This window comes from Lepus europaeus, chromosome 13, assembly GCF_033115175.1.
Source record: "Lepus europaeus isolate LE1 chromosome 13, mLepTim1.pri, whole genome shotgun sequence".
Lineage (NCBI taxonomy): Eukaryota > Metazoa > Chordata > Mammalia > Lagomorpha > Leporidae > Lepus > Lepus europaeus.
Genome location: NC_084839.1, coordinates 1,092,032 through 1,234,764, shown reverse-complemented (window position 1 = coordinate 1,234,764; position 142,733 = coordinate 1,092,032). Strand labels below are relative to the sequence as shown.

Genomic DNA, 142,733 nt, shown 5'->3' with positions numbered 1-142,733 from the left:
TTGATGAGAAGAGTTGGGGAAGGGAGGCGTAGAGTCCTTGTGCTGCTCCAGGGACCAAGGTAGCCTGTTTGTGGGACACTGGCCACTCCAGGTTTTCCAGGCCACCCTGAGTCAGGAAGAAGTGGCTTCTGCCACCATGGTGGCCACCTCACAGTTGATCACGCAGAGTGGACCTTGTGTTGGCGCTGCGGGGAAACCAGCTCGTTGAGACTGGGACCCTGTGTCCTGTAAAAATGATGCCACCTCTGAACACACTGCATAAAGATCCCGCGAGTCAGACGCCCACGGGTCCACACCCCGGTTAAAAACCTTCACCTCCGAGTTTCACTTCCTGTGCCTGGTGCTGCATGTCTTCTGTCTCCTTCGGACCATTTGTTGCCACTTAACAAGTGAAGACCTGTGAATTCGCCTGTGGGTTGGAGCAGCTGAGAAGGACCCTTGGCACCCAAGGCTCCGGGGCTTATTCCCAGCAGGGGAGGTCCAGGATGGCAGCAAAAGCCAAGCTGCACTCCCGCAAAGTCTGCCTTTCCACACTCCCCCTCCCACAAGGGCAGAAACCGGGAAGTCTGGGTAGGGTCCCGTGCAGAATTCAGGGGACCACACTTGGGGTTATGGCAGAGAAAGCCTTCCACAGCCTCCTGCCCCAGCTCGGAGCTGCCGCCTCTCTCACTCCCCAGGGAAGGGTCACAGATGTTTAGGGTGCAGCACTCCGGCCCCCCAAGAAGCGCTGTCCAGGCAGCTGCATGGTGCTTTTATCACTGTGGCCTGAAGGACAGTATGTCCCAGGATGCACCTGCTTCTGAGGCGATAAGGAGCACTCTGTTTTATGATCATTTGTAAGTTTTATTTTGTTGTTTGAAAGAATGACACAGAGTGGGGGAGACACACACACACACACAGAGAGAGAGAGAGAGAGAGAGAGAGAGAGAGAGAGATCTTCCATCCTCTGCTTCACTCCCCAAATGGTCACAAACAGCTGGGGCTGGGCCAGGCTGAAGTCAGGAGCCTGGAACTCCATCTGGGTCTCGCATTGCCTTCCCATGCACATTAGCAGGGATCTAGGTGGGAAGCAGAGCATCCAGGAGTTGAACTGGTGTTCTTGTGGGACGCCAGTGTCCACAGGCAGCTTAACCCGCTGTGCCACAATGGTAATGTTAAACATTACCTTGATCATCTGAATAGTACAGCTTTGATGTGTCAAGTCAGACTTAGGCCTTGTACTTCATTTCTGTGTATTTTAGCCCAAAAGTTGGGGTTCAGGGGATACATTTTAGCCACCAAATGTTGCTTGGTCCAATGTAGTGAAGTCTGTGCCACAAAAGGACTGTCCCTGCTGGGCCTGAGATCTCGGCTGGGATCCACAGGGTGCTTTCTGTGTGTGCCCTGCTTCCTTGGGCGTGAGCTTTGTAAATTGTTCGGAGTTCATGAGAGATGCGCATTATGAAGAAGGTAGGCATGGATTTCAAATTTTTTGCACTACAATGGATTTGTCTTTTAATTCCATTTTCCACAGACTTTCTGAAATACAATGGAAGCTGTTCAACCTTCACCATCAATTTCAGCACCATCAATTTCATGCACCAAAGCAAGTGCATGTTCAAAATGCCACAGAATAAGACTTAAAAAATTTTAATGTGTCTAGGGAACTCGTTTATGCTTCTACAAATAGAGCAAGTGCCTCACCATGTCACCTCCCTAGTGTAATTACTACTGAGATACTTTGGGCTCTTATTTGATGCAGTCTTCCAGCCCAGGCGGGTCCCTAACACAACACAACTCCCTGCAGCCCGTCCCAGTGCCTGGTGGTCACATGTGTCCCGTGGACCTCAAGCAGGGAAGTTGCCATCATACACAGTGATGGTTTCCCCTAACGACGTGCTGGGACCTCAGCTGCTATGCTGGGGGTGCCAATCGCGACCACTGCAGCATGATGACTTCTCTAGGTCCCTGCGCCCGGTCCAGCCCCCTGGGTGGTTCTGGGAAGGAGTGGTGCTGGGCGTAGCCCTGGCCACTGCTCCTCATGCTGGACACGGGCAAGCCCGCCAGGCTGCCAGCATCACAGACTCAGGAAGCAAACTGTTCTGGGAGGGAGCTGAGGAGCGATGCGAGGTCTTCAAGGAGGAGAGAAACCATGACCTGAGAGTGAGGAGGAGCAGAGAGCCAGCAGCACACAGAGTACGGACCGGACACTGGCATCCTGGCCGCCGGTCTTCAAAGCCCGGCCACTGGCCTGTGTGACTGCCCCGTCCAGCGTGGCCTTTGCCTAGTGCTCTGCCTCCTCAGACTGCAGGGCCAGCCTTGGTGCACCAGTCACTCGGCACTCCCTGGTGCCTAACTCTTCAGGCTCTCAGAAGGAGCGCGTTCAGTTCCTAGGGGGTGTGGGTGGTGGCTGCAGTGAGCCGATTCCCACCCCCGGATTCTTGCCCGTGTCTTGCACTGAAAGGCTCTGGGGAGATAGACACCCACTTCCAAGATTCGTGTGGGACTTAAATGCTCCACACTGTGTGTTGTGGAGTCTGGTATGGCAGTAAGCTCTAGCCTAACTTTTGGTATCCCTTTAGTTTTTGTTTGTTTTCTAATTCATTTGAGTCGGGGAGGGGGAGACTGAGATTTTGCATCTCTCTCATCTTCCATCTGCTGGTTCACTCCCCAGACACCCAGAATAGCCAAGGCTGGGCCAGCCTGAGGCCAGGAGCGAGGAGTTCAGCCTGGGTCCTCACTGTGAGTGTCAGAGACTGAACCACGTGCACCATCGCCAGCTGTGTTAGCGCATTAGCAGGAAGCCCAGAGCAGAGGCGAGCAGGGCCTCAGCCCAGGCGCGCAGAGAGGGGAGGCAGGCATCTCCAGTGGCATCGTAACTACTGCAACAAACACCTGCCCCCTTTCCGTCCTCGGTTCTACGTCACTTTTTTATTCTGCAATAAGAGAGTGAAGAGACACTTCGGTGAGAAACACAAAAGCCAGGAAGCCAGGGGAGCTGACAGTGGCCTGCAGCGGGCACGACTGGCGTGCGCTGGGACAGCCCGGCACGGCTTCCTGCAGAGTGTGCTCCGGGCCCGGTGCTGGCAGAGGGCCTCTCTTGAGGGGAACACGCCGCTTCATGCATTGTACTCAGAGGAGGAGGGGGACAAATGCCATCTCCACTGGCACTGGTTTTTATTGCTCACTTTCACCACAGGCGGGGCTTTATCTATTTGTTGTTATTTTTTGGTTTACTTGGTTTTTAACGTCTCCGCTGGTGGCACTGAGTGAATGAACTGATCTTCAGAGAATCCTAGAGGATGGATGCAGCTTTGCAGTGGGCCTGTGAGGTGTCCTACCACAGTCTGCACTGTGCCCAAGTGTGTTTCTTCAGTGGGAAGGAACCACAGCCCTAGCGACAGATGCTCAGGAGACAGCCCTCATTCCGCCCCAAGTCTGTTGGTGGGAAGGCCCCATCTTTAGAAACAGTGGCACTGATCTTCCGGTCATGAGTGCATCGCTTTGCACACTGTTGATATACAAGCGTGAGTTGGTATGAGGTGACAGCCCCTGGTTTGCACTGGTAATGGGTTAGGACATCTTAGGGGGTTAGGAAGAAGGGGACATGGCTGCAGCACGAAGTCCCGGTGCCAGTGGAGGACACAGCATTGCAGGCTCAGCCAGAGGAGCTGTCAGGACACTGCCATCCGGTTGTAGGCTGTCAGCTTTTCAACAGGTCGTCTAACACCGACATGGCATGTGCACCAGTGACAGCACAGCCTGAGATGCTGTGCCTTCCACGTGACTGGGAGCATAAAGCAAGACAATGAACGAGACTCTGAAACACCATCACTGTGATGATGATTTTTATTTTTGCTGCCTTTTTTCCCCATTCCTTACACCTAGAAGTCAGGGTGGAGCCTGGTTGCCTGCTCTGACAGAGCGTGGTGCCGAGTGGACATACGTGGATTGATGCCCTGGCTGAATCAAAATAAAGGCGGGTCCTTACCCCCAAGGGACTCAGTGCTGGTCGTGGCTGGGACGTCTGTGGCCAGTTCTAACCGTCCAAGTGCGCCCGGTGCTTTTGTTCCCGTGACGAGAATCCTCTTCCCCAGCAGCCGGCCGTCCCCTCTCATGGACCAGCTTGTGCGTCAACTCCTCGCCGCGTGTTCGCAGCTCTCATGCAATTAATAATTTGGGTTTCAGCAAAGTTTCAGATGAGACAAAAGAGCCCATTTGAATTCTTCAAGAGTTGCGAGTATTTGATCAGGTCTCCACTTTGTGCGCAGTCCCAGCCTTTCAGCACACAAAGCTGTCTGTCTTCCCAGGGACGGAAGAGCTCATTGTTCATTGTGAGCAGACAGCAGCCGCGGGAATGTGCATATATCAGCATATTCAGTGGCAGGCACAGTCACTGCAGTTTGACATCTCAGTCAAGTTCGTCTTGAAGTCTGGCAAAAATAGAAGTGGCACAACCCCACCTCCCCCGTTGCCAAGGAGAGCGGCCCTGCTCATCCCAGGCTCACCTGACACAGGGATCCTCCTGCAGGGCCCAGCGCGGTCTGAGCACGCAGACAGCACCGAGGGAGAAGTCAGTTGGGTCCTCCTCGTTTGTTAGTGTGTGGGAAGCGCGGGCCAGAGTCTGAGCGCCCGGATGCTGCCGGAGTTTCAGTGTCCATCCCCTGCCGTGTTTCCATTGCAAGACTGACACGCAGCAGCTCGCTTTTCCCTGCGCGTGTGTGTCTTCTGCAGTGTGTGAATTCTGCTCCTGTTAACGTTCTTCTGAGATCCCGGAGAGGGCTGCATTAGCCTGCAGGGATCGCAGCTGGAGCAGGAAGAGGGCCGGGGGAGCCGGGCCACCGTCACGGCAGCCGAACCACCTTCTCTCGGTGGTTATCAGCAGCACCTCGCTCCGTGCCTGACTCAGGAGAGGGAAAGCTTTGTTCCTGTTCCCGGGCACAGAAGTAGATCTCTAGATCCCCATATTTAACCTTTTTTTAAAATTTTATTTATTTGACAGATAGAGTTAGTGAGAGAGAGAGACAGAGACAAAGGTCTTCCTTCTGTTGGTTCACCCCCAAAATGGCCACCACGGCTGGAGTTACGCTGATCAGGAGCCAGGAGCTTCTTCCTGGTCTCAGACGCAGGTGCGGGTGCCCAAAACTTGGGCCAACCTCCAACGCCTTCCTGGGCCACAGCAGAGAGCTGGACTGGAAGAGGAGCAACCGGGACTAGAACCTGGCGCCCACATGGGATGCCGGCGCTGCAGGCGGAGGATTACCAAGTGAACCACAGCATTGGCCCCATATTTAACCTTTCAATTAAAGAAAACTAAGAATAATTATTTACCAGTTCTTCGGTTTTTGTCTTATTTTCTGCTCTAATGAATGTGAGTTGAGTATTTGTTCATAAAATGACGAAAACTTGGATCTGTCCACTTAGGTATATGAAATGGGGGCATACAGGAAATCAAAAGGGATTTCCACACATCTGCCTGACGTGCAAGTACCCAGACAGAGAGGAAGCAGGACCCAGAGAGAACACACGCGGAGCAGGGGCAGCAAACAAAAAGGGAAAGGGAGCTTGAGAGTGGACCAGAGGCGGGATCCCGGCTCCGGCACCAGGCAAAGAGCAGCCGCAGGAGGCCACTGCCGCCAGCCCGTTACTGGGGACCCAGGTGTCCCCATCGCCCCACTGTGAGGACAGTGTGGCCAAAGGGGACATGTGGCTTGGCCAGCAGTTGTGGACAGGGCCTGGTGGGTCCTTGCTGCGAGCTCACTGAGAGCTGAGGAGAGGCACACCTGTTCTAGGCACTCTGCGGGTGCAAGTGAAAGCAGGCACGTGTCTGCATGTTCTCCCTAAGACGTTCTGAGAATAAACACCCTCGCGTCTCTGAGCCTGCCCAGCTCCCCACACCGCTGACCTCAGACACATAACGTTTTCAAATCGTCACCCTCCCGAGAAAAAGAATCCCTTCTCATTACTTGGACGCCTGTGCTTCATTTGTACGCAGTTTCCGAAGTGGGAGAAAGTGGACTGCTAACCCAGGGCCGTGGAGAGAGACAGCTCGCGGCTCGTGGTGCTCGGGATTCCGACAGGGCTGGTCTCCCTGTCAGTGCCTGCGCCAGCCTGGACGTTGGCCCTGCAAAAGCATAGGAGCGTGCCTCAGAAGCCCACCGTGAGGCCCAGGGGCCCTGCCCTGGCCTGTAGGACACGGCGAGGCAGTCCGCAGTGAAATCTGTGAATTCAGAAATCTGGTGCATGTCTACGCTTACCTCCTTGAAAGCCTTTATGCAAAATACTTAGTTTTCCGTCTAGCAATTTATAAGAAGTTGGTGTTCACCAAAGATTATTTGCATAGAAGAAGTTTTGGTCCCTGAGTTTGTTTCGTCTTGTTTTGAGTTTTTCCCTGACAGGAGAACAGACTGCGCCATCCCAGCGTTTTGTTTCATAATAATAGACTGACTGCAGGCCAGGTTAAACCTTGGGAATCACTCCAGAGTCACTGACAGACCCAGTAGTATTGATTTCCCCCTCTCCTTTAAAGTTCATTAAAAGGACACACTGATTCAGCAGGCTGTGGAGAGCCACCTGGTGCCAGGGTGTGTGCTGGGATGTGACAGGAAGCCTTTGATGGCACGGGAGGAGGTCGTGGGGGGGGGGGGGCTGGATCCCTCACCAGAGTCTCAGGGAGAACTGTGACCCGGCCTGAGCCCTGGTCAGAGGGATGTGTTAGTCAGCATTGCGCAGATCCAAAGGAAAGTACCACTAGCAATTCAGACGCTGGAGTTGCCAAGCCCATTGATAACTAGCACTGGAATGGGAGAAATTCAGCAGTGTGCCCTCTTCAGAGCCTCACAGAAGTACAGGGGCAAATGGAACCGCCAAGGCCTCTCCTGCCAAACAGCCATGGGGGCCTGGGCGTGGCCTCCCACCTGCTGCTCCCTGGGACAGGGACCTCCATGTGCCTGGCAGGGCCCCTCCTGGCTTCTGGGGCTCCTGGCTGCAGAGCCGCTGCCCAGAGATGCGCAGCAGGGAGGTTGTGACCCGCTCTGTCGCCAGACGGAGCCCCGAAGTCCTCTGCCCCAGCAGGACCCCACTCTGCAGCCTGGAGATGGCTCAGGGTCTCAGACTAGACCCTGGCCCTGCCCAGGGCACCCTGGCGACCCCTCCTCCCAGGGTTGAATACTGACCTGGAGGAAGTGTTCCTGTTCTGTTTTTTTTTTTTTTTTTTTTCCTGGAAACTATGTTGAATGAGAGTTTAAAAATGGCTGTTTTTGTCTGTCTCTTCCTGGAAGCCGCAGATCACCATCACAAAGCATCCTCAGGTTTTTAGATTATTCATTTATTTATTTCTGCGAGGAGGGAACAGAAGTCTTCCATCTGCTGGTTCGCTCCCTGATGGCCCCAGCAGCCAGGCCTGGACCAGGCTGCAGCCAGGAATCAAGTGTCCCACGCAGGCATCCCACTCGGGTGGCAGGGACCCAAGCACTTGGGCCGTTGCCTGCCGCCTCCCAGGAGCTGGAACTGGTGGCAGAGCTGTGCCTGGAACCCAGGCACTCCCATATGGGGTGCGGGTGCCCCTCTGGGCCACACGTCTGTCCCTGCACAGGCGTCTGAACCAAAACACATCTCCGCCCTGAAGATCCCAGAGACAGTTCTTACTGAGAGCTCACTGGCCGATCCCATACGTAACCGTGTCTCCTGTGGACCTTCACTGTTGAGTGGTGGGGATTTTTGTACTTTTATCTCCTCAGAAAGGAATAAGACTTTTGAATATAAGATCCAGCTCTTCCCACCATGCTCCATTGTACAAAGGAGCTTTAAAAAGTTCTTGGATAAGACACATTATCTTTTTACAATGTATTTTTATTTATTTGAGACACTCAGAGATGATGCAGAGTACTCCCATGTGCTGGTTCACTTCCCAGCTGCCTGCCACAGCTGGAGCTGGGCCTGGCTGAAGCTGGGAGCCAGGAACATCCTCCAGGTCTCCCACATGGGTGGCAGGGACCCCATCCCCTGAGCCATCACCACTGGTGCCAGGGTCTGTGCTCCCAGGAAGCTGGCGTCAGGAGCCGGCGCCCGGGAGTCCAGCCCAGCAGACAGGGCCCTGCGGGAGGCTCCCATGTGCTCACTCACTTGCACTTTTCCACAAAACTTTTGAAGCCCTCTTGTCTCTGCCATCAGCGGGCATGTACTAAATGTTTCCTGAGAGATGCGTGTCCCAGCTTGCGAATTGTGGGTTCCCGCCTGTGTCTCAGACTAACATTGAAAGCAGCATCGTCACACCTACAGCTGGCCCTCAGCTCTCCTAGGTTTAGCCGTTAGGATGCAGTGGGGCCCAGCCCTCCCAGGGTGTCCAAAGGCCATGTGCTTTCCTCCGGCCACCCTGGGAGGGCCACCTGCTCCCCGCTCAGTTTCTCTCTGCTGATCATGAGGGTGTGAACCCTGACACCGGGGGGGGGGGGTGTCCGTGCTGAGTGGGGGGGCATTCGCGCTCCCTTGGGCAATCCCTGGAGCCGCTGTGGGCAGGGGGCAGTGGAGGGCACGGAGAGGTGTGCCACGTCGTGAGTGCCGAGACCTGGCTCTCGGGGAGGAGGCCTGCACGGTGTCCCTGCACTGTTCCCGGTTGTTGGGGATGTCCGTGATGGCTGCTCAGCAGGGCAGGAAGAGGACACCCAGCACCTCGCCAAGGTGCCCTGGGCAGGCAGAGAGCCTCAGCTGTGTAGCTGGGGGGCGTGCAGCTAACACGGGGCCAGCTTGATTTTCCCACAATTCCTAGGCCTTAAAGCGTGCACACGCAGGAAGACCCAGGTGGCTTTAAGGGGCATTCCGTGTCCTGGGAAGCAATCCCTGGAGGGAGCGGACGTTGCTGGCCACTGTGGCCGCTGCCCCTGACGAGCGAGGATGGATTGCAGTTCCGTGGCCGGGCGGTGGCTGTGGCCTGGGGGTGCTCTGCCTGGACTCACTGTCCACACGGAGAGAGGCCTGCTCCTGAGGACCCTGAGCGCAGGGCGTCCTCAGACTGAGGGCCTGTACCAGCCTCGCTCTGGAGGAACTACGCCCCTGCCTGTCCTGCCCACACTGCCCATGCCCTCACTGGTCTCCCCTTCTGTCCTGGTGTCTGTGACATCAGCAAGACTGCATTTCTAGGGAAAACATGTGTGTCTCCCTAATGAAACACCAACATGGAAAGGCAATAACCATACAGCAGGCACCCCACTATTAATCACAAAGCTTTTAATTTTTTTAAAAATCTCATAAACCAAAAAAAAAAAAATAACCACACAAAAGGGACATAATTATCCCCGTGAATTATATGCCTTCTTGCAAACTTTTTAAAAAGTCATCAAATGGCATGGTCACGGTTCACCCTGCGGGACACCCTTCAGTCAAGGACTGGTCTCTTGCTCCCCTGGGTCCAATAGGGCCACCTGGGGCTCCTCCTGTCCAGCAGGTCTTTCCCCTTGCCCTCTCTCCCCACGTGGGATCATCTGTGCCCGATGCCAGTCCAGTCTGTGCCTCCTCTCTTCTGAGCTCCCACACACCTGCTCCCAGACCTCGGCACTTGGTGCCCAGCCTTTCTGATGCAGGGTGCAGTGGCTTCCACCCAGCCCAGCCCCTCTCCCCCCTGCACCCCCCAGCAGGTTTATTTTTGCTGACCAGGCTATGCTTGGATGGATCTGCCCCCTGAATTCATGCCTGTCAGGGGCTGTGTCCCTGCCTGGAGCGCTGCCTGTGTGGGCCAGGGCACGATGCAGGGTGCATGCCAGGCCATGTGGGCACCTGCTACAGCTTCCCGGATGCCCCCTGGTGTCCTCAGAGGAGATGGTGTGGCGAGTGAGAGCTCACCCTTGCAGGATAACTAGTTAATGTTCACCTGTGACATAGAGAACCCCTGCCAACAGTGGCAGAGGTGAGGTCAGGCACGCTCCATCAGCTCGAGTTTCCTTTGAGAAGTGGAGACAGTTCCTCGTCTAGCAGCCACCCCTTGCCTTCGCTCTGCCGTGCACACCCCAGTCTCCGTCCTGGCTTTGCCGAGGCTGCTGCCCTCAGATGCACCCTGTGCAGGACGGATGCTGTGCGGAGCTCGAGTGAAACTCAGATCCTCTCTGCTCTCGCCAGCTCGCTTCCTCCTTCCTTTCCAAGTTGAAGTGCACAGCAAGGATGACCCGGCTTCCACGGTGGCGCCTGAGCACAGGTCAGAGGGCTCTGGCCAAGGCGGGAATCCCTGTTGGTGACCATGGCATGCCTTCCACGTCACCGCCAGTCCCCATGACCATCTAGCTCCTCTCCCAGCACGTGCTGCCCGAGACCCTGGTCTGAGGGGAGCCTTCCCGCGGAGAGCTGCAGAGGCCCAGTGCACGGAGCTGGGTTTCCTCTTCTCCCTCTTGCCATGGCTGCATATTCAGCTCACAACCGGCTTAGTCCCACCGGAAGTGCAGGGACCGCCTCCCCCAACAGCCATGGCTGCCTCTGCGCGGCACGCTTGCCAAGGAGGAGCAGGTTGAGATTCTTGGCGCTAAGTCTGAAGGAGCCTGAGTTCCCGCCAAGCGTCTCCTCCCGAATCCTTCCTGTCGGCTTGTGCATTTTAATAACTGCAGAGAAGCAGGGAGGAGCCAGGCGGCGGGTCTGGCACCTGTGGGCTGGTGCTCCCACCCCGGATCCCCGTCCCCAGGCTGAGGGACAGGTGCAGGTCCTTTGTCCTCTGTCCAGGTGTGGCATTCCCTCGTATAGGTGCCCTATCTATGGCAGTGGCCCCTGCCGGCACAGGGTTCTTCCCCGCCCGCCATGTCCAGCCTGGCTCTGCTCCTGGCACACCTGCATCTCCAGCTGTGTACTCCAGCCAACCCAGAGGGGATGGGGACGTGAGAGCCTACTTCTGTGATACCTGGGCTCAGGTGAGTGCTCCAAGGAGCACTTGGCAGGCAGGCCCTCAAAACGTGGGTGATTTTCTCCCCTTCCTTGGCACCTCTCTCCCTGCCCCCGGACCACAGAGAAGGGAGCCATGGTGCCAGCTGTCCTGGCAAGTGTGACCATGGTTCTGGCATGGAATCCCATGGACATTGGAGGGCGTTGGGCTGGTACACTCTGTTCCTGCAGGCTGGGCCGTGAATCTGGTGCCCCCACCTGCTGGCTGTGCCACTGGGGACTTCAGATTGTCCCTGTGGGCAGGATTCACAGGAGAAGCAGGGACAGATAAAGGGGGCTGCTCCTTGCAGGGCCTTGCCCAGCCCCTCTGTCCTTCACCTGCCTCTCAGGGCTCTGTCCTTCACCTGCTGCCCTTTCTCCCCCAGACTCATTCTTGTCTCACCGACTTGAAACCGTAAGAAACAGTGTCAGTTAGGAAGACCTAACTCTTGGCTATAATCCGTCTGACACATTAATTCAGGGGAAGCAGATTTTTTGTGTGAGACTGGAAGGCAGGAGTACATTGTGATTTATTTTAATTACAGATGTAAGCCTGCTCTCTGCATGACGTGAGCAGTGTGTGGTGTTTTGAGGCCAGGGCCAGGAGGGACCCTGCACCCTGTACCTGTGGAGGACCCCACCTGGCCCTGCCTCACACGTCTGCCACCTCTCAGATTTGCAGGGCCCTTACCTAGATGTCTGTCACTGCCGAGGGCAATGTGTACATGGATGGGAACAAGACAATGCGAAATAAGAGAATGTATCCCCCAAAATTCCTTATATAGACAAACACGAGGCTTTTGTGCATTGGTTAAGGCTTTACTTTCAGTTCAGTTTTCATCTGAGACTTTTGGGACAGAATTGCTTCACTTCCAAGCCACGGGCTCCTAGCTGCACCTGCAAACAGCCGCGTGCAGCCGTCTGAGCAGCTGCCCTGCGCCCTTCCCCTTCCTGTTCTCGGTCACTGTGTGGGTGCTTCCTGCTTCCGGGGCCAGCAGAGTCCTCATCTGCTGGATGCACCATCCCTCTGCCCACTTTAACTCCAGTTCCGGCTCCACACCCACAGGGGGCAGCAGAGAACAACACAGGTGCAGGGGCTCAGCCTGAGGGCCTGCAGCCTAGACTCGGGCTCCCTCCACACTGCGGGGCCCTGAGCGGCGTCCAGCAGTGCAGAGCCCGTCCGCCAGTCCATGCAGGTGCTGTTGGGCACTTGCTCTGGGCCCTTGGAGTCACTCCATTTAATGTTCTGGGAGAAGCTGCTGCGGAACTAGAAGGTTGCTTATGGAAATACTGGACGTTGTAGGTGTTCCATGAGACTGTGACTGTTAGGTCTGGCCCAAGCCTGGGTGTGCATGCTCTTCTGGTTCAAGAGCTGATGCCGGGCACCACAGAGAGGGGACATGGCTGGGCAGCAGCTCCGTCCACCCAGGAGTTGTCAGCCTTTGGCCACAGCGCACCCATGCCGTGCACGAACTCAGCCAGAGGCACTGCGCAGGGGGCTGGGGCCGAGCGCAGCAGCAGGCAGTGGCACCCCTGCCCTGCTGGGGCAGACATGGCCCCGAAGGGGTGGCCAGCTCGTGCCCATCACCCGAGGATCTCCTACTCTAAGCTACAGGGAGTGACAGCTGCTGGATTAAGTCTCCTAAAGTCCCCCACGCGGGAGACACCCAGTCACAGGCCCACACGTTCAGGACACTGCCACCTCCTGTCAGGAAAGGGTTTTAGCACACATCACACATCCCTGGTGTCAGAAGCGGGAGGCGGAAGAGCCGCCCCCGGACCTGGTAGCTGAAACCCAGGAATACCCACTCCCCCGACCTTCAGTCGTCCTCAGCTCCTGGGCTGCACTTGCGCTGTGTTCTAGCTTCCTGCGCTGGCTTCCTCCAGACACACAGACGTCATCTGAGTCAATGCAGGCCCAGGTACCCCGGATGCGAGTGGAGCTGGAATGGTCACCTTCTCACTCCCTGCCCTGCTGGTGGGGGAAGGGCAGGTGTGGGCTCTTGCAGCTGGGCTCGCTGGTCTCAGCTGGGCACCCGAGCGTCAGCTGGCTCCTGGGAAGCTGTGCGCCGTCCACAGGTTTCCTCTGCTCCTGGGGTCCATAGGTTTCCTCTGCCCCTGGGGATCCTTGGCTCTGCACATTGGAGTCATCTGGGGAGCTTTAACAGAAACACTGGCACGGGAGCTACAGCCCAGGCCAATTAAATCAGCCCCACTCGTGGGTTCCAGGGGCCTAACAGTCACAGACTGCCCTCTTCTGCATCAGGGCTGTGAGCTGCGTCTCGGCCCACGCCGTCTTCCTGGCTTCTCGGAGAAGGAGCAGGCCGGCGTGTGCCGAGGTGCAGGGGCAGCCCGTGGGTGGTTGTCCCTGTGGCCACTCCTCCAGCGCGTCTGGAAGGCTGTGAGTAGTTCAGTGTCAGCCCTTCCTTTCTTCCTTGCTGTCTTAATGCCCGCAGCGGCACTGTATTTCCTCGTGGGTCCTTAAACCACACAGGGTGAAGCCTTGTGGCCTGCCCTTGCTGTTTTGTGCATGTACGAAGCACGTGGCACCCGGGGAGGGGAGGCCCCATGGTGCCATGGTTCTCAGACTTTCAGATAAAGAACTTTTTCAGGTGAAGGCAGAGCAAGACCCTGCTCCCCAGGCTGGCGTGGAAGCCAGGGCCCCAGGCCTTCCCCAGCTTGGCTCTGCCCATGTGCCTTTAGATGCCGCGTGGTTTTGTTTGTTCTTAAAGATTTATTTCAATTATTTGAAAGACAGAGTTACAGAGAAGAGGCTGAGACAGGGAGAGAGAGAGAGAGATCCTCCATCTGCTGGTTCACTCCTCAAACGTCCACAACGGCTGGAGTTAAGCAAATCTGAAGCCAGGAGCTTCCTCCAGGTCTCTCACAGGAGTGCAGGGGCCCAAGGACTTGTGCCATCCTCCACTACCTTCCCAGGCACATCAGCAGGGAGCTGGATCAGAAGTAGAGCAGGGACTGACACTGTGGCATAGTGGGCAAAGCCTCTATATGGGCACCAGTTCGAGTCCTGGCTGCTCTACTTCCAATCCAGCTCTCTGCTATGGACTGGGAAAGCAGTAGAAGATGGCCCAAATCCTTGGCCCCTGCACCGGCATGGGAGACCTGGAAGAAGCTCCTGGCTTCTGGTTCCTGGCTGCTGGCTTTGGATCAGCCCAGCTCTAGCCATTGTTACCAATAGTGAACCAGCAGATAGACTCTGTCTCTGCCTCTCCTTCTCTCTGTGTAACTCTGCCTTTCAAATAAATAAATAAATCTTTAAAAAAGTGGAGCAGCCAGGACTCGTGGGGTGCCGGTGGTACAGGCTGGGGCTTTAACTGCTGTGGCACAGCTCCGGCCCAAGCCACTGAATTTGGTCCAGTCACCATGGATGCGGTTTTGGGGCACAGCATAGCACAGAGACAGCGGCTCAGGTTCTAGACCCGAATCCCGACCTTGGGCTTCAGCTCACTGCTCTCAGCCAGTTGCTGTCCTTGGGGGTGATGTGGCTGACATCAGGAGTCCCCCACAGTGTGTCGTGAAGTTGTGAGGCTGGGTTGCCATGGCACATCAACACCAGGGCTCACCCTGGGGCCCACCCTGCCTGGGAGCTCTCCCCAGGGAGCGTGTGCTCCGCCTGCCTCCACCCCAGGGCCCTGCCTCTGCTGCCGCTGGCACCGCAGTGCAGGTGCGCTGAGGTCGGGATGTCTGGCTCTGGAGACTGCTAATTGGAGCTGTGTCTAAGGCCCTGTTCCTTCCCCTCAGACAGAGCTAAGAAAGTGACGTCCTGTCTCCTTTCAGAGCCCCTGGCTCCACCTCCCCTGCCTGTTAGCCGGCAAGGGCCCCCGAGGGCGGAGCATTAGACAGGGCAGGAGGGCGGCTGCCCACAGGAGCAGCACCTATGGTGGTCAGGACGTGGGCCCCTGGAGGCTGGAGGCTGTGACCGGACGTTCACGAAGTCCAAGAGGCCTTTGCACTTAGTTCTCAAAGCCCAACTTTTCCACAAGGCACCCGTGAAAATTAGCTCGCTTATATAAAACCAGACTGGCCTGAAAGAACTGGGGATAAGCGAATAGAGCATTTTACAGCTTAGGCGGAGGAACCGCTGCACACCACACGCTTGCAGTGTGAAGGAAGACAGAACCCTGAGCCATGGTGGGTGAATACACAGACGTGGGGAAGAGGCGAGCTGTCTGCGTGCATGCGGGGCCCCAGGCGAGTCCTGCTGTGAGACGGGCTGGGCTGTCCCGGGAACAAAGGCCTTAGGCACCTGCCTCTGCCATGAGCCACAGGGAGGCGGGTGGCGAAGCGAGCCCTTGGCTCTGTTGGAACCGTGATCATCTTAGGATGAGACGGGACACTGCCTACTTCTGGAGAGTGCAAACCCAAGCCTCCTGAGAGGCTGGCCAGGGCTTTTGCTGCTTTGCAGCAGGAGCACATCCGTGTGTGTGTGTGAGTGTGTGTGTGTGAGTGTGTGTGTGTGTGTGAGTGTGTGTGTGAGTATGTGTGCGTGTGTGTGAGTGTGTGTGAGTGTGAGAGTGTGTGTGAGTGTGTGTGAGAGTGTGTGAGAGTGTGAGAGTGTGTGTATGTGTGAGTGTGTGTGAGTGTGTGAGTGTGTGTGAGTGTGTGAGTGTGAGTGTGTGTGAGTGTGTGTGAGTGTGTGTGTGTGTGGCTCTGTTCTGATGCTGGCCCCGGTACAGCTCACTATGGACGAGTGAGACCCTGGGCCAGCACTGCCCAGCAGACGAGAGCAAGGGGCAGAACTCCACACAGGAAAGTGCGTGTTCCAGTAATACCAAAGGCAATAAGCAAATGAGGTCAGCGTTACTACAGTCATCAGATTTAAAGTCTATTGACAGGTAACCTATATGCAGTGATGCGTGAGTCATTTTATGTTCTGTTCCCCAAACTGTGGTGATACCTGATGTGTGTCCTACTGAAAAATAGCGCATCTCCAATGAAATCGGCCGCACGGAAGTGCTGCCAGGGTGCTGCAGGACGGCTGTGGTGGGCGACAGCGAGCCATACTTTGCTGCATTCTGCAGGATCCTGCTCTGTCCGCGGACCTGAGGACTGTTTTAAAACATGAGCTTTCATGGCACTGGAATCTGGGTGGGGAGTTTGAGAGCACATGTCGAGAACTTAGATTGTCGAGATTCAAATCCAGCTCTGCTACTTACATACTGAGTAGCCGTGGGCCAGCTCTCAACTCCGTGTCCAGCTCTGCTGGGGCCAGTGAACATCGCTTGGCACGGAGTCAGTCTCTGTTATCGTTTGGCACGGAGTCAGTCTCTGTTTCCAGATCACTGTGAATGTGTGCCTTTGTCCAGAGCTGAGGGAAAATGTGACGTGGCTGGCGGTACCTGGTCTCTGCTGAGAAGGCTGAAGAAGGGGCCAGTATTTGTTCTGTTAGGGTGGGTGCACCCTACCCCACGAGAGTTCCTGCCACCAGGCCTTGAGTTCAGATACGGCTGCACCTAAACCTCCGCTCTGACACATTCTAAGCCGGAACTGAGTTGTGGAGATGGCCTGGTTCACTGAGTTCCAGCGCCGTTGCTGCTATTCCCATGGGGAGGTTGGCACTCCACTTCTGTCCGCACAGTGGAGACATCCATGCAGAGCTGTTGTTGGAGAGACAGTATGACGTAGCTGTTAGGACCAGAGGCTTGGGGCAGGTGTCTGGTGCAGAGGTCAAATGGCCACTTGGGACACTGTATCCCGCACTGGAGTAACTGGGTGTCTCAGCTTCCCTTTGGATTCCAGCTTCCTGTTACTGCACCTCAGGAGGGCGCAGGTGAGGTCTCAATGCGGGAGAGCTGGACTGAGTTCCTGGCTCCGGATTTCAACCTATCTCAGACCTGACGGTGCAGGCCTTTGGAGAGTGAAACAATGGATGGGAGATCCCTCTCCTTCTCTCTCCCTTCCAAATAAATGAAGAGATAACTAAACATAAATCTGGATATGTATAAACTTAGAAGTTCCCTAACTCAAGGAAAGTTGCAACTTGATTCCTGAGGTCAGTCTTGGGATGTGTCCATCATCCTCACTCTACAAATGAGAATTCTGTCATCTTACTACCCCCAGTAAACAAAGTATTTATATTTCTTAGGTAGTTTTAAAAAACTAAGATGCGACTGACCTTTGCTAGTTAAGGGACCGACGCCGTTTCCTTCTCAGTGCCTGTCCGGGTCTTACGTCCACTGTCTTGCACCAAGAGCCTGGTGATGCTCAAATAACTTAGTGACTTAATTTCAGTGTTTTAGAATCCAACACTGTTTTGATCACAGTTTGCGAATTGCACTGGAATTTCTTGAATGTTGTTTTAAGAGATCACAATGTGACCAACAAGGAGCCAAGCAATGACAACTTCAGGTGACACAGTCCGCACCGGGTGTTCCTGTGTGAGGATAGCAGGGTGGGAATAGAACTCAGAGTTGCTTTCACTGCCGTCTATTCCTCCCGCAGACCCCTCCTTCCCAGCCCAGAAGATGTTGGGCACTTGCCCATCTGTGAGGAGCTGTGCAGGTGCGGATAGCTGAGGCCACAGGTGCATGGTGTGGCCCCAGCGTCAGTGCACACCTCAGCCTGATGCGCTGGTGGCACCGTTGGTGCAAAGGATCTCCTGCTGTGCCCCAGTGCCGAGGCTCAGGCACGGCCTCTCGGAACCCTTAGACCACGCATTCCCAGGGAGCAAGGCTGCTCTCCATTTACTGCCATTTTCACTTACAGAGTACGATCCCAAGACCAGAAGTTCTCGTAAATGTCTTCTAAGGGCCGCTTTGTTTTGCTCATTTATTAGAAGTGTGGAAACTTGATATCTGCATTACTTTTTTTAAACGTGTACATACAAATCACTTGATTTCGAGTGCTCAAAATGATATCCACTTTCCCATGAGGGGAAGGTCCAGGAGGCGTCAGTTCTCAGTCAAAAGAGATGCGTGCACCCCAGCACAGAAATACTGGGGGGCCTGGGGCCTGGAGCTCTGCCTGGAAGAGAGTGCAGCCATGATGTCCTAAAGAGCTGGCCTTGAACCACAGTCAGCCATATTCTGTGTGGCTTCTCAGGGTTCCTCAGCCTCCCTGAGAGAAAACAGCAGAACACCAAAGACTGGGAGGCCTGAGCGAGACAGCGTGAACCACGCGTGGGGCCTGTGTGATGTGGCGTGAACCACGCGTGGGGCCTGGGTGACGCAGCGTGAACCACGAGTGGGGCCTGCGTGACGCAGCGTGAACCACGCGTGGGGCCTGGGTGACACAGCGTGAACCACGCATGGGGCCTGCGTGATGCAGCGTGAACCACGTGTGGGGCCTGGGTGACGCAGCGTGAACCACGCGTGGGGCCTGGGTGACGCAGCGTGAACCACGCGTGGGGCCTGCGTGACGCAGCGTGAACCATGCGTGGGGCCTGGGTGACACAGCGTGAACCACGCGTGGGGCCTGCGTGATGCAGCGTGAACCACGTGTGGGGCCTGGGTGACGCAGCGTGAACCACGCGTGGGGCCTGGGTGATGTGGCGTGAACCATGCGTGGGGCCTGCGTGACGCAACGTGAACCATATGTGGGGCCTGGGTGACGCAGCATGAACCACACGTGGGGCCTGCGTGATGTGGCGTGAACCACGCGTGGGGCCTGGGTGATGCAGCGTGAACCACACGTGGGGCCTGCGTGATGTGGCGTGAACCATGAGACCTGAGTTGGGCAGAGTCTGCTGCTGCCCACAGCTCCATTAGGTAGTGACTCGGGGGCTGTTGCTCATATGGTGCCCTTGGTATGAAGACTTTGTGTTTTTCATTTGATTTCTGGCTTGGTCCTTACATAGGAATTGCACAGTGGATTTTTACATTTCAAAACAACTTACTTCATTGAAGTTAATACGTACAGAGGTGTGAATAGGGCACATCGGTTCCATTTTCAGACAGGGAGAAGAGCATTTTGGGGACAGGAACATTGCTGGTCGAGTGTTCTGAGAGGGACACATTCAGAAGTGTCAAGGAAGCGTGTGTGGCCGGGTAGACAGGTGTGTCACCCCCGTGTGGACGCAGCACAGCCAAGCAGAGGAGGGAGTGCAAATGCTACTGGTTCCACGACATGAAACAGAACGAGCAGAAAGCAGCGTGACCAGCAGGCTAGGGTTTGAAACATCCCTGAACGCGCATGGCTTCAGGAAGGGGAGGCAAGTGCAGGTGGAGGGCGGGCGCGTGTGCAGAGCTGAGAGCCAGACTTCCACGTTTCACGTGTCTCCCGCAGGATGGCTGACCTGGCACGATGTGGCCAGTCGTTAGAAGAAGCTGCACCTGCGCTGGAGGACCTGGCGTCCCCTTCTTCAGTCACCCCAGCCTTCCATGGGAGACACGAGAAACTGCCTTCTGGCCCCGTGTTTCTTCCCTGCGCCTTCCCTCACTGTTCCCACTGGGCGTTGTCCTGATGGAGGAGCTGGCGAGTGAGCTGGCACCAAGGGGCACAGAGGCCGGGGCCTCCCGCCCACGCCAGTGCACAGAGGCCAGGGCCTCCCGCCCACGCCAGTGCACAGAGACTGGGGCCTTCCGCCCACGCCAGTGCTCACGCCTGCCAAGGTGCCGGCGTCTTGGGTCCAACCCCGAAGCATCTGCCATTGTCGGTAGTCTTTGTAGACAGGCCAGAGACCAGGGAAGTCGCTCAGCCTTCATGTACCTGACTGTCCTCTCACTTTGAGTAACAAACGGACCTTTATTTTGAAAGCGCTACACCTGGTAAGACGCACTAGGCGTGGAGCTGCTCCCGGACGGGCACCGCGGGAAAAGGCGGCAGTTCTGCTCACCGCTGTGTCTCTGTGTGCAGGGCAAGGCACGGCGAGGCTGCGTCTGAGGACAAGGTGCTGGCTGCGCTCCCCTGGACGTCCGTCTGACCCCCAGTGACGTTCGAGGAGTCTCAGAGCGCGGTATGTTAATTCCACGGGAACTGAGGATCGCAGTGGGACCTGAAAACAAGCAAAGCCTGGGAGGCAGGTTGGCGGGTTTCAAATTGGGACGACTGAGTGGAAAGTTCTTTCTGCTCCAGCCTCTTAATGCTTCAATTTCACATCACTGACTAATCAGATTCATAAATTAATGGGGACTTTTTCTCCATCCGTGCATGGGCGTGAGAATTGCAAGCACTCTGAATATCTCGGGAAGGCACAGCTCGTGCAGAGCACATGCGTGTGTCACGTGTCGTGGGCGTCCTCTGCACCCTCTGTGTAACATGGTGCCTTCTGGACCTCAGGCTCCTCCCACCCTGCTCCCTCGTGAGCCCGGGGGGCTGGCCCTCCAGGACCTCCTGCTCATCAGCCCAGCCTCTCTGTCCTTCCTGGAGACAAGACCATTCAGGCTGAGGGCAGGGCAGCGCCGGGCATGAGGCGGCCCGGTCCAAGGATTTGTCCAGTGCAGAGCCAGTCCTGGGGCCATCATTTGCCATTTCCACAGTGGTACATCCTCAACTCAGTCACATCCCTTTTAAAACCTGGAGATGCAACTGTGTTGATATTCAACTCTGTCATGGGGCCATTGCCCTGACTGAAGGTGTGAGGTGTCAGGATAGGCTGGGGTGTGGGCAGCTCCCTGGCCCCCTGGTCCCACCTGCCTGGGGCGAGGAGCCCACGGGTGGCGGCTCTGGGTCCACACCATCTCTTCCTGTTGCAAGTGGGTGAGTTGAGAAATGCTATTCTTATCAATAAGACAAATTTAATTCCCAGCAAGACTGCGAGAAATGAGCCAATCTGTCGGGCCTGATGTTCTCTATTTACTACACAATTAACTTTTAATTGTTCAAAAATTATACTTTTTCGAAGCTTTCTATCTTCACTGTCCCTTACTTTAGGCGCCGACATCGCCAGCGACTTGTCCTCTGAATGAGTCATTTGCCTTAATATTGAACTGTCAGGGAGAGGTTTTTGTCCCCTTTACATAACCAGTGCTGCCCATTGTGGAACCAGAATGCTCGCGTTAGGATGGCTGTCATAAGCACTGCCAGTCCCGCGGTCCTGACTACCACCATGAAGATGGCGGCGTAACGTTTTCTTCGACACTACGTTTTAAATTATGCTTGTTGCACTGAGCCTTCTGTTCTCTGCTCCTTCTACAATTCCATTCACCGTGCATCTTTCTGTCTCCATGCGTGCATTCCTGTGGCCTGCTTGTTTCGAGGTGGGTGGGCTGCGTCCCCGAGCGGACCCGGCTGGTTCTGTTGTAGCTCCCCAAGCTGAGAGCACAGCCCTGGCACCCGTTCTTGACGGAGGCCTCCCGCCGGTGAGCATTTCCCTGAGCGGGCTGCGCAGGGTGGCTGCTTCCAGGCTGCGGGTTCTCGGATCCGGGTCAGCAGCGTGCTTTCAGCCCGCCGCGGACTCCTGTCGCCCCGAGCCCGGCCACTCCTGCGCAGTCTTGGTGATCCCCGCCATTCCACGGAGAACTTACTCAGTTTTGACCATAGGAAAAAGAAAGCCTAGGATACACATTTTGTTTTTAAAGCACTAAAAATACATTTCAGTGTATATTCTGAATTCCCAGGCTCTCGGTTCAAACTCACACTTCCGCTCCCTTGTGGTGGCAGCGTGCGCAGTGCCCACTGTGAAAGGGTCGCATGTGGCCCGCGCGTGTGTGAAGCAGGACGATGCGTGAGCAGCCAGGACAGTGGCCCTTATGCTTAGTGCCCAGCCCTGAGGCTTCCGAGGAGACCCCCTCCAAGGCCAGTCAGCGTCGTGTGCCTTTCCCGGCACTTAGTGTGCGCTGCAGGAGCCCGGGGACGCACACCAGCAGCCCCCAGCAGCGGTGTGTTTATGAATGTTTCCCGCAACGGAGCGCCTGCTGCTCACAAGGCAGCCCACTGCTCGCTGCACTGTGTTTGTTTGAAATATTTCATTTTAGAAGAAATGCCAAGTGTCCCTACGTTTGGCCTCAGGGAGGGGGAGAGGTGAGGAGAAGGGGACGGAGGGAGGGAGAGAATGAATGAGTGTGAATACGAGTCTAATCCAGCTCAGGTCAGCAGATGGATCGGGCAGGTCTGCCATACTCAGTGCCCGTTGCTGGTGCTGTGTGCTTGGTTCCACTCGGCGTGGCCCTGTTGCTGTCTGGCAGTGCTCAGCAGCTTTCCTCAATAGCTCATCTCATTCCAGGTGACTGAGCTGGCCCTGCACTAAATATGCTAAACTTCTATGGAGAGCAAACACTGGCCTTGATTCTCGACCTCGGGCAGGGCCAGATGGGAACCACGCACAACTGGCTAGGAGGAGAGTGTGGGCTGCAGCCACCATCCACCAAGGGCTGTCCCTGCTCCAATCATGAGCACTGGTGACACCGATCTCCCTGCCTGCTGTGGCTGTGCACACCTGGCGTCACAGATCCCGGCTGGAAGCTGGGGCCATCCTGTGTCTGCAAGTTGGGCTCCCCGTGGGTCAGGCAGCTGGGGCCCCCATGCGTCTGGCCCCCAGGGCCCCGTCAGGCTCCAGTCTCCGTCAGCTAGGCGAGGACACAGCGAGCTCCAGGGGGCTTGCATTGCTGAGTGTCCGGAAGGACTTCCCTGTGTGGGGCTCTGGGTGCCTTCCTACGGGGGTTTGTTTGCTAGGGGATTCCCTTCTGCCTTGTCGGGGTCCCTGTGCCACAGGCACCTGCTCACGTCCCCAGCACTTCTGCAGTGTGATCCGGGCTCCCAGGTGGACGTGGAGTAGCTGACTTATCCCTCAGGACAAGGTGAGGCAGGAAAATCATCACACTGTGAAGCGGGGAACGCCGAGGCCCTAGCACAGAGCTGGGGTTAAGGCCCCCACAGTGTGAGCGCCCCCGATTACACCAGGGTTTAAATCCCATCCGTTTCTCAGTCACTCGTGTCTTCAAATTGCCATGGCAACTCCGATTTGCAAAATGGGAAGAGGGAGGACAGCAGTGTGGCTGTGGCCTCTGGCTGCTGTTTCCAGGGTGGATTTCATCCAGTCTGTTACCCTGCGCACGTAGGGTAACATGTACACCTCATGTATGCGGAGACCGGACCGCGTGCTCCTGTTGCAGGCTGCAGGCGGGCTTCGCTGTCCACATAGATTTTCTCTGAATGTTTCCTGACTGACACCTGCCGTCTTCCCCTCTGCCCCCGTGTGTTTCTCATCGGTGTGCCACCTGATGAGAAAGCAAATGAAAGAAAACTATGTCCAGTGTCCACCTATCTGAATGTAAAAGTTAAAAAAATCGTAAAATTGAATGGTAGAAAGAAAATACAGTGAAGACTTTTACTTGGCTGGACACTGAGAAGCTGATGAAATTGGAGATAAAACTGAACCGAGGGGATGGCACTGTGGCATGACTGGTTAAGTTCCCACCTGCAGTGCTGGCCTCCCATATTGGTGCCAGTTCATGTCCCAGCTGCTCCACTTCTCATCCAGCTCCCTGCTAATGGCCTAGGAAAAACAGAAGAAGATGGCCCAAGTGTATGAGCCTATGCTCCTATGTGGGCAATTTTAAGATGCTCCTGGCTCAACCCTGGCCAATTACAGCCATCTGGGGAGTGAACCAGCAGATGGAAGACCTCCCTCTCCCTCTCCTTCCCCTCTCCCCCTCCCCCTCCCCCCTCTTTCTCCCCCCTCCCTTTCCCCCTCCCCCTCTCTCTCCCCTCCCTCTCCCCTCCCCCCTCCCTTTCCCCCTCCCCCCTCTCTCCCCTCCCTCTCCCCCTCCCCCCCTCCCTCTCTCTCCCTCTCTCTCTCCCTCTCTGTAACTCTGACTTTCAGATAAATAAATAAATCTTAGAAACAATAGAGCCTGAACCCAGAGGAACAAGCAGCCTGGACCCGGAGCGGGTGTAGGCTGAGGTTCGAGGAGTGCACTTGGGCTCCCTCCCTCCTTCCTTCTGTCCCGCCCTCCCCCTGCCATCTGCCACCACGCCACCACGGCTTCCTCCTCTTGCTGCTCCCACTCTGGGTGGCTGATACTTTCTTTCTATGCGAAGGCAGCACCTTCCTCCACACTTTGAACTATTGTCATATTCAGGAATCCCCTGAAACATGGGAAACTAAAAACGAGGGAGTCTTGTACCCTTAGTCCCCTGATGGTTCCTACTGTGCCCCGCTGGGCTTGGCAGGCCCTCAGAACATCAGTGGCTGGAGAGGACGGGCACAGGAGACAGCTGCTGCTGCTCTTCCCAGACTCCAGGGACAGGTGAGAGCCGAGAAGGTGCTGACGCCCCCAACACAGGGACACGGGCTCAGAGAAAGAGGGACGCACGTGGCCGGCCTCCGGAAGCTGTGTACCTGCGTACACCTGCTGACAGGAGCTGGGCCGAAGGAGCCAGCGAGGGGTGGTGATGGAGGCTGAGAGAGAGGAGCCCTTTGCTCCGGGAGGGCCCTGCCCATGCTCCCCTCCCCCAGTGACCTGGCTGCCAGTCCTGAATGTCCCCTTCTGTGAAACTCGAGGACTTAAAATGGAGCCAGGGACCTGTTTAGCCCTGGAGTTCCAAGTGTCAGTTACTTAAGATGATTATGTGATTTTTAGGGATGTTGATAATGTCGTGTCTTGGTATAAAAGTCCCTGTATTTTAGAAATGGCAGTGAGAACTCCTACAGGAAATTACATGACCTGGGCATCTCCTGAGAGAAACTACAGGAATGGCATGGGCGGAGAACAGGACGGTGACACTGACCCGCTGACACCGCTGTGAGCGTGCGCTCGGCTGTCTGCTCTGTGCTGGTGTCAGGCTTTCTCCGGGAACGAGACTCTGCATCGCGGCGTGGCGGAGGTGGCGGCTCGTCGAGCCAGGCTGACGGGGGAGCCCAGCTCTGTGCTGTTCCTCTCCAGGCCTCAGTCTCATCCCCTGTGAAGTGGGAATAGCGGTCTGGACTTCCCAGCACCCTCGCTCTTCACGTGTTCATGTCGCATGCAGACCACGGCACCCCACGTGCAGCACTAGCCCGGGCTGATGTCGGTAACACCTGCAGAGTGGGGGCCTCTGGGCGGTCCCCACTGGGGATTTCTCTACTGGCAGTTGTAATAGAGGGAAAACCTTGATTCTGTATAAGGAGAGCTTTTGAGAGTTAATAGTTATCTTTTCTTTTTGGAACCAAAACCAGACAATGTAATGATGACTTTCTCATCACTTATAATATTAAAAGGATTCTAGAGGAATTTTTAAAATTTGCCAAGGGTATTATATATATATTTTTTACTTCGAAGTAGGATAGGCTCAATGATCAGCCAGCTCAGCTCCGATCCCGGGCCTCGGGTGTTTGAACCTTTTCCACCACGTGTTCTGCTGAGAGGCCGTAGGACTGCATCTGTGCAGTCCCAGCAGCTCCCCAGCTCCTCGTCCTCCGGCTCTCTGGGGGCTGCAATCCTGGCTCAGCTGTGTGGGGAGGGCGCTGGTGTTGGGGACCTGGGTGGCTGTGTTCTCTGACAAACGCTCTTTGGCTGGTTAACGAAGTCCGTGTGTGAAGGGCCCGGTGCTACCCGCCTCCCTTCCTGCCGTCCCATGTCTGCTGTCCATTGCCCTCCCTCCATGCTGGGCTGCCGAGTGACCCGTGGGGACCGGTTGTCCTTTCCGTCACTGGGAGACAGCAGATGCGCTGTGCAGGGTTTGTCTCTGAGAAACATCTCTGCCGAAATCTCAGGCCGGGCGTGAGGGCTAAATATGAGCAAAGGTCAAGCATCCTGACCCTTGATGGAATCCAGCCCTGAGCTCTTGGGGAAGGGGGCGGGGCAGGTCCCAGGCCTTGACCTCTGAAGGGGAGGGAAGAGACAGGCACACAGAGGCGGTAGAACAGGAGGGTGGGGCTCAGTGGCCGTCCATCTAGAGTGAGCAGGTAGTGGCCATAAGCTTCATCCCACCAAGCTCCTCCTCCGCGGCCCGGGGTCAGAGGCTGCCCCTGCTCTCGGAGCATCCGGGCCAGGAGGCTGTGCTGACTGCCAGGAGGAAGCGGAAACTAACGACAATAACCTGAGTCTCCTCTCTCCTCTCTCTTGCCCTCCCCTCTCCCGTATGTGTGAAGCCATCTGTCCGTGCGGTCAGATTGAACTTGGTAGTGAACTGGCCTTTGTAAAAGTTCCCTGGTCCGTGTTCTAGTGAGTTCTGGAACGAGGAGTAGAGCAGCTTCAGTTTGGCGCCAGCTGCAGCGCGCTGGCCAGAGTGGAGTTCGGTGTCACCTGCTCAGGGCAGCCGTGCTGAGCGGGTGCGGGCACCTGTGGTGTCAGGCCAGTGCCCTAGAGCAATCTGGGAAGGTGCTGGGTGGGGCGGCAGGGCAGGCCCTGCGTGGTGATCATGGTCCCCATGGCTTACAGACACCATCAATGAGAAGAAACGCTCTTGTCTTGAATGACCCTGCCGTGTTGCCCAGCAGTGTGTGCACGCAGCAGTCCCTCAGGCCTAGCTCAGTGTCCAGCCGCAGGGACACCCGCTGTGCCCCCACACAGGGTCAGGCACCACGCAGAGCGCACCCAGCGGCCGGGCCTGCACTGCCCTCGTCTTCCCTTGCTCCAGCTGCCTCCTCCACTCAGTCAGGCCCGGGAGTGTTGCCCAGCCTCACGGCCCTCTGGGCACAGGCCTTGGGACCTCTCCTGACTGCCCTGGTGGGGCTCTGCCAGGCCTGGGTCTTTCCTGTGCCGTGTGGTGTGTGCAAGGGTGTGGTGAGACCGACATGGCCAAAGGGAGCTTCCTGCAAGCACTGTCCGTGGCCGCGTGTAGCTGGAGGTGGTAGGGACTCTTTCTTCCTAAAATGTGCTTTCAGTGCACAAGGTCTTTCTTAGACTGGGTCCCTCAGTGTCAGAAATCATATTAGAAAACAAATCAAGACCAATCTCCTGGAACAAAAGGCTCGCCATGCTGAAAGCAAAGCTGCAAGTGTTCATGTGCTAAGAGCACCAAATGATGTCCCTTCTTGGCTGCTCCTGAATTGCCGAGAGCAAAATCCAGTTTCTGTCGTGAGTAACTTCGAGGGACACCTGAGCGCTCCGAATGCGTCAGCCAGGCTGCCTCCGCCTGGCTCCTGCCTTTCCCCTTCCGGTGCCCGTTGTGCAAATGCGTTCTGTGGCGTTGAGTGCCAGGGCCCCGTGCCCGCTTCACAAGCGTTTGTGTTCTGTGGGGTGCTTGCATCACCCTGTTTTACTGCAAGACCAGGAATTCTGACTTTAGGCCAGTGGTCTCCCCTGTAGGCAGAGGGACAGCCAGGCCCTGGCCTGACCCCCACCTCCCGAGGCTCCGAGTGAGCACGGACTCTCTTCTCTGGCATTCTCCCTCCTGACTGAGTTCTCAGACTTGCAGCACGGGGGTCTCTGTGGCCGGGTGCCGCCCACAGCTGCCGTGCGGCCTGTGCATCCATGCAGGTGCATCCTAGGCTGGGGGCGGTTCTGCCATGGCCTAGGAGCTCTGTCTGGCTCTGGGGGCTCTCCGCTTTCTCCAGAAGGAAGCTCTGGTCTTGTGAGCTGGGCTGGACACTTGTCCTAAGGGTTCTCAGAGATGGAGCAGTCTGGTCGTGGTATGTCCAGCCCCAGCTCCATCAGTAATATACCGGGACAGAAGCCGTCCCCTGGTGCTCCCTGTCTGAGCTGCTCTCTGCTCTCTGCTGTTGGATTTACTGTACACAGTTATGTGATGCTTTATTTGTCTTCACAAGTAGTTTTAATCCTTGGACACAGGGCCCCTGCTTAGCAGTTTGATTTTCTTTTCATTCACTGTTGAGCTTTTTTTCTCCATGGCTGAACATTAGCAGTTTTACTTAATCCTTAAGAAAAAATAACGATCATAAGCATGGAGCAGAAAATAAGACAACATCCTGGGCTTTGAGGAGGGTACATCTGGGCGTGTGTGTCTGGGGGGCGCCAGTGTGTGAATGGATGGGCTGCGGTAGACGCGTCTGTGAAGAACACTGAAGTGGAGTGGGAGGGATGGAGTCAGGTCGGCAGGGCCCTGGTGCACCTGGTGTACCACCTCGGTGGTCGGGGACTGTACAGTGAGAAGGCAGCCTCAGAGGTGTCTGGGGGAGGAGTGTTTGTTGAGAGGGGGTTACAGAGGAGGGAGAGACAGACAGAAAGGCCTTCCATCTGCTAGTTCACTCCCTAAATGGTCAGAATGGCCAGAGCTGGGCTGATCTGAAGCCAGGAGCTTCCTCCGGGCCTCCCACATGGGTGCAGGGGCCCAAGGACTTGGGCCATCCTCCACTGCTTTCCCAGGCCATAGCCGAGAGCTGGATCAGAAGAGGAGCAGCCCACGTTCCTGCACCTCGGTCTGGGACTTGTGCCTTCCGTAACCGGGAAGAAATAAACTTGTGTGACTGCCCAGGCTGTGGTGCTCCCTCAGGCCACGGAGACCAGCAGGACCACCCCACGCCCTCCCTGCCCTCCACAGGAGAAGCCAAGGCCACCTGTAGAGACAAGGCGGGCTAGGGTGCGAGTGCTGACACCAGGAGCATGGGCAGGCTCTCCACTCAGGCTCCTCATGTGGGACCAGTGCCAGCATGGGGAGCCTCACATTAGCAGCACAAGGAATTGTTGTGTATTTATTTGAAAGGCAGAATTAACAGAGGGAGAGAATCATCAATGGTTCACTCTCCAAATGGCTGCAGTGACCAGGGCTGGGCTAGACTGAAGCTATGAGCCTAGAACGCCATCTGGGTCTCCCATGTGGGTGCAGGGGCCCAAGTGCGTGGGCTGTCTTCCACTATTTTCCCAGGAGCATTAGCAGAGGATTGGGTCAGAAGTGCAGCAGCCTGGACCTGAGCCAGCACTCAGGTGGGAGACTGGTGTCACAGACAGTGGCTTAACACACACAGGCACAGGATCTATGAGGAGTGAGGAGCCAACCCACATGCACACTCGGGATGTGTAAGTGATGAGGAAACACACATGCACACGTGGTCTGTAGGAGATGCAGAGTCAGCACACATGTACACACACACACTCGGGATGTGTAAGTGATGAGGAAACAACACACATGCACACATGGTCTATAGGAGATGCAGAGTCAGCACACATGTACACACACACACACACTCGGGATGTGTAAGTGATGAGGAAACACACATGCACACGTGGTCTATAGGAGATGCAGAGTCTGTACACATGTACACACACACACTCGGGATGTACAAGTGATGAGGAAACAACACACATGCACACGTGGTCTGTAGGAGATGCAGAGTCAGCACACATGTACACACACACACACTCGGGATGTGTAAGTGATGAGGAAACAACACACATGCACACGTGGTCTGTAGGAGATGCAGAGTCAGCACACATGTACACACACACACTTGGGATGTGTAAGTGATGAGGAAACAACACACATGCACACGTGGTCTGTAGGAGATGCAGAGTCAGCACACATGTACACACACACACACACTCGGGATGTATAAGTGATGAGGAAACAACACACATGCACACACGGTCTGTAGGAGATGCAGAGTCAGCACACATGTACACACACACAAACACACACTCGGGATGTATAAGTGATGAGGAAACAACACACATGCACACACGGTCTGTAGGAGATGCAGAGTCAGCACACATGTACACACACACACACTCGGGATGTGTAAGTGATTAGGAAACAACACACATGCACACATGGTCTATAGGAGATGCAGAGTCAGCACACATGTACACACACACACACACTTGGGATGTATAAGTGATGAGGAAACAACACACATGCACACGTGGTCTGTAGGAGATGCAGAGTCAGCACACATGTACACACACACACACACACACACTCGGGATGTATAAGTGATGAGGAAACAACACACATGCACACACGGTCTGTAGGAGATGCAGAGTCAGCACACATGTACACACACACACTCGGGATGTGTAAGTGATTAGGAAACAACACACATGCACACGTGGTCTATAGGAGATGCAGAGTCAGCACACATGTACACACACACACACACTTGGGATGTGTAAGTGATGAGGAAACAACACACATGCACACGTGGTCTGTAGGAGATGCAGAGTCAGCACACATGTACACACACACAAACACACACTCGGGATGTATAAGTGATGAGGAAACAACACACATGCACACACGGTCTGTAGGAGATGCAGAGTCAGCACACATGTACACACACACACACTCGGGATGTGTAAGTGATTAGGAAACAACACACATGCACACGTGGTCTATAGGAGATGCAGAGTCAGCACACATGTACACACACACACACACTTGGGATGTATAAGTGATGAGGAAACAACACACATGCACACGTGGTCTGTAGGAGATGCAGAGTCAGCACACATGTACACACACACACACACACACACTCGGGATGTATAAGTGATGAGGAAACAACACACATGCACACACGGTCTGTAGGAGATGCAGAGTCAGCACACATGTACACACACACACTCGGGATGTGTAAGTGATTAGGAAACAACACACATGCACACGTGGTCTATAGGAGATGCAGAGTCAGCACACATGTACACACACACACACACTCGGGATGTATAAGTGATGAGGAAACAACACACATGCACACACGGTCTGTAGGAGATGCAGAGTCAGCACACATGTACACACACACACACTCGGGATGTGTAAGTGATTAGGAAACAACACACATGCACACGTGGTCTATAGGAGATGCAGAGTCAGCACACATGTACACACACACACACACTCGGGATGTATAAGTGATGAGGAAACAACACACATGCACACACGGTCTGTAGGAGATGCAGAGTCAGCACACATGTACACACACACACACTCACACTCGGGATGTGTAAGTGATGAGGAAACAACACACATGCACACGTGGTCTATAGGAGATGCAGAGTCAGCACACATGTACACACACACACACACACACTCGGGATGTGTAAGTGATGAGGAAACAACACACATGCACACGTGGTCTATAGGAGATGCAGAGTCAGCACACATGTACACACACACACACACTCGGGATGTGTAAGTGATGAGGAAACAACACACATGCTCACGTGGTCTGTAGGAGATGCAGAGTCAGCACACATGTACACACACACACACACACTCGGGATGTGTAAGGGTCGTAACCACCAGGCCCAGCCATACTGGCCCCACACCACGGCATCATTCTCTCATTAAACAGAGAAAGCAGCTGATGGATCCTTGCCAGCAGGGAGGACACTGTGTGTGCTGACGAGGTGAGGTCAACTGAATGACCAGGAGGGTGAGCCCCAACTACCTCTAATGGGGGGCCATGACCGTGAACCCCAGTTAGCTTCCTCTAACAGAGGGGCCATGACTGTGAGCCCCAACTACCTCTAACAGGGGGGCCATGACCGTGAACCCCAGTTAGCTTCCTCTAACAGAGGGGCCATGACTGTGAGCCCCAACTACCTCTAACAGGGGGGCCATGACCGTGAACCCCAGTTAGCTTCCTCTAACAGAGGGGCCATGACTGTGAGCCCCAACTACCTCTAACAGGGGGGCCATGACCGTGAACCCCAGTTAGCTTCCTCTAACAGAGGGGCCACGACTGTGAGCCCCAACTACCTCTAACAGGGGGGCCATGACCGTGAACCCCAGTTAGCTTCCTCTAACAGAGGGGCCACGACTGTGAGCCCCAACTACCTCTAACAGGGGGGCCATGACCGTGAACCCCAGTTAGCTTCCTCTAACAGAGGGGCCATGACCATGAACCCCAGTTAGCTTCCTCTAACAGAGGGGCCATGACTGTGAGCCCCAACTACCTCTAACAGGGGGGCCATGACCGTGAACCCCAGTTAGCTTCCTCTAACAGAGGGGCCACGACTGTGAGCCCCAACTACCTCTAACAGGGGGGCCATGACCGTGAACCCCAGTTAGCTTCCTCTAACAGAGGGGCCATGACTGTGAGCCCCAACTACCTCTAACGGGGGGCCATGACCGTGAACCCCAGTTAGCTTCCTCTAACAGAGGGGCCATGACCGTGAACCCCAGTTAGCTTCCTCTAACAGAGGGGCCATGACTGTGAGCCCCAACTACCTCTAACAGGGGGGCCATGACCGTGAACCCCAGTTAGCTTCCTCTAACAGAGGGGCCATGACTGTGAGCCCCAACTACCTCTAACAGGGGGGCCATGACCGTGAACCCCAGTTAGCTTCCTCTAACAGAGGGGCCATGACTGTGAGCCCCAACTACCTCTAACAGGGGGGCCATGACCGTGAACCCCAGTTAGCTTCCTCTAACAGAGGGGCCACGACTGTGAGCCCCAACTACCTCTAACAGGGGGGCCATGACCGTGAACCCCAGTTAGCTTCCTCTAACAGAGGGGCCATGACTGTGAGCCCCAACTACCTCTAACAGGGGGGCCATGACCGTGAACCCCAGTTAGCTTCCTCTAACAGAGGGGCCATGACCGTGAACCCCAGTTAGCTTCCTCTAACAGAGGGGCCATGACTGTGAGCCCCAACTACCTCTAACAGGGGGGCCATGACCGTGAACCCCAGTTAGCTTCCTCTAACAGAGGGGCCACGACTGTGAGCCCCAACTACCTCTAACAGGGGGGCCATGACCGTGAACCCCAGTTAGCTTCCTCTAACAGAGGGGCCATGACTGTGAGCCCCAACTACCTCTAACAGGGGGGCCATGACCGTGAACCCCAGTTAGCTTCCTCTAACAGAGGGGCCATGACTGTGAGCCCCAACTACCTCTAACAGGGGGGCCATGACCGTGAACCCCAGTTAGCTTCCTCTAACAGAGGGGCCATGACTGTGAGCCCCAACTACCTCTAACAGGGGGGCCATGACCGTGAACCCCAGTTAGCTTCCTCTAACAGAGGGGCCATGACTGTGAGCCCCAACTACCTCTAACAGGGGGGCCATGACCGTGAACCCCAGTTAGCTTCCTCTAACAGAGGGGCCACGACTGTGAGCCCCAACTACCTCTAACGGGGGGCCATGACCGTGAACCCCAGTTAGCTTCCTCTAACAGAGGGGCCACGACTGTGAGCCCCAACTACCTCTAACAGGGGGGCCATGACCGTGAACCCCAGTTAGCTTCCTCTAACAGAGGGGCCATGACTGTGAGCCCCAACTACCTCTAACGGGGGGCCATGACCGTGAACCCCAGTTAGCTTCCTCTAACAGAGGTGCCATGACTGTGAGCCCCAGTCTCTAACAGGGGGGCCATGCCCGTGAACCCCAGTTAGCTTCCTCTAACAGGGGGGCCATGACTGTGAGCCCCAGTCTCTAACAGGGGGGCCATGACCGTGAACCCCAGTTAGCTTCCTCTAACAGGGGGGCCATGACTGTGAGCCCCAACTACCTCTAACAGGGGGGCCATGACCGTGAACCCCAGTTAGCTTCCTCTAACAGAGGGGCCATGACTGTGAGCCCCAACTACCTCTAACAGGGGGGCCATGACCGTGAACCCCAGTTAGCTTCCTCTAACAGAGGGGCCATGACTGTGAGCCCCAACTACCTCTAACAGGGGGGCCATGACCGTGAACCCCAGTTAGCTTCCTCTAACAGGGGGGCCATGACTGTGAGCCCCAGTCTCTAACAGGGGGGCCATGACCGTGAACCCCAGTTAGCTTCCTCTAACAGAGGGGCCATGACTGTGAGCCCCAACTGCCTCTAACAGGGGGGCCATGACCGTGAACCCCAGTTAGCTTCCTCTAACAGAGGGGCCATGACTGTGAGCCCCAACTACCTCTAACAGGGGGGCCATGACCGTGAACCCCAGTCTCTAACAGGGGGGCCATGACTGTGAGCCCCGGTCTCTAACAGGGGGGCCGTGACTGAGCCCGGTCTCTAACAGGGGGGCCGTGACCACCATGAACTCGTCTCTAACGGGGGGCCGTGTCTAACAGGACGCCAGGTGCAGCTTTGCTGACTCTAAGTGACATGTGCCGCTGTGGATGGTTCAGCGGGTGTGGCCTCTTGACCAGGCTCAGGTGCAACGTGCCGGCCCCTAGGGCCCTGCTGTCCTCTCCCTGCTAATGATGCTTCTCAATTGCTTGCCATCTCCAGTGCCCTGTTCTGCTGTCCCTAAGGAAATCTCTTGCATAGGCACAGCACGGGGCATGGGTGTGATGGCTTCTCCGCCTGTTGTCATCATTTTGGATGGGTGAAGGGTCATCCCGCCTCTTCCTCTTCCTCCACTTCTGCTCCTGGCAGGTGGATAACAGGAACCCAGAGTCACATTTGTGAGAGGAATACATTCCGTGAATGTGTGACACCATGCTAATAAACACGGTAGTGAGATCCAGTGAACCAAGCTGCTCCCAAGACTTGAACAGTTTCTCCTGGCCTGCAGGTGGATGCGCTGGAGCCGGGCCTGGTGTGCAGGTGGCCGCTTCTCCAGTGTCCTCACCTGCACACACGTGTGTGCACACAGATCTCTAACATGCCATGTGCAGTGGTAGGGAACTTCAACAAGTTCACGAGAAATGGAGCTAAAGGAAAAGGCTGTCTCAGCACAAGCAGTTCTTAAGTCCACGCTCAACAAGGGCCTTCAAAGGTGAGAGAAAACACATTTAGGAAAAGTGCATGGATTACAGCAAAACAGCATCCATCAATTCTGTTTTTAGATCACTTTTTAAAAAGATTTATCTATTTATTTGAGAGGCAAAGTTACAGAGAGAGAGAGAGAGACAGAGAGAGAGGTCCTCCATCCACTGGTTTGTTTGCTCCCCAAATGGCCGCTGCGGCCAGAGCTGAGCTGATCTGATGCCACGAACAAGGAGGTCTCCCTCATGGGGGCAGGGGCCCAAGCACTTGGGCCATCCTCCACTGCTTTCCCAGGCCATAGCAGGGAGCTGGATCAAACCAGCACCCACATGGTATTCCAGCACCACAGGGGGAGGCTTAACCAACTGCACCGCAGCGCCAGCCCCTGGATCACTTTTGAAGTGCTGTCATAGATGATGTCCAGTATCAGATTGGAAGTCTCAGATCCCCGCAGAGACATCTGTAGGACCACATGATCAGGCACAGCAAGAGATAATGCTGGCGGAGAGACCCGGAGGCTCGAGGTGGCTGGAACGGGCCCATGGGGAGCCTGCCTTTTCAACTGGGTGGGGACAACCAGGCAGAAGGTGCCCAGAGGACAGAGGCCGCAGAGGCCACAGACAACGCTGTCAGTCAAGGTTTTGGACATGGAAGGAGAAGGCGGACTCGGCGGTAAAGAGCACTGAGCTCCCGGCTGAGCCGCGAGGGCGCGTCCGGGGCTCTCTGCAGCGGAGCAGGGCCAGTCCCGCTGGTGCGCGTCCTGAAGGCAGTCACGGGACCTCTGCTGAGACTGAGGTGATGGCAGCTGGGGTGATGCACGTGCGAGACAGGGCAGGGCCAGCAGGAGCCCCAGGGAGCCAGGACCTGACCCCTGTCTGCATGGACGGATCCCAGCCCGTGACCCCCATCTCCACAACTGCCAAGAGATGGGGCCCAGTCCTGGCGTGGGACAGGGAGGCCACCACGGGGCTGCACCATGTGCTGTGCGGCCGGGAGCCTGCAGCGGGCCACCACGCCCGGACCCACGTCCGGCGAGGGACGTGTGTGCAGAGACCTCATGGATGGTTGGTGTTCAGGACACTGCCATGTGCACGGTCATTTCTGAAGACTTCCGTTCTAGACCAGTGGCCCTAAATTAGCTCTCTCCTTCCCCCACGATGATTTAGGGAGCACTGAGCGATGTCCGGGGGAGGGGCTGGTCACTGAGCCCTAGGCCCCAGCCCGCGCGCACCTCTGCAGGAGCGGGCACTGGGGTGACAGCCGTCTGCACCGTCCACCAGGGGTAGTGTAAGGGAGGCCCGTGCTGCCGTGGGTGGGCAGGAGCTAATCTCTGCCTTGTGCGGGGCCTGGTGCTGGATTTCCTTCTTCCCTAGATTTCCTTCATGATTGCATTTAACTTCGCTATTAGATGAGTGTGAAGCCTCTGAGTGTGTGAGGCTGGATTGGGGCCGGGTCTTGGGCAGCACAGGGGGTCTTCACCGACACGGGCCCCTCCCAGACTGGAGACACCTCATCCAAGCAGGTGGCTCTGTTGTAGAAGTTAAGGACAAATGGAATCCCGAGGAGTCCTGCTAGGTCTTCCAAGGAGGGGTGCTGACCGCTTGCTGTCACAGTGTTTTTTCTAATTGTTTTCCATCAGCATTAAACAGTAGCTTTTGTGTATCTGTCAGACAAGAGAGCGTGAGCAGCCATCATAGGGCATGGCTCCCTCCGAATCCCCCTATGTCAGTGCAGTCTGTGCTCCAGCGAGGGGCTCCCCGCCCACCACCTCTCGGTGCTGGAGAACAGCCGGGTGTGCTGCTCACAGCCAGTCCCCTCAGCTCACTGATTCCTTATGCCAAGGTGAATGGGCCTTGCATTTCAGAGCCGGAAATTTTATTATTTCCACACTGGTTTTCTCCCTATTCCTAGCTAACAACGACCAGGGGCTTTATTGCTTATTGAGGTCCAGGAAGTAAAATACTCCATCAAAGGAGTGTATACCTGAACCAAGAGCACGTGGGCTAACAGGACATCAACAAATGACCTTTTGAACTCTGCAACAGTCTGTCTGTCTATTTCAAATATTTGGAACGTGGTCAGCACACCTGGCCTGTCTGGGTTCTCTGCCTCCCCACCTGATGACTGTGGCTCACCTGGCCATGGAAGAAGCCCCACCTCCCCCGGGCTCTCTTAAATACTGCTTGTTGACCCCACTGTGGCCCTTAACCCTCCGTGCTCTGCCCCACGGCCCTGCTGGGCCTGCATCAGGCCTGGCACTGGGTGTGGCGCCATGGTCAATGTCCCCTCTGCCCTTCCCACTGAACCAGGGCTGTCACTGCTGTCCTCTGGGCTTCCAGACCCAGGCAGGGAGCAGCAGCAGGGAGTGGACACTCTGATGTCCCGGCACAGGGCTGGCCGCAGCTCCTGATGGGATCCACTGCCCTCAGGCACGGGGGACTGTCTCCGGCCGCTCTGATGGGAGGCCTTGTCCTCCGTGTGCCTGCGCAGCCTTGCTCCTTGGAGCCCTGACTTAATCCGCAGCGGCTGCTGGAGCTCCAGGGCAGCGGGCGAGCTCCTCCCGCTGGGAGACATCTCCGCTCACAGCTGTGTTTCCGGCCCCGCTGAGAAGCCTGGGTCCACGTGGTCCACCACAAGGAGCACACTTGCATCCTGGCACGGCCCCTGCCTGCACCAGAACCTCCACAGTCTCAGGCCCCGACCGGCACCTTCCAGGCTCTCGCGTCCTGCCCATCATCACCTGTGCGAGCTGAGCGGCCCAGGCTTTGTGCCTGGCTGCCGGACGCCGTGTTGCCGTGTCGCCCTCGCTCTTACAGGAGTGTGACTTTCTCAGAGGAGACTTCCCTAAAACATGGGAGGACGGGGACCAGCCACCGGTGCAGTGGCAAATGCATCGCTTGCCACGTCCCTGGCCTGTGCTGGAGCACCTGGTGCCAACCTATGAGCCAGCTCCCTGCTGCCGTGCACGCCCTGGGAGGTGGCTGCGATGGCTCCAGGACTGGGGTCCCTGCCACCCCCATGGGAGACCTGGATGGAATTCTGGCCTCTTCTGCTAGGGGTCTGGGGAATGAACCAGCAGATGGAAGCGCTCTCTGTCTTTTGAATAAAATAATCATTGTTAAGTTGAAAAATATGTTCATGGCCATGTGATTCCTGAATCCGTGCTCTCCCATAATGAAGTTCTCTGTGGGCTACACCTACACCTTCTAGAATGACCTGGAACCCAGCCAGACCCACCGGCTGGCCTCCCCTGGGCCCTGTGTGCTTCCTGGCAGGAGGACCTCCTAGCTACTGGAGAAGTCCCCAGGGGCTCAGGGCTCCATCTCATTAAAATAAGAAAAGCTGCCACTGGCTGTAGGTCTGTGCCCCTCTGTGTGCTCAGCCTTGCACTTACGTCCTCGTCTGTCTGACTGGCAGCTCTGCCGGTCTGCGCCGTTACTCTCCTTTTCACAAAAACAAAGCAGGACTGAATTTCGTTGTGTGCGATTTTGTAGCCACTAAGTGGTAGTGCGGGGCTCTGACCAAGTCTCTGCCTGCCTGCGCTTCCCCGTCCCTTTCCTCATCCAGCTCCCTTTGGCGTTGTTCTGCCGTCCTGCACTTCTGAAGTGCTGGGCGTCCCCCTCTGTGCCCTGGTGAAGGAGAGCGGTGTCTCCACATGCCCCCAGGGTGCACTGCCACCTGCACTTGACTCAGCAATGACCTTTCAGCTGCATTCAGGGCCCAGCCTCCCCAGGCCATCCTGCAGCCTTCAGGTTCCGACTGACTTGGGTGTGGCTCTCAGGGGGACAGGGCCCTGCCACTGCCCTCTTTGTGTCAGCAGTAGGAAGCTGGACGTAAGTCCGTCTGCGTGACACACAGCGGAGATCACGTGTTGTTGCCCTCCTGGGCTGGTCCCTGTCGTCGGGTGTATGGGGTCTTGGCTGGGATCTCAGGTGTCCGACTCTCACTCCTCTAGAAAGTGGCTTACACATAGGACTCCGGCGGATCTGAGCGCCGTGGTGGGGCTTGGTGGGGATGTGGGAGGAGTCAGTGCAGTGCTCCCACTGGTGTCACAGGGCGCTGTGGAGATGTGAACAGTGGACAAGGTGTAGGGCCTGGGGCATTTCAGGGCTGGGAGCCAGAGTGAGGATTTGTGGAGAGCAGGGAGCCCGGGTCTTAGAAGGGCATAAGGCTGGGATGCAGAAAGACGAAATATGTGAGCAGCACTGGGGCTCAGGGACTTTGCCCAGATCCTGCGGGGGAGTGGGCATGGCTTCGGAGTGCATGCTCTGGTCCTGCTGCGGTGGGTGCCGGCCGGCGCAGCACGTTAGCCATCCGAAGGCCCAGGCGCTCCTGGTGAGACACAAGGAGATAAGACTCGCTTCATCAAAACACTGCAGAGTTAAATCCCAGGGTGCGGCTGTGCGTGGTCCCACGCAGGAAACAGCCCATCACGTGCAGCGTTGTTCTGTCTGATAGGCAGCTTGCCAGGTGCCAGGAGCATGCCAGAAAGAACTCAGCCTGGCAAAAAGGCCATGTTAGTGTCAGAATGGAGTCTGCCCACATGAGGGGAGGGGCTCTTTGTGCTCCCCACCAGGCTTCTGGGCTGCAGAGGAGGGGAGCAGCAGGGGTTCAGTTGAAGAATTCAGTCCTGCTTTTATTACCTTTGTCCCAGGAGCTGCTGTGCAAAGGGCCTCACAGAAATAGGAGGCCTCGCTCTTTTCCCCTGGCACCTCCGAGGCGATCAGCTGCTTCAAAATGAAGCTGAACATCTCCTTCCCAGCCTCTGGCTGCCAGGGGCTCATCGCAGCGGGCAAGGAACGTAAACTTCGTACTTTGTATGAGAAGCGTGTGGCCACAGAAGTTGCTGCCGATGCTCTGGGTGAAGAATGGAAGGGCTATGTGGTCCGAGTCAGTGGTGGGAATGACAAACAAGGTTTTCCCATGAAGCAAGGTGTCTTGACCGCCTGCTGCTGAGTAAGGGGCATTCCTGCTACAGACCAAGGAGAACTGGAGGAAGAAAGCACAAATCATTTTGGGGCTGCCTTGTCGATGCCAATTTGAGTGTTCTCAACTTGGTTATTGTAAATAAAGGAGAGAAAGACATTCCTGGATTGACTGATACCACGGTGCCTTGTCGCCTGGGTCCTAAAGGAGCCAGCAGAATTCACAAACTTTTCAGCCTCTCTAAAGAAGACAATGCACGCCAGTATGTTGTGAGAAAGCCTTTAAACAAAGAAGGTAACAAACCGAGGACCACAGCACCCAAGATTCAGCGTCCAGTTACTCCACGTGTCCCGCAACACAAACGCTGGCGAATGGCTCTGAAGAAGCAGCGTACTAAGAACCAAGGGGAGGCTGCAGAACATGCTAAACTCTTGGCCAAGAGAATGGAGGAGGCCAAGGAAAATCGCCAGGAACAGATTGCCAGGAGACGTGGGCTGTCTACTCTGAGAGCGTCTACTGCTAAATCTGAGTCCAGTCAAAACGAAGGTCCAGTAACAACAAATAAATAAGATTGTGTTTCAGATCTCAAAAAAGAAAGGAAGGAAGGAAAGAAGGGAGGGAGGGAGGGAGAGGAGGCCTCAGGGACCGCCTGTGGCACTGACATCCCATATGGGCGCAGGTTCAAGTCCTGGCTGCTCCACTTCCAATCCTTCTCTCTGCTGTGGCCTGGGAAAGCAGTGGAGGATGGCCCAAGTCCTTGGGCCCCTGCACCCACGTGGGAAACCGGGAGACGCTCCTGACTTCCAATTGGCACAGCTCAGCTGTTGTGACCATTTGGGGAGTGAACCAGTGGATAAAAGACTTTCTCTCTGTCTCTCCCTCCCACTGTCTGTAGCTCTATATCTTAAATAAATAAATAAAATCTTAAAACAAAAAAGAAATAGGAGGCCTTTTAAAAAGGCCATGGGTAAAAGGAATGCAAAGATAAGTGTACTTGGTGCGGAAGCGTTCTTCAGTCCACACATGGTTTCTGAGAGCCGTGTTTTCCAGGCGAGCTATTGAAGGCCCATTGTGTGCATGGATGTCAGGATATCTCCACACTGGAATAAGCTCTCCTTTTGATTCGCGTTTCAAAGCGCTGGTATAGTTCATCTACACCACGGGCCTACGTCTCTGTCCGTTTTTGCTCCAGAATAACCACGGTTTCTCAGTGCACCCTGTGGGTGGGGCTCACGCTTGGCTCTGCTGGGTTTTCTGGGGTGAGGGGTCGTCGCACACGGCGAGGTTCAGAGTGCTTGCAGACGCCGCATTGCAGTGTGGGAAGAGGACTGCTCATGGGAACAGTGATCCGTTTATTCCCCAAGAAAGAGGAATTGTGTTTGATCATTCGGGGAAGGACTAAGTGCAATGGGAATTCTTATTTAAAAGTTATTCATAGGATTGGCACTGAGGTGCAGCAGGTTAAGCTACTGCCTGCCACGCCACCATCCCCTGTAAGCACTGCTTTGAGTACCAGCTCCTCCACTTCCAGTCCAGCTCCCTGCTAACCCACCTGGGAAAGTCACGCAGGATTGCCCGTGCTTGGCCCCTGTAACCCATGTGGGAGACCTGGATGAAGCTTCTGGCTTTGACCTGGCCCAGCCCTGGCTGTTGTAGTCATTTGGGGAATGAACCAGTGGATGGAAGATTGTGTGTGTGCTTCTCTATCGCCCTCTCTCTCTGTAACTCTGTCTTTCAAATAAACAAATATTTTAAAAAAAAAGTTATTCACGTCGGTGTGTCTTACATTTAAAACTTTATGCTCATCTTCCTGCCTTTTGGGGAAGAAATCATTTTATCTGTTCACATGGTGATTTTTTTTTCCTTCTTGGAAGAGCCATTTGTCTATTACTTGTGATGTATGTGTTTTTACCTTTCACATGAGGTGGGACTTTGAAATCCTTCCTAATTCATTAAAAATAAAATGAGTTCTGCCTATAATATAATCTATGAAGAAAAACGTGCTGTGAATTCAAAAAATGTCCTTAGTGGGACTTTAACAGTAATTATTTGGCTACTTGGTTAGTTAGAAAATTCAAGTCAGCAGCAAATCTTGATCAAATTATGTAGCTGTGGTTCTTGTACGATGGCTTGTAAAAGCTTCGCTTGGCAGGCTATCAGAGCAACACTGTAGTGTTTCTAATAGTGTTCTGAGACTCAGAGGGGCTGGGAGAGCACAGGCAGAGCAGCCACTCTTCTGTGGTCCTGCCCTAACACGACAACGCACGCTCCCCGTGTCTGCTCTGCAGACGGCTGGAGGCTCAGCAGTGCACGCGGTGCCCACAGCCCAGCTGGGCAGCCATGTGGGTGGATGGTCGCTTGGCTTCAGTGGGTCGTGGGGTTCCCATCGCTGTGCTTGGAGCTGGCCCCGTTCCGTCGCGAGGTATTTTCATTCAGAATCGCAGTCTGTGGACATGCTGGGTACTGCAGTCTCATCTCACTCCACCAGTTCGTCTTCCAGTTGCGTTGCACACTGGAGGGTGTCCTCGTCACGCTGTCCCTGCAGCTGGCCCCAGAGGGCCGTGGTGACAGCCAGCACAGCTATCCAGGGGCTCCGCCAGGCCCCCTCTTACCAGGATGCACGATTATTAAGCTTCTCCCGAAACTCCAATGGTGTTAATGACGTCTGTGCAGCTTGTTGTTTCACTCGTAGCGGCTGATTTGGTTTCTGCACAGCTCACTGTGTGTTTCTGGTCGAGCTCTACATACGTGTGCCGTGTGCTGAGTTGTGCGGCCTGCCTAGCGGGCCCCGTCCGAGAGCCCCCAGCCGCTCCCTGTTGCGAGAGTCGAGGACTTGGCCGCAGGGATGCTGCTCCCCAGCGCGCAGCGGGAGGAGAGGATGGCGCTGGGCTCTCCGGGTTCTCCCTGGCCTTCCCGCTCCTTCAGGTGACTGTCCGCTTGCCGTCAGCAGATGATACGGTTACGCCCCTGATTTGTAATGTCCCTTCTTCATTTCTGATAGTCTAGATGACTAATCAGAGTCATGATGCAAACGAGCAAAAGCATCAAAAGACATGTGTAAGACACTGACATGCAGTCTTCTGTTTAGATGGAATATTTCCAAGAACAAAGCGGTGAGAAGAAATCGTCAAAAAGCTGAAGGTTGTGTTGTGGACGTGTTCTGGAAACACCCCCAGCACACCGGGAGCTGGGAGGAGGGTCACAGCCCAGTGGCCTGACACAGGAGTCCCTGATACTGGGCCTTGTGTGTATCTAGCCTCAGGACCCCCACATGTGCAGTGCAGAAGCAACATGAGCACTAGGAATAATAGATGAAGTTTCAGAAGATGACATAGTAACACAGCTGCGAGTCCCCAGGAGGGGCTTACGGTCGGCCAGAACCTCCCAGGAGAGGGGAGCCTGTCCCAGGGGATGCTGAGAGGGCGGCAGAACAGAACCAGTGCTGTCCTTCATCTTTCCGGTGCACCACTGCTGTGGGACCGGCTCAGATCCAGTTCTGAAGATGCCCCTGGGGGACGACATTGTGGCTTGGTGCTCTGCCTTTGCCATCCGCATCCTGTATGGGCATTGGTTTGGGTCCCGGCTATTCCTCTTCCAACCCAGCTCCCTGCTAATGACCTGGGGAAAGCAGTGGAGCATGGCCCAAGTGGTCGCCCACGTGGAGACCTGTAAGAAGCTCCCAGCTCCTGGCTTTGGCCTGGCCCAGTGCTGGCTGTTGTGGCTGTTTGGGGAATGAGCCAGTGGTTGGAAGATGTGTGTGTGTGTGTGTGTGTCTGTGTGTCTGTGTGTCTGTCTGTGTCTGTGTCTCTCTGTCTTCCTCCCCCAGCCATGACTTTCAAAATAAATAAATCTTTCAAATAAATAGAGAGGCCCCCCGGGAGGGGATGCTTTGCAGGTTGGGAAGCACATTTCCTGCTAACGCGGCATTGTTAAAAATGGAAACCTAGGGATTTGCTGTTGGGAAGCTTAAATAAACCAGACCTGGATAATCAAAGAATCCTCTAGCAAATTCAGTTCCTGTGAGACAGGAAGGGAGATGGAAGGGCAGCTAGACCTTCTGAGCTCACTCTGCAGGACGCGGAGGGCTGAGCTCAGAGTGCGGTGACTGTCACCAGGAATTGGTGTTGGAAGTGGTGAGGGCAGAAACCACAATGGTAGCCTTTGGTTTCTGAGTAGGCACCATGGGTTCTCAGCAACACCCATTGTCTCCATTTGTGGTGTCGTAGAGGTTCTCAAATGTTGAACCGGAGCTCATGTGTGTGCGCGCATGCGTCCTGTTTGACCCTGGGATAGCCATGTCCAGTCTCGGTCCTCAAACACCCACATTACCACACGGGCAGGCAGCAAGCTCCCAGCACCACAGGTCGGTGAGGGAGGAGCAGGTGTGAGCCCTCAGGGCTCTAAGGACAAGGCCTGTTCTTCCCTGCAGGGGGTGGTCCATGCCAGGTAAGCAGATTTGCAAATATTAAGAATAGTGGATTCTCTGATTTTGTCTAGAACCTGCAAGGCTGTGCTGTGGATAAGGCATCTGAGCCCCCGCTCCACAGACGTCCCTGCTGGGTAGCCAGGGGCGTGCTGGAGAGCTGCACGAGGGAAGGTGGCAGTTCCCACGCACGTCCCACGTACGCTGGGTTACTCTGTCTGCTGTCGGCCCCGGCAGTGTGAGCAGCTCAGCTGCCTTCGTGTACAGGCAGCTGGAGCTCAGAGAGATCGCAGAAGCACACCCAGCGCCCAGGTGCATGGCCAGGGCTCAGGCCCCGTCACCCCACCCCCACTTCCCTCACCTTGTCTTGAGGGCTGCTCAGGCTCAGACCCAGCCACGGTCACTCCCCGGCTGATGGTCACTCAGCCAGGCTTTCCTCCCATGCACGTTTTCAAGCCGCAGTATTCATTTCTGATTCTTGTTCCAGCTCTGCTGAGGGGTAACTGGCCAAGATCGTACCTATCTAAGGTGTACAGTGTGACTTGGTGTGCATCCATGGTGAAAGGATTCGGTGTCACTGTCACCTCACGTGGCTGCCGTTTGTTCATGATGACGACAGTTCAGTTGCCCTCACACCTTCCCCACACAGCACGGTGTTAACTCTGGTGCTCTGTGTTAATAGCCCAGAACGTTCTCTCTGCCCAGTGAACATGCGCACTGAGTGATGCTTGCCTTTCCCAGCAGGAGTGCCCGGTAACCGCAGCCCTACTGTCGGCCTCTGTTGAGTTGGGCTTATTCAGATTCCGTGTTGCATGAGAGCAGGTGGTATTTGACTTCCTGTGTCTGGTCCACTTCCCTTAGCATAACGCCCTCCAGTTCACCAAGATGGTCGCAATGGCGGAACACCCTTCTCTCTGAGTAATATCCATGATGTAGGTGTGCTGCATCCGTCCCGATGGACACTTACGTTGTCGTGTGATGAGGGGTGACAGCCACCTTCCTGGTGCCTAATCCTCTGGCTGTAACTGCGGAATGAAGCTTCAGTTAAGGAGATTGCGTCATTGCTGGAATGTCAGACGTAAGGCTGAAGTCCCTCCTGGTCTCTCTCCAGGACTCACTCTTCTTTGTCTAGAGTTTTCTTTTCCTTCCCTCCTGTGACTCTGACCCTAGGGAAGAGAGGAACTCCTGTGCCCTGTGGCCCAAGTGTCCCACCGAGGCCTGGAGAATCAGCAGGTGCACTGCTGCCATGGGCTGGGCAGAGTGAAGGGGTGAAGCGAGGCCGCCACATAGGAGGCAGCGCTGCCTTTGGCTGACTCCACAGCGGTCAGGGGAATGATGTTCCACTTAGAAGCTTAAACTGGGTCCTGACATGCAGGAGGGTCTGTCCAGAGCCCTCGCGGGCATTGTCCACTGGGCTCTCGAGGCTGTGAAAGAGATGGGCTGTGTTTGCTAAAACCGTCAGTATCTTCCGTTACTGCAGGCCTCGTGCGGCAGCCACCGGTGGAGGTCCACCATGTTTTACTGACTCACACCGCTGCACGTTTCAGCCGCTTCCTTGCCGTCTCTGGCTTAGTCTGAGTGTTGTGCAGACGCTGACTTGGGGAATCTGGGGACATCGTCACTCTTCGGGGCAATGGAAGGAGGGAGAGACCATGGGTGGGAGACGAGCGGCCACTCCTGATGTGGTCCCGAATCAGGTCATGATGGCGAGCTGTAGGGCTTCGTTCTACGTGGACGGATTCTCACAGAAGCACCCAGAGAGACCTATTACTCAGTCATGGTGCTGATGCCCCGAGGCAGTGCTGTTGGTGGGATTCCCCATCAGTGACCAACAAGCCACAGCAACTAGCGGCTCAGGAAATCAGTCTGGGCCCCTGTAGTCTGTAGACGGTAGAGGCAGAAACCCCGGGTAGGCTTGTGACGTGTGCCAGCTCTGGTGGAAACAGGTGGGGCTGTTCAGTAACACAGGGGAAGCAGCAGCACAGCTAGGCACAGCAACCTGTGTGTGTGTGTGTGTGTGTATATGAGAACAGCGTTGCCACATGGACACTCACACAGGAGGGCAAGCCAAAACAGCGGTGTTCCATCTGCACTGCCTCCATCTCCAATCTTCAGACCACGTGTTTCTGCTGGCATCGCGGTTACTACACCTTTGCTTCCTATACAGCCTTGGCTGTTTATGTCAGCATTGGCTGGCGGTGTTAGTCAAGTCTTCATTTCCTTTGGTTTGTATACATTACACTGCGACGCAACTCACGAGGCTGTTTATTGCCCTGAGATGTTCCTTGTCTTCCCTTCATGCCACGTTCTCAAAGCTATACCCTTTCTTTGGGCTCTCTCCTGAGAAATCATCAAGAATGAAGGGTGGGAAGCTTTGTCTCTATAAGGCAGGGCATCACTGTTTTCAGTGCGGGGCCACTGCCCCTGTTGGCTCCGCAGCTCCGCTCCTGCACTGCTGAGGGATGTAGATGCTGTGTACATGAGAGAGTGGCTGTGCTCCGGTGAACTCACAGACACAGGCGGTACCTGCATTTGATCTGTGGCCTTAGCTTGTCGATCTCTGACCTAAAACCCTCGTTCTCTTTCCTGAAGAACCCCTGTCTGCCCACCAGAGCAGTGCCACCTTTCAGGTGTGGTGGGCCAGTGGGCCGGGGGCTGCAGACCAGCAGCCTGGCCTCATGGCCCCTTGCGGTGTGCCTCATCAGTGTCGGGTGCTCACTCGCATCTGCCGCCTGAAGCCTCCGTCTGCCCAGCCTGTGTCCCTTTGTGGCCAGCGGGGGTTAGAGAGGCTTAGGGGTGGTCCGCTGCAGGGGTCTGTGTGGCTGCATCATGGGGACAAGCCCTTTGGAAGATAGACTGTCCCCTTGCCACCTGCCCGTCTGCCTGTGGTCTCGGCAGGTGCACAGGGCTCCCAGGAGCAAAGCTGAGCATTCACTGCACCTATGAAGGCATGCATGGCACAAGGGCTAACGCCAGCACACAGAGCAGAGAGACAGCCTTCACGCTGCCAGGTACTGCCTCCCTGGCCTGGTTTTTCCTGGCCATGGCTGAGGGCAGTGTGCGTGGCTGAAACATGTCACAGCCAGCATCTGTGTGCATGTGTGCTACAAAAAGCTAACAACTGGAAAACAAGCCCACCTCTAGCTCTGTAGACCTCCCATGCTCTAAAGAGCCGCACTTTTGGAAAATAGAAATTCATTGTGAGAATCTTCTAGGAATCTGGTAGCCAGTGGGGACTGTTAATCTTTCCTCCCAAAGTGCCTTGCGTTTCCGTTGGAAATGGTGGAAGTCTGACTGCTCTGCTGTTGGGCTGGCAACGGGTGCCCTGTCTGGAGGGAGACCTCTGTGTGTGTGAATCTCTCACAGCTGTGCCGCAGTATCTCTGCCTGAAACAGTGCATCACGGGGGCCAGGTGACCACGGATGGCTGCCGGGCATTCAGCAGGGAAGACCAGCATGGAGCTGGGGGAGGAGCTAGCAGACCGCCAGGGGATGTCAGGGAACGAGGAGAGCAGCCTGCCTGGGGAGGGCGGATCCTGGCTCAGCCCTGTCTTCTTCCCTTCATCTTCTCTCTCCGTTGGATCTTTGGTTGTGAGTCACTGATCCTTCCCATGCCATTTCAGTCATCCCGGGAACAGAGGGGTTAAGTGTCATCGTGGTGATTGTAGAGCTGTGCCGGTTACGAGGGCTGGAGAGAGAGGAACCACATGCAGGTCTCTCGCCACAGGAAAAGCTGGGCAAGAGAGGGGTGGAAACCAGACCAGGCGTTGGGCTGAGGGCAGGTGACGTCCTCGGCACACCGCGAAGCTGTGGTTCTCCTGATGATGACTAAGCTTTATTAAGTTCAGAAAAAACAGGGATGCCAATAAGTGTTTCCATTAGAGAAAATGGACACTTAGGACCTTGATGTACAAATCTGTAATTCCAGATCTGGGTCATACTCTGATGTAAGTGCTAGTGTGGCCCAGAGAAACTTCCACGTACTCACTCACTGCATCCCCATGGTGGCCATCGTGCCCATGACAGTGACATGCAGAACGGAACAGGCTGGTTACAGGATCAGAACAAGGGACACAGGGCAGGCCACTGGTGCCCAGGGTACATCCCACGTCACCATCCCGGCCCAGTGCCGGGGACATGCAGCCAGCCCTGGCCTCTCGGACAAGGTGGCTGCTGGGCGCCAGCCTGGCCTCCGCGGAGCTCCCAGTGCTCATCCTGGGTCGGAGGGGGTTTCACTGGCAGCAGACTCGAGTCTTGTGCAAAGTGTGTTTCCTGTGTGGTCATCTGTGCACTTGGACAGACATACACAATCTTACCTGTGGGTCTAAAGCTTGTGAAATGGCACTGCGACAACACCCAGTGCAGTGCCAGGTGAGCCACAGGCGCCCTGGGCCGGGCCCTTCTACTGTCACCTACCTATGTTTATCCTCAGTCATCAGTGTGTACGTGTGTGCATGTGTGCGTGTGAGTACATGCATATGTGCCTATGTGTGAGTGCATGCATGTGTGTGGGTGCATATGTATGTATGTGTGTGCATCTACATGTGTGCATGTGAGTGCATGCATGTGTGTGCCCATGTGTGAGTGCATATGTGCTTATTAGTGTGTGGGTACATATGTGTGTGTGCATGTGTGTATGAGTGCATGTATGTGTGTGGATGCATGTGTGTGTCTGTGCCTGTCAGCATGTGCAATGTGTGTCCATGCTTGTGTGTATGTGTGTGCACATGCATGTATGTGGGTATATGTATGTGTGCATATCTGTGACTGCATGCATGCTTATGGGCACATATATGTGTCTGTATGTGTGTTTATGCATATGTGCACATGAGTGTACACATATGTACCCATGCATGTGCATGTCCATGTGTGATACATGCATATGTGTGTGCTTGTGTGCATATATGTGAATGCATGCATGTGGCTGGCTGCATGTGTGTGAGTGTGTGTATGTGTGTGACTTACATGTGTGTGCATGTGTGCACATTTGCCCCATGTGTGTGTATATTTGAGCACATGCATATGTGTGGGTGTGTATGTGTGAATCGGTGTGTATGTGTATGTGTACATCTGCACATGTGCACGTGCACGTGTGTGCCTGTACATGTGTGTGCATGTGTGTGTATGTGTTTCAGAACATTTCTCCTGCATGGTGTCATCTTTTCCCCTAAAAGCCATTTTACATAAGCCTCATATGAGAGTGAATTTATCACAAATCTTAGCAGAGTGGTTAGGGTGAAGTCCGAGGCCTGTGTTGTGCCTGCTTCGTCCAGTGAGCCGAGCCCATTCTCCCGCAAAGCCCCGCCTGTGGCCCACATCTCTGCTGCTGCCCTGCACATCTTCACCCGCACCACACCCTGTGTTTCCTCCATCTTCCCTGCACCTGCCCCGCCCTTCCCAGTTCTGCGCGGGGCAGTGAGATAGGTTGGCAGCACAGGTAAGACTGTTAGGGGAAGGTCCTCTTGCTGAGGTTCGATTTCACAGTTGTCCAGAGCGCCGGGAGAGGACTGTAACGCTCCCCCAACACCCAGGTTGGCGCTAGCCCAGGCGAGTCCACACATCCTGCCTGTCCACTGTCCACTGCCCACACTGGGGTGGCTCAGCCTGGCACCCTGGCCAGAGCGCCAGAGACCCTCACCAGCTTTCTTTTAAATTTACTATTTGAAAGGCGGAGGGAGGGAGAAGGAGAAAGAGAGAGAGAGAGAGAGAGAGAGAGAGAGAGAGAGAGAGGTCTTCCAATCTGTGGTGTATTCTCCAAATGCTGGCAACAGCTGGGGCTGAAGCCAAGAACCTGGTGCTCCATCCAGGTCTCCCATGTGGATGGAAGCAGCTCAAGTACTGGAGCCATCGCCTGCTGCCCCCCAGGGCACTTTAGCAGGAAGCTGGGACTGGTCTCGAATCTAGGAGCTCCAAAATGGGATACGGGAGTCCCAGGGCCATCTTAGCTTGTGCACCAAATGCCTGCCCCAGCTTTGGTCTTTTCTTTCTTTACTCTCCAGAGGAACCACAGAGCACAAGCCAGCTTGTTCTGTGTAACTGTGCTTTGATTAACTCTGAAATGTTGCAAAAAGAATCATGTGAGAACTTACCCTAGAATGAGGAAGTTCAGGGGAAGGGAGTGCATGTGGTTTACTTTTATTTTATTTCCTTGACTGTGTGGACAAGTAAGAATGAAGGATTTGTGTTTTTAAAATGATTTTAAAATGATTTGTGATTTTGAAATGATTCGGTTTACATTGGTGTAGGCCCTAGAATGTTCAGAGAGCAAGGTGGGATAACAGGTAGGGAGCCATTTGGGAGGAGGGAGGCGCCCCACAGGGGCGTCCACAGTGCCCTGGGGAAAGAAGAGGAGGACGGACCTTGTCCTATAGCGCTGAGGACATAGCCCTTGGTGGGGGCTGTGTACCCACCCCCACCCCCACCCCCCGGGCACCTGCAGGGGTCTGCCTGTCACAGGTGCCCTCCTATGTGAGACTCTAGAAGTTGGTTTTCGATGAAAGGCACAGCGTGCATCCCTGCAGGTGCCCAGCTGCATTCACAGGTGGACAGAGGGCTGCAGGCTGAACTGCCCAGGGGTCAGGGCTCTGCCCCAGGCCGCAGGAGGCACAGATCTTAACCTGGGCCACAGTCAGGAGGGGACTCTAAGGCCAGAGGCACAGAGTGAGGTGTGCAGAGGTGGCTCAGGAACGGGGCCTCCATCAGGCCAGGTGAGAGGGGAAGCCTGAGAGGTAAAGTGAGGCACGGTGGTGGAGTGATGTGACGTAAGGAATATGGTATCTGGGAGGCCAAGGAGGCTGGGACTTTCAGCTCTTCCCCTAACTGAAGTCGTGGCAACTTTCCACCAATCCAGTTTCATCTTCTATGTTCAGCAGGTGTCCGCTGAGTGCGTCACTGTGTGCCATGGGCTCCTTCCTTTCTGTGCCCGGCCCTTGGCAGGTGCTCAGAGGTGCTCTGCGGTGAGTCAGGGTGAGCTTCATGGGCAGGAGGTGAGGAGGAGCACGTGGCTGCCCCCAGCCCTAGCCACGGCCCTCTCACCACTCAGTGAGCTGTTGACCAGAGCACGGCTGACCTGGTGGCGTGTGTGTCCGTCAGGGCTGACTCCCTGGGCACCTGAGTTCCCAGGGGTGCATTTCTGGGAAAAACCGAACTTATGAAGCGGGGCGTGGGGGAGCTCCTCAGGCGGGGTGGGCGCATGGCCGCCAGCTGCCCCTCAGGTTGGCCGCGTGGTGTGAGCAGACGTGGCTTCACCACGGGCAGGGAGCTGAAGAGGCTTCCGGAAGAATGCTGCCCGCCGAGGCAGGAGAGAGCTCAGCAGGCTTGTTCCCGAGTCTGGTGCCCTTGCGGTCACTATGCTCCTTCTGCGATGACACCAAGAATACTGAGTCATTGTGAGCCCGTTATAGAAAATAAAGGATGCTGTAAGAGAAAGAGAAAGAAATCCTTCTACTCCTGTTCGAGGTAGCAGCTTTGACATGCACATTAACGTTCCGTAGGTTTTGATGCTTCACCTTACATTATGAACAATTTCCATGTCATTAAAGTCTGGGCAGACATTATTTTAAAAGACAGGAAAATATTTTATTTATTAGCCTTTGTCGTGAGCACAAGCGTGCACACCCAGGAGACAGTCTCTCCCGAGAAGGCAGCCACACACATTTGTGTCTTCCCACAATGCCGGGTTTATTTGTCAGAGACACGGAAACAGATCACCCGCAGCAAACGTCCAAGGTCACGTCCAGCGAGGACCCAGCCGAGGCCTTTATTCTACAGGCCATCTGGGTAGCGTGGCCTCCCCACCCTTGTGCGTGGGTCTGTGCCGCCTACAGCCCCTCAGGTCATCCTTGGAACTGAGCCCTGGCTCTGGTGTCTGACGGATTCGGGCCTCGCTGATGTCCTGGGAGCGCAGTTGCTTCCTTTCCCCTCCCCAGTGGACTCACTCGGTCAGCCCTGCGCATGTTCCACCTCATGCTGCAATTCGCCTTACTCTTTTCTAATTTGATATTTTAAGGGTTTTTTTTTTTCATTATAGTCAATGCCATAATTAATTTTTTCAACCTTTTTATAATTTTATTACAACATATAATCTCAAAAGGAATGACTGGGATAAAGAATATGGGTACACTCTTCAGATTTCTTTGGACAAAGGCTTTGCCAGTGCCTCCCATTCCCATGGAGAAGTGCACAGCATTGCCTACATCAAAGAAGCACCCTGGTGAGCCTGAGCCGTCAGCAGCATGGGCTGCCCACTGGGATTCCCACCCCATGTCTGAAAATCACCCAGCAGCACCGCCCATGTGAGCGACAGCTAAAGAGGAGAAAGCTTACATTGCTCTCCTAATGAGTGATCAATAAGTTAATTAACATCTACCTCCAAAGTAAATCAAGTTTTACATTTTTTATTAATTTGAGAGACAGAGAAAGAGAAGGGGGGAGGGGAGAGGAGAGAGGAAAACGCTCTCATCTGCTACCTCACTCCCCAGGTGCCCGCAGTGACTGGGACTGGGCCAGGTCAAAGCCAGGAGCTGGGCACTCAGTTTGGCCCTCCCATGTGAGCGGCAGGCTCCCAGCCACGAGAGACATCATGCTGCCTCTCAGGTGCACACTGGCAGGGGCTGGAGTCAGGCCCCGAAGCCAGGTGTGGAACCCAGGCCTTCTGATCTTGGAAGTGGCATCTGAACCAACGTCTTCGCCCCTAGGCCCGCATTCATCCTGAGAGTCACAGTTGGGACAGTCCCTGGGACCTTACCTGACAGGAAATCCAGTCCTCTACTGGCTGGTGTCCTTAAGCTTGTGAGTTGCTTAAGTCATAGCTTTGATGTAGATCAACCCCCAAAACTGGCTTGAGGAACTGCTGCAGAGCCGCCACACTGGGTTCACCTGCCCAACAGGCGGAAATCCATTCACTGACCCCAGGATGGCGGGGGAAGTAGACGCTCACGGTAGTGCACAGAGCAAGCGGCTGGCAGTCGGCTCAGTTCCCAGGCTCCGGGAGGGAGTCAAGGTCGGGAAACTCACAGTTCCAAGTTGGGCACTAAGGGGTGTGGGTTTGATTGCTGGATGGTTTCCTGTTCCTTTCGACGGAAGGGTGGGCTTCAGGCAGGCGGGGGGCCACACGCAGGTGGTAGTCACTGCCTGTCCTGGACCTGAATGCCCCTGTAACAAAGCCCCTTGAGACAGTACCAACCAAGATGTGAGTTGTTGGAGGATTGTGCAGGGCCAGTCCGTTCCACTCCTCAAATTCAGTGAGTTACTTCAGTAAGTGGTTAAGTAGCAATCCTAAAAGGAGGGCAAGAGCACCTTAGGCTGAGGTTTCCGACTGGGACCTGCCGATACCTTGTACCTGCCTTCTAGCCGCTTGGATGGGGTTCTGCTTCAGCGGGCACAGAGTAGGTGCTCAGGTAATGCCAGTGCTGTCTGTGGAGTGTCGAGAAGGGGCTCATCACAGACAGCAGGCCCCTGGAGGCACAGCTGCTGAGTTTCCTTCTCCCTCCATGCTGTGGCTGTGGAAAGAGCCTGCCCTGGGCACCCTTCCTGTGACATTCAGTGGCTGCACGCACACCTGGTTCCAGCCGTGCTGCCTCCCCTCCCAACCCAGTGCCCACGGTGCACAGAAGGAAAATGGAAAATGTCTGAGGCTCCTGTGTGCAAGAAGAGGTCCCCTCAGGGCTGGCACCTCGCAGACCCAGAGATCGCTGCGGCCTTCTAGGCATAGGAAGGTCTCTGCTCCTCAGGCACCCGTGTGTTTCACTGGCCGTCGCCTGTCCTTGGGGCAGCCCATTGCCATGCTTGCTCCAGGTTCTTGTCTCCACGTGGGAAAGAACTCAAGGTGGAAATCTAGAAAAAGGTGAGCAGGAAGCCAATATGTATTGAAAGCAGAAGTGGACACAAAAGGAATGAGTGTGGGAAGCCTCACGGGAGAGTAATGTAATTACCAAAGAGGGGGTCATGCTTTTCTAGGATGGGGTGGTGCCTGGGACAGCGCTTAATCCAACCTTCCAGTCGGGGCAGAAGTGTCATGGCATCTGGCATATGATAGGAATAGGGTTCAGGTGCATGATGGGAGGGGCTGCAGTGCATGATGGGAGGGGGTCCAGGTGCATGATGGGAGGTGGTGTGCCAAGCCTGCTGCCATGTGGGCCATCTCTAACCAGTGCCTTCCGCAGCTCCATCTGCAGGAAGGGTTGGGATTTGGGCTGTGCACACAGGGCTGCAGCACGAATGCTGGCTGTGCTCAGTTCCTTGCCATCTCCCTGCCTCCATCAGCCCCTCCCCAGCTAACTCTTCTCCTAACACTCAAGTCACAGAAAAATAGACCGGCTGCCCTTAGGAGCCAAGACCAAGGCAGGCAGGCACGAAGCTAGGGCTGTCTGAGTTTCCTCTTGTGCTGCAACAGAAAAGAACTCAGAGCTCGCCACGGTGATCAGGCTGTTCTCGAGGTCAGGGTGGGGCCGCCTCCCCTCTGCAGCTGGAGGGACAGACCTCTTGGCTGGTGTTTCCTGCATCCAAGGCCTTCTGTGTTCCCTGATCCTGGCCCTTCCTCCCTCCTAGGGGCCTATGGTAGCTGCTCTCACTCTTGCTGGCTCAAACTCTCCAACTTCCTTTGATTCATGAAGACCCTGCTGTTTGCACTGGCTCTGCCCGGTAACCCAGGACAAGCCCCCCAGCCCGGGATCCGTAACTGAATCGCGTGCTGCAGCCTGCTTCGAATGTGCAGATCTGGGGCTGCCCTTGTGCCTCCCGGGGGCCCTGCGGAGTCTGCAGGCTGTGACCATGCGCATGGGGTGCTGTGCAGGAGAAAACACCCCCCCAACTGAGACGATGACATCCGCCATGTGGAACTAAGCATTCAAAATCCCGTTCCTGTTACTCCTTTATGCAGATGTGTGCCCGTCTCAACTGGGTCTGTGTCTTTGCTGAGTGTTTTCAGGATTGGCCACGTCCGTCTACACGCAGCCACGGCAGCGACAAGCCCTCTGTCGTGAACACATGCCTGTCAACGCACGTGGTTCATCCTCCGCAGCTCTGCTGAGGTTCCCCGCGGGCTGTGTTCTTCCCACCTTACAAGAAGTCCTGGGCATGGTCATAGGACTGTGCTCTCATTAAAGTAGGCTTCTGTAGGCGGGAAGTCCGTTGATGATGATGGCAGTTGTGGGAATTTGATTAATGATGTTGTAGTTTGCTCAACAAATTTCTTCCTGATGATCTTGAAGTTGTCAGTTGCTGGAACATTTTCATCTCTGTCTCGCAGACATGGACATAAGGGCCCCCAGCCACTGCTTTCTATAATGTTCGCAAGGCCCGGGGCATGGAAACCAAGGCACACGGAGGCCAAAGTGCTTCCTGAGACCCCTCTGCAGGGAGGTTCCCCATGCCCGGCCTCAGGCAGGGCGTGCAGTGTCACACTCACACTCTGTGCTGGCAGGAGGAGCAGCGTCTGGGCGGAGCGCTGTGCCCCTGTCCCCCATGCCCGAGAGCCACGCCAGGCTGCTGACGAGCCCAGGATGCAGCACAGAGCTCCGCGGGACGTAGGTGTTCATCCTTCTGCTGCCCGAGGCCATCACGCAGCCCTTCTTGTGCGTCCGTTGCATTTTGAACAAGGACATGGGGACAACTGGTTTTTTGGAAAAGCCACTCACTTCCCCCAAAAGGGACTGGGCCAAGATGGCAAGCATCGCCCAGCTGTGAGGTTTCCGACGAGCTGTGCATAAATGTCTTTTGGTGAGCTTGACTGTTTTCCTATGGATTGAACCTGCGCGATCTAAATAGAAACCTAGTTGAAAGTATAACCGAGTTTTCTGTGAATGTCCTGTTATGGAGCCTGTATTTAATTGCCTTTTGGGTGTGTCTGGGATTTAGTCACTCGAACAACCCCATCTCTGTGTAGGCCGCCGATCTTGCCTGTAGCCTTTCTGCTTGGACAACTGCTAACAAGGTGGCCAATTAGGGCGCCTGTTTTCCTGTGAGGTGAGCATTTGTTCACGAAGAACTGGGAGAGCAGTGGTGGTTTCCTGCACTGAAACGTGCTGTGGGTGTTCATCTGCCCAAAATAGCTTAGGTCTGTGGCTCACAGCTCCCACCAGGGTCCAGCAATGACAGCAGAAATGCAAGAAGACGCGTATTCAGATTCCTGTTCTTGCCACAGTGCCAGTTTTGTGTGTTCTGCAAACAGAAGCAGCTGTGCTTGAGGGGAACACGTGGCTCACCAGGAGCTTCCCGCCGGTGACGCTGGGCCCCCTCTGTTACCGGGCATGCCCACGGCAAGGTCAGACACTCATTCTGCATTCGATGTGCTGGTGACAGAGGCAGGCAGTGCGTTTGCATAATGCTTGTCCACAGTGATCTTTTTGTCTCTTTAAGATCGATTTATTTAGTTGAAAGAATTGCAGAGAGAAAAGGAGAGACAGAGCTCTTCCATCCAGTGCTTCAGTTCCCAGAAGGCAGCCATGGCCAGGCCTGGGCCAGGTCCAAGCTTCTGGAGTTACTTTTAGGAAAGTGCTCCCATTGCAGCTTCCTGCTGTCGGATTCTGATCTTCCAGTCGCTTGCGTGAGGCAAACTCATGCTGGTGATTTTGTACTTTTGCTTTTCCCTCTTCCACTCCCTCCCTCTCTCTCTTCAGGCAGCCAGTCGCTGTACAGAGCACTCTGTACAGAGATGTGGCAGAAGCACAGCTGTGGAAGTCGGGTCCTGGCCTCCCAGGGTGGTGCACAAGCACCTAGGAGAGGCTCAGCCACATGAGGGTGTGGATGAGGAAGACGAACCCTGTGTGGGGCTTCCCAGATGCATCCCTGTGCATCCCCTTTCCTGGCGGTCTCCGTGCTTCTGAGGGTAGATGCCAATGAGTTCTGTAAGACGTCGAGGTCCATTTGCAGTGCCTTGGACAATGCAGGGAGGAGCATGTCCTGGGGGGCCTTGTTGAGAGATGTGCCATCCCGCACATGGCGCTCGCAGCTTCGCCAGCACATTCACCACCGAGCGGAAGCCAGGCTCCCCAACTTCAGCAGCTTTCCAACCTCCAGCGCCAACAAGGAATAAAGGGGTGCACACAGTGTTTTCCCTCTGTCTCCCTTGCATGCCATAATGGTGACGGCCACCTGTAAGCTGACCCCAAAGGCAGGTAAGAAAATGGAACGTCATTCTGGTCCTGGTTGTGATAAACATGCAATTACCAAAAATCCCAGGATTGCTGTGTTTGTATTGATCCCATCATTGTCCATGTGTAAACATGTTCTTTTTTAAAAAAAAATTATATATTTTGCAAGTCAGAGCCACAGAGAAAGAGGCAGAGACAGAGAGAGAGATATCTTCCATCTGCTGGTTCACTGTCCAGATGGCTGCAACTGCCAAGGCTGGGCCAGGCTAAAGCCAGGAGCTGGGCGCTTCTTCTAGGTCTCCCACGTGGCTGCAGGGGCCCAAGCACTTGAGCCATCTGCTGCTGCTTCCCAGGTGCATTAACAGGGAGCTGGTTTTGAAGTGGAGCAGCCAGGACTCAAATCAGCACCCATATGGTATGCTGTATCACAGGTGGTGGGTTTACCCGCTACACCACAGGCCCATCCCCCAACACATGTTTTCTGTTAGAATAAAATTGAGACTCTGCCACAGTTTCTAGAGAAAACAATAAAATATTTTAGCCAAGAAATATCTCATAGTTAAAATGTATGTTTCATTTAACAAGGTCATAAGAATAAGAGACAAACGAGCAGCAGAGAAAAAGGAGGGAAATGGATAGAAGGAAGAATGGCAAATATGGCACGGAAGTAGGCAGCCGGGTGCCAGGTGGCCTGGCAGGAAGAGCAGGCGACCTCCTGCGGTTCGTGGCTCTGGTGGGAACCTGACCTCACTGTGCTACCCATGCAGTAGCCACAGAGCTGGCCGCACAGCTGCCCTGCTGTCCACGCGGGACAGACCCTCGTCTGCATGTGAGGCAGCACACTGGGGGTGAAGCGGACATGCGCTCTGGGCTCAGCCAGCAGGGATGGGAGCAGGTTCAGCAAGCAGGGACGGGAACGGTGCTTACGTAGGTGAGGCAGGGTTTTGGACCGTGCACACCAGTGGTCTTCAAGCTCCTGGAAGTGTGCGTGATAAGAATGTCGAGCCTGATTTCAAGTTGTTCTGCACCAAAATAAATGCAATTTTGCATTCCATGTTTCTGCCAGCTTTTTGTAATACCCTTATATATGTCTGTAATAGTTAAGCTTCTTTGACTCTTGGTACGTGAACTTCTCTGCATGTAAAACCGGAATGGTGTTACCTGCTACCAAGGTGCATGGCAGCAGTAGAATAGATACAGAGCAAGCTTTGCTTGTGTAAAAAGGGACGGGGGCTCATTTTAGGACTTGAGAGACATTTGCCGTCTTTTGTTGCGACCCTCTGTGCCTCTGTGTGCGTACACGTGCGCAAACTCGTGTGTGCACATCCAGTTTCCTTTGGGAAATTCTGGTACCTTAAGGGGGTTAACAGTGCATTCACGTTTGAGTCTGACTTGACCTTGCTCTTGCTTCTGCATTATGACGTAGGAGCTTAAAGGGGATTCCCGTTATCACCCTCATTCATGATCAGGAGACTTGGGCAATGACAAGCCAACTCCCACACGCCATGTGCAGGGTCTAGGCTGGGCCCCACCACCCTGTGGCCTGTTGTTCCAAATCACTGACCTAGGTACTATGAAATCCCAGCTACCTAGAGTCTGAGGCTGGTGATGTAGAGATTAGATTGGGGTGAGGTAGCTGTGGGGGCTACCAAGGACTGTTGCTGCCCCGTGCTCAGTGTGGTACCTGGAGAGGCCCAGTCCTGGTGCTCCCAGTCATCACCAGCGTTTCCCCAGGTTGATCTCCACGAGTGCTTTAGCAGCAGGGCTGGGCACCTGAGCAATGCCGGGAGCATCCGGGCCTGCATGTGCATGGGGTTCAACCTGAGGCTGTAACTTTGCTGCTGGCTTCTGGGCTCCAGCTCCCCCTGACCAGAGAGGAGCAGCTCCAACTACTTAGAGCTACTGTCCGCCTGCCGGGCGTCGCATGCTGGTCAGCAGTGGTCCCTTAGGCTTCGTAAGCAGGGGTAGGTTTTCTTAGGTGCGTGTTACAGAAGCCTGACGCGCGCTCCTGACAGATCTAAACTGAACCCAGTGACCCTACCTTCTGACCGTGGGTGTGAGCCCTGTGGGAGAATTGCTGGTCTGGCCAATCTCACTTTCAAGATGTCAAGGCCAAAAGATCCAAGTGCCTGTGAGCCCAGCAAGGATTGTCTTTGCCAGCAAGACCTCCGCTGCATGCGTTTCAGCACCATTCAGATTTTTCCACACGTTCCGTGGTTCTGAGAGACGTTTGGGGGTGCAGCGTTGTGAGGAACAGCCCAGCTAAGGGCGCTGTGGGCTCCGCGCAGCACACGGCACTGTTGGCTTTTAGCTACAGATGAACAGTGTTGCTCCTCTGTGGCACAAAGACCTTAAACACAGAGGCATGAACGGCCATGGAGCTTGGCTTCTCGGTCCTGCTCTTCAAGCATCCTGACTTTTCTCTACCCGGGTAGCAAGCTGCACTGACCCGGGCTGTGGGTGACAGACTGTGCCTGTCTTACCATGGCTGGCAGAGAGGCAGAACAGACCTGTAAGAGCCACTGGGGGCTCGGGTCCCCCCTAAGGTGGAACAACCTGCTGTCTGGGGAGCGCTGTGGACAGGAGCTGGCCTTCAGGAGGGAGGCCCATCTCACTGACGGTGGGCATTTAGGAAGGGAAAAGTCCACTAAGCCAGAGCCGTTCAGAGACTAAGGCTCCACATTAGGAAAGAGTGTGATATTTGCAAGCTTAGGGTCTCAGAACCGTGACCCTAAGCTTGTCACTCTGTCAGAAACACGAAAGCCACATGAGGAGGGAACCCAGGGCCATGCATGAAAGGACAGGTCTCTGTGTCCTGGCTTCAGTTGGCTCCTGTGTGATGCAGGCTTGGGGCCTGGGGATGTCCGGAGCTGAGCGCCTGGACGCAGGTCCCCGTGTGCAGGATGGCCCGAGACTTCGTGCAGGATTGCGGGGCGGGAGGGGACGGGGTTGGGGAAGACGAAGGGGCACCGGGGGTGGGCGAGAGCAGGGGATGGGGAAGAAGGACCTGAGGGTGAGGAATGGGAATATCCAAGTGTCTCCTGCGAAACCTTGGCCGTGTTTAAAGGACAGGCAGGGAGGCTGTTGCCGCTTGAAGGCAGAGGAAGGGGAAGTTCGGAATTTGCTGAGGGACATGATGGGCTGTGCTGTGACCTGCGACCTGTCGGGTTCCGTGGGGGCTGTGGAGCGATGCCTGCCCGCTTCCCAACGCCAACACGATGAGGGGAACACTGGTACCCCCATGCACAACGGAGCTTCCCTGATGCTGCAGGGACGGGGCCTGTTTTAGTTAAGGGTGGAGGGTGATGGGAGAGGTGCGCCCTGAACACTGTGGGAACCGAGGTCAGACGGAGCAACGAGTCGGGTACCTGGGCAGCAGAGACTCTGGCTGTGGCTCCGTGCGCACCCTGGCCCCCCGGGATGTGGCAGGTGGGATGGACAGGGCTAGTGGGGGTGAGGACAGGGCCTGGGACAAGAGTGACATCGACACATTTGGGGGCTTCTGGAAGTGTGAGGAATGATGGGATTGAAAGGTAAGCGTATTTTAATCCCAAAGTGTTTTGAAATCCATGTGTCGTTTTTTAATGAACGTGTTTTCCCTGAGCTTTGTGATACCCCACCTAGAGCTGTCTCAACACGTGCCGCTTGGGAGAAGGGCATGGAGGACTCCTGGTCAGGCTTCCGGGGCGGATGGAGACAGAGCTGTCGGGAAAGCAGAGGGCAGGCAGAAGGGAACCTGAGTCTGGGCTCAGAAAGTGGAACAGCAGCGGAGCCTGGGGGCACGGGTTGGAGTCTGGATGTCCACAGAGTTCCCTCACGGAGAGCCAAGCCATCTGCTTTAACAAACAGACAGAATCGTGTCAATCGAGACCCCTAAGCTCCCAGCTCATCTCCTGAGGTAAGCTGGGAGCTGACTGCGGGAGGAGCTCCGTGAGCGGATCCAGGACACCTAGATCCCTTCTCAGTTCCTCCTGAGCAGGAACCAGCGCTCCAGCCGAGGGGTCCCGGGAGGCGGGTGCCTGCAGGGCCCCCCGCCCAGTGCTGGTGACGGGCAGACGCAGGAGGGATGGAGCCACAAATAACCACGCCTTTTGAGACCCGCGCTGTGGTAATCGTGATGAGTGAAGCACCTCGCCCAGGAGCAGAGACCTCCACCCCCACGCGCACTCTGCCGCCCTCGGTGTCGCTCCAGTGCAGGCGACGTCAGGGCCTCTTTCTTCCTGTGTGATCCTCAGAGTGGGAAAGCCAAGACCAGTGTGAAATCAGAAGCTTATCCGACACTGTTACTTTGAGCTGGAATGATCTAGAAAACAGCAACACATGAGTTGTAGTCCTGCTGCTTGTATTCCCGGCTTAATTCTGATTTGTGAGGAGACCAATGGGCCTGCCTTTCACAAAGGCAGCATCTTGACCTGATAAATGGGGGCAGGTTCCCAGAACGGGCTCTCGTGGTGGGCTCATTATAGTTTCTCCTTACGACATGAGACTACGGTGGACTCTGGTCCTGCCGTGGCCTTACGCAAAGAGAAACCCAAGCCCTGTCTGTCCTAACACCTGTCCCTGGCTGTATGTCTGGGGCTCCTGAGTGCTGCTGATCACCTGGCAAGCCAGCACGGGGCGGGCGCTGGGCCTGTTGTGCAGCCCACCCTGGATTGCTTCTCTCCAACACGCTAGCCGTGGCCCGCTGTGGTCAGCTCTGCACCCTCAAGATGGCCCCCACAGAGCTGGTTCTAGTAGGTGTGCCAGAGCACTGCTTTTTATCCCTGACACCATCCCCCCACCCTATGCCCATGAGACCCAGGGACGCCTAGGAAGGAGCCCACTCTGGGCATCAGAGCAATGGCGGCTCCCACCGCGCCTGGGCCACTCTCCCTGCCTGGCGCACTCCCTGCCTGGTGCCCTGCTCGTGCCTGCCTCGTGCCCCTGTGTGGGCCGCGTCTGCTGGTTAGGATAGGCGGCAGGGAGGGGTCTGCCCTACCCAGGTGGGTTCTGTTCGTATTTCTGCTTATTTTTATTATATCTTGACAAATTGTAGCTCTACATACTTCTGAGGTACAATGTGACATTGCAACTTTTGAATACACTGCCGAGTGATTAGATCAAGCTAGCACACGCGGCGCCTCAGATCCTTTCTGTGGTAGCGTCTGGTTGTCCTGGCAACATCACGATGTGCTGGATTGTTCTTGGCTGTACTGACCGCACTGGGCAGTTCAGCATGGTCCTCCTGTGGCGGAGGCTTTGTGCTGTTGACCCGCCGGCCTCTGGGAGCACCTTCCAGCACCTTCCAGCTCTGTGCCCCTGTGCGTCCGGTTGTTTGGGAAACCACTTGGCTGTGGTTTACTTTCTGTTGCTCCAACAAAACACTTGAGGCTGGGGACTTTATGGAGAAAAGAGATTGGCTGAGCTCACTTCTGGAGGCCCACTTGCCCTGCCTTGAGTGAAGGGCTTGGTCCTCACAGCACAGGAGTAGGTGCAAGGGAGAGAGGCCGCACAAGAAGCCAGAAGCCAGGTGGATTTCCCAGGCCCGAGTTCACTTGACTTTTAACAGCCTGTTATGAAAACCAGCAGGGGTCCCAAGAGAACTTTATCAGTGGCTTTGGAGGACAGAGCCCCAGTGAGTCAACCAGCACCCGTGCCCACATCTCCACGACTCGGCTCCCTGTGCCCAGACCATAGCACCCCTCCGTGAGAGTGCAGCACCGTGTCTTGCTGAGCCTTGGCTTGTGCGTTCAGCGCACAGCCTCCAGCTCCTGTGTGCGAGCACCAGGCTTGTCTACCCAGCCACCCCCCAGGGTATCTCAGCTGAACTGACTCGAAGTAGGAAAAGATGGCACATCTCCTGACTCAAAGTAGGAAAAGATGGCACATCTCCTGACTCAAAGTAGGAAAAGATGGCACATCTCCCTGTTAAAGCCCCATTGCTTTCATCAAGCTTTTAAGCATTTGTTTTAATTCAATTGAATAAATGCAAAGAGAGAGATTCCAGCAAGAACACCAAGCCCAAGGTTGGAAGTTTTGAGCCTGCTACTGCTAGCTGACCGTGTGACCTTGAGACTGCCCCGTCCTGCAGAGTAAACGGTCTCCCCAGATACCAGGGCAGGACTGTGAGAGTCCTCCAGAGCCATCATCCGTGCGCTCACTCGTCCACTCAGAACACGCTCTGCACGCCCGTGGCACTCAGAGGACACGCAGGTGTTGCTTAGCCGGGCTCTGTGCCCATCCTCCCAGTCAGCCCAGGGATGCTTCCAGCCACACCCCACTGCCAGGCCCTGCTACGCTAAGGCACCCTGAGGCCCAGAGGGGGTGGGAGCAGATCTTGGTGGGAATACTGACCCCGAGGTGGCGCGGACACAGACAAGGAGAGGTGAGGGAAGAGAGCCCTCGAGAAGGGCAGCGCTGGCCGCCACCATGGACGTCAACCTAATGCAGCCGTTCTGCGTGCCCCCTCCCCACCACACCCCCACCTTCCTGTTTCCCACGCGGGCCTTGACAGCCCTGAGCTTAGGGGTGCTGAGCCACCGCTGACGCCCAGCAGGGCTCCCAGGAGGAGTCGTGTGTCCAGTGAGTCACGTGGAGACATGCGTGAGTGTCGCTTTCTCACGTGGCCAGAGCAGTGTTGCTCTCGACCCAGGGATGACGTCTTACGGATGCCCCTCCCCGGGCAGCAGAGCTGAATGAAGCAGCGGGGAGTGCTGACTCCACGCACGGCCACTTCCGCCAGGGGCACTGACTCAGGCAGCCCCCGGGGCCTTGTGTGTGCAGGAAGCCGACACACCGATTCCCCTTTGCCACAGTGACTCAGGGGCTGCCGCGCCGGAGCCCCTTGGAAGCCCAGTGCTCCTTTCCCTGCCTCCCACCCCTCCCCGGCTCTCGCGCAGCCACAGCCCTCACCGACTGCACCCTGTCAGCCGGCGTGTCTGTCACCAGGTTCCTGTTCCCAGGGGCATGTGCAAAAGCAGCCTTTGCCTGACAGGCACGTTTTCTCCTCCGTGGGGGCTCCACCGTGTCAGCTCCCTGCTTTCTGTGCAGACAGGATGCACGCATTGCTCTGAAGGAACCGCAGTCGTGGGTTCTGATTTCCTTTGAGAGCCAACCTCCAGGAATCTATAGAACAAGACAAAGAAGCAGTGACTCCGTATGAGGCCAGCAGAGTGACCGGCAGTGGCTTAGATCCTTAAATCAGGTGCCATTCTGTTTTTATGGGTTTTCCCCAACCAACCTTTGAATGTCTACAGTCTATCTATAAATGGTTAAGACTTAGTAAATAGGAGATAGACAGATAAAAAGCAGGTGGATATGTAGATGAAATGATCACTTCCCTTCCACTGTTCCGGGGTGACATGGTTTTTTTGATAGAATAGATAGCTGTTAATGTTTTTCTCTCAGTTCAACTCATGAGTCTCAGAACCACTGCAAAAAATTAACTTAAAAAAAAAAAAAAGTAAAAGCCACACACACAGCTGGGAAGGAGTGGAGATGGCATAGTCCGAGCGGATGCCCCGTCTGTGCTGTGTCTCCCCGGCGTCTGTGCCACGCCTGTGCATCAGGCCAGACCTGGGTGGCTCTCCCGTGGGCTTTGTGGGGGCTGTGACCTTGGACTGCAGTCTGTACAAAGCTTCCTCCCTATGCTGGCCCCTGAGACCCAGCTCCCACCAGGCCACGGGCGCTCTCATCATCTGCCCGGAATGTGCTGCAGAGAGCTCAGGCAGTGTCTGCCGGGCGCCTTTTTCTCCAGTAGAGCTCATTACGATATGCAAATAACAGAGGATCAAAGGTAAGTCAGGGAGAAGAGCAGCCCTGCTCTGTTGCAGCCTCCCTCCACGGCAGCGCCGCAGGCAACATCGGGACTGTCAGCTCTGGTGCCGTGGAGCCGCCGTGGACCCACGGCTGCGCTTCACCACATTAGACTTCAGAGTTAGCCATCCGGCCGGCCGTGGAGGCTCTAGGATGGGTGACGCAGCTCGTCCAGCATATGTCCCAGTGAGTTATTTCCAGAAATCAGCGCCTGGCTTTAAACCCTTTCCAGACAAAACAGAGCCACGTCCTCAAAGCACCCAGGGAATGAAGAGAGCCGTGCCAGGACACCAACGTGTGGCCATGCAGAAGCGGCGTGCCTGTCACAGAGTCGCTCCGAGCTGAGAAATCGCCACCCACCGTAGGAAAGGGCTGCCACTGGGATCTCGGGGCCCCATGGGCTGACACGTCGCGGTAGAACTCGAGGTTGGGATCTCGGGGCCCCACGGGCTGACACATCACGGTAGAACTCGAGGTTGGGATCTCGGGGCTGCACAGGCTGACACATCACGGTAGAACTCGAGGTGCCTTTACATGAAGGGAACGAGCAGGTGTTCCAAAGCCAAGACAGCCTTAACCAAACAGTCCAACATGGAAGCGCAGAGGGTGTCGGCTGGAGCTCCCTGCTCGTGACGGCAAGGACTTTGAACCGTTCATCCATCCGAGGACTGTCTCATTGTACGTTTGTGGGCATGGCTTCCTGTTTGACCTTTAACAAGGTGTGGTGTTGTTGTCAAGGAATCAAGGCTTAGGGTGCAGACCACATGGCGCCGGCCGTGGTTCCACAAGCTCGCTGGCCTCTCAGGGTCCTTTATGGGTGGGAGTGTTGAGCGTGAGCTGCAGGCTGCGTACCTGGATCTGTGAGCTTGAGCACAGGACCCTACCAACAGTGACTGCAGGTTACCTCGTGGTGGCTGCGTTAGCAGCCCTCAGTTACAGACCACGGTGTCAGCCCAGAGAGCAGCCAGTTGCCTCTTTTTGCAAGAGTTTGGGTGGGTGCCATGACTTCAGCAGGTGCCCTAATGTGAAACGTGATACCTTTTCACCCAGCCGTTCACCCTGCGGGGCATGTTCAGAAGAGCACAGGGGCACACAGAGAGAGCCATTTATCACGCTGTATTTTTAATAAGAAAGCTATGGAAGCCACTTCCATTTCAGAAAAAGGGAAGGATGGCTATTTATCCACAAAGAAAATTCTATGAATTTTTAAAAAATCTAGAAGCAGATCTAGAAAAGCTAACAAAGACTGTACATATGAGGGGGCTTCACAAAATGCCTGGAAAATTAATATTATGGAGAATATGCACAAGTTGCAATTTTCATGGTTTATGTAGTTGAAAGGCAGAGCCAAATATATATATATATATATATATATATATATAGAGAGAGAGAGAGAGAGAGAGAGATGGAGGGGAGAGGGGGAGAGAGAAAGATCCGTTTTCCGTCTACTGACTCACTCCCCGAATACCCACAGCAGTCAGGGCCGTGCCGGCTGAAGCCGGAAGCGGAACTCCTCAGGTTTTCCAGCTGTGTAGCAGGGGCCCAGGCGCTGGAGCCGTCGCCTGCTGCTTCCCAGGGTCAAGAGCAGGAAGCTGGACTGGAAGCCAAGGTGTGGGGTTGCAACCAGCACTGCTCTCTGGGATGCAGACACCCCCAGCAGCGGCTTAACTCGCTGTACCACAAAGTCCAGCCCTGCACTACAACTGCCTTTGGAGCGGGCTGTGACTGTCTTCTAATGCCATTCTCCCCAGTCTTGGAAGTGCCCTTGGTTACACAGGTGCATGTTCGAAGGCCTGGAGAGCTCATGGCCGGGCTCCGGCCTGCTGTTTGCTGCCGCCACACGGGGTCCGGTGTTTGCTCGTGTGCTTGGTGCTTCGTGCCCTCTCTGCTACTTGCGTTTCCTGTTGTTAGTGTGCGCTTGCCCTTCTGTTTTTAATATGATGAATACGTTAGTACAGCTAATACGCCAGCGTCCCAGGGCAAATTCCACTTACGAACTGGGCGAACAGGCACTGTTGCTGTGGTTGGCTTTTAAAGAAGCAACGGAAACGACACAGCATTTTCTAAAGCCACAGGCATTCGAGGAAGGCTGGGGGACATATTTACACTCCGCTCTGCAGTACTGATTAAAACCATCCCATTCTTGATAAATTACAAAAATGGAAGTTATTTTTATGTTTTTTAGGGAAATTGTGTTGCTTGACTGTAATTTATATTGTTAGCTTAAAAGTTCATCATTTTTAGGTTTTAAGTTTAAGAAGATGTTATATAAATTCCTATAAAATAGGATGATTTAGTTAAAAAAAGATAAAAGAAAAAGTAAGTTCCATTCCAGTTCTCAAACTCTACATATGCTATGGTTTAAAGCCTTCATCTAATTAGATGACAGATCGGGACGTGTCTGATATTCCTGGACAGCATCAGGTAGACCAGCACCAAGCCTCTCAGCCACCTGAGGAGTTTAAGATCTTGCTGGCTGGCGAGCTGACAACTTCTTATCTTGTCCTCAGCTAAAGCACTGGGTTTTTTTGTTTTGTTTTGTTTTTTAATTTGACAGAGTTTGTGAGAGAGAGAGAGCAAGAGAAAAGTCCTCCCTCCGTTGGTTCACCCCCCAAATGGCTGCTATGGCCGGCGCACTGCGCCTATCCGAAGCCAGGAGCCAGGTGCTTCCTCCTGGTCCCCCATGCGGGTGCAGGGCCCAAGCACTTGAGCCATCCTCCACTGCCTTCCCAGGCCACAGCAGAGAGCTGGACTGGAAGAGGAGTAACTGAAACTAGAATCCGGTGCCCATATGGGATGGCGCCACAGGCGGAGGATTAACCAAGTGAGCCATGACACCGGCCCCTAAAGCACTGTTAAGTCTGTCACACAGCCAGCGCCGCAGCTCACTAGGCTAATCCTCCACCTGCGGCGCCAGCACCCCGGTTTCTAGTCCCGGTTGGGGCGCCGGTTCTGTCCCGGTTGCTCCTCTTCCAGTCCAGCTCTCTGCTGTGGCCCGGGAAGGCAGTGGAGGATGACCCAAGTGTTTGGGCCCTGCACCCGCGTGGGAGACTAGGAGGAAGCACCTGGCTCCTGGCTTCAGATTGGCGCAGCACACCGGCTGTAGCCACCATAGGGGGGTGAACCAACGGAAGGAGGAAGACCTTTCTCTCTGTCTCTCTCTCTCACTGTCTAACTCTGCCTGTCAAAAACAAAACAAAACAAAAAGTCTGTCACACAGATTTTCAACTTGAAAATGTTATGGTGGACTTTTGCATGGTTGTAGTCCTAAGCTAGTTCTGAGGCTAAACGATGAATTTCATACCAAAGCCGATAGGAAAGCATTACAGAACCAGCACCCTGATCTCTTACACAGGACACTGATTACTGATAACACTGATGAAGTCTGTGTCTGTAACCTTCACTTATAGACACGCCCAGAGGGAGTACCAACCCACTCACATGCCATCGTGAGCATGGACAGCTTGATGCAAACTGGGTGACATCGGACAGTGTAACTCATGTCTCTGAGTGTTTTCTCAGCCGTAAGATGGAGTTGATAGCATACACTTTCAGAACATCTGAAGAATTAATGAATATGTATATCAGAGAGTGCGATGCCGGACAAATGATAGTAGCTGATAACGCTAATTTCCCTTCCAACTTGTTTTCCTGTATGGTGTAAATCAGTACAAAAGATTAGTTAAACTGAAGTCTCCCTTGATGACCTAGTGAGAGATGTCGTTAAAGTCCGTGATGTGTGGGTCTCAGCTGTGTGGGTAGCATCGTGAGTTTAGTTCTGACTAGCTTCATGACACTAATAGGGGAGATATGTGAAATCTTATCCCCCAGTGAAAGAGCTTTTTCCAAGCCCAAATCAATAAAAGGAGAGAGGGGCCGGTATTTACCCACAGACGACGCTGGCCTGGGGTGGGAGTGAGCAGCAGGGGCAGTGGACGAGGCTGGGGAGGAGGTGAGGGCCACTCCAGGCTCCGGCTGGCAGCCCCTCTCCAAGGGCAGCCTCCCGCGGTGGTGCCTGCTCAGATGCCCAGCAGTCAGACATCTCTGTGGTCTGACAGCTGGCGCAGGGGACTTGGGTTGGTGGGAAGTGTGGAATCCTAAGTGGAGCTCTGATGCCAGCGCCGTGTCTCAGTGGAGACGTCGGGCAGTGGTTGAATCGATGTCCCTCCAGAAACGTGCTTCTGGGGGCACCAGCGTAGACTGTGTGGAAGCCATGAGACCTGACAGAATCTACACACACATATCACCTGGTCTACACAGCCTGACCACACATCCAGATCACCTGGTCAACACAGCCTCACCATACACCCAGATCACCTGGTCTATATAGCCTGACCACACATCCAGATCACCTGGTCAACACAGCCTGACCACACACGAGACCACCTGATTGACATCACCTTACCACACCCAGATCACCTGGTCTACACAGCCTGACCACACATCCAGATCACCTGGTCAACACAGCCTCACCATACACCCAGATCACCTGGTCTATATAGCCTGACCACACATCCAGATCACCTGGTCAACACAGCCTGACCACACACGAGACCACCTGATTGACATCACCTTACCACACCCAGATCACCTGGTCTACACAGCCTGACCACACACCCAGATCACCTGGTCAACACAACCAGAACACACACCCAGATCACCTGGTCTACACAGCCTCACCACACACAAGACAGGACACAATGTGACCACACACCCAGATCACCTGGTCTACACAGCCTGACCACACATCCAGATCACCTGGTCAACACAGCCATCACCTGCTGCCTCCCAGGGTGGTCGTTAGCAGGAACCTGGCATCAGGAATAGAGCCAGGACTTGAACCCAGGCACTCAGAGATGGGGTACACATGTCCCCGTTGGCATCCTAACTGCTGTGCCAAGTGCCTGCCCCCCCCCTTGCCTGTGAGGGAGACATTGGCCCGAAGGTGGGGGTGAGTAAGCCCCGTTCCCCTGGAGGCAATGGCTGACCAACAGTATTCCAGGGCACAGACCTTCCTTGTGCAAGTTTGAGCAAGGAGACTAAGAGAAACCTGTGTCAAGTATGATGTCATCTCCAAAGACGGATCTGGTCTGAGATGCCACCAGCTACATAACGTGTGGCCTAGGGCACAACGGAAATGCAGGTCCTACTTCCAGCTCTGCTCAGAATTTTGAGACATTGGCAGAGAACCTTAAACCAAGGGAGGCCCTTGTGTGGTTCCCCTCACGTGCCCCACGGACCTGCTCTGGTCCAAGACCTTTCTCAAGAAACTGAGGTATTTATTTTCCTAATGGCAAAAATAGACAAGGCATGGGACAAGACAAGGCAGAATCTCCCAGAATGCTTTTCCTTCTCTCCTGCAGGTGCTTAGGTTCGGGAGAGAGCAGTGTGGTAGTGGCCTCGCCTGCACTCCCATCTTTCAGGGGGTGTCATCCCACACCTGACACCAAGCCCACCATGCCCGCCCCGTGCTGACGGCTGGCAAACCTCAGCTGCACTTGTTTCCTGGGCCACCATCTGTGCTGTTTTGCCTTCTATTTTTAAGTAAGGAGAGCACAATGGACTGTGAGACAGGCAAGGGGGAGAAACTGTAGAACGCTTCCCTGTGACAAAGGCGGAAGATTGACAGACGGCTCCCGGGAGTGTCTGGGAGTCCCTTACGTGACTCAGTGCTGTGCAGATCCTCTCTGCAGCATGTGTTCAGATGAGCCTTGTTTTCTTTTGTTTTTCACTTGCCTGGGAAGGCAGAGAGACGGAGAAGGAGGCAGGGACGGGTGTCCGGTCTGCTGGTTTACTCCCTACATGTCCACAGCAGCCAGGGTTAGGCCAGCCAGGAGCCAGGAGCCCAGAGCTCAATCTGGATCTCCGATGGGGGTGGTGGGGCCTGGGAACCTGAGATGTCTGCTGCCTCCGTGGCGTGCACTAGGGGATGGGACTGGAAGCGAGCTAGGGTTCGGCCCAGGCACTCCTGAGGGAGGGGATGCAGGCATCCGTCTGCTGAGCCTCGTGCGCAGTCTCCTACAATTGCGTCACCGCCGATCCCCCGGCTGTTCATTCAGCCCAAGCAGTGCCGGGGTTGGCGGGTGGTGTCCCAGCCCTGAGCCTTCCAGGGCTTTGGTTTGCTGCCCCTGTGGAGCAGGCCTGAGGCGCAGTGAGCTGCCTTCCTGTTCACACGTAGCCCTCCTGTGCTTGCAAGCTTTGGCTTAAACTCTTCAGCTGATTTTAGAAGAAGAACTTTAGAACATTCCAAATGAAAATGAAGCCATAAGATGTGATGGGTAGATTTCCTTCCCATCCATGGACTAATTGCGAAACAAACTTCAGCTTTCAACTTCTAGTTCTCTCTCTGTTTCCAGTCTTCGAAAGATAAAAATCCATTTGTAACATTTTGTAAAAATACATGAAAGTAAATGGTATAATGTATGGAGGAAATCATTTAAAAATTAAATTTCCCTGCAACCTAACAAGTCAGCACATTTTTGTTCAAATACCTAAAACTCATGTCAGTAAGGAACCAATCAAGGCTTGGATTTTAGTTTTTAAAACAGCAGAGTTGGATTGGATACTGTAAAAATGATTGTGACTTTGATGACTTGGACTTCATTTGGGTGTGACTCAACTGTAAATTAAACAAATGCACTGAATGATCTGTAGTGGCGAGACTGCCTGGGGCCTGCCTGACAGACACAGCTGGGTGGAAGGTTCTGGAGGGCAGGCAGTGGTCTTGTGCAGCTTCCTCTGTTCTCACACCTCCCAAGTGGGATTTTTGCTTGTGTTGCTGCAGTTAGGAGCTCACCCTGCTGGAGTGTTAGGGTCGACTCGCACAGACAGCCAGGGTGCCAGGGGTTCCCGGTGCTGGTCAGGGTCATCCAGGGTCATCCTGAGTCTGTGAGAACCTGGTAGGGAGGGAGTGACAGGGGTACATCTGGTGTATCTGATAGTGTCAGTGTTGTCATCAATCAGAAGATAAGAATGTTGGCACTTTGGATTCGACGGAAGACCGCTCTAAGTGTTGGTGTCACTGGGGTAGTTTTGTGAATCTGCCTATTTTATAATAATTTCTGACACCACTTTTTTTTTAACTTTTATTTAGTAAATATAAATTACACCTAACACCACCTTTAAGATGTTCAAGTAAGGAGTTTTTCGAAGTCTTTCTCTTGCCACTACACCACTCTGAGAGTGTGCCATAAAGCTTGTGTTTCTGTTTAAAGCAGAAGTCACTGTCTCAGTGTCACGGAGCCTGGAGTCTAGAACCCACCTCCCCTCTCCCTCGGGCTCTCTTGAATGGCCACAGAAGGAACCCAGCGCGTTAGAATCTCCACTCACTCACTCTGTCTGTGAATACTTACTCCTGTAGTTGGCCACAGTCGATCATAACAGAGGAAAACATAGGGCTTGGAAGCCCTTCTAGAAAGATAGCTCCTTTTCACTGAATTTTCATACTTCTAATAATGTTTTTATATCATTATAGATAATATATTTTTATTATATGTGATACGTAATATAAAATATTTGTAAAATACACATTTTGTAGCCACAGCATCTATTAGGCCTTGAGTAGCAACGTGATTCTATCTATGAAAGTGTAAGAAGGCCGGCACTGTGGCTTAACAGGCTAATCCTCCGCCTTGCGGCGCCGGCACACCGGGTTCTAGTCCCAGTTGGGGCGCCGGATTTTATCCCGGTTGCCCCTCTTCCAGGCCAGCTCTGTGCTATGGCCCGGGAAGGCAGTGGAGGATGGCCCAAGTCCTTGGGCCCTGCACCCGCAAGGGAGACCAGGAGAAGCACCTGGCTCCTGGCTTCGGATCAGCGAGATGCGCCGGCCGCAGCAGCCATTGGAGGGTGAACCAACGACTAAAAGGAAGACCTTTCTCTCTAGCTCTCTCCCTCACTATCCACTCTGCCTGTCAAAAAAAAAAATATTAAAAAAAAAAAGAAAGTGTAAGAAAAGCAATCCATTCGTTAAGGTGAAGAGGAGGAAGCAGCCAGAGGAGGTCTGGCCAGCTGGAAGTGTGGATGTCTGACAACACTCGCCTGGTGCTGGAGTCGCTGGGTGCGGCCCTGGCACACAGGTGGCTCCCGCAGGGAGGCCTGCGCTGCTTTATCAGAGCTTCTGATGCATCCTTCCAGTATCTTGTCTTTATTTCTGCAGTCTGTTGGAAACTGAAACTTTTCTATCATTAAAATTCTTCTCTAAAGTGCACGCCTGCAGTTGTGCTTATTGCTTTACTTGGATCAGAGCCCATTACAGGTGAGCCAGCACAGGCAGCATGTGACGCCAGCTGAATGATCACTACCAGACTCCCGAGGCCCCGCCTGCCCATCGCCGAGGCTGGAGGTGTCCCAGGGGCGTCTGCCGCTGCGTGGAGAATGAGGGGTCCCCCCCTTGCTCTCAGTGCTCAACGACCCCACTGTTTCCTCCCCGGTCCCTGTTTCTCCCCAAGTGAGACAGCGGAGTGGCAGCCCGGACATTTGCCAGGGAGCCCAGCCCCCAGACAAGGGGCTCTGGTACATTCTGTGCCTTCCACAGGCTCGAGACAACCGTGCACAGCACCGGGAGCAGATTCCAGGCAGTCCTTGGAGAGCGTCTCACACTGTATTCAGTGGAAGTCAGCAGGCTCTGACCCACGATTCTCCATCCAGAAGCTGTCCAGGAGGTCCAGAAACCAAGTCCGTGACAGCCATGTCCAGCCTACCCTCCTGTGATCAATACAGTGTGGTCCCCAGACGATTCTGGAAGGTTCCATGCAATGCTGTCATCTGAGGTCACACACAACTGTTGTTGGAGGCACCTCTGCTCCCGCTTCTCTACGTGACCAGAGAACAGATGGGCGGAGAACAAGGCTTGCAACCCGAGCTGACGATGGGCCTTCTGGGTTCCCAGCCCCTCTCACCCATGTCCCAGCAGCCTCCTGACTCGAAATTCCTTCCTTCCTTTAAAGCAGAAAACACTGCTTCCATTTTAGCCAGGAGCACGCACGCTGGTGCGCTCTGCTAGAACCCAGGTGTTTGCGACTCGTTTCCCCTGTGGCGGAGCCTCCTGGGCTCAGAATGTCCTGGCGCCTTTCTCAGCACAAGCACTGCTGGCCAGGGGGGCATCGCCTGAGCTCAGCCCCAGGCCCTGAGCTGCAGTCTTCCCAGGTCTGCAGAGGAGGAGCAGGGCAGAGGCTGGGCGAGCAGGGCAGAGGCTGGGCGAGCAGGGCAGAGGCTGGGCAAGGCTGGGGTTTGGCTGCCGCTCTCCTGCTCTGACCACCTCCTCCCCTCCGGTTGACTTCTAGGCTGCACACGTCACGTGTGCGGGCACAGGAGCCCGCTGCCCCCACGGCCTCTTCATCCGCTGCCTCCCTGCTGCTCTCCCCGAGCAGGCTCTGTCCTGTCGCTGGGCATTGGTTTCAGTTGTGGCGTTTTGTGTTGTGTCACAGCGCTCGCTTTCCCCGGAACGAGAATTCTGCGGTTCCTCCGAGGTGCTGCGTGTCTGTCGTGCACCGTCTTTGTTGAGTAGTATCCCCGTGTGGGTTTTACGCGATTTGTGTGTGAGCCTAGCCGTTGGTTTCTGGTTTTGGCTACTTCCATTTCTGCCCACATGGCACAGGTTCTCGTGTCGTGTGGATAAATACCGGGGGTGGCATGGTGACAGGGCCACAGGGTAGAGGTGAGCTTAGCTTTTCACCAAACTGCGCAGCTGTTTTCCTTTCCCACCTGCAGTACGAGCTCTTTCCTGCACACCTTCACCCAGACTGTGGCATCCCATCAACTGCAGGCAGACGGTTGGGTGGGCCTCCGGGGGTCTGAAGGGTCCTGAAGCTGCCCTTGGAGTCACGTGCCCACTGCCCGTCCACACATCCGGTGAAGGGTCGGTTCCGATCCCATTGTTAAAGTTTTGCTGCTTGTTTCCCTGTTTCTCAGTTCTGGGAGTTCTGTATGGATTCTGCATGCAAATCTTCATATGATTTGCAAATACTTTCCTGGAGGTCATGGCTTATCTTTTCATTGTCTCAGCTTCTCCTTTTGAACAGGAGGCATTTTCTTTTTTTTTTTTTCCAACTTTTATTTAATAAATATAAATTTCCAAAGTACAACTTTTGGATTATAATGGCTTTTCCCTCCATAACGTCCCTCCCACCCACAACCATCCCATCTCCCACTCCCTCTCCCATCCCACTCTTCACCAAGATTCATTTTCAACTATCTTTGTATACAGAAGATCAACTTAGTATATGCTAAGGGACATTCTCAATCTCAATAAAGTCCAAGTTAGTAATGTCTTCTTTGATGAATTGTGTGTTTAATGTTGTTCCTCAGAACTTTGTCTGGGCCAAGGTCCGGTCAGGAAGATCTGTGCTTCCTTCTTGATGTTTTAGGGCTTTGTGTTTATGATCCATTCTGAGTTCATTTACATGCAAACAAAGTCATTGTTATTGGTTTATGACTACCTTTCTCCATCTTCATCTTTGTTGAAAATAAGTTGTCCAGCCCTCTGTTGTGGCCCAGGAGTGCAGTGGAGGATGGCCCAAGTGCTTGGACCCTGCATCCCATGGGAGACCAGGAGAAGCACCTGGCTCCTGGCTTCGGATCAGCGCGGTGCACCGGCTGCAGCTGCCATTGGAGGATGAACCAACGGCAAAGGAAGACCTTTCTCTCTGTCTCTCTCTCTCACTGTCCACTCTGCCTGTGGGGGAAAAAAAAAAAAAGAAAGAAAGAAAAGAAGTTGTCCAGATGGGCGTGAGTCTCTTCCTGGCTGCACCACTGGTCTGGGTGTCCATCTTCTGCTCATACCATGCTGCCCTACGACGAGTCTTAGGTCGTGCTCACTTTTCAGCTGTTCTCTGGCAAAGCTGCAGGGAATAATTGTGGTCGTTTTCGTTCCATGTGACTTTCAGAATCAGCTTCCCAGTTGCATTAGAAAATGACTGCTGGAATTATGTGGTTGACTGAAATGTAAGACAATTTAGGAAGAATTGTCATATTGAGAACTCTGTCTCTTTGGAACTATAAACATGCTCTAATTTCTGCAGGAAACACTTTTTTTTAATGTTTTCACATTTTTTTCAGAGTATGGGCCTCACGTTGTTGCCATGTTTTACCTGGTATTTGACATTTGTGAGCTGTAGTAAATGGTGTGTAAGTTCCAGTGTCGATCACCCAGTGCTGGTGTGTACCACTGATCATTCAGTCTGCTCTTGCACCCCGCAGCCTTAGCAAACTCAGTGGTCGTCCTGGCAGCTTTCTGTGGGTTGCAGCGAGTTTCTCCGTGAAGCATCGTGCCATCCACAAAGAGAAAGCAGTCTGCTTCCTTGCCAACCTGTAAGCCTTTTATTTCTTGATTCTTGGGCTGGCTGAAGTGACTAGTGCAACGCTGGAAATAAGTGGTAATGGGACATCTGTCCTGTTCTGACACCGGGGATCAATTTTTCTGCATATTCCATGTAGATGGCCTTTACCAGATGAGGTTCCCTCTTCTCTCTGGTTTGTTGAGCATTTTAATCAGAATTGTCGGATGATTTTTCATTATCTGTTGAGGTACTAAGGTGCACTTCTTTTACGTTTATTTGTGGTGAATGTTGTTGTTAACTTTCCAGTATTAAACCAGCCTTGACTAAAGCCTAATTGGTGGTAGCGTGCTGTTCTCTGTATGCACCCGGATTCTCTGCTCATGTTTTGTTTAGAACTTCTGAGTCTGTTCACGGTGGGTGTCGCCGTGTGTTGTTCTTGTGGCATCTCTCTGATTTGGTTTTCTGAGAAATGCTCATCAAATGCGTTGAGAAATGTGTCCCCTTCAAGCTTCCCATGAGGCTCTGCGCGGAATGGGCCTTGTTTCCCTCTGAAGTTTTTGGTGCATTTTTCCCTGCACCACCCGGACCTGGGGTTTCTTTGTGAGGTGGACTTAACTACGCCTTGGATGTGTTCAGTGGACACCTACAAGGCACCTACGACACCGCTTCTTACTGAATGAGATGGCGATGTGCGGAAGTTGCTTGTAGCTCTCCATTTTTAGTATACGTGGATTCACTCATTGCCGATGGTTGTGGTCTCACCCCTGGTATTAGTGACTAACTGTGTTTCCTCTCTGCCTCTCCACTGACCAGCCAGACTCGAGTTTCTTAAAGAAAAAGCACCTGGTTTTGTTGATTTTTCTCCATTGTTTTCTGATTTCCATTTCACTGATTTTGCACTCTGATTTTTATAATTTCATTTACTTTTACTTTAGGTTTAATTTGCTGTTCTTTTTCCGTTGCTGAAGGTGGAAACTGAAGTCATTGCTATGTGTCCATTTCTGAGGTCTGTCTGTGGGGCTGGGGACCCCGCCCCAGCAGTGTGACCGGCGTCTGCGCTGGTGCACTGTGGAACTGCTTTTGTTTTCCTCCAAGCCAAATGCCTGAGTTTCTCTTTTTCATTCCTGCTCTGACCCTTGAGTTATTTAAAATACTTTATTTAGTACCAAAGTTTGTGAGATTTTTCAAAGAACTTTTATTACTGACTCTTTAGTTAATTATTCTATGATCAAAGAAGATACTTTTAAAGACTTGAATCCTTGTTAAATTCACTGAAACTTGTTTTATGTCTACCTCGGTAAACTTCCACTGTGTACTGGGAACCAGCTGTGCTCTCGTGCTGATAGAGTGTTCTGTGAATATCGAGTTGAATTGGCTGATAGGTTCGGTTGTTGTACGTCCTCATGCGTCTTCCACGTACTCTGCCCGCTGCGGAGCAAGGAGAGCTGAAACGCCTCCCTGTGGTTGTGGCTGTGTCTGCTTCTCCTTGTCACCTGTTGGGCTCTTGCTCGTGCGTTTGAAGCGCAGTTATTAGGTGCGTTTGTGTTTCAGTTTATCTTCTCTGTACGTTAAGACTACGAGGTTCCCTTCTTGTTCCGGCCCACAGTCCTTGCTCCGAGGGCTACTGTGCATCTTGATATAGACGCTCCAGCTTGCTTTGGACTATGCAGCACGGTGTATGTTTCTCATCCCTTTTGTATTGAATCTATTTTTATCTTCATATATACGATGTGTTTCTGTAGGCAGCATATAGTTGGGTTTTGCTTTTTAACTGATTCAACAACTTCTGCTTTTTCATTATGGTGTTTAGACAACTCACGTTTAATGTGGGTATGGATTGAGTTGGTTCTAAGCCTACCGTCTTTCTTTCTGTTCTTTTTGTCCCATCTGTTCTTTGTTTCCCGTTTCTCTATCTTTGCTTTGTTCTGGATTGATTATCTGTGATTTTACACTCCTTTCTTTTGTTGTTTTATTATTTATAAACGTTTGCGGTTGTTATCATTGTTGTTGCTTTAAGTTGATAAAACACATATGTTTAGATTTTTTGAAGTCTGTCATCAAATGATGCAATGCCACTGTACATACAGTGCAAGATCCTCACAGCAGTAGGCTTCCCTTTCTTCCCTATTATAAACTTTGTATTGTGACATGTGACACACACGTTATCATCTTAAAGGGTCATTTAGTTAAGAGAAAACTGTGTCACACATCACTCACAGAGTTGCCATTTCCAGTGTCCTGTTTGGAGCTGGTGTGAGGTGGCTTCAGCAGGGCCTGTCTGCGGGAGCCACACTGCCCCAGCTCCTGTGTCTGAGAATACCTGTCCTTGGCTTCCCTTTGGACAGGGTTTTCTCTGGGCTCTAGTTGCTTGGGCACCCTGGAGATGCACCTGCGGTCTTCTCGCTGCACGTTTCCTAACAACTCTTCCATCGTCTTTGCTCCTTCACCCGTTCCTTCTTACCCCTCTGCTAGTAAGAGGCTGGCTATCCTGCTGTAGAGCAGCTTGATCATCAAGAGCTGCAGACACTGCCCTCGTGGACAGGAGCTTGCTCTCGCTGGCCCGTCATGCTCTGGGGGTCTGTGACATTAGTTCTGTCTTTCTGTGTGTTTCCTACGCAAGTTTGTTTTCATGTGGTCAAATGCATGCATCTTCTCTCCTGCAGACTCCGATCTTCATTGTTCCCACCTAGGATATTTTGTCCTCTTGGATATCACAGCTTCCACTGATAAATCTGATTTAGGGTTGGAGCTGTGGCATAGCAGGTTAAGCCACCACCTGCGGCACTGACATCCCATGTGGTTCCAGTTCAATTCCCAGCTTCTCCACTTCCCATCCAGCTCCCTGCGGATGCACCTGGGAAAGCAGTGGAAGATGCCGAAGTGCTTGGGCCCCTGCACTCACATGGGAGACTCAGATGGAGCTCCTGGCTCTTGGTTCCAGTCTGACCACTTTGGCCATTGTGGCCATTTGGGGAGTAAATCAACAGATGGAAGATCTCTCCCCTTCCTCCCTCCCTCCTTCCCTCCCTCTCTCTCTTTCTGTCTCTCTCTAACTCTGCCATTTAAATAAAACTTAAAAAAATTGGTTTAGAGGTTTCACATATCTTCTATCCTCAATTAACCTTCTGAACAAATGAAATCCAATCTTAATAATTACTTTGTTATCCTTCCCGTACAATTTTCACATCTTTGTCAGTTCTGCAATAGTTTAACTTGATTGACTTTTCTCCTCACTGTTTCCATGCCTAGAAAATTTTGATGAAATTGCAGACATTGTGAATTTTATCTTTTTGGGTGCTAAGTGTGTTTGAACTCCTAGAAATATTTGTGAGCTTTCTTTTTTTTAATTTAATTTTATTTATTTGAGGGCCAGAGAGATGAAACAGATAGACAGTTATCTTCCATGTGCTGGCTCACTCCCAAATGCCCACAACAGCTGGAGCTGGGCAGGCTCAGGCCAGGAGCTGGGGATACAATTCAGGGCCTCCCATGTGAGAGCAGGACCCAGCTATTTGAGTCATTTCTACTCCCGAAGGTGCAGCAGGAGGAAGCTGGGAGTGGGTGTGGCATCAGAAATCTCCGCAGGCATTTTGCTGTGGGGTGCAGCTGGCATCTCAGCCGCCACTCGCACGCCTGCTCAGGGAGCTTTGCTCTTGTCAGCAGTTAAGTTGCTTGAGAGCGATCTGGTCCATTACGGTCAGGCATTTAGAACTTGGAAGGCAGGGGCGGCACAGTGCTCAGCCTGTGGCTAATCACTTTCTGCTACTGGGTGCTCTGCCCCAAACCCGGTGCATTGTGAGACCAATGGGAGCAGAAACCACAAGCTGGGGAGAATTGTGGGCTGTTTCTGCAGGGGTTTCCAGGTGGGTCTTCCTGGCCTCAGGTCATGTGCTAAGAGTCAGGCTGGTCAACGTTCTGCATGGCGCCCTTTCACTTGTTTTATTTCTACCTTTTATTGATTGAAAGGCAGAGGGGTGGGGAGAGAGCAAGGGAAGAAGAGAAGAGAGAGATTCTCTCTACTAGCTCACTCTGCAGATGCAGGCGGCAGCTAGAACAGGGCCAAGCTAAAACCAAGATCCTAGAATTCAGTTTGATTCTCCCACGTAGGTGGCAGGGCCATCATCTGCTGCCTCCCAGGGTGCACAGTGGCAAGAAGCTGGCCTTGGGAGTTGAGCCAAGATTCAAAGCCATACACCATGATGTGGGATTCAGGCTACCCGAGCAGAGGCTCAACCACAGCACCAAGCACATGGCTCGGGAGAACACTCACGGGGCCTCTCCACGCATGCCCAAGGCTCTCTCTTCGTGTAGCTGTCTTCTGCCCAGTATGCTGTCCTGGGAACTGTGGCTGCCTGTCTCTGGGCTCCCAGCAGTGTCCCCTCCACTTCAGGTGACACAGACACTCCAGTGGCCCTGAGCCAGGGTAAGCAGCGGGCTCATCTCTGCCACGGCCCCTTCCCAGGTTCAGTGTCTTGAAAACCTTCACGTCACTCGTCTGCGTCTGTTTTTGCTTACTGACTGTTTCTCGTACGAAGGTGAGCGTGAATGTCGTCACTCTGTCTTGGTAGGACACAGGAGTCCTATTTTTTTTTTTTTAAGATTGATTGATGGTTGGAGTTGTAAGGCAGAGTGAGAGGGAGGAAGGGAGAGAGAAAAGGAAGGAGATGGAGAGAGAGAGAGAGAGAGAGAGAGAGAGAGAGAGAGAGAGGAGAGAGGAGAGAATGAGAATCTTCCATCTACTGATTCACTGCCCTAATATCCCCAATGGCTGGGTCTGGTCCAGGAGCCTGGAACTCCATCTGGATCTCCTATGTGGGTGGCAGGGCCTGACTACTTGGGCTGTAATCTGCTGCCTTCCCAGGCACATTAGCAGAGAGCTGGGTCAGAAGTGGAGCAGCCAAGGTGCAAACCAGAGCTCCAGATGTGGTGTTGCGGGAAGCAGTGTAACCTGCAGCGCCACAGCTGACAACACTGCCCCCGCCCCATCATTTAGTTCTGTTTTGGTTCCATCCTAGACTCCCTGCCCTCCTCTGCCATCTGTGCTCCTCTCCTTCCCCCTCAGCTGCCTGCGCTGGCCTCGGGGGAGACAGACAGCTGGCATCTGCCCCAGGGCCTCTGCACCCAGCCCACCCCCACATCGGGCAGTGGGCACGGGGCTCAGAGCACCTTTGTCAAGGGCTGGGATTGAGATTGGAGTGACTGAGAGGTTTGGGGAAATAAATTAGTCCCAGATCTTTGGTGGCTAAGTTTGAGATCTTTGTGTTTTTATAATTTCTTTATTCAGGGATGAGTGTGGTTGTAGATGTGTGTAAGCCACCCCTTGGGACCCCCCCCATCTCATACCGGAGTGCCCGTTCAAGCCTGACACCTCTGCTTCTGAAGCAGCTTCCTGCTAATGCATCCTGGGAGCACAGAGTGTGGTTCAAGTGCTTGGGGCCCTGCCACCCACACAGGAGCCCTGGATGGAGTTACCGGCTCCTGGCACCAGTCTGGTCTAGCCCTGACTGTTGCAGGTATTTGGGGAGTGAGCCCGAAGATGGACAATCTCTCTTGGTATCTGTCTGTCTGTCTGTCTCTCTCTCTCTGCTGCACTACTTTCAAGTAGATGAAAATAGATCAAACACATTTAAAGTTGATCTGATTCAGACACATGAGAACACAGAATATGGCGCTAGAGACATTTGGCTAAGTATAGTTGTTGAGGAAGGAAATGATAAATATGTGGTTTAGCCATGAAGCGTTATTACTAATACTAGTTCCATCTATGCAACTTAAATGCCATTACACTTTCCATGTAGCAGAGCAGTCATGGGAATCAAGACCCAAAGGATGTATGTATATGTGCTAAATTAACAAACAGATATTTGTAGCAGATTAACCAATTATATGTGTACTATTGTTACATGTGATTTCATTGTCAAATTGTGTACATGTATTAACTTTATTATCGTGCTATTTACTCACAACATAAAGAACACTAGAGACCACAGATCCTGTTGGCATCTCAGCCAGGCAGTCCTGGTTTCCTCAGTGACTGAGTGATGCTTTGTCATTGAGTGATGCGCCTTGGGAGCATTCGAGCGTTGAAGTTCCCCAGGACGCTGGTATCCACAGTGGGATCCCCACTTGTCAGAGAGCTCTCAAAGTGTTAAGCATAAGAAAAATATTACAAGTTATTTGTACTGAAATTAACAAATGCATTGCTTCTCTAGTAAGAAACAGACGTAAGTGTAGACACCTCCTTTTCCCAAGACAGTCCTGCGTCTTGTCCGGCAGATAAGTGAGCCTTCATGGGCAGAGAGCCTGGCGCTGGGACCTCACTGGCCCATGCGCATTGGGCATCTTCCGCTCTGTGGAGTAGAAATTGTTTCCCAAGATTTGTAGTGCTTTGTAGTGAAGTGGGACACTGCTGTGCAATCATCTGTACCACGAGGAGGTCTGCTGGCTAATTTATAGCGAAGCTCTAGCTGTCTGCCTTGAAGACCAGGTACCTGTTCACTGGTGGCCGTGGCTGACAATGAGAGGATGCAGGCCCGTGTGTCCTGTTCATGGATGTCAGGGGCACCAGCAGGTCATGTTGGATTCTGTGAGAAAGAATCACATTGAGAAGAATCTGTGTGGAGCCGGCATTGTGGCATAGCGGTTAAGGTACCTCCTGCAACACCGGCATCCCATAAGCGTGCTGGTTCAAGACCTGGTTCCTCCACTTCCAATCCAGCTCCCTGCTAATATGTGTGGGAAAACAGTGGAATAGGGCCCAAGTGCTTGGGCCCCTGCATCCACATGGGAGACCCAGATGAAGCCCTGGGGTCCTGGCTTTGACTTGGCCCAGCCCTGGCTATTGTGGCCATTTGGAGAGTAAACCAACAGATGGAAGATATCTCTCTCTCTCTCTCTCTCTCTCTCTCTCTCTCTGTGTGTGTGTGTGTCTCCCTTTCTCTATATATATCTTTGAAATAAAAAAGTAAAAATATAGATTTTAATAAAAATGAACCTGTGGAATTAAGGAGTATTTCAAACATGAATGTCCAGTAATATTGTCATTGTTAAGAGATCTTTCTGTTTTATTTTTTTTCTAAGTGATTTGGAAACTATTAAAAACTGATTCATACACTTTACATTTTTGGAAACAGAAATGCATATGCAATTTTAAAAACTCAGAGTGAGTCCTTTCAGTTTATTTGGATACCTCCTTGTTGGTTTGCAAGAGCCACCTATGACATTTGGGAATCCCAGCAGCTGAGTCGCTAGCTTGCAGTGAGATCTGGGGGCAGCTTGCAGTAGGAGTGACAAGTGTTGAGATTCATTGACAGCAGCAGTGACAGTGGAGAGGTTTGCATTGGCCACGTCCGTCTGTACTGCATTTTAAAGAAAGCTTCTGTAGGGATTGGATTTAGAACTGCTGGTTGGATTTGCTCTCTCATAAGCTGTCAGGCAAAATTTTTAAAAATAATGCCATATTTGAATATATTTCTCTCATGTTAATGCATTGCCTAAGAAGAGAGATTTGTAGTGTTTATAAGTAAGAGTACTTCTTAAAAAATTTAAACACTTTAATCTGGGGTTAAATTTAAAATGTAAATTGTTATTGTTTCTCCCGTAGACTCTCCTATGCCTGTCACGTGGTGTAACACAGGTTCAGCCATGGATGGCACAGGGGCGGGACTAAGCTAGGAAAGGCAGCTGTGGGCCCAGGCCACCCCCTCTGCACAGAGGGACCCCAGGATAGTGCACGTGGGCCGCAGGTGAGGTCAGAGCCCATGGAGAGGGTTTGCCTGTGGAGCGGGGGTGCAGCTCAGTCCAGCCTTTCTGATCAGTGCGGAAATGACAGGGCATCCCAGCGAGAGGCAGAGCTGGGAGGGCTGGGGTGGACAAGATGAGTCCCACACACGTGCCTAGGTGGCGCGTCCTGTGCTGCAGGGAGTTTGCGGGCCCCCAGAAAAGCTGTGTAATTGTGTGGGTTTCTGCTTCTGTGTGCTGTTCATAAGAGCCCACGGCCTTCATTAGATCTTGAGAAACCGAGACTCGCACCGGCCTCCTTGTAGAGCCTCATGGTTGCCAGCAGAAACCTGGAGCACCCAGCAGAGTTACCGGGTGAATGTGTTGTGCAGGGCATGGCGCCACACATGCCCGCTCACGAGCCTGGTCCGCCTAGGAGCCACCCCAGTGGCGTTTTAGCGACTTCCTGGTGGCAGAGGCCATCGCTGGGGAAGCAGCAGCACAGACGCTGCTCTAGGTCAGTAACTTGGGTGTTACCGGCAGGCCAGGCCTTCCCTGTGTTTGCCTTTGTGACTCTGGCATAACTGAGATACGTGATGCCACGTGGCACGGTTTTCACTCTTCATGGTGATCCTGCTCTGTACGTGGTCAGCTCAGCAGAGTCGTGATTGACAAACTACGGACTGCTGTTCCTAGGCGTGGGTCCCTGAGAGCCTCTGATCCCTCGTCTTCAACGGACTATTACATAGCCATGCAGTGTGTGTGTTACACACGCACACACACACATGATTGAACCCACGGCCCTCCGTGCTCTAACTCATGCCTGAAGCACATTCTCCACGTTGCAGCCTTCTTGCTCTTAGGAACACTCGACAGCACTTTTGTACCATGCTTGGAGATGCTTTAAATCACAAAACAACAAAAACGTGAAGAACGTGGCTTCAAATAGACTGCAAAAGACACCTGAGTACAAGACGATGAGAAGGAGGCAGCTTTGTAACTACGGAATCTGCAGGGAGGGCCAGGTCTGCATTCGTTTGGTGGCTTTACGGGAGACACATTTCAGAGAGGCAACCCTGTGTGTAAGTTATCTGAATTGCATTCGCATTAAAGCATAAACTGAGCTGGTATCAGATCTGCTCTCACTGTGGTGCTGTGCTTTGATGTTTGAGAGCCTGCACTAGTCCAAGTGTTCTAATAAGGATAGAAGATTCTATAACATATAGTCTTGCCCTCCAGTCTCTCATATGCCAGGAGAGAAGACAGATGTTAATAAATTTAGTCCAGTGTGGAAGTGTAGATGGAAACGTAGATAACATAGCACTCACCTTTGCTGTCCTATGGCATCAAAGTTTTATCAAAAAGAAGTTCCAAGTGGGCTGGATTTTGAAGGACAACTACACTGCCCTAAGAAAACAATGTGGTATGCAGTGAAGAGAGACGCTCCAAGACACAAAGACGTAGGAAGCTCTGGGGACTTGGCACTGCCCATTTAAGAGGGGACAAAGATGGCAGTGGAAGTGGCCAGAACCCAACCAAATGGGCCTGGTCACCGTCGAAGGGCTCCAGACTTGACCTCACTGCTGAAGGAAAGCAGGCAGGGAGAGGGGCCGAGAGCAAAGTGCCTTGGGAACTCAGCCTGAGCCTCGTTACCTGAAAACAGGCTCTGGCCGTTGCCTGAGGCAGCTTCAGCTCGATGGCCATGGGAAGACTTTCAAAGTGAAGACAAATACACAGCCCTCCCCTGCTGTCCTGCATTCTACGTGCACAGTTTGAACCGAGAGTGGCTTGGGGACATATTTCTAAAAGCTGTCTGTACTGGACGTGTCAGATGATTGTTTCTCGTCGTCATTCTCTAAACAAGCCAGTGTGACAGTGTTCGCACAGCAGGTCGTCTCAGGTGGGCAAGTCACCTCGAGATGGTCGCAGGTCTACAGGAGACGTCCTTGGGTTCCAGCAAACACCACGCGGGCCTGTGGAAGGGACTTGGGCGTCCATGGGTTTTGGTGTCCTTGGGGTCCTGAGCCAGGGTCCTGAGGACGCAGAGAGTAGACACAGCCTGGGCTCTAAGGAGTCCTGCTTAGACTGGGCGTCTCGCTCTGTTCCATCCCCAGTGTCCTGGGTGCTCATGGTCTTGGCAGGTTTTGTTTTTCCTTTTTAGAAGAACAATGAAAATGACTACATAGGGAATGCTAACCTGCTTCTTACTAGAATCTAAGGGACTGGGGCATTTTCAGATTTAAGTTTTACATAGTACACCTGAATAAGGATAATTCGAAAACAAGAAAATGTTATGTGACAGCTCTGTTCTGTGTTTCATTATAAGGCTGTTTATCAGCGTTCCATGAAACGACATTTCTTGCTGCTGTAGTAATTATCACATGGCACTAACTAGAAGGATTGGAAGGATATTCAGGAGAATTTTAGGGTTTTCAAAACCTCAAAGTTACTTTGCCTTCACTAATAAGCCATAGGGTAAGGACTTTAGCTTAAGATGATGCTGCAAAGGTTAAACTTAAAAATGCTTAGAATGACAGGCATCAGAGGTGCTCAGCGGCAGGCAGAGCCCTGCCGGCGGGGAGGAGAGCAGGGCCGTGGGGTCTGGGCGCCGCCTGCCCGTGGAGGTGGGCCCAGCGAAGCCTGGCGCCTGGGCCTGGGCCCGCGGCAGTCAGAAGCGTCTATGTGAGAAGGCGTCAGGAGGGACGCGGCCCTTCCCGCTCCTGCACCGTGAGATCGCGCACCTGACCAAGCTGGGGCGTGGTGGGGGTCCCGCTCCAGTGATGGACCTGCTCGGCAGCCTCCACCGCACACAGAAACGGGTGGGCAAAGCCTGTCGGGCTTCTGCATGGCACTGGCAGGCATGGACACAGCTGCCAGGCCATTACCTGAATGAGGGCACCGACAGGAGGAAGGTGCAGTTACTTTGCTAAAACCAGTGCCGTAGTGAGACTGTGGATGGAAAATTGGAGCCGCTCGGAGCTTCATCTGACTTTTGGGAGTTCCTCCCAGATGGCCTCCGTGAGCCGGCCTCTGTGGGTGGTTTGGATGTTGGACAGGGTGCCTCGGAGGGGCTGGACGCACCGGCACCAGTTCCACAGAATGGTCTCATCCAGAAAAGGGGGCCTCAGGCAAAGACGGCGGGGGTGGGGGCACCTTGCCAGCAGAGCTAACCATTGAGTGCACCACCGGTTAGCATTGGAAGCCCAGCGCGCTCAGCGCACTGCTCCTGGAGTTGTCGCAGTCCCTGCATGGCTGAGGCCCAGCTTCTCAGGTGCAGAAGGTGTAAAGGCTCAAAGCTTCAGGGTTGGGGAGCAGCCCACAGCTCGTGCCTCTCACTCCTGCTGTGTCTTCTGCCCACATGCAGCCAAGGACCATCTCTGGCTGCAAGGGGGTCTGGGAAATGCAGCCCAGCTGGTGGCAGGTAGAGGAGGGGCCCCGATGTGCAGTCTGCCCTACAGCCTTGCTGTAGCCATTGTTCTGAAAACTCGTGGCAACTTCAGAAACTGGTACTTCACAATATCCGGACCAACAAGGACAGTGGTTTTCAAAGCCCGGGCTGAGTGAGTGTCACGGAGAAGCCGGCGGCCACAGAGGGCGCTGTGCACCCTCACTGCGTCTAGACCTCGACCTTTCTCAAACCTGACTTAATTGTTGTTGTTTATCCAACTAAAAGCCTCGGATTTGGTGCGAACTCAAGGTAGCCCTGGTTCAGCACCTGTTCTCCCACTCCCCTCTGTGGTTTTCTGTTTTGTGCCTTTTAAGGCCTTTTCCCTTTCTTGCTTCCTAGAAACTTGCATTTCTATGCATAGACACAACTTTTAAAATTATGAATGAAGGGAACACACTTATTATTTAATTCATAGGAGGTGCCCCTTAAATATTGAGTACAGCTGACCGACAGGACGGGGCCAGCCGGTTTCTTTTCTGGCTTCGGTTTCCTCATCGGTAAGTGAACGGTTCAGTTAGCGGAGTGTCTCTAAGCCATATCTGTTCTTCAGAGTTACCGCAGGCAGCTTTAATGATCAGCTGCTACCTGTCAGTCTCAGGCCTCGATGTCGACAATGGAGCAGATCCCGAGAGTGGGTTTGTGTTCCTTCCTTTACTTTTAACCTCTGTGTGTGCTTGTACCCGGCTGTGGTTCTGGGCAGTGCACTTGTCGGGCCTGGCTGTTGGATCATTGTGACCATCAGCCTCACTGTTCACCATCTTCTCAGCACTAGGGGTCGCTATTAATAACTCCAGTTCACTACTGTTTCCTAATTTTCCACCTCCTCTATGACTTCCTTGGTTTACTTGCATTTGGGAATCTATATTGTTCCTTTTACCCTCTAATAATTTCTTAGCTGTACATTCTTTCATTGATCGTATTCAGATTATGCATATATTCTTGTCTCCTTAAAATTTAATACCAAGGGTAGTTTTAACAATCCCCCCAAAATCGATGTCCCTACCAAGGTTTTAACTCCAAGGTCACCTTCCCATTTGAGTTTTATTGTAGGGCAGGTAGTGTGTACAAGGTCTTATATGTGAATATTTATTAAATATAATTATTTTCTAATAAATACATTTACCTTACAAGATTGTTTCTGTATACAGTCATGAGCATTTCAACCTGTTCACATATTTGCAGACTGTCTAGAGACAGAGATAAATATTCCCCAAATGCTTACCATAGCCAGGGCTGGGCCGGGGCTGGGCTGGGCTGAAGCCAGGAGCCTAGAACTCAATCTGCGTGCCCCCAGTGATTGGCAGGGACCCAAATACTTGAGCCATCCTTGGCTGCCTTCAGAGTATGAATTCATTAGCAGGAGGCTGGAATCAGAAACGGAGGAGCCTGGGCTCCAGACCTGGCACGCTGGTGTGGGGTGCAGCATCACGAGTGGTGTCTTAGCTGCTGTGCCAAGCACCCAGCCCACATGTGCAGCTCCGGTAACCTGCTTCTTCCGGCCTCTCTGAGCTGCTGCCAGAGCATTCACCTGCTGGCTACAGCCTTGTGTTCCCTTTAATGTGGGTATTCTCTGATAATAAACTCATTTTTTGCTTATCTGAAAATGTCCTTTTATTTCATTTCTGAAGAATGTTTTTGCTGGATTGGCAGTTACTTTCGTCAAGTGTTTTTAATATAGAATTCCATTGTCTTCTGAATTTCATCATTTTCGCTGAGCAATTAGTTGTAAGTAATTGCTGGTATTTTTAAAGTTTTTTCTTGGATTTTTTAAAGACTTTATTTATTTATTTGAAAGAGTTACACAGAGAGAGAGGAGAGGCGAGAGAGAGAGAGGTCTTCCATCTACTGGTTTGCTCCCCAATTAGCCGCCACAGCCAGAGCTGTGCCGATCCAAAGCCAGGAGCCAGGAGCTTATTCCAGGTCTCCCATGCGGGTGCAGGGGCCCAAGGACTTGGGCCATCTTCCACTGCTTTCCCAGGTCATAGCAGAGAGCTGGATTGGAAGTGGAGCAGCCGGGTCTCGACCAGTGTCCATAAGAGATGCCAGCGCTTCAGGCCAGGACATTAACCCACTGCACCACAGCACCGGCCCCTTTCCTTGTCTCTTGGTTCCCAGCAGTTTTATTATGACTCCCCAAGTGTGATTTCTTTTGTATTCCCCCCCCCTTATTTTTGCCTAATGCTTATTGAATTTGTCCACTGATGTCTTTCATCAGGTTTGCAAATACTGCATTTGTTTGTTTTCCTGCATAAGATTCCTATTTTCTCTGTGATAAAATTTTTCATTGTGCTTCATATAAATTTTATATTCTTTTGTGTATTTTTTATAATTTTATTTATCAATATATTAATCTTGATGTTTCCTTGTGACTCACTTTCCAGTTCATTAATTCTCTCTTCAGCCAGGCTTATTCTGCTGTTAAACCTAGTCATTGAGTTTCTAATTTCAGTTTTTATAGTTTTAAATTCCAAAATTTCCATTTGATTTTTAGAGTGTTATTTATTTATTTGAAAGGCAAGTTATATATAGAGAAAGAGAGATGGGGAGATTTTCTATCTGCTGGTTCATTCCCCAGAAGCCAGGAGTTAAGGAGCTTCTTCTGGGTCTCTCATATGGATGGCAGGGGCCAGGGACTTGGGCCATCTTCTTCTGCTTTTCCTTGGCCATAAGCAGGAAGCTGGATTAGAAGTAGAGCAGCTAGACTCAACCTGGTGCCCACATGGGACACCATTGTTACACCATTGCAACCGCCCCCTGCTTGATTTTTAAGGTAATATTTATCTTCTTCTTCTTCTTCTTCTTTTTTTTTTTTTTTTTTTGGACAGGCAGAGTGGATAGTGAGAGAGAGACAGAGAGGAAGGTCTTCCTTTTTGCCGTTGGTTCACCCTCCAATGGCCGCCGCGGCCAGCGCGCTGCAGCCGGCGCACCGCGCTGATCCGATGGCAGGAGCCAGGTGCTTATCCTGGTCTCCCATGGAGTGCAGGGCCCAAGGACCTGGGCCATCCTCCATCTGCACTCCCTGGCCACAGCAGAGAGCTGGCCTGGAAGAGGGGCAACCGGGACAGAATCCGGTGCCCCGACTGGGACTAGAACCCGGTGTGCCGGTGCCGCAAGGCGGAGGATTAGCCTGTTGAGCCACAGCGCCGGCCAATATTTATCTTCTGACATGGAACATCAACATTTCTTAAGCATTTCCATCGTAACAGGGTACCTCTTTCTGCTGGCCATTGTGTTTTGCTGGGTCTGGTCTGATTCATGTTGTCGTGTGCCTTGTCTGACTTTGTGTGACTCGCAGACCCTGTAGACAAAGCTTGCAATGATCCACGGAGGCTGTGTATCAAGTTGTCTTCATCCAGGAGACGTTCACTGCTTCATGTTTCCGGCATCTGGATTAGGAACAGAATACCGCAGTCCAATCAGGAATTGATGGCCCAAAGCTGAAGTTTGCTGCCTGGGAGGATTATCTCCAGTTCAGTCCGTGGTTGCCAAGGAGCTTCCTCGGGCCACAGAAGCAATCTTATTTATGTGTCTTCCTCCCTCAGTCTTGCCATTTTCTCACCCCTTTGTTGGGAAGCCTAGACAGGCAAGGCTCATGTGGGTATCAACAGGTGCCTCAGGCAGGAAAGTGGTCGTGAACACGAGGCTTGGCTCTGGATTTCTCCCTGTCTGGAATCTTGGCTGTGCAAATCTCGAGTGCTCTTGTGCCTTTGTGGGGTTATGTCGACGGAGCCCAACCTCGCCCATGGTTCCTGGGAGGATTATTCTGAAACAAAGTCAGAGGCCATTGCAAGAGGAGAGCTGGTCCCTTCTCCAGTCCATGATAAATGAAGGCATCCCCAGGGCAGATACTTCCCAAGAAGCTTTCTAGCGCCCGTGGCGTGGCATTCTTACTGCATGGTGACAACAGGAGCGTTTCATATCACGGCATATTTGCCCTGCTGCTAGGCCTTGGTTCTTAGACTGGTTGGTTCAGAAGTGATGAGAGGCTCTGACGTCGCTGGGAGGCCTCCTCACACTTGGCTGGGATGCTTCTTGGACAGCCAGCTGAGTCAGTTTCCTGGTGCACTTGATGTGCTATTGCTTCTCCCTCTGACCATTAACAAGAACAGCAGGGCAGGCTGCCCTGCTGACCACCCAGAGGTGGTCATTGTGGCCCACTGGATGCTTCCAGACAGTAGCAATGGCAGGCCCAGCAGGAGGAGTACCCAGCCCTCCCCATCCCATGGGTGACATTTAAAAGGAATCCCTGTGTAGCTGTCCAGTTCAGTTGTTCTAGGAAACAGCAAAATGTCTCTGGCATGTTCTAAAGGAAAACATAGCATGACTAATAGCTATTAAATGACAGTCATTGAGTGAATAATGCCGTTGGGGAAGCCAGCACTAATATATTTTTATTTAAATAATTTTATATATAAAGATGAGATTGAAATATTTCTAGAGGTTTCTCTGGGTCAGACTTACTCCAAAGGGAGCAGGTTCACCCCCAGATCTCTAAAACCATTTTACAGTGGCCAATGATCCATAGACTCGTCTACTCAACCCTGCCTCCTTTTCCAAATCTGATGAAACCACAGTTACAGGGCTGCTAGTGAGTTATTTTTAATTCTTACTTTGTTTTCTTTTCTTAGAAATTTCAAGATATAAGTAGCATACGTACAGATTAGATAGATGATAGATGAAGTTCCAAACCCCAAATAGAATAATAGCAGTCCAAAGCTCCATAAATGGGAATATGGGAAAAAGCGTCCACATTTGTATCCTTTGATGGCTGGAAAGGCTGACGCTGGCGATGCAGCTGACCGCATGCGCAGTGGGAGGTCAGCACCTGACGCCAGGCCACAGTGCTCCGGGCTGCCCCGTGCTGGAGCGTTTCCGCAGTTCCCGATGGGCAGTTCATTCTGGCAGAGGTGCCACTGTCATCTTCGAAGTCGGGGACTCCAGCTGGTTTTCTACTCCAGATGCTGACTCGGGCCCAGAGAGTGTCGTCCTCGGTGGGGGATTGGCAGTCCTGTCTCCCAGCAGGACCCCAGTCAGTCAGTGTCCACACAAGGTCCAGGGAGTGTCGTCCTCGGTGGGGGATTAGCAGTCCTGTCTCCCAGCAGGACCCCAGTCTGCCCGTGTCCACAGAAGGTCCAGGGAGTGTCGTCCTCGGTGGGGGATTGGCAGTCCTGTCTCCCAGCAGGACCCCAGTCAGTCAGTGTCCACAGAAGGTCCAGGGAGTGTCGTCCTCGGTGGGGAACTGGCAGTCCTGTCCCCCAGCAGGACCCCAGTCAGTCAGTGTCCACAGAAGGTCCAGGGAGTGTCGTCCTCGGTGGGGGATTGGCAGTCCTGTCTCCCAGCAGGACCCCAGTCAGTCAGTGTCCACAGAAGGTCCAGGGAGTGTCGTCCTCGGTGGGGGATTGGCAGTCTTGTCTCCCAGCAGGACCCCAGTCAGTCAGTGTCCACAGAAGGTCCAGGGAGTGTCGTCCTCGGTGGGGGATTGGCAGTCTTGTCTCCCAGCAGGACCCCAGTCAGTCAGTGTCCACAGAAGGTCCAGGGAGTGTCGTCCTCGGTGGGGGATTGGCAGTCCTGTCTCCCAGCAGGATCCCAGTCTGCCCGTGTCCACAGAACATTCAGCAGCCTCGCTGTTGAAGGCTCCCCAGCCCACTCTGCTCACCTAAGACAGGGGCCACAGTGCGGGCCAGGCCCCCACAGGCAGCAGGACAGCCAGGCCCTGGGCAGGCCACCACAGAGGACAGAGCCTCGCCTGGGACCCATCTCTCGTCTCCCCCTGACTTCCACCTCCCGTGCCGGAAGCTCTCCAGCAGATCCTGGACAATGCGGGACTTAAGCTAGCTGGGTTTTGTGAGTCGGCTGTTCAGCAGTCATGGAGGACAGCAGGGCGTTGCCACACAACCTCAGGTGTGCCAGACCGCATGGCGGTGCCTCAGGTGAGGGGCAGGCGGTCACAGGCAGAGGCCCTGCCCGGGCCCAGCAGCAGCACCGGCCCGTTGCTGTGCGCTGGGAAGCTGACTCTGGCGGACGCGTCCTGTCCAGGAGCTCGGGGCCGATGTTCACTCTGCTGTAACTTTCCACGAATCAGCACTGCTGAAACCGAAGGCTGACCTGAATTCTCTATGCCCTACTGTAAATATGTCAGAGGAAGTGGATCCCAGGCAGGCAGACCACGAGTGTGGGCCAACAGAACAAAACCTACAGCTCCGCGGCCCCACTCCACTCTCTGCAAAGCGCTCCTGAGGAACAGGACCTGGCGGGATGTATCTGGGTTTCCAGGAGGATGACTCAAAGCCCCAGTTACGACCTTCGCTTCTTTTCCCTTCCTCCTTTTATTCAGCATTACATGTCGCATTTTTTGTTTTTTCTCGTGAGGCCTGAAGAGCCTCGTCCTGGAGCCGTGGAGCAGGCTAGCCGGGGAGCAGGCGCTGGTGCTGGCCACGGGTGGAGATTGTCACGTTCTGGATTCTCACCAGCGGCTGGCTCTGCTTGCAGGCTTTCTCCTCGGATGCCTGACTGTTCTGTCCTCTGTCTCACTGAGCTTGAATTGGTCCCTGACGCCTCCACGCGCCTCTGCTGGAGACCTTCAGACGCGGGAAGTGGGAGTCGGGAAGAGCTGAGAGGGGTCCCAGGCGAGGCTCTGTCCTCTGTGGCTGCCTGCCCAGGGCCTGGCTGTTCTGCCTGTGGACACGGCGCTGGCTTTCACACGCGCGCGCCGATGCTCTGGCACTCGTGGCGGGGAGGGGTGGGTCTCGACAATGCGCCCGTCCTTCACCCCTGCTCGGGCCCTAGGTTGCCAGCTCTTTGCCTTTCCCTGCAGCCTCTTCCCCCAGGGTCATCTACTTTCTGGACAATGTGAGGACCCGTGCAGAACAGTAGGTGCGGCAGATCTGGGCTGTGCTCCGTCTGCTCAGATCCGGGAACCGCACAGGATGTTCTCGCCCCTGATCCCCATGGAAAGCAGATGGCACTGAATTGACAGCCCCGTTCTGAGTTGTTAGCTGTGGCCGTCCCTGTGGCCTGGCTGTGGCTCCCAGTGTGTGCAGTGCACTGGGGCACCTGTCCCTGCTCCCAGGGTTGGCTCACTGCAGTGCACACCGCCCCCTCCAAGCACGGCCTCCCCTAAAACACCTTAGGGAGACAAGAACCTACTAGCGGCATGAATACAGACATATTCAGAACTTGTAACATGACGGTCTCAAATCCTGTGCCTTCGGGTGGGCATCCGTTGTCCGGTGTTTCCCAGGTGCCTCCCATGGGCCACGCACTGCGGAGATGCCGAGGGAATAGGGAGCCAGGTGTGGCCCTCCGTGAGCTCTCTGCCTCTAAGAGAGAAAAATTAATCTGTGGGAAAATTAAAACTTACAGTCCCGAAGAATGGAAAATTACAGAACTGATGCAGTGAGCACACGCCCTTGCAAGAGAAGGAATGACGTTTAAGGTGGAGAAGGCCAACGTGTGCAAAGGCCCTCAGGCAGAGTGAGAGCACGGGGTGTGCAGCTGTGCAGGGAGCTGCAGAGCAGTGCGGGGGAAGCGTGGTGCCGCCCGCGGGCTCCGGGGCCCCTGCAGTTGTGCACAGGGATTGCAGGCGGCTTACGCTGTGTCAGAACCAAAGTGAGACACTAGCAACACGCACTAGCTTATTTACGTATTACACATAATGCACATTGCGTGTTCATGTCAGCCACATACATTTAAGAAAAATAACGGCAGCTTCCGTAACACAGACAAGCCACTGAGGAAGAGCCGTGCTTTCACCTCAGGACCAGAACAGCCGAGCTCCCAGCTGCCTCTGCACATGGCATGCGTGGTTCTGGCTGCAGCCCTGGGAGAAGACCCAACCTCACGCGTCCCATGGTCGGGTGAGGGGAGGCCCCGCTGTGGGAACTGCGTGGGGGAGTCAGGACAGGCGGGGGGGGGGGGTGCACGAGGAAGCCTCTGCAGTCCCGGGCACGGGCGAGCAGCATGGGCCCGGTCACCTTCAGAGAGGTGACTCAGCTGTGTGGCTCTGGACACGCTGGCGAGGAGTGGCTGCTCTGGACGGGGCTAGGGAGGGGCAGCAGTTTCTCTGGCCACCGGCTCTCGGAGAGGAAGCCCGCTCCCGTGAGGCAGAGGAGCTCGGGTTTCCCAGGGCACCACAGGCACCAGGCAGAGCTTTGGCCTAGATTCGCCCTGACCACCTGCATCCAGCCAGCCCATGTGCAAGTGACAGCTCCTTCTCCCCGGCCCCATAAACGATCAAGAGTGTGTGGCCAGGCGGCAGGACAGGTGGAGGGAGGGGACCCAGAGTGCATGGGCATCCCAGGAGGGCTGTGCCCCATCTGCTGCTTCACGGGCCTGGTCCAGGTGCAGTGGCAATGAAGACAATCACACCCCAGTCCCACGTCCAAATAGCAGAGCATCTTTTGAGAGCCCTGAGCGAGACGGTTCCAGCTGCAGTCTGTGGACACCACGGTTACATTTCAGCAAGAAGGTTAGGAGTGTGTGTTTAGTCGGTGTGTGAATGTGTGCACCTTGACACAGGAAGTGTGTGTGTGTGTGTGTGTGATTTTTACCAGGAGTTGGTACATTTTCCCAGTGTGCTTTACTTTTAATGTCTGGGTTTCATGTGAAGATGGTTAGGACTTGGAATTAAGCACCATTACACCAGTTTCCAATGGTATTTTGAACAGAACACTGGATATTTTAATGTAGACATAGCAGGTGTATATATATATATATGCATATTTGGCATAACACAAACATAGTGCATGTGTGAGGGGCACTTTGGGGACCTGTGGGGAGGCAGGGGTCACAGGAACGCACTCTGTGCATTAAGGTTCATGCAATCTACAAGGAACCCTGTAGCCAAGAGCGATGTGGGGGACTTCAGGAGCCAGGGACACGGTGACCCCAGAACCTGCCGTCCTGGCCGAGGCAAGTGAACCTGGGTTGAATTCAGCAGAGGAGGTGCCAGTGAGAAGACACGGCCCCAGGGACATTGTCGGCCACCTTAGGTACTAGCCCCCACCCCGTTCTAAAATTGTTTCCCGATTCCCGTGAGCGTGTTCCCCTCTGCATCCGCCGGCTGATGGTGGGGAGCCTGTGGCGGGGGCGGAGCAGGCGCCCTCTCTGTCGTCAGCTGCGCAGGCTGCCGCGGAGCTGAGCCACACACTAAGAAGCCTTTCAGCAGCCAGCCCCGCGCCTGCCTTGTAATTAGGGCCTAATGGCTGTGTCGGCAGCAAATGAGAGAGGACGGCTTTGTTCTCCCTCCTCAGGCTGGAGTGCGGTTCCGGCTCTCGCCTGAATCCGACCCAGTGTGCACCGAGCCTTGATTGCTGGAGTGCAGGGACGGTCCCGGCAGATGGCATTTGCCGGGAAGCACGCGCCGCAGCTCCCGAGGGGACTGCCAGACTGCTAGCTGGGAAGCCCATCAAAGGCAGACTCGGGAAGTGCCTGTGTGGAGGTGCAGCCCACAGCCCCGGCAGAGCCTCTGCGCTGCACAGGGGGCTGGCGCCGCACCTGTTTGCTCTCTGTCTGCCATCGTGGTGTGGACCGCTGGCTCAGTTCAGAGAGGCCTGGACGCAGTTGGGCCTTTCAAACCATCCTGGGCCGGTGTTTGGTGCCGCAGTTAGGATGTCACTGGGACACCCCCATCCCATATTGGACGGCCTGGGTTCAGGTCCTGGCCCCACGCTCCATTCCTGCTTCCTGCTAGCGTGCATCCTGGAAGGCAGCAGGTGACAGCTCAAACAGATGAGTCCCTGTCCCCCACATGGGAGACCTGCACGGAGTTCCTGGCTCCTGGCTTTGCCCCGGCTGTTTGCAGACATTTAGGAAGTGAACCAGGGCTGGGAACATCTCTGTCTCTGTGTCTTTTTGTCCCTCTGCCTTTCAAATAAATTTAAAAAAATGTTTGTCATAAAGTTCTTGTTCTGATTCAGAAGCAAATAAAAATAAATAAGGACTTCTCTTTAGGCTCCTATTCAAATGTTGTATATATCATTTTGCTTATGAAGTGCATAGTGTGATGTGTGTATAATGTGTATATTAAGATGTGTGATTTGGGGCTGGCACTGTGGTGTAGCTGGTTAAGTTTCCACCTGCAGTGCTGGCATCCCATATGGGCACGGGTTCGAGTCCCTACTGCTCTACTTCTGATCCAGCTCCCTGCTAATGTGCCTTGGAAATCAGCAGATGGTGGCCCAAGTCCTTGAGCTTCTGCCACCCACACGGGAGACCTGGGTGAAGCTCCTGGCTCCTGGCTTCAGCCTGCCCAGTCCTGGGCATTGCAGCCATTTGAGGAGTGAACCACTGGATGGAAGACATCTCTCTCTCTCTCTGTCTCCCTCTCTCCCTCTCTCCCTCCCTCTCTCTCTGTCTCTGCCCCTGCCCCCCCTCATATCTCTGCCTTTCAAATAAATTAAATCTTTAAAAAATAAAGACCACACGATTGTCTTAAATCCCATTACACACAGTGTGGTTGAGCCCACGGTTGAATCACCAGGGTCTGCAGGCGGAGCTGCTGGGAGCCTCAGCACTCCTCTGCTCCGACTCAGAGATCACCCAGGGATGGGCCACAGAGGCCCGGGTTTGTCCACAGCCACGGGGAACAGGACCTGTGTCCAGATGCCTCAGCAGTGTCGTGGGGACCCCACGCCCTGCCCACTGCTGTTGCAGATCCTAGGAAGTTTGCTTTCACTGGGTAACAGTTGTTCGTTAAGCGCAGTGCTCTTACTGCCGTGCTGCTGTAACCCTGAGAGATGCACTCAAGCCGCCATTTCCGGAGTCTCCCTTGCTGTTCACACAGGACCCCGCCCCCTGCTGGACAGACCTGGAGCCAGACTTGTGGGCCAGCCACCTTGGACCTCTCACGTGGTCTCTCAGTGTTTTCAACCAGAGAAAGAAATCGCAGTTACGTGACAGTACCAACTGCTTGTTATTTCTTAATTTTTAAAAATCTTTATTTCTCAAAATTCTCATGCTTTTAACTGGTTTTATTACACACGTGAAAGTCAGACTGATGGTTTGCTTGAAGAGCAGAGCTAGAACTGAGGGAGGGGAGGCAGAAAGACAAGCAGATCGTCCATCCACCAAATGTCTGCAATGAAGCCAGGAGTCTGGAACCCCGTCTGGGTCTCCCACATGGGTGGCAGGGCCCACGCACTTGGGCCATCACCACTGCCTCCCCAGATGTATTAGCAGGGATCTGGTTGAGAAGCAGAACAGCCAGGGCTTGAACTGGCACTCTGCCAAAAGATGTCAGCGTCACAAACAGCCGCTCCAGCCCCTGTGCCTCTACCCCAGCCCCACATGTGGACTTGGAGCCCAGTCCCAGCGCAGTACTTGTGCAGAGTTGTCCAGCAGCGGGCGAGTGTGGCAGCGTGCGGTCTCACCTTGCAGTGACGGCTGGAGGCCCGTGTCCTCATCTTCACACTGAGAGCAGGGCGGCAGGGAGGACCTCGCACCAAGTGGAGGTGGCCGGCAGCAGCTCCTCGGCACCCGACACCAGGAGGGCCTGTGAGCACCACCCCTGCACACCCCCTGCTGCTGCTGGACGCCCTCACACCCCTGCCCGCACACCCGAGGGTGCGTCTTCCGGCCTGGGCACTGTCAGCCTCATATAGAGAGTCACCAGGGCCAGGGCCATTTGCCTTCCTCAAGTGTGGCCTGGCTGGCCTGGTTGTTCCTCTCACCTCTCTGTCTCTCTGCCAGACTTCGCTGAAGGTTGCTCCTTGTGGCTCTTTCCTGTGAGAATCACCAGGGCTGGCGATTGTTGTGGGGCTCAGCAAAGTTTCATTTTCTGTTGGATTTGCCGGGGAGTGGATAGGAGATGGAAGCAACTCAGTTCTCCGGGGCCTGTCTCCTGCGCCTCCCCCAGGAATGGTTTCTGACCAGGCTACTGCAGCTGCCCAAGCTCTCGGGTAGCAGGACGTCCATGATAGAAAGGGGGGCTGTGTCATGTAGGCGCGAAGCCCGTGGCAGCAGGTGGGCCTTGGACAGAGAGCAGGGGGAGGATCCGGAATCCGTTTACCTTGCTGGAGACACCGGTGTGAGCTCGTACTGCTACCTTGACAGCTCTCAGAATCAGAGTTCAGTGCGGTCTGTGCATTATGGATTTTTGATTCTGTGAGGTTTATGCGAAAGCTATATGAATTGTTAACAAGGGTAGGAGCCAGGACAAACTCCAGGGCCTTTGTTTACCGGAAGGAGTGGCAGGGAGCAGCAGTGGCGAGGTCCCCAGGAGTCAGTTCCCCCTGCTCATTGCTGGAGAGCCCATTTCCCTCGTGCACCTGTGAGGGCTGAGGTCGGGAGGAGCTAGAGCCTCAGGACAAGATGTGTTCACACAATGTTCACCGAAGCCTCCCAGGATCCATCGCGGTCAGTATTCGGTGTTGTGCACACGAGCCTGGCTCCCAGAGAGGATGGAGACTGTGACAGCACAGCCCTGCCTCCCTCCAGGGAGGAACGGTGCGCTGTCCTCATGTGCAAGGCTGCCAGTCGTCTGGACGGATTGGCTGCACACATGGCGATTTACTGTGCTGCCCATTTCTATTTGGAGCTATGGGAGTACAAGGAAGCGAGGCGTTGATATCAAACTCTGTGTTAAAATGCACTAGTGCCCACTCAGCCTCTCTGTTCGCTGTTGTTGTTTTTTAAAGGCCAGGCCTTTTAGAAGGAGGCACATGGGAGAACACACACGTGAGGTACTTTACATGCATGAGATGTGTGTGAGGCACAGAACGGGGAGTTGGTGCGCACCCCCATAGCAGCTGTTGACTGGTTGTGGGGGCTGTGTGCATATGGCAGGCACTGGAGCTGTGCTGTTGCCATGAGCCCTCTGACAATCCTGAGATAGATGTAATTGCTAGCTTCGTTTGCCTTTCACAGATGATAATGGCCAGGCTCGGAGAGCTGGCCCAAGTTAGCCAGAGCAGGGCCAGGGCTTGTGCAGGGCCTGAGCTACAGCTCCCTGACCTCGGGGCTGGAAACCTCCATGTCCCAGGGTTGCAGTGAAGCCACAAGTCCGCTGTCCTGGATTGAAGCCCAGAGGAGGAATCAGCAGTTTCTCCCCACAGCTGACCACGTGCGGCCCCGCGGCAGGGCGCATGCAGAGCTGAGCCTGCCCCTGGGGTGCGTGCAGCTTGGGCGGGGCCTGGGCTGTGCAGCCTGGTCCCGTGACAGGCAAGGTGGCAGGTTGCTATTCCTGGAGTCACCTATGAAGCAAGGTTTAAATCTGGCTTCCCCATCACGTATTCTCGCCGCCAGGTTAAAATTCACATATTTGAACCATGTCTTTGTATAAAGGTAGTGGGGTGACAGCTGGGGTCTTTGAGCTGCTGCGCCCTGGTTCCCTTCACAGTCGGCTGCAGCCGGGAAGGACAATCGTAACTCGGTTCCTGGCTGGATTGCAAGGAAAAGCCCCTGACCTGGCCATGACCTTACAGGGCGGTGCCAGGAGTTCCCTGTGAAGCTCTCGCTGGAGCTGTGGGAACAGAGGCCTTTCCACTGTGCAGCCGCCACAGCCAGGAACACGCAGCAAGCCTGGGGGTAGCGAGCCGCTGGGAACGCAGTGCACTTTCTGCCCTCACACGCTGCGTGCCAAGGTGCAGACCTGTGGCCCTGCCCCGTCTCCCATCCCCCTCTCTTCTGGGACCTGCTTCTTCCTGCAGCCTCTCTGTTCCCAAGCTCCCTGACATCTCTCCCCTAGCCTGCATCCCCCTAGACTCCCCGCCCTGTGTATCTCCTCCACCCACAGCAGCATGGCCCTGTCATTGCCCTGGGTGTAAACAGGGACAGTGGCCCCTGTCCTGGAGGATGAAGCAGCCTTGCCCTGGGACTACCACCCCTGCATGGCCCAGTGCTGTGGCTGGGTGTGGACAGCCTCCCCAGACTTCCCTGCAGCCTGAGCCTGGGACCCCTGGGGGCTCTGCCACAGCGTTTCTCACCTGTCACAGGATGATCTCACACCTCTGCACCTAATGGCCAAGGCTGGCGTCTGCTGAGCTGGGCTCCCCTGCTCGTGCATGGTGCTGGGCAGGGAGCTGCAGATTCCCCAGGCACCCCACCCCCACCTAGATCCAAAGGGAGATAACCCAACACGGAGCAGCTGTCTCTGCTTACCCACCAAGTGCTGGCTGAACCACATGAGTGCCCTGATACACCCTGGCCCTCCCCATTCCCGCATCCATGTCTGTGGCATCACTACCCTCCGCTTTCCTCCTCCTGGGAAGAGGCTGGGAATGGGACCGAGTGTGAGAGAAGGAGGGGGAAGGTGAAGGTGAGGGACCCGCCCATGCTCACATGTGCCTCAAGTGTGCAAAATTCACATAAAATGATGAGTGACCGTGGACACGCGCTATCCTGAAAACCAGCTTCTTTCTGAAAACAGAGCCAAGGCCGTCTCCCTAGAGCTGTGCCTGCTGCGCTCGGAGGGTCGGTGGAACCGTGAGCAGCGGCCTGTGGCGGAGGCCTGCACACAGGAACCGTGGAGCGTGGCTTGCCAGCCTGTGACTCCCATGGGAGAGAAGCAGTGTCTTGGGAGCAGCACACCCCTGAGCTTGAGCGCAGCATCTCAGGAACACAGGCGTTTCCGCACATCCGTCAAAAGTACGCAGTACCTGCGGCAGAGTACGTCTGAAATGCAGGGCGTCGGAGCGGACTGCGGGTTTTCTCAGGGACTCTGTGGCCCTGGGGTCAGCTGAGCTGAGGCATACTTAAGTCTTTTGCAGCCATGGCCCTTGGCCATCATTAATTCACATTTATTCTAAGAGGGGCCGTGGCTGCAGTTTTGATTTCCACCCAAGGGTCCCTGTAATTCTTTTAGATTTTTTATTTATTTGAGAGAGTTACAAAGAGAGAGGGACACACACATTCAGAGAGAGAGAGAGATTCAGAGAGACACATTCACAGAGGGACACACACACACACACACAACGAGAGAGAGAGAGAGAGACTTTAACTTTCTATCCCAAATGGCTGCAACAGCACCCAGGGCTGGACCAGCCTGCAGCCAGGAGTCAGGAACTCCATCTGGGTCTCCCATGTGGGTGTTAGGGCCATCTTCTGCCACTTTCCCAGGCACCAGGGAGCTGGACTGGAAGTGGGAGAGCCGGGACTTGAACACACGCTCTGATAAGGGATGCTGGCATTGCAAGCAGCTCAACCCACTGGGCCACAACACCAGCCCCTCCCTACAAATTTTGTGAAGTTCAGGAAGCAATTAACCAAACAATCTTGCCAATGAAGTTGCTATTTGGGCAACAACAGAGCGGTAAACACACTCTTGTGTGTGCACACCCACCACACAGCATCCATGTCAGCAGGTGCACACACTCCTTCATGCACACGCCACTCCCACCTGTAGCAGCACTCACCACCAAGACACCCCAAGTGATTGGTACAGGCTTGTGTTCTCTTCTCATCTTTCCTATGCAGGTTGTTGTTTTCTTCAAAAATTAGCTCACAGTTTTCCAGTAGAGTGATAAGTACTTACAGGTATGTCTGATGTGCTTAGTCTGTGGTGGTACCATGCAGAATTCTGTCTGATAATGCCTTCTGCGTTGTCAGGGGACTCACAGATGACATTGTCATTGCTATCGCTGAACTCACTCATCCGCAGATGCCCTCTCCCCCAGCCTCTGGTGACACAGGTGACTGGACACAACCCCTGTGCTCTGCCCTGGCGTCTGTGAGGACAGCAGCAGCAGCAGCAGCATAATCGAGTGCTCTGAAGAGCAGCTATGTGGCTGTGGTGGGAACATTGTCTGTGCCATGACCGTGACCACAGGGCAGGTGGCTAGAGGGTGACCACGTTCATGATCAGAGGCTAACAGCCTCTTGCTGAGAGCTGGGGCAGCCTGGGAAATTTCTGCCTAGGCAAACAGCAGGATTTGATGGGAAAGTTGAACAGTCTCTGAGATGGGCAGAGAGGAAGGGATGGTGTGGACCAAAACCAGGTCAGATGCCTAAACTCAGAGTCACTCTGAGCAGCAGTGGGACTTCAGAATTCAGGGGTAGAGCTCTCCTCTTACAAGCCTTCCTCTGCTCTCTGGTCTTCAGCCTCCTCACCTGTAAAATGGGCATCCTTCTACCTACCCCAGATTTAACTTTAACTTGAGCATATGTGTGAAGGTTTGCCATGATGGTAACACCATGGTGCACATGTGAAGTGTAACAGCAATCATGCAAATCATGTGAAATGTGAGTTGTTATACATGTGAGGCCATTTTCAGCTTTAAATTCTGAAGCACATATAAGATGTTGTCATGATGAGAACAATCATGAGTCATTTTTGAGATGTCATCATGACAACCTTGATACACATGAGGTGTCCTAACAATCATACATGTGTGAGGTGTTATCATGACAAACAACCATGATATATGTGCGGAGTGTTGTCACAGTAACCATAATATATGTGTTGGGTATTATGCAGCAGCCATGTTATACGTGTGAGATGTCATGATAACAACCATGATATATGTGTGAACTGTTATGATAGCAAACACGGTACATGTGTGAGATGCCATGATGATAACCATGGTGCACATGGGAAGTGTCACAGTGTTGTCATGGTAATGACAATCATGATACATGTGTTCTGATAATAACAGTCCTGGTACACTTGTGAGGTGTTCTGATGAAAACCATAATACATGTGTGAGGTGTTGTCATGGTAACAACCATGATCTATGTGTGAAATGTTATGACAGCAACCATGGTACATGTGTGAGATGTCACAATCATAACAATCATGGTGCACATAGAGGCATGACAAATAGAAGTGATAATTTTGGGGATTCCTCTCACAGGTTGGGAAGGCAGGAGTGGGTTGAAGGAGGAAGGGCAGGAAGGGATCTCTGCGGTGAGACCATTAGGGTCTGGACCAAGCCAGTTCTGAGGAAAGACAGGAAGCCCCTGGCTGGAATCTCTCAGGAACTCCTCTTCAGTAGCAGTGCCGGTAAGCCAGAGGCTAGGGACAGAGGAGCCCACTGAGGGCCAGATGCCATAGCTGCTGGCTAGGGGTGTGTAGTAAGGATTTCTCCCCAATACCTGAGCATCATACACCCAGGGCTACCAGACTAAACGTTGCCTGTGAGATGGAATTGCAGATCCCCAAGTGCTGTCTTTGGCTAACACTAGCCCCTGTACTTGACCTGTCCCTTGAAAGGCTACTGTCCCTGTGCTCTGGAGACTAAAGCTTGACATCATCAATAGAGTTAACTGCAACTACTTCTTACATTCCTCTTTCTACACACACAGAGAAGAGGAGGGTGGAGAAAGCACACCGGAAACCTCGCCCTGGGCTTCCTTCTGTGATGTTCCTGGCACGTCTGGTTACACGCCCATCAAGACGGCTTCAGCTCCCCACAGCCACATGTCCCCACCCCCTACTACATGTTCATTCTTGGGACTGTGCCTCAGGTGACACTTTCTACTTGAGTGTCCACAGGCCTGCAGCTTCCCAAACTTCCCTTACTGGGAGTAGAGCCAGAGGTCCATGCACACAGCCCCCATGCACTGCCCAGGCTGGGAGGGAGCATGGGCAGAGGTGGCACTGTGCTGTGACACAAGACTGATCGCTGTTTCAAGTGCCTCCATTTCTACTTGCCATTCTTAAACTAGAAGAACTTTTTTAATGAGCTAGAATGATCCAATTGGACCTAAATACAATTTTTCGTGTGTAACCCGTAAGCAGATCCCAAGACACACGTAAACTACAATGTGAAGCAGTGGATGGGTGTCAGAGGTGGAGACGGAAGTTCAAATTTCTTAAATTTGTGACTTTGGAAGTATAAATTTTTAATCTAAATCTTTATTGGTCTTTACACTAATTCATACATACCTTTAAAAATAGTTACACATCTAAAAATTAACTTATTTTTCAGTTTGTTACATAAGTGTTACATGGATTTCTCCTGACATTGTTTGAAACTAGAAAATTTTAAGGTAAATAATGAAAGCCCTTCTTAATTGTCCGTCTTACTTCTTTATCCAAAAATAATCCAAGAGCTGTGGGGCTGGTGTCCTCCTAAGCATTGCAGTGTGGAGTCAGGCACGGACACGTGACGCTGCGAGAGGGACTCCCAGGTCCTCCCTGTGTGCTGCATAGATGGGGCTTCTCTGTGCACGGCTCTGCACAGCTCTACCCCCACTTTGCTGTCTGCTCCTGATGACCTTGCTTTGTCAACACACACGGACCAATACCAGATCCTTACTGATCAGTGTGATCAGTCTCCACCACGGACGATACTTGATTGTACATAATAGTGCACTGGGAAGTCTCGCACATCCATCTGCACACACGTGTGAGGCAGACAGCAGGGACTATGACAAAAACTGGAATTACTGGGTGAGTCGATTCCCAGTGAAGTCCTCATCCACACTGCCAGGTTCCTGACAAGGGAGCTGCATTCACTGTGCACGAAAGCACCAGAGGCCTGTCTGCCACTCGGTCACCACACCCAGGGCACTGAGAACCACACCAGCCCCAGACCACAGAGGAGAGTTCCTTCCCAGGGTCAGTGCAGTGGTGGCATCAGAGGCAGGCCCAAGCTTTTGGCCCCTCCGGGCACAGTGTAGAGGACTCAGGCTTTGTCTTCACCTTTGGGCAGCTCTCACTGCAGCCCACATTCATGGCTATTCGTCCACATTGCTGATTAACAGGCTGGAATCTGCTTACAAATAAATTTATCTTCTGAATGTTGGTAAACTGTGAGAAACACAGAAACTGGTCCATTCAAGCATGGGAAGTAGGCGTTAACCTCTTAATTGTAGATACATCCCAGCACCCCAAGTACCCAGTCACCGCAGATATGTAATTGGTGGACCTCAAAACCCACACAGGAGAGGTGTGAAGCATGTAAAATGAAAAGGGTGATTTTAACTTTCAACCATTCCCCTGCTTTCCTGTTCTCCTTAGGATGACCTCTTGGAGTTGTTTTATTACACATTTCTCCTCCTCATTTATACTGTCACGTTTCTGAAAGTGACCACTCTCTCCGTCCTCTGAGAAGAGGACGTGGCAGGTTCCGCATGGCGTCGGCACCGGAAGCGGAGTCACCGCTCGCGAGCACATGGCGAGGCGAAGAGTGTGCAGGGGTGGCTTCCTTGGCGCCCACGCGAACGCAGCGCTTCCTGCGCTCAGGAGGGAGCTCGGACAGGGTAGCAGAGAGCACGCGGTGTGCTCCTGCCGGCCAGTCCCGCGCAGCCGGCCCCTGCACCCAGGCAGCAGGAAGGGGCGAGCAGAGGCGCAGGTGCCGGCCACAGGCCAGGGCGCAGGCGGCCGGGGCTGCTGGGCGCTGCCGGGATCCCCGTCGGACCGCGCAGCCCACGGAGCTCGCGCGGGGCCGTCTTCCGGTCCGGACAGCGTCGCAGCAAGTCCTCCGTGCGGAGTCCCGGGCTCGACCCCCGGGTCTCTGGGCGCTGTTCACGGAGACGGGCGGCCCCGCTCTGGGCACAGGGCCCCCAGGCTCTACTGCCCAGCCCTCTCCGTCCGAGCAGCGCCAGCACCGCCACGTCTGACATCCTGCGCGAGACTGCGGGGAGGAGACCGACGAGGGAGCAGCCCCTCGCCCGGAAGCCGCACCGCCTTTGCCCTGAGAGGTCGGGAAGCCAGAGGCAGCGGTGAACGGGTGCGAGGCCCGCCCGCCGGGAAGGCGCTCAGAGCCCCGGGGCCTAGGCGCAGGCCGGCGTCCTTCTGCCACGGGCGGCCGGCGCTCCCAGCGGCCCAGGGCCCGGGAAAGGGCCGCTTCGGGGCTCAGGCGGGGACGCAGGCGGCTCCCCAGCCATGGCCGCCCACACAGCGACGAGAAGAACAACTGTTCAGTCCCCGCCGTTATTCAGAATCGGCAACACCCGGCTCACACGCCGCCCGCCTGACCACAACCGCAGACAGCGCGGCCGCGGGCCAGAGGCGAAACAGGACACTGCGAGCGAGCGGCGCGCGCGTCGTCTTCAGAGTCCGCGCGGAACGGCGGCAGCGACCGGAGGAAGAATTCGCGCACGCGGTCCCGTGAGGCCTCGCGAGGCTTCGTCTGTGCACGCGGGCCCTCCGCGGTCTCGTGACGTCTCGCGAGGACTCACCTGCGCACGTGGGTGCTCCTCGGTATCGCGAGGACTCAGGCGCCGGACTCCAGCACGGGGGCTGTGCGCGAGGAGACGTCGCTGCCCTCCGAGTCTGGGGGTCCGCGGGGGCGCGCTGACGGGAGTGGGGCGTCAGCCTTGGCCGCCTGGCACGTGTGGACGGGAGCGCGGGCGTGGTGCGCTGTGGGCGTCCACGTTACCCCGTGCTGAGAGCTGGGTGCACCTGAGATGCTGTGACGTCGCTGCGGACCGAGGGTTTAGACGCCGCCCGGAACAGCTCCCGTGGAAGCGCCCGCCCTGCGCTTTGCTGTGAAGGCTCCGCGGCCGTGCAGGAGCCGCTGGGTTTCGCCGGCTGTGCCACAGGCAATCCTGGGCGCTTCCGGGGCTGCCTGGCCAAGCGCCGAGCTGGTGAGGAGGGGGCTTTGGTGTTGCTCTTAATTGAGAAGAACGTGGGTTTAGGTCCCCCGCGCAGACCCGTGAGGCAGCCGCGCCAGGCCGCGGCCTCCGCCGGGAACCCACGGGCGTCTCTGCGCCCGCGCCCTGGGCCTCCGCCTCCCGGAATCCCGCCGCGGGCGAGGCAGGCTCGGTCCGGAGGGGATGTAGGGCGGCCGCGGCGCGCCCAGGGTCTCCTGGCTGCCGCACTTCACTGCCCAGCCTCTAAGGAGGCCTCCGGAGGGCGGCCTGCGGCAGAACAGCTCCACAAGGCACCGGGCTCTTCCCGGCGCGTGCTCAGTGCACTTCGGAACACGGACACCGCCCCGTGGAGTCAGCTCTTACCACTGAGGCCGTCCTGCAGCAAAGCTCGACGCCAACCTGAATTCTACGTTTCCATGAAGGAAGATGATTTCTGTTGTTGTTCTGCAAAATAAAATTGAGCTGACGGTTGAAAGTGCCCTTGTCCTTAGGTTATATTTTATGAATGAAATCACGTGACTTCAGAGAAATAAACAACTAAAATATTTCTTACTTCCTGAGTTGTTCCTGCATCCCATCAAAGCGTTGAAGAAAGCAACATTTTAATAACCCGGCTGGTCAGTGCCCAGTATAAACATTACGTGTGCCTGGTTGTGCCTTCAAACCTGGACGCACATGGAAGGTCACTAAACGTCGTAAGCTTCACGTTAGGTGATCACAGCAGTTTCTTCTCGGCGAGGAGGTTTCCCGCCCAGGTTCTGAGTAAAACGGGGCATATCTTCCTGTGCAGCACCTGTCTTTGAACATGGCATTGTCGGCGCCGCCGCGATGCCGGGGGAGCCTGTCATGCATGTCTTCTGTCCTTACTCTCTTGCAGAAAATGAACTCCAAGGAGAGCTGCTGAGCTCCCGGATTCCTGGTGGACGGAGGGAGCGGCCGCCGGTCGAGGCAGCAGCAGCGGGTCCGGGGAGCAGCCCGGAGGCGGCGGATGAGCTCAGGTACACCTGCCTCCAGGACACCTGGGGATTGGACCCAGTGGCTCTCCCTTGCTGTGTGCTTGCTGCCCTGAGTAACTGCTGTCGTGGTAGCTCCTGGTGCTTCCTGGCCCCGGGAGGCCGCAAGTTCTCCAGACGGATGGTTCCTGCTGAAAGCAGCCATTTGCAGTGAGATTGGGCGATGTGGTTATTGCTCTGGCTACTAACTTTATGTGGGGTGTGTGCACCCACGGGTGGTTGTGGGGAGCCGTTGGAATGTCAGTGGTGGGGCGGTGGCCCCAGGGCCCTCAAGGGAGGCACCTCCCTGTGGTCATCACACTCTTGCACCAGAGGCAATGTGTTGGCGGTTTAAGAATTCTGGTTTCGAGGGCGGGGCTGAGCGAGCACTGGCACCCACCACGTGGTTGCTGTCTAGAGCTGGAGGCTGACTGGACTGTGATGCCGCTGAAACCCAAGATCTTGTGAAGGCTCAGCTTCTGAGCATGGGCAGAGAGCGGCTCCAGGAGCCCAGTGTCCCCGTTGCATGTCCACGTGCAGGAGCGCCCTATGCACACCTCCCCCTGCTGGCGAGAAGGAGGCCATTCTAGAGGGACTGCAGTGTCCTGGATTCTCTGTGAGGGAACCACATGTGTTAAGGTTCACCGTGCGATGGCAGCTTTTTTCTTTGCTGACTTTCCCATTTGCCTGTCTCATGGTAAAACTGCTCACCATGCCAAGGGAAGTAGGGGCTGGGATTGCCACCCACGTGCTGTGGCCTTGTGGGTGCCACATTCCTAAGGAGCTCTGTGAACGACTGTTATAGGTCACGGTTGTTCTCATCGTTTTCTCATGTACACCCAGTAACTTTCCCTGAAGAAACACACCGTACTCGTTGGCCAGGATCATGTTCAGTCCTACATCTCCCTGGGGGTCAAAGAAGAGCCTGTGTACGCTGTGTGTTGGTTCACACTTGGCTCTAAAGTCTGCTCAGGTTTTAGAGAGGCGGGTGCTTTGCATGGTCTTACCTCACGGAGTTTTCAGCATATGGGTGTCCACTGACATTTCACGTGGCTCTAGTTTCTAAAATGGCTGTGTTGAATCGGCGTTTCCAGCATCCAAGTATGCGTCCACATTAGGTCAAGATGATCAGTGTGGGTAAATAAGAAGCATCTAACGTGAGCTCACTGCTGACTGAACTGACCAGTGGCACAGCCCATGGTTGCTCTCAGTCTTGGCTGTGCGCAGGTTTCTCAGCTGACGTTCTGGCAGACCAGGTTGCTCTTGTTCAAGGAGGAGGAGGATCTGAAGGTTCTAGCAGGACCCCCTCTCTGCCGGTGTGAAGCTCTTGACCAGTCGTGCACCCCCACCCTGTCAGGGCCACTGTGGCAGGGGCTGGGTGTGAGAGGATCGCCAGGGCTCCAGTCAGCACAGCGAGATGCAGGGCAGGCCCACACCTGCACGGCCGTTGCCTTCCATCTTCCCGCCACCAGGTGAGCTCCCCACTGGGGCTTTGGCAGCCGGAAGTGAAAATCCACACCAGGCGGCCACACAGAGGGCAGAGGCTCCAGTTTCCACCCTGGACTCTGGAACTCTCCATGCCTTCTCCCATGCTTTGAAGGTTGGCACTTGACCCTTAGAGGGTAACCAGTGTGTGTCTGGCAGGAGTACGTGACCCACAGGCGATGGAGTCAGAGGGTAACCAGTGTGTGTCTGGCGGGAGTACGTGACCCACAGGCGATGGAGTCAGAGGGTAACCAGTGTGTGTCTGGCGGGAGTACGTGACCCACAGGCGATGGAGTCAGAGGGTAACCAGTGTGTGTCTGGCGGGAGTACGTGACCCACAGGCAATGGAGTCAGAGGGTAACCAGTGTGTGTCTGGCGGGAGTACGTGACCCACAGGCGATGGAGTCAGAGGGTAACCAGTGTGTGTCTGGCGGGAGTACGTGACCCACAGGCGATGGAGTCATGCTGTGACCCAGGTCACGTGGGAGTGCGCCGCTGTCTCAGCAGGGACACGGTGCCATGGCCCTGACGACCGGAGACAGAGTGCAGGCAGCCCACGGCCATCTGGAGATCCGCGCTGTTGAAGCAGTAAGGGCAGGCATTGTCCCCACTGCCGCCATTGTTGTGTGGAGCGAACCCCAGACAACGGTGAGAACGTGGTGTGTGCCGATGACGCTTCATTCACACGATCAGCGAGAGCATCGGTGCGGGCCTGAGTAAAGACCTGTGTTCAGACTCCGTCTCCATGTCATTTCTGGAAGGGGTCGTATAACTCACTGTACTTTCAAAGTTAGCACTTTCAACCACGCAGGAGAGCCAAAGTGATTCTCCCCAGACACGGTGCTCGGCACACAGCGTTCTGTTGAGCTTTGGCTCTATCGGCTAAGACAGAAGCTGCAGACAGCCTTCCAGAGTAGAGGAGATCTCCAGGCCCTTCTCCCCGGAGCCACCTCAGCCTCCACCGCCCCTTGCTTGCTCAGCCTCTGTGGCTGCGTGAGGCCAGCCTCCTGTACCTTCACTCAACAGTCCCGCAGATTGGAGGGCACCTGTTTTCTTGAGGGTATCTGGTTTTCCTCTTATGGGAACAAGTAAAGGGAGGGATATTACTGAATTAAAATGAAATAATTGTTTTTAAAATGACAGTGTATCGTTAAGTGAGGTTGTTCCAAATTCCGTTAGGTAATGTATTCTTGAGTCAGTTGCTGCATTCTAGGCACTATGGATGCCAAAAAGGAATGAAAAGTCTGCCAAGAAGCTCTTCGGGGTGGGTCACCTACTGGGAGCAAAATTACACCAAACAAATGTGAAATATAAAACGCATGGATAGCTAACCACACTGCAGAAAGAGCCGTGGCCGCAGTGTTTGCAATGGCACAAAGCACAACGTGCTCAGGAGTGGGAGGACACAGTGCCCTGGGAAACAGGGAGGGTCATAGGTCACAGAGAGTCCCCTCAAGGCAGACGCAGGCTCAGGGGTGCTGGCATGCAGAGGGCCCTTGGGTAGTGGTGGAAGACAGTGGGTAGGGCTGCTGCTGAGTGTAGCTTTAGTTCTCCAGCCAGAGGGTCCAGGAATGAGTTCAAGCAAGGAAGAAAGGGGGCAGATTTTCCTCTTGCAAAGGCTGGTGAGACTTGGACTGGAGGAGACCAAGCTGAAGGGTTTAAGAGGGGTGGGGAGGGAGCAGGGGAAGCAGCCAGGGTCTCAACAGGGCCAGGAATGTGTGGAGTGTAGGAGGGGAGGGAACTGCACAGGCCTCAGGCACAGTGTGGGGAGCCAGGCAGGGGCACTGGGGCCACAGCCCTGCCTTACAACAGTACGAGGCTGCTGTGTGTGTCTGCGACCTGTAGGAGCCTCAGCTCCTTCACTCTCAGTGGTTTGTGGGGGCAGGGGTGGATTTCTACACTGAAGGCTCGTGGAGGACCCAACACAGCCATGCACAGAAGAGAGACTGCTCCAGATATATATTTTTTACCAAGATTTATTTATTTTATTTGAAAGGCAGAGTTAGGGAGACAGAGATCTTCATCAGTGGTTGACCACCCAGTGGCTGCAGCTGGGTCAGACTGGAGCCAGGAGCTTCTTCCAGGTCTCCCAAGCCCTTGGGCCCTTTGTTGCTGCTTTGTCAGGCCATGAGCAAGAAGCTGGATCAGAAGTGGAACAGCCAGGAATCAAACTGGTGCCCATATTGGATACTGGCATCACAGGAAGTGGCTTAACCTTCTACACCACAGTGCCAGCCCCTAGCTCAAGCTCTCTAAACTGCCGTCATCTTCATTGTTACTCATAGGGAACCAAGACAACTTACTCGGCTGCGGAAGACTGAGGCAGCAGCTCTCTGGCCGGCATCTGGCTCGTGCTTTATGCTGCTCTGGTCAGAGGCCCCCCCTTGCCGTGCAGCTGTGCAGAGACCAACTGGTACTCCGTGCCCAATGCAGAGGTTTAAGGATGCCGTGTTAGCAAAATCCCCAGGTTCAGAAGAGAAGTAAGACTGAGAATGCTCCTGTGCATATGAATATTTGTTTGTATTTGCATAAAAACTCCAGAAGAATGGACAAGAAACTGATCAAAATGTCTGCCTGTGGTGACAGCAGAGAGAGGTAGGATTGAGAGAGAAAAATATCACTGTTTTTCCTTATTTATGCATTTGATTTTATTTTTTTGAACAATGTAAAGCTATTATTGAAACAAATTGAAGTTTAAAAGAAATGTAAAAGAGGGTTTTCAAATAAGTTGACTGACTTGTCCTCACAAGCCCTGGGTGTCAGGTAGGAAAGGCACCCAGATCCCGAAACTAAGTATCATTACCAAGGTCAGCCCCCTCCTGCCTGCAGGGTCCCATCTCATGTTGATTATTGACTGAAGTGATCAGAAGTAGAGGGAGAGCTAGTGGTGGGAGGGAGGCCTGGAGCGTGCTGCTCCCCAGCCTTTGCTCTTCAGGGAGCATAGACTGAGCCTCAGCCCTACTGGCTCCTCCATTTGCATTGGGGAAAGAAGGGAGGAGCCACGAGGGGGGTGCAGGGGAGGGGCAGCAGAGCCATGGAAGGGAGGAGAGCTTCTCTCACCAGGCTCCCTAGGCAGTGCCAGGCAGGCAGTGAGTGTAACTGCCTTCTCATAATTTCAACTTTCTCACGATTCACATATTCCATGCATGCCCTCTGTAAGATTCTTAGCTTAACACTTTCTTTACAAAATGTAAATATGAAATGAGAGATTGCATCATTACCTTTTCATTCATTCAATAATAGAGTTGTAATTTTAAGATCAAATTCCCCAAATTACTTAGATAAAGTATTTCCTAGTATTTGTATAATGTTCAAGAAATAGCTATGATCTGACAGATATGGAGAAAAACAGCACAGGAGAGAAGACACTCTTCAGAACAGTAAAGGGAAAAATAATTTTATATCTGAGTTGCTTTCTATAGTGAAATACCACGAAAGTGTGTAGCAGCTGGGGAGATTCGGTGGGAACTGCCTAAGCCCTGGTATGATTGCAACAAGGTGGCTTTCCCACCAGTTACAGTCGCTCACAGGTGCAATGAAGCATTTAGATGTGAGCTGCCATGATGCCTGTGGTCTACTTTTACAATTCAGAAAAACGTGAGTGTGTGGTACGCATATGTAAGTTTGCATGTGTGAGAGTGCGTGCAGTGCATTGTGTGTTGTGTGCACATGTATGTGTGTAGTACTTACATGATATACATGTGTGAGTATGCAACACATACAGTTCAGTCCACAAAGTCACAAAGTAGAGAACAGAACTCCAAATGCTGTTTCTGTTGAGGTGAGCTCTCCTGTGCGGGATGGGATGGTTTGAGCTCCCCACTCCTAACCCCCGGGGAGAGCTGCCTCCCCCTCTCTCAGACACGCTGTGCCCCTTTCTGCACTTGAGCCTGCTCCCCTCCATGTTGCATTTCCCATTCACCCTCCAGTTAATTAAAATAAACCAGATTCCAGCAGGATGCTCAGTCCGATCATTTGCATGCGAGCAAATGCAACTCCATAGGCAAGGGACAAAGGAAGCCCTCGCAGTGAGAAGCAGAGGGGCATTCTGCGAAACCCCAGCAGTCATCCGGCAGTGGTGAGTCTTTCTTCCAGAGGCTCTGAAAGCACCATATAAAAATCCAGCTTGTGGCCGGCGCCGTGGCTCAACAGGCTAATCCTCCGCCTTGCGGCGCCGGCACACCGGGTTCTAGTCCCGGTCGGGGCACCGATCCTGTCCCGGTTGCCCCTCTTCCAGGCCAGCTCTCTGCTGTGGCCAGGGAGTGCAGTGGAGGATAGCCCAAGTGTTTGGGCTCTGCACCCCATGGGAGACCAGGATAAGCACCTGGCTCCTGCCATCAGATCAGCGCGGTGCGCCGGCCGCAGCGCGCTACCGCGGCGGCCATTGGAGGGTGAACCAACGGCAAAAGGAAGACCTTTCTCTCTGTCTCTTTCTCACTGTCCACTCTGCCTATCAAAAATAAAAAAAAAAATCCAGCTTGTATGGATATTGTGTTTCTCCTAATTCATTCCCACACAGAAAATGAAAGGAATAGTCAGCCACGTGGTAGCTACTGGTGGAAGACCTTGTTTTAGGTCTTGGTTACAGAAGAGGAACTAGCATTGACATGACCTGAGACCTGGGAGTCGGGAGTTTGGGAGACTTGGCAGCTTGGACCCACACAGGTTAACTGGGGAGGCAGCAAACAGGCGGTGCCACCAGGGCATCATCACACACTTGTGCAGCCGCCTGCACTCAGACGCCCCATTCCTGTGCAAGGCAGTTGCAGTCAGATGGTACAGACAGATGAGCTTCAGATTCAAGGCAGCACGCAGCACAGACCGTGCAGGAAGTGACAACCCTGGAAGGAGAACACTGAAGAGATCTGGAAGGCAGAAGCTCAGGGAGGGAGAGAGAAACCACATGGATCAGTTCTGTGAAGAATGACAGCCAAGCCTGCGGACCTCACGGGCCTGGACTCTCAGCAGCAGTGCCCCATCACTCGAGTAAGGGAATTGGGGGTGTGCATTGTGTGCAGCATCAAGATGCCCCTTGGGATCCCTTGTTGCAAGGCCTGGCTCAAGTCCTGACTGTGCTTCTGAGCCAGCTGGCTAATGCAGACCCTGGGAGAAGGCAGGTGATGAGTGAGACGCTTGTGTCCCTGCCACCCAGATAGGAAACCCGGAGGGAGTGCCTGGCGTATGGTCCAGGCCTGGACTGGCCACAGCTTTTGTGGGCACCTGGATAGTAAATCAACTGCCGCGAGAACTTGTGACTCCCTCTCTCTCTCTGCATTTCAGGCTAATAAAAATGCATGGAAATTTGAAAATAAAATAGTATCCTAATTAAATAAACTTACCAAGAAGGGCCATATTATGTTCACTATGTTTTGTTTAAATCCAAATGAAAATTTTGTTCGTATGAAATGCATGCATATTTTTTTTTGACAGGCAGAGTGGATAGTGAGAGAGAGACAGAGAAAGGTCCACCTTTTTGCCGTTAGTTCACCCTCCAATGGCCACCGCGGCTGGTGCATTGCGCTGATCCAAAACCAGGAGCCAGGTGCTTCTTCTGGTCTCCCATGCGGGTGCAGGGCCCAAGGACCTGGGCCATCCTCCACTGCCTTCCCAGGCCACAGCAGAGAGCTGGCCTGGAAGAGGGGCAACCGGGATAGAATGCACCACCCCAACCGGGACTAGAACCGGTGCCGCAAGGCGGAGGATTAGCCTGTTAAGCCACGGCGCTGGCCCCATGCATATTTTTAATTACAAAACTGCAAAAGATCTTAAAGCAAAATAAACTTATCTTTTATTTACATTTTTTAATTTTTTATTTACATAAAGGGAACATATTTCTTTTAGTTCATATATGGAGTGTTAGGAGCATAATGATGCTTCCCATCCTCTACTTCCTCCCTCCGTCATTCCCCCTCCCTCTCCTTTGCTTTCTTATTTTCCTTTTAATTTTTACAATGATGTATGTTCAATTTACTTTATAATCACAAGCTTAACCATCCGCTAAATAAGAAATTCAACAAGTAGTGAATAGAAAAACCACTGTTCCTCAGGAATATAGACATGGGCTATAAACAATAATCAAATCTCAAAGTGTCAATTTTGGTCATATAGATTGCATTTTCATACAGTGTACATTAGTTACCACAAATCAGGGAAACATGATATTTGTCTTTTTGGGCTTGCATTATTTCAGTAAGCATAATGGTCTCCAGTTGCATCCATTTTGTTGGGAAATAACAGGATTCCATTCTTTTTGTATGGCTGAGTAGTATTCCATCATGTGTATATACCCTGTTTTCTTTATCCAGTCATAAGTTGATAGACATTGGGGTTGATTCCATGTCTTACCTATTGTGAATTGAGCTGTAATGAGTATAGGAGCACAGATAACACTTTCATATGCTGACTTCATTTTCTTTCAGTAAATTCCCAGGAGTAAGAATGGCTGTGTCATATGGGAGATCTATTTTTAGATTTTTGAAGAATCTCCATACTGTCTTTCATAATGGTTGTACAGTTTGCATTCTCACCAGCAGTATATTAGGGTACCTTTTTCTCCACGTCTTTACCAGCAATTATTATTTTTTGATTTTTGGATAATAGCCATTCTAACTGGGTGGTGAGGTGAAACCTCATTGTGGCTTTTATTTGCATGGCCCTGATGGCTAGTGATCCTGAGCATCGTTGCGTGTGTGTTGGCCATTTGAATTTCATCCTTTGAAAAATTCATGTCCTTTGCCCATTTCTCAAATGGATAAATTCTGTTGTTGTTGAATTTCCTGAGCTCCTTATATATCCTGGATATCAATCCTTTATCAGTTGTACAGTTAGCAGTGTATTTTCTACCATTCTGTTGGTTGCATCTTCACTCTTCACTTTGTTTATTGCTTCCTCTGCTGTGCAGAAGCTTCTTAGCTTAATGCAATTGCTTTTGTATATTTTTTTAAAGATTATTTGTTTGAATGACAGAATTACAGAGAGGCAGATGCAGAGAGAGAGAAGTCTTCCATCTGCTGGTTCATTCCCCAGATGGCTGCAATGGCCAGAGCTGGGCTAATCTGAAGCCAGGATCCAGGATCCAGGAGCTTCTTCCTGGTGTCCCACATGAGTGCAAGGGCCCAAGGGCTTGGGCCATCTTCTATTGCTTTCCCAGGCCACAGCAGAGAGCTGGATTGGAAGTGGAGCAGCTTGGGCTCAAACTGGTGCCCATATGGGATGCCAGCCTGCAGGTGGTAGCTTTACCCACTATGCCACAGCACTGGCTGCCCCTTTTGTATATTTTTGCCTTTATTGCCTGTGCTGCTGCAGTCTTTGCCAAGAAGTACTCATTGTCTTGCAGTGTTTCCCCTAGGTTTTCTTCTAATAATTTGATGATTTCAGTTTCTAGGTTTAGATCCCTGATCCATGATGAGTTGATTTTCGTGTAAGGTGTAAGGTAAGGGTCATATTTCATACTTCTGTGTGCAGAGATCCAGTGTTCCCAACACCGTTTATTAAAGAGACTCCTTTCTCCAGAGATTGATTTTATCTTATTTGTCAAAGATTACTTGATTGTAGCTGCATGGATTAATTTCTGGGATCTCTAATCTGTTCCATAGGACCACATGTCTATTCTTGTGCCAATATAAGATTGTTTCGATTATAACTTTCCTGTAGTATATCTTGAAATCAGATAGTGTGATGCCTACATCTTTTTTTATTTTGGCAGGTAGAGTTATAGACAGAGAGAGAGAGAGAGATGCCTACAGCTTTGTTCTTACTGTTTAGGATTGCTTTAGCTATTTGGGTTCTCTTCTGTTTCCATGTGCATCTTTTAACGTCTTTTGTCCAGTCTGAGAACGTTTTTGGTATTTTTATTGGGATTGCATAGAATCTGTAAATTGCTTTGGGTGGTATGGACATTTTGATATTAATTCTTCTAATCCATGAACACAGAAGAGTTTTTTTTTCATTTTTTGTGTCTTTTCTTATTTCTTTCCTTAATGCTTGGTAATGAACTTTTAGAAGTCCCCTCGTGGTTCACTGTGCCCGGGGATATCAGTGAGCTGATCCTACTGCCTTAGGTGTGCTCAGATCTGCCTGGGAGTCCAGGACGGCAAAGTTTGTACTCCTCTGGGTACAGAAGAAGAAAAGCAAGTTGCTTTCTGATAATAACCACGCGAGTGCACTCCTGGCCGAAATTTCTTCTGGGTTTTGCAGCTCTGAAGCTTCCTTGAGATTCAGGAGGGCATAGGAGGGCACGTCCAGGACTCATGCCAGCAGGGGACTGCAGCGCTGGGCTGGGTTGTGCTGGTCGTCAGTGTTCTGTTCCTTTTCACTGTTTCACACAATCACTTCTCTTTTAGTTACAGATCTTTATTTGAAACTGGTGATTATGCTCTTACAGAAAACCCAAGCACATGTAAGTTGAGCAGGAAGGGTAAGAGCCAATAACAACATGATAATGAGGTTCCTGCCCAAGAACTGCAGTGGTAGGGAATCAGAATTCACCCCAGCACCCCTAACCCTGCAAATGTGCAGAGCCGAGGGAGACTGACAAAGTTACTAGTGTCTGAATCAGGATAGACTGGATTTAAAAAATGAACTCAGAGGGGCCAGCATTGTGGCACATCGAGTTAAGCCCCTGCGATACCAGCATCCTATGTGAATTCTGGTTTCAGTCCTGGCTGCCCCCCTTCCAATATAGCTCCCTGCTAATGCACTTGGGAAAGAAGCAGAGGATGGCCCAAAGTGCCTGGGCCCCTGCCACCCATGTGGGAGCCCTTGATGGAATTCTGGGCTCAAAGCTTCAGCTTGGTCCAACCTGGCTACTGCAGCCATTTGGAAGATTCTTTTTCTCTCTTTCTCTCTAACTCTGCCTTTCAAATAAACAAAATCCTAAAATGTGAACTCTGACATCTCCAGATAGCATACCGGGATGCAAGTTATTTCATGCCCCATCACAAGATCAGGCCAGTTCATTCTGCAGCTCTGCCATCTGGGGTTTGTGGCCATGCAAATCCAGTGGAGGGGCCTCAGGGGTTGTGCAGGATGTCGGGCTAGGCCACAGCGTTTGCTTTGTGAGAAGTCAGATGACAGATCCCAGGGAAGCTGGGCAGCAGAACATGTGGTGTGGATGGCAAACAGCACTACCCTCACCACCCTCACCCAGCCAGTGACTGCCCACCCTCACCTCCTTCACCCAGCCAGCGACTGCCCACCCTCACCTCCCTCACCCAGCCAGCGACTGCCCACCCTCACCTCCCTCACCCAGCCAGCGACTGCCCACCCTCACCTCCCTCACCCAGCCAGCTTCCCTTAGTCTGACCCCGTCCTGGCCATGTAAATGAAAGTCACTCATGTAGTCTGTTGGCCGCTCAGCCCTGCCTTCCAGGGCTTTTCCTGTCCGTGTTCGCGGGATGCCTGTTGCACATGGCTCTGGGAGCTTGGTTAGTGTGGTTCTGACCAGGCCACGCTGCACCTGTGCCTTCTCCTGGCAGCAAAGGCATGAGCACCAAGCTCGGACTGCAGGCTTTTCTGAGAGATTTCCTGGGCCACCTGTGGGGACCCCCAAGGGGGCTTTGCTGCTGTCATCAGTTTTGGGGCCCTGCCAGGCCTGCTGTGTCAGCATTTCCAGGGCTGAAACCTGGCGTGGGCATTTTGCATAAACACCCCACAAATTGCTGTGCACAGATGCAGACCTGTGCCCCAGATGACATCACTACTGCCCCAGGTCACCACCGCCCCCTTACCCTGGGACCCAGAGTCTGAGCCTTTCTGTTTGATTCCATCACCTGAGACCTGGTGAGTACAGTGGCTACTTCCTCCCCTTTTAACCCAGACGTGAGCTACAAGAATCCTCAGTGCCTCACGAGGGGCCAGGCTGTCTCCTCACTAAGCCAGCAAGCGTCCTCCGCATGTGTGGGTTGCTCAGAAGCAAATCCAAATCAGTATATAATTTTCTATAGAAATAATTTAGTGAAAGTTTTTACATACAATTTTTAATTAAAAAAACCTAACCTTTTTTTTGTTTGTTTGGTTTTTGGTTTTTTTTTTTTTTGTTTTTTTTTTTTTTTTTTTTTTTTTTTTTTTTTTTTGACAGGCAGAGTGGATAGGGAGAGAGAGACAGAGAGAAAGGTCTTCCTTTTTGCCGTTGGTTCACCCTCCAATGGCCGCTGCGAAAGACTTTATTTGAGAGGCAAAGCCACAGACAGAGAGCAAAGACAAAGGGAAGAGTCTTCCATCTGCTGGTTGCAATGGCCGTAGCTGAGCTGATTCACAGACAGGAGCCAGGAGCTTCCTCCAGATCTCCTAGGTGGGTACAGGGGCCCAAGCACTTGGGCCATAAGCAGAGAGCCGGATCAGAACAGGAACAGGTGCCCATATGGGATGCTGGTGCCACAGGCAGAGGCTTAGCCTACTTAGCCTACTAAGCCACAGCCGGCCCCTCTATCTAACCTTTAATAGAAGTCTTAATGATCAGTGAATCTCTGGTGAGATGTTGCCTCGCAGCTTATCTTCACCATTGGCTTTTTGAATCAGAATCTAAGCAAGGCCCCAGCATGGCTCACTGGCCTCTGTCTCCACCCAAGCAGGTTGCCCTACTTCCCCCTTGCTTGCATTGTATGGTTCCTCTGTTGGCTAAGCCTGGCCACACATCCTGAGGGCCCTCCAATGGCCCAGTTCCCCTGTCTAGCATGCACACAGAGCAGGTTCCACCCAAACCTCTGAGTCCTCCCACCTGACATGGGGAGAAGGGGACTTCATGTCTGCCTGGGTCCTTTCTTTAACATTGCACTGCTTGACCAGCCTAGCAGAAATCTCCCATCCCCCTGTCCCTTTGTGATTTCAGCGGCCAGGGGTGCCTGGGCTTAGGTGCAGAATTCTTCTAGAGCTACGGGTGATAGCCATCAACCTCTCTTCTTTAATTACCTGGAATCCCCCTTGCGAGACGGCATCCCCTCATCAGCCGTCTGGGTCCCTGTGAACAAGACAGCGACCTGGGCCATCTCTTACCTCACCGCTTTCCAGGGACTAGCATCCTTCCCTTCTTTTTGGTGAGAGACACAAACCCAGGTAGGGGAAAGGCATTTGTCAGAACAAAAATCTGGAGTCTCCAGAGGTTCAGTTTTTATTTGCAAGGCTGAGCCTGTCTTCTCACATGCACGCCGTTGATGATAAAAATCAGAACAGGCATTTGTGGCATGTGGAAGACTGGGCTGCACTCTGCAGTCAGTTCTCTGACACCCAGGATTGAGCCTGCGCTATTTCCTGTCTGCAGGTGCAGGGCAGCGGGCCAGGCCATGTCACAGGTGCTTAGGCCCAGTGCCTCGGCACCACAGCTTCTCAGTGCCTGTGAGTGAGGATAGGAGAGAAAGCAGGAAAGAACCAAAAGGAAGGGCACTCCAAGGAAAAGCGTGCCATGGGGAATTCCCTATAGATGAAATAGACAATTGTGGTAATGATACCAATCTCCTTATCAATATTTCCCATATTAATAAGCCTTGTGGGTTCTTGCCGTGAATTCAGAGAAGAATTCTGAATCCTGGCTCAAATAGACCAGGCAGCATAGAAAGTTTTTAAGCTTTTTATTCTGTAAGAGAAATGCAGAGGAAAGTGAGGGCTCTTTCTAAAGGAGGAGGGGAAGTCTGGTCCATACCCAGCCGAGAGTAGGCCAGAAGCCACGTGCAGCAAGCGTTTGGTTATCATGGGCAGCTAAGGGAAGGCAGAGCGCGCAGGCAGCCGGAAGGCCACGTGCGCTGACAGCATGGGGAAACAAGAGCAACAAAGGTCCATCATGGTGATAAAGAGGAAAAGGGCTGGGCCACCATGTTCCAGGCCTTTTGTCCACTTCCAAAGGGGAGTGGTTATTCAGTCTGATTGGCAGGTGGGCACACAGGTATGCTCAGGTAGGGGCATGAGATTACACAGGGGTGTTGTGAAGGTGTGGTCTTCCAGCCCACAAATCTAATCAGACCCATCCTGTCTGCCTGCCTACAGCAGTCAGAGCATACATTACATCAGGGTGGTTTAAGAGCATCTGATTGTTTTGCTGAGCTCAAGGTCACAGCTAGTGGCCCTCTGTCCTTAGAAGATCTGTGAGTCCCCAGCAGTGACCAGGGCAACAGATGCCCACCAGCTAAAGCAACACCCCTGTGGGCATGGACTGTGGGTTTGTGAGGCTCGGCACAAGGCTGTGGGTGCAGAGTGTGGCCTGAACACACCACGCCCTCTGCCGTGATTCTCTGGAGTTCCCAGAACAGCTGTGGTGCGTGAGAGAGACCTGGCTGTCAGTCTGGGCCCACCTGCTATGTGGTAAGTGGGGGCTTCCCCAGGCCTTCAGGTAACCATGTTTCAGTCGCACACCAGGTGACAACACAAGTTTGCAGGTGGAACGGGTTCCACCGAGCAGCATGGGCTCCTACGAGTTTAGAGGATCTGGAAGAAGCTGTTGAGTGCCACACCTCCCACCCTTGGACAGGTGACAGTCCCAGGGGGACTCGGGGTGGACTACCTGGTTCCCTTCCTTTTCTGTGAGTTCAGGCTAAATCAGGTCCCTGATCATCAGCCAGAGGTCTCCAGCTTCACTGAGCGTCTTCCACGACAGGGTCGGGGCTGTTCTAGGATCCCTTTGCAGGCCATCTGCCAGCTGGTAATGGGAGACGCAAGCTCTTGCCATGGCAGAACACATTCTTTCGGATTATTTTTCCTGACACCTCCCTCCAGCCAGCTGCAGAGTAATGCCCAGTAGGTAAACATGTAAATGGAGAGATGCCCCTGCAGCCGCTCGGCAGTAAACACCCACATCACCCCTGCCTTCCAGGCCCTGGCTCCACCTGCTCTCTCTGCCAGTCAGTGAAAGACCTGATGTCACAAGTTGTTGCCTCACCTCTGAGTCAGTATTGCTGCCTTTGCATTGAGTTTCAGGTGTGTGTACATATGTGTCTGCATGTATGCATCAGTGTGTACATGCACGTGGGGATGGTGGTACCAGGGGAAAGCAGAACCATGCTTGGACAAATTTCAGTTTGATCCAGGAGAGTGACCCCCTCCAGCTCAAGGCCTCTGCTCCCCCAGCAGGCCTGTCAGGTGGGCACAGCCCAGGGACGACAGTCTGGGACATGCACATTGCTGCTGAGGGGACGCCCTGCCAACCGTGCTGCTCACGCCCGCTGTGCACCTGCCAGACTTCTTGCAGGCTTCTTTCCCAGGAAACAGCAGCAGGGAATCAGAAAGTCATCTGTTTCTGTCTGCCTGGTGGGGGTCGGGCTGTGCTCTGTATCTGCACAGGATGTAAGGTGGGCGTGGCTGCTTGCCAAGCCCATCCACCCTGTACCCTTGGTCTCCATCATGAGATCTGTGGAGAGGCCAAGGCCCTGGAGCTAGAATCAGGAGCAGGGCATCAGGGTCTGTGCAGAGCTCCGTACATCACACCTACCCCTGGAGTCCTGGCCAGGTTAGGCCTCTAGGGAGAGTAGCCTGTGGATCCATTATCTGGGCTGAGTTTGGCTGTGCCAACATAAGCCTTGAGTTGCACAGGTGTGGTGGCAAAGACTGCCACACCGAAGGCCTCATCTGCAAGTTAAGTGAGAGCAACGTGGAGCAGCCATGCCTCACGAGGAAGCAGGCAGAGCAGGAGGCGCTGGTGGCAGTCTTGCCCCCGTGAGACCAGTGAGGCCAGCTCCTGTTGGTCTGTGATTCCCAGTCCTGTCCTTTCATATGCTCAACAGGCACGCAGTCCGGCTTTCTCTCTAGGTATCTCTATTTCACTTGAAAATTTATTTACTTATTTGAAAGTCAGAGTTACAAAGAGGGGTGTGTGTGTGTGTGTGTGTGTGTTTAAAAGAGGGGCTGGGAGAGAGGGTTTTTTTTTAAAAGATTTATTTATTTATTTGAAAAGCAGAGTTACAGGGAGATCTTCCACTTGCTGGCTTGCCTCCAAATGGCTACAGCAGCCAAAGCAGGGCCGGCCTGAAGCCAGGAACCAGAAGCTTCATCTAGGTCCAGGGATCCAAGTACTTGCTGCTTTCCCAGGCCATTAGCAGGGAGCTAGATTGGAAGTGGAGCAGCCAGGACACAAACTGGCCCCATATGGGATGCTGGCATTGCAGATGGTCTCTTTACATGCTACACCACAACACCAGCCCCCTGGGTTTCTCTTTGGCCTCTGGCATGGTCAAAACCAAAGCATAAAAAGATATTTAAAAAGCATGTTTGTGAAAATTGTAGGGAAAGTAAAAAGTAGCCATTGACCCAGGGTGCCCTGGGTTCCCTCCTACCCCATGGCTGCTCCTAAGAATGACAAAGGAGCCTGGGTGACAGTAGCAATGATGGCATGCCAGACGGAGTCCTGGTTACCCTGATGGACAGGATTATGAAGATTATTGTTATACCTTATATCTGTCTGTACTGTTTTCCTTTTTAAAGGGCTTTCGTGTACATTATATAATTTCATGATAAATTCTCAATTTTTTTTGTTTGTAAAGCAGAGAATGAGAGACAGACATCTCCCATTGCTGGTTTCCTCCCCAAACGTCCACCAAACCAGGCTGGGTGAGGCCAAAGCAGAAGCCGAGGACTCATTTCAGATCTCCCACGTTGGTGGCAGGGAGCCTGCTGCCTCCCAGGGTCCACATGAGCAGAAAGCTGGAGTCTGAAGCCAGAGCTGAGCAGCCAACCCAGGTGCTCCAGTGCGGGATGCAGTGTCTTAGCCAGTAGGCCCTCATTCCTATGTGGAAAACTTGACAAGGTCAGGTTAACACATGTCTGTGTTTGTGTTTGAGTTTCTCTCAAGATCTCCGGATCATGTCACCTCTCCAGCAGTCTGAGCCACGCCCCCGGTGGAGTCAGGCCCTGAGCTGGCAGTGCCCCTCTCCCAGCGTTAGGCCTCCTCAGGAATCCACTGGCCCTGCAGTGGCTGGGGCAGGGGCTTGACGTCCTCGCTGTGCTGAGTCGGGGCAGACCCAGAAAGGAACATAACCAGCTTCACGCTCTGTGGAGAGGACGTGACCGCCCTGATGGCTCCAGTGAACCAAACGGAGCACTTGTCTAACTCACACGTAACTTGTGCATGGATGCTGTTCTCACACTTGCTCATGAGAAAGGGCAGGCTGGGGCACGCAGGGACGTTTCCAGGTGACTCTGCTGTGTCCTGTCCCCGGGGCTCACTCATAGCAGAGGGAGGCGCCTGCCGGGGTGCACGGGGCCCGAGTACCGGAAGAGGAAGAAGCAGTACTGACATCCCTATAGTAACACCAGTGTGAAGACACACATGTAACAGCAGCACAGCTGGCTCAGATGGTCCTGTGAGGGCACCAGAGTGGTGTCTATGGTTCCGCTGTACACAGCAAGTCCACTTAGTGTACCAGCAAGTGTGCAAATGGAGGCACTGTATTGCATGGGAGACTGGCAAGTGTCAGGTGTGGACAGTCATGGCCTCAGGTCTGGGGCCAGGACTCCTGGGTTTGGACGCCCTGACTGCCGCTGTGGTGTAGGTGCTGTCTGAGAGCCCCTGAGGCAGGGCCCTGTGTTTCTGGCTTGGTGACTGACCCCTGACTCGGCCCAGTGAGCAAGGGGTATTCATCGGTCAGACACTGCTTGTCCTGAAAAGTAGACTTCAGAAGCACAGGCCTCTTGTGGCTCCTGGACACCGGCCCTCTGGTGCCCCATGTCCAGCAGGGACATCTTCCTCCTCAGACGCTTTCAACATTTGGTGATGAGGACGAGGACAGGGATTATTAGTATTATTTTATGGTTCACCAATCGTGAGGAGAAAAGCTTTCTGGCAGGAGCGGTTACACATTTGGCTCTGGCGGTGATCGTGTTATGTATTCAGTCAGCGCCTCATTAAACTCAGGTGCTACCACAGGCTATTTTAATTTTACTAGCAATTGAGTTAAGAAATCTTAACTAAGCTAAGTATTGCTTCACAAGTAGCTCTTCCCCCAGGCGGGGTGTGGTTTGCAGGCCAGGGCCTGAGCACCCAGTGAGTCAGGAAGTGTCCACCATCTCAGCAGCCCACTCAGGCCTCAGGCCTCCGTGGCATGCATGCGATCAGGAACGCCGGCAGGAACAACCCCGGGGCTGCAGTCTTTCTCCCTTGCTGACACCTCCACCGGGTCCTCATGAGAGGAGATGTCGGACAGAGAGCCAGGTCTGCACGCGCCATCTGCCACAGTTTGGCCACAGCCTCTCCCCCAGCAGTGTCCCACCGAGACCCCCAACATGCAGGAGTGCTGAGAGGACCCAAGAGCAGGCCGTTTTTTCAGCACGTCTCAACTGCACAACAAAGACACGGCGCTTTGTCCTTGATCAGCAGGCGAGGCCCACACAAAGACTTCGGTGATGTGGCCATCCCCAGCATTCAGCAGTGGAGAGTGCAACATGCATGAACACATACTCTGTGTGAGAGCTATGACACCACGTGTGAAAGGTGTGCTGGGGGAGGGCCTGTGTGACACAACATGTGAGAGGTGTGCAGGGGGAGGGCCTGTGTGACACCACGTGTGAGAGCCACAGGGTGGGAGGGCCTATGTGACACCACGTGTGAGAGCCACAGGGTGGGAGGGCCTATGTGACACCACGTGTGAGAGGTGTGCAGGGGGAGGGCCTGTGTGACACCACGTGTGAGAGCCACAGGGTGGGAGGGCCTGTGTGACACCACGTGTGAGAGCCACAGGGTGGGAGGGCCTATGTGACACCACGTGTGAGAGCCACAGGGTGGGAGGGCCTGTGTGACACCACATCTGAGAGCCGTGGGGTGGGAGGGCCTGTGTGACACCATGTGTGAGAGGTGTGCGGTGGGAGGGCCTGTGTGACACCACGTGTGAGAGCCGTGGGGTGGGAGGGCCTGTGTGATTCCACGTGTGAGAGGTGTGCGGTGGGAGGGCCTGTGTGATTCCACGTGTGAGAGGTGTGCAGTGGAAGGGCCTGTGTGACACCACATGTGAGAGGTGTGCGGGGGGAGGGCCTGTGTGATTCCACGAGTGAGAGGTGTGCAGTGTGAGGGCCTGTGTGATACCACATGTGGGTGGGAGGGCCTGCATGATGCCGCATGTGGGAGCCGTGGGGGTGGGAGGGCCTGTGTGATGCCACATATGAGAGCCATGGGGTGGGAGGGCCTATGTGACACCACGTGTGAGGGGTGTGCAGTGGGAGGGCCTGTGTGACACCACGTGTGAGAGCCGTGGGGTGGGAGGGCCTGTGTGACACCATGTGTGAGAGGTGTGCGGTGGGAGGGCCTGTGTGACACCACGTGTGAGAGCCGTGGGGTGGGAGGGCCTGTGTGATTCCACGTGTGAGAGGTGTGCGGTGGGAGGGCCTGTGTGATTCCACGTGTGAGAGGTGTGCAGTGGGAGGGCCTGTGTGACACCACATGTGAGAGGTGTGCGGGGGGAGGGCCTGTGTGATTCCACGAGTGAGAGGTGTGCAGTGTGAGGGCCTGTGTGATACCACATGTGGGTGGGAGGGCCTGCATGATGCCGCATGTGGGAGCCGTGGGGGTGGGAGGGCCTGTGTGATGCCACATATGAGAGCCATGGGGTGGGAGGGCCTATGTGACACCACGTGTGAGGGGTGTGCAGTGGGAGGCCTGCATGATGCCATGTGTGGAAGCCGTGGGGTAGGAGGGCCTATGTGACGCTATGTGTGGGAGCTGTGGGATGGTGGGAGGGCCTGCGTGATGCTGCATTTGAGATCCATGTAGTGGGAGGGCCCGTGTGATGCCATGTGTGAGAGCCATGTGGTGGGAAGGCCTCTGTGTCACCATGTGTGGGAGCCGTGGGGTGGGAGGGTCTGTGTGACACAGTTTCCCCAGCTGCCACCTCATCTGTTATTATTTTTCTCCCGAAGAAATCGTATATTTAATGAGTACAAATTTCATAAGTACAACTAGGAATATAGTGATTCTTCCCATTATATCTACCCTCCCACCCCACCTCTTCCTCCCTCTTCCATTCCCAGGCCCATTCTCCATTAAGAAAAAAAAAAAAAAAAAAAAAAACTTCCTGTTCCTCGACAGTAGAGACAAGGGCTGTTCAAGTCATTGCTCCTCAAAGTGTCAATTTCACTTCTACAGATTTCCTTTTAGGTGCTCTACTAGTTATCACAGATCAGGGAGAACATATGGTATTTGTCCCTTTGGGACTGGCTTATTTCACTAAGTATGATGTTTCCCAGATTCATCCATTTTGTTGCAAATGACTGGATTACATTTTTTTTTCCGCTGTGCCACCTCATCTGACCCCAGAGCGTGCTGCAGGGAGTGCCTGTTACTGCTCAGTGCTCTGCAGTGCCCGGGAGGGGGTGGCGCTGCCCCTAAGCCCTTTCTGAGCAAAACCTTCAGGGCTCAGGTCCTTCTTTGCCCTCCTCTGCCACTCCCCTCCATGTTCCCAATGACACTGAGGCTGCAGCAAGGGGCTGCGGGGTCCCTGGAGATGCGAGCTGAGCTCCTGCATCTGCCCTGCTTAGAGGCGCACGTTGTCAGGAGGCCTTGTGCCGAGGCTCACGGCGGCCTCTCCCTTTCTCTGGCACCACAGCTCCTGGGGACCTGCGGCTCTCTTGAGTGGGAAGGTGGGAGGCGATGTGCATAGAATTCAGGACTGAAGCCTGGTAACCAGGAGACGTGGTGGCAGATGGACCTGTGTTGTTACGTGACAGGGGCTGCTGTCTGGCGCGGGCTCCCAGGTGCACAGAGCTGCTTGCTGAGTGCCCCAGCTGTCCCCGTCTGGGATGCAGACATGCTGCCCCCCTGCGCCTTTGGCTGCCTTTCCTGCTCTGGGAGGCAGGTTGGCAGCTTGTCACAGGCTGTCAACCTCTGAGCTGCTCCATCCCTGGGCCTCGTGTGTAAAGGGCGTAAGCCCCCTTGCAGGCACTTTTAAGACACAGACTGGAACTTTAATGGCAGAAAATGTATCCTCTTGTTCATATTGCATTCTTGTGACCCACTGAACTTTTGGATTCCACAAGGACGGGCCATGCTTAGCACACAGCTGTGACTGCCTCTGGTTGGCGTTCATGGGTGTCCTGTGCATCCTTGTTGCCCATGTGTGAGTACAAGTTTGTCACTCCCGTGGCTCTCTGGTGCCTGCATCTGGAGGGCTGCCCGTGTGGGCTGGAGCCACTCCTGGGTGCAGGCTCTGCCGCCATCTGATGCTGCTGCTCCTCACTGCTGGAATGAGTGCACAGGAGAGTGACCCCATCTTGGGGTGCTCGTCTCCAAAATGCCCCGGCCTGAGAGCTCCCAGGGCTGGGGTCCAGCTGTAGTGCTCGTGACAGCAGTGACTCCACTGTCCCTGAGCCACAGTGCCAAGGAAGCCTGCTGAAGGCACTGCCTGGCCAAGATTGGTTTCAGATGAGAAGCAGCAAATAGCAGACCATTTGCCCTCTTCTCTGTGAAGCAAATTGACAAGGTAGCCTTGTGGTTGGTGCAGGGGCTGAGGAGGCAGCCCAGGGCACACCAGACCCTGCCCAGGTTTTGTGGCAGAAGCACCAAGGGCAACACATCAGGAAGTGGCACCTGTCTGCACAGTGTCGGCTCCTGGATCAATCTAGGAAAATCCAGAGCAAGCAGAGATGATGACAGACGCTGAGCAGAGCACTCTGCCTGCAGGGCTGATCTTTCCTTCCAGAGCCTCATCCACAGCTGGGGGATGGGCTGTATCTCCTCTGGCACAGGGTGGAGCCCCTGCCACCTCTGGTTGTCTCCAACGGTGGGCTGAGAATAGAGACCCCAAGCGTAGGAGACAGGGGTAGCTGGCAAAGTCCCCTCCTCCCCAGCATCCTCATTCAGGAGGAAGGTGGAGCTGCTCACGTCTGCCTGGGGGTCCCAGGCCCCACCCTGCCCGGCAGCACTGGTACTGCACTGACGCCCACGAATCCATCATCTCCATTTCCGTCCTCTTTAAGGAAATGATGCTCTCATCCCTAAGCTCAATTGCATGCAAGTTTGTTTAAAATTTCAAGCAAATACAAAGCACTATCTAAATTTGTCCTTCTGTGTAACTCACACAATGGTCTTTCAGACCAGTCTGGGGCACTGTAAGGTCCCTGGGTCTGGCACGGTCGCTTCTTTTGCTAAGATAAGAGAACAATGCATGGATCTCACAGACATCAGTGTCTGTGTGGGGCTGGGCTCTTTATGTTCCAGGCCGAGGGTGGGAGCCGTCTGCAGCGTACATCGGCTCTTGGTGTGATTGTTTTATACAATTCTTATTTGGGCATTCTCTGCCAGTGTTAACCCTCCTAAATTGCTTTTAGTTTTAGGTCAGATTTATTTATGTATAATTAGCATATATTTATCAAAACTTTATATTAAACCCTATACATTTGGAACAGGCTACCTGTCCCCAAACCATTATTTCAGGTCTGCCTTTCAGGCTCTTTATGTATGTGTGCGTATTGTGTATGTGAGTGTGGATGTGTATGTATATATGTGTGTCTTGTACATATGTGGGTGTGTGTCTGTCTATGTTTACATGTGTATGTTAATACTGCTTTCTGTTTATGCCTTGTGTGCTTGTGTGTGACTGTGTAAGCATGTGCAAGCATACATAAATGTGTGCAGGTTAATCTCCGTGGTACGTGTATACATCACGTTTGTGTACACGTGTGGACACACACATGTGTTCGTGCATGTGTGTAGGTGCATGTGCGTATGCACGCAGATGCGTACTTTCAGTGGTGACTTGAGGTCCCTTCCTTCCTTTCTGCCATCTTCATCTGTCCTTTTCATTTAAAAGACGGGCTCCACCCAAGCTGACTCCTCCCAGTTGCATCTGGCCACATGATGGCCTTTTGATGCGCTGGCATCCCACGTGCAGCAGGCTCAGAGAAACGGGAAGGCAGCCACAAGGACGACTGCTCTTATAAGATATCTTTTATCATGGGGCCACTGAGGTCTCTCAGAGACAAAGGGCTGACGTTGGATAGGGCTGTTCAAACACAGCCAGAGGGAAATGTGTGCTGCCTCCTTTCAGAAGTTCAGTGCCACTTCCATGGCCCCAAGTGGTCACCCGGGTATGTAGCTTTTGTGCTGTATAATGGTGTCCCCTAGGGTCACCCTGCAGCTTGTGGACTGACTGGCTGTGCAGCCACAGCTCAGGAGGTGCGTGTGTGCTGACCTTGGGAGCCTGGTCATGGGCACCTAAGACAGGCCTGCTGCTGCCAGCAGCCCCGCGAGAGTCTCCCAAGTCTTATGCTCATGAACTCTGCGTGTGTACTTGTGTGTGTAGACAAACACACATGCATTTTCAGGAGTGCAAATGTTAACATGAGCCTTGTGTGTACACTTGTATATGTAGACACACACACATGCTTTTTCAGGAGTGCAGACATTAACATGACCTATGTGTATATACTTGTGTATGTAGACATGTACATTGGCTTTTTCAGGAGCTCAAATATTAATAATAGCTCTGTGTGTAGACTTGTGTGTGTTGACACAGATGTGCTTTTTCAGGTGTGCAAACGTTAGTATGAGCTTTGTGTGTGTAGACACACATGCATGCTTTTTCAGGAGTGCAGATGTTAACATGAGCTTTGTGCAGACACACATGTGCTTTTTCAGGAGCACAAACATGAACATGAGTTTCCTGTAGATACACAGGTGTGTTTTTTCAGCAGCATAAATGTTAACATAAGCTGTGTATAGACACATGTGTGCTTTTTCGGGAGTGCAAACATTAACCTGAGCTATGTGTGCATAGACACATACATGTGCCTTTTCAGGATTGCATACATTAACATGAGCTTTGTGTAGACACACACGTGTGCTTTTTCAGGAGCACAAACATTAACATGAGCTTTCTTGTGTGTAGACACACATGTGTGCCTTTTCAGGATCTCAGACGTTAACTTGAGCTGTGTGTGTATAGACATGTGTGTGCCTTTGCATGAGCACAAACATTAACAAGAGCTTTGTGTAGACGTGTGCCTTTTCAGGATCTCAGACGTTAACTTGAGCTATGTGTGTATAGACATGTGTGTGCCTTTTCAGGAGCACAACCGTAACATGAGCTATGTGTGTGTACTTGTGTGAGGACACACAGTGAGCTTTTTCAGGATCTCAGACGTTAACTTGAGCTATGTGTGTATAGACACGTGTGTGCCTTTTCAGGAGCACAAACATTAACAAGAGCTTTGTGTAGACGTGTGCCTTTTCAGGATCTCAGACGTTAACCTGAGCTGTGTGTGCATAGACACATACATGTGCCTTTTCAGGATCTCAGACGTTAACTTGAGCTATGTGTGCGTAGACACATACATGTGCCTTTGCAGGAGCACAACCGTAACATGAGCTATGTGTGTGTACTTGTGTGAGGACACACAGTGAGCTTTTTCAGGAGCACAAATGATACAAATGATAATGTAGCAGGTCCTCATGCTTAGGGAGATTCTTACATGGATGTGCGCTCTCTGACGTCTGTTCCCCTGCTGCTGAGGAGATCCATAGGAATGATTACACAGGAATGGCGGGACCCGGGCCAGGGTTCCCCAGGGCTTCAGGGCGGGGAAATGCGTGTGGCATTGCAGTTGTGAGTGTGCTGCTACATCGTCAGCTGGCTAGCTCGTGGAGACCATGAAGTTCAACCTCAGAGCACATTGTGAATGTCCTCGCTCCTTGGTCTCTGAGAATTTATTCCGTCAGATGCAAGCGCGTGTACACAGGGCACTCCTGTCTTGTGGCAGGCACTGCTCTGATCTGCAGAGACCTCAGTGGGCTGCCCCACATCCCCACTCAGCACGCAGGAGCAGATAAGGGTGAGGGGCTCATTCGCTGGTCTCACGCTGACCACAGATTGGGTTATAAAAGGAACAATAAGTTGATGGCCAATAGATGGATTTCTCTGGCTTTCCAGGATGTGAGGAGTGCGGCCAGCTGACATTACGCTGAGGCCAACAGACTGAGGCAGTGAGCATTTCTCCACCCCGAGATGTCCGTGGAGGTCTGGATCCTGGACACAACCAGGACCTACTTCTCCATCTCTCACTGGATCGCACACACAGCCTCCTGCACACTGACGTTCCCAGGCGCAGGCAGGCTTGGCCAATGCCCACTCAGCCAGACCCAGTGTGTCGGGGACAGGGCTTTCCATTACCCGTGCCCCAGGCACATATGCTGCAGAAAGACTGACCTCTGCCCCGATATCCTCTAGCCACCGCCCAGAGGCTCGGGAAGGCCCACCTCTCAGGCAAACAGAACCACAGGGAAGCTGTTGCAAGACATAGGTGAGAGACTAGCCTGGGGATGCAAGTCACTGCCACTTGTCACATGGCATCCTGTACAGCTTCCTGCTGATGGACGTGGGAAGTCAGTGAAGGACGGTCCGAGTGCTGGGTACCTGCCGTCTGTGGCAGACCAGGGTGGAGTTGCTGGTTTCCCTTCTGGGGAAGGGATCTGATCTGGCCTACACCTGGCTGTTGCAGCCGTTAGAGGAGTGAACCAGTGGACAGGAGATCAATCTCTGTCTCTAACTCTGACTGTCTGCCTTTCAAATAACTGACTAAATAAATGCTTTTAAAAAAGACCCCATTATTGAAAAAAAAGTGCAGGAGAAGGAACACCATGGTGACAGGTATCAATTTTAAATCCCCCAAAGTGAATGGTTCCTAACTGTCCCTGGCTGGAAACTGCAAGGTCTGAGTTTCTGTACGGTGGCAACGGAGGCCCCCAGGTAGGTGTCACTGGGGCTGCGGGCACTTGCCAGCATCAGGCTGGCATCTCCTTCCTCGGGACTAGCATGGAACTCACTGAGCAACACAGCCTCCAACAGTAAGGAGTCACCGTTTTCTGAGTGATCTTATGGGGCCCTGAAGGATTTTCAAACAGGCTGAGGTTTCACTGCCCCGATGCAGAGGCTCTCAGCGGATCCCTGGTAGGCAGCGTGGCCACACCGTCGGCTGTGAGAAGGAGCATGTGCCTGCAGAACCATGCCTGGAAGTGTGATCACAGAGACCGCAGCCCTCGGCACGCCTTAACAATGTGCGGAGTAGGCGTCCTAACTGCCCAGGAGACAGACTATAGTGCCCGTGCGTAGGGTCAGAAAGGAGGTGTTGGTGCAGATCCAAATCTAGTCACTGGAAAAGCGTCCACTGGAGTGGGAAAGCAGCTTATGCAGAGCCTGTGTGTGTGGCCCCTGGACACCAGGCTGTATTCTCATGCAAGCAGGCCTGGAAGTGCTTGTGACGTGTACAGAAGGATGAACAAGATCGCATGAAAAATACTTCTCTTTGTGGATGACACTGCCACTGATGTTCATGACATTCCCTACAGTTGTCTGTAGTTTGGAATCTTACAAGAACACGTGCCACATGTATGATGAAAACAACTAGTATTGGAATTACAGAAGTTTTGGCAGATTGTAAAGAAACCAAAAGTTCATGGGGGCTGGCAGAGCTGGCACCATGGCTCACTTGGTTAATCCTCCACCTGCAGCGCTGGCATCCCATATGGGCGCCGGATTCTGACCCAGTTGCTCCTCTTCCAGTCCAGCTCTCTGCTATGGCCCGGGAAGGCAGTGGAGGATGGCCCAAGTACTTGGACCCCTGCACCCGCATGGGAGACCAGGAGAAGCACCTGGTTCCTGGCTTCAGATCGGCGCAGCGCCAGCCATAGCAGCCATTTGAGGTGTGAACCAACAGAAGGAAGACCTTTCTCTCTTTCTTTCTCTCACTGTCTATAACTCTACCTGTCAAATAAATAAAAAAAAATTATTAGGAAGTTCATGGGGCTGGCACTGTGGCATAGTGGGTAAAGCAGCCACCTGCAGTGCTGGCATCCCATATGGGCAGCTGTTCGAGACCCGGCTGCTCCACTTCTGATCTAGCTCTCTGCTATGGCCTGGGAAAGCAGTATAAGCATGGCTCCAGCTGTTGTGACCAATTGGGGAGTGAACCAGTGGATGGAGGCCCTCTCTGCCTCTCCTCTCTCTGTGTAACTCTTTCAAATAAATTAAATCTTTAAAAAAAAAAAGAAATCAAAAGTTCTATAGGTGTGTAAGTTTTGTTTAATTTTAAAAAGCTGCTTGGTAATCAGTTCTGATATGTGGGTACCTAATCGTGAAGACTGCAAACACCTTTGTAGGCACTGCGTGGGCCCAGGCTGAGTGGGAGGCTCTGGGGTACCGGGGAGCAGGCCCATCCCTGCTTTCACCTAGTTTAGATTTTCGAATGTCTGATGGCCCATTTTTCAGATACTTAATCTACATGGCAATGATTTTATATTCAACAGGATCACTGTCTGGTGTGTGTCGACTTTCTTGTTCAGGTTCTCCTAGGGTTCTCTTCAGTTAGGAATTAGAGCTGACAGAAACACCCATGTTTGAGGAGATAACAATACCAAGAATAAATAAGCAAGCTATTTTATTCCCTTTTAATGTAGCTTACGGGATGCTTCACGTTGTAATTTGCAGTGTGTGCTTTGTGACACCAACATTCTGATTTATCATGGCTCCCTGTTCTGAAGTGCTACATTTAAAAATAGAAAAAAACAAAAACAAAAAAACCCACAGAAACCAGGATGGGTATTTAACCTGGTGGTTAAAATGCTCTTATATCAGGGCACCTGGGTGCTGTACCTGTCCCCAGTCCCAGAACCCAGCATCCTGCCAATGCAGACCCTGGAAGGAAGCAGGGATGCCTTAAATAATTGAGTCCCTGCCACCCATGTGGGAGACCTGAACCTGGTTCTGGCTCCCAGCTTCCACTCAGCCCAGCCCTGGTCATTTCAGGCATTTGCAGGGTGAACCAGTGGATGGTCATGCACACTATCCTCCACCTTTGCTTCTGAAATCAAAAAAAGAAAAGTAAAGAAACCAACACACCTGAGAAAGTAAACACATTTTCGTGTTTTGAGAGTATGAGTGACTATACTCAAGAAATTAGTTTTTCTCTAAGTAGGCACAGAGCTGTTTCCAGCAACGATGGCAGCCAGGGGCTTCTCTGAGGGCTCCATTCTCTCTGGAGCTCCGAGACACACATATTCTCATAATCTCCTTGGCCCAGGTGGGCTGTGCTTTGTCATGTTGATGGCGTTTTAGGGCTGAGGTGAGGCTTCTGGGACTGTTGTTCCTCCGTGTGGGAGGGGAGATGCCCTGTCTTCCTGTGTCCCACACTCAGGACGGCTCCCTCAGCGCTGTCACCGCTCTCACCGCTGGTGTGGACCTGCGGCCACCCTGCCCCTGCAGCATCTGAGCTCCTGCTGAACAGGCTGTGGTGGTTTTGCATGTGGCTGGCAGGGGACAGAAAGGGGGGAGCTGCCCATCAGGACACAGCACTTCCAGCGCTGCTAGGAGGGTGAGCGCGGAGGTCCCGAGGCCCTCATCTCTGACAAGCCCCAGAAGGAACAGTGACATGTTAGTGATTTCCTTGGAAACTGAAGAAAAATTATATAGATTTACTAAAATTGAAGGTTTTGTGACCAAAATGAATGGAGAATAGGCAGGTATTGATTTTAAACCAACAAAGAAGGGGGCTGTGCCTTCAGGCCCGCCCTCAAGGGAGAGGAAGGGGGAGAGGCCTCTCTGCATATACCTCCCCCCTCAGCACGCAGGCCTGTCAGGATGCTCAACCCAGGGTGGGGGTCCTCACTCTTGGACGAAACATGAACCCTTGGCAACCATGCAGGAAGTGCAGCCTCTGGAGGGACCCCTCCCCCTGCCGACATGAACCGTGTGCTCCCTGGGGCTCAGAGGGCTCTGCTGGGCCTGGGGAAGCGGCGAGGAACTTAGAGTGAGGGCAGATGCGCTGGCGTGCCCAGTGCACATGGCAGGGTCACACAGGACAGAGGACTCCTGTCGCTTCCTCCTGCTGCCTCGTCACGTCACAGGCTCTGACCTCCTGTCACTCACTGAGGGCCGCGTGCTGTGCTCACCACTTCTCTGGCCTGCCGGGGCTCGGCATTCATCCCTCCTCCCTTCTGCTCCCTTGCACGTCCATCAATTCCTGTTCAGTCAGCAGCACTGCCCTCTCTCCCTCCCTCCCTTTCCCTTGCATATCCCCCTACCCATTCCTGTATTTAGTCAGGAAACATTTCAGGACATGTGTCAGAGTCTGGGACGGAATTGAAGTAGGCAGGCATATAGGTTAAAATCGATTAGGTTTGTGAGCTGGAAGACCACGCCTTCGCCAAGCCCCTGTGTGACCTCACACCCTACCTGATACCTTTACCTTCACCACACCCCTGTGTGAGCTCATCCCCCTACCTGGCCACACCTGGGTGCCCACCAGCCAATCAGGTTAATTAACCACTCCCCTTTGGAAGTGGGTTAAAAGCCTGGGACACGGTGTGTCCAGCCCTTCTCTTCTTCCATGGCCTCTTGCCAGGAGGGGGCTTGCTGTAGCCCTGCGCCTCCAGGGCGCGTGGCCTTCGGGCCACCCGCCCTAGGCTTCCTGGCCTAGATGCTCCTCCACGTGGCTGGTTCCTGGTACTTGGTATGAACCCAGATCTACCTCTCTCTCTTAGATAAAGCTCTCTCTCCTATGATTTCTCTCACTGAATAAAAGCTTAAAATGTACCATGCTGCCTCGTTTATCTGTGCTGGTATTTAGAATTCTTCTCTAAATATTAGGCAAGAACCCTCTTGGACTTATTAATATTGGGGATTTATTAATAAGCATATGGTGATATCATATGGCACCCCAAATTCCGGTAGCATATGTGGCACCCCAGATGGTGCTTCTGGGGAACTTTAAAGGGCCACATTTTTGTATGAATTTTAGGGGGTCATCTCCGATATCAGAATGATGAGCAGATTCTTACCCTGCTAAACTGACAGATTAGTAGATTGCACATATGACTTAATTATTAATTAGAATAAACTCAGAAACAGCAAGGGAGCTGTGAGCACACAGGGCAGGGATGTGTCCAGTGGCTCAGAGACCAGGAACGGGGCAGTGAGCTTGAGTGGGTAAGGACTTGGTCCCCAGAGAGCTGATGGTGTGATATCTGTGCCAGACACAGGCTGCCCTGGACAGCAAGGCCTGGGCATGGAGGCAGGGATAGGGAGACAGGAAGGCACTGCTGTGCAGTGTGTGAGGAGGCATCTGGGACTTCCAGCCAAGGGTGTGGCTGAGTGGGTGGCACACACAGGAAGTTCTCACACCTCTAGAGGCTGAGAGTCCAGGTCACGGCAGCCAGCAGATGCAGGTCTGCAAGGCCGTGTCCAGGCTCAGACAGGTGGCTGCCTTCTCACTGTGTCCTCGCGGGACCTGCACAGAGGACTCTGGCCTCCTCTTCCTGTACAGGCACTAATCCATGGGCAGGGGTGCCCAGCCTCATGCTCCAGTCACCCCCAAAGTCCAACCTACAAATCCCATCACACTGGTGGTTTGGGCTTGGACACATGACTCTCGGTGACACAGTCAGAGGATATGGACACAGAGGAGAGAGACACAAAGTACGGGACACAGGGATACAGAGGACACAGGAACACAGGCCGAGGCAGCTGAGACCAAGGAGCCCACACAGGCTGTGATGCGTGGCCCTGGGGAGGTAGACACCGAAGGGGCGGTGATTCTGCTGCACTGGGATCACTGGTGAGCTGGCGGGTCGTCCGTTGTGGAGGCGTGGAAGCCTCCCATCCTATTGGGGAGGAGGCAGAGAGGGAAGCAGGGCGTCTCTGAAGAGATGGGAGTCCCCTCTGCAGCCAGCAGACGAGTGTCCTGGCTAAGGTCTGAAGACATGGCTCTTGTGCTTCTCTCTCCAGGACAGCTGTTGGCAAGGTCAGGCACTGGGCATGTCACCAGAACCAGTGCGTGGTGGGGACTGGGGACAGCCTCACAACAGATGGCCCACATGTGTGGTCAGCACCTCATAGGCAGCCGTGCACCAGCCAGGGTCATGCTCACTCAGCACCAGGGCACCCTCCAGAAAGCAAGAAATGTGCTGTGATTTGTGAACTGGCTGCAAAACAACCAGTTCTTTATTCTCTTTCAAAATTAAACACGGGATGAGCCAGGTGGAAAGTGGTGGAAACACCACGTGGGACACCCACATCCCATATGGGTGCCTAGCTCCTCTGCTTCTGATCCTCCCTATAATACACAGCTGGGAGGCAGTGTTGATGTCCTAAATACTCAGGTCCCTGCTACCCATGTGGGAGACCCAAATTGCAGGGTCTTAGTCCACCCACACAGGATGGACTGGGTCCGAGGAAAGGTAAGTGCGCCGCTTGCCCGTTCCCCAGCCTCCCGATCCCAGAGACAATCAGATGCAGCAGGGAGTCAAGTCTAGCAAGAACTTGTTTATTTCACGTGTAACAGAGCCTTTTATAGCACAAAACTACAGAGTCATTGGGGCAGGGCGTAAGGACCAACCAATCACTTAAACGGTCATTTTACGGGGCAATTTCTTATAGGACCAACCATATGTCTATACACTTGTTACTAGTTTTGTTACCTCCCCTGATGTTGCGTAGCCAATTAGTTTTGGTGGTAAACAACTTTGGATTCTGCCCACCTTACTTTGTTTGGGCGCCATCTTTGAATTACCTCATATAACTAATTTCCCCACACCAAATGAAGTTCCTTACTTCTGCTTTGGCCTGGCTCATCCCTGACTGTTGCAAGCACTAGCAGACCGAATCAGTGGATGGAGGGTTGATCTCTCTCTCTCTCTCTCTCTGACTTTCAAATAAAATGAAAAAAATAATTTTTAAAATTAAGCATATTGAGATATGAGTGGGAGAATTTGCTGTCGTATCAGCCTTGTCAAGAAGAGGTGTCTGTGTTGTAACATGTTTGTCCTTACACAGTGATACCATGAGCAGGTTAATTTCCTTGGGATTTAACCCTGAAGAGAAAAATGACTTAGAACTAACAGTGTAGCAGATAAGCACACTTGAACATTAGAAGAGGGGCTGATTTTACTGGTTTTAATTGGATCTGCTTTCTAAATCCTCTGCCTTGTGATACACCTCCTTCTGAGTGATTCTCAGGGTGCAGATGTGACTAAGGTTTATGTGTGCGGATGGCTGAGCCATAATTTTGGGCAAGTCCCTGGGGCCATGGCTTGGTACTATGCGTGGTAATCACAGGGGCCATGGCTTGGCACTGTGTGTGGTGATCTGTGGAGATTGTGGCTAGGCACTGTGTGTGGTGATCATGGGGGCCATGGCTTGGCACTGTGCATGGTGATCTGTGGAGGCTGTGGCTTGGCACTGTGCGTGGTGATCATGGGGGCCATGGCTAGGCACTGTGTGTGGTGATCATGGGGGCCATGGCTAGGCACTGTGCATGGTGATCATGGGGGCCATGGCTAGGCACTGTGTGTGGTGATCATGGGGGCCATGGCTAGGCACTGTGTGTGGTGATCATGGGGGCCATGGCTTGGCACTGTGCGTGGTGATCTGTGGAGGCTGTGGCTAGGCACTGTGTGTGGTGATCATGGGGGCCATGGCTTGGTACTGTGCATCGTGATCATGGGGGCCATGGCTTGGCACTGTGTGTGGTGATTGTCCCAACCTTTTGGGAGTGTTCTAGCAATGAGTACAGTTTGGGTAACGGTCACCTGCTGCCATCATCCTAAACAGTCACAGAGCACCATTTCCCACAATGGGCTTCCGCTCCTGAAGGAAAACTCGTGCATGGTGGCAATATGAGGCAGGGATGCCATGACACTTTTCAGAAATCGAATTGTTAGTGAATATGAAGAAAGGCAGTCCCAGCTAAGATTCTCTTAGAGAGTGGACTGGCTCATGGCCGAGCTCCCTGGAAACCCACTGACCCTTGGGTAGCCGCAGGAGAGCTCCTGAGTGCCTGGACACTTTGGCAGGATGTAGCTCCTCAGCTCTGAGAGTTCTGCAGACTTGGCCTCTGGACATACCTTGGATTAGCTCCGAGAACTTTGGCAAAACCAGGTCAGTGGTCCCCTTGCTGAAGCAGGAGCCCCACATTGAGAGCTGTGGTGTGGGGAGCGGCTGCTCTCATGCAGGACACCTGGTACACAGGGCAGACTGTGCTGCTTGGAGCCCTGTGGATGGGGGCCCCTGCCCAGTCTACTCTTCCCACACCCTAGGCCAAGGTCGGACCCTAGCCAAGCTGCCACCTCTCGGTTCAGGCTCAAAGGCTGACCACAGGCATCCCATTTGTAAATCTGTTTAGGAAGTCAGAGCTCTTCTTGGAGACCTCTCACATGTAAAGCGCCATTGCTCCCAAGTAAGACATTTTGAGAAGCAAGTCAGTGCACCCTGGACCTTTGAATATCCACGGCTAGCAGCATGGGCCTGCCCTCCATGCCTGGCCACTCCCACCTGTGCACAAGGGGCAGGCTCCCCACATGCCCAGCATGGCGTGCACCCTGCCTTGATGCGTGGGCCTCTGCACCCATTCCTCCAGGCCAGACCCGAGCTGGGCCTGGTGGTCCTTGTTAACGTTCCTTTGAGGCATTAAAGCCTTTCGAAGTTGGGGAGGGGGAATTCAGCACAGATTCCTGTGGCTCAGAAGCCCTCGGCTCTGCACGTGTCAGTCCAGTCCCGCATGCCTGTAGTCCTCTGCGCTGTGAGGCTGGTTCAGAGGTGAGAACGTTTCTCCCTGAAGCACTGGGCATGCCTTCTAGCTCCTGGGACGTGGAAATACTGATTGCTTTATAGGCAGTTAGGAAGATGCTGCGCTCTGGCCTGGGTTTCTTTTTGAGATTTCAGGAAAATGATTGAACACAGGTGGCTGAACTCTGCTTTTATTAAGCAGCAGCAGATACTCCCAGCTACATTCCAGGATTGATATATCCCATCATTCCTTTGTCTACAGGTATTTAGGGTCATTCCAGGCCTTTGCCACTCCAAAAAAATGCCACCATGCGCATGTCTGTGCTCGTATCCAGGGACACCCATACCGCTCCTTCTGTGGGAGGGATTCCAGCCTGCCAGGCTGTGTAAAAATGGCCGGCAGTGATGTCGGATGTGTGCCGACAGTGTGATGCAGTCCAGGCTTTGGCCAGCAGCTGTGGGGCTGCCAGTCTGGTGAGCTCGCGCCAGTTTGGTTGGGGAAATAGGTATGTTAATGTGCGTGTCTGTTCGCAAGCCCAGGCACCTCTGTGTGACACTGACTGTGCTTCTGCTTCCATGACCCCTGTCCTGCAGGGTGTGCCCTCATCGTCAGGTTTCAGAATCCTCTCCTGTGGGGAAGGAACATTGGTACTCCTTCCACCCAATGTTGCAGATGCTTTCTGTTCGCCATCTGACTGCTGTCCTTACCCTATCACATGGAACTTCTAAATGTCCTGTAGCCAAATCCGTCCATCCTGAAATGTGTTCTTACTTCATTTAAGAACTTCTTCCTTGTCTTAAAGTAACAATCCCATGAGGTTTCCCAGTGCCTTTCCAGTTCTGGGAAGAATCTGGTCCTCTGGTGTGCTGTGCCGACTGGAGCACCTGCAGGGTGCCTGTGTGAGTTTGCAGCGTGGCAGTGCCCTGGTCAGGACACCCCTCGGTATCACCTCTGACTCCCAGCTCCGCCTGGGACTCTCCCATTTCAGTGCCAACATCGTGCTGATAGAATATTAGTGTCGCAGGAAGTCGTAGATGTCAGGACAGGTGTGATCCTTGCCTGACCGTTGAAGTTACCTATTTCAAGTGAGCTTTACCTCTGGCAGAGCCCCCAGCCCTCAGCCTCTGTGGGGGTGGAGACCTGGGCATTGCCCTGTGCTGCACACAGCTGCCTGCTGCTCTACCCCACCTCCTTGTGCCGGCTTCCTGGTGAGTGCCATTTTCTTTTCCATTCCCAAATCAAGGAGAGCTCTCCTAATCTGAAGAGGAACTCTCTGAAGGGGAAAGCCCAGTAGCTCCCAGCACCTGCTTGAGTGCACTGTGGGTTTTATCTTCCTGGGAAGGGCTCACCAGGGA

At 53.5% G+C, this 142,733-nt stretch overlaps 1 pseudogene; it reads left to right on the top strand.

The window, feature by feature from the left end:
- The first annotated feature begins 39,029 nt into the window (after positions 1-39,029).
- LOC133772978 (small ribosomal subunit protein eS6-like) lies at positions 39,030-123,562 on the top strand (annotated as a pseudogene).
- The last annotated feature ends 19,171 nt before the right edge of the window (positions 123,563-142,733 follow it).